The 122,946-nt window shown below is 36.1% G+C and overlaps 9 protein-coding genes and 2 long non-coding RNA genes across 13 annotated transcripts; 9 read left to right on the top strand and 2 right to left on the bottom strand.

Moving 5' to 3' along the window:
• Nucleotides 1-60,761: 60,761 nt before the first annotated feature.
• LOC139817924 (uncharacterized) lies at nucleotides 60,762-62,302 on the bottom strand. Its single transcript, XM_071786223.1, has 2 exons — nucleotides 62,063-62,302; nucleotides 60,762-61,573 (listed from the first exon to the last, which is right to left on the bottom strand). Exons 1-2 carry the CDS (start codon nucleotides 62,126-62,128, stop codon nucleotides 60,866-60,868), a joined length of 774 nt encoding a protein of 257 aa, XP_071642324.1. The 5' UTR covers nucleotides 62,129-62,302; the 3' UTR covers nucleotides 60,762-60,865.
• A 5,964-nt stretch (nucleotides 62,303-68,266) lies between these two features.
• LOC139817576 (uncharacterized) lies at nucleotides 68,267-70,421 on the top strand. The gene is made up of 2 exons (XM_071785778.1): nucleotides 68,267-68,597; nucleotides 69,500-70,421. The coding sequence occupies exons 1-2, from the start codon at nucleotides 68,541-68,543 to the stop codon at nucleotides 70,172-70,174; spliced, it is 732 nt and encodes a 243-aa protein (XP_071641879.1). The 5' UTR covers nucleotides 68,267-68,540; the 3' UTR covers nucleotides 70,175-70,421.
• Nucleotides 70,422-72,392: 1,971 nt separating this feature from the next.
• Nucleotides 72,393-81,195, top strand: LOC139817485 (uncharacterized). Of its 2 annotated transcripts, none has more exons than XM_071785618.1 (9): nucleotides 72,393-72,502; nucleotides 76,062-76,167; nucleotides 78,568-78,732; nucleotides 79,079-79,179; nucleotides 79,307-79,374; nucleotides 79,801-80,111; nucleotides 80,199-80,379; nucleotides 80,478-80,595; nucleotides 80,661-81,195. In XM_071785618.1, exons 2-9 carry the CDS (start codon nucleotides 76,065-76,067, stop codon nucleotides 80,994-80,996), a joined length of 1,383 nt encoding a protein of 460 aa, XP_071641719.1. In that variant the 5' UTR covers nucleotides 72,393-72,502; nucleotides 76,062-76,064; the 3' UTR covers nucleotides 80,997-81,195. The 2 variants fall into 2 exon arrangements, with proteins under 2 accessions (XP_071641719.1, XP_071641720.1); XM_071785619.1 differs by having other exon boundaries at nucleotides 72,402-72,502; nucleotides 75,984-76,167.
• Nucleotides 81,196-81,217: 22 nt separating this feature from the next.
• Nucleotides 81,218-84,306, bottom strand: LOC139817482 (uncharacterized). Its single transcript, XM_071785614.1, has 5 exons — nucleotides 84,167-84,306; nucleotides 83,759-83,895; nucleotides 83,472-83,651; nucleotides 83,238-83,373; nucleotides 81,218-83,157 (listed from the first exon to the last, which is right to left on the bottom strand). The coding sequence occupies exons 2-5, from the start codon at nucleotides 83,792-83,794 to the stop codon at nucleotides 81,380-81,382; spliced, it is 2,130 nt and encodes a 709-aa protein (XP_071641715.1). The 5' UTR covers nucleotides 83,795-83,895; nucleotides 84,167-84,306; the 3' UTR covers nucleotides 81,218-81,379.
• A 62-nt stretch (nucleotides 84,307-84,368) lies between these two features.
• On the top strand, nucleotides 84,369-87,670 carry LOC139817484 (protein phosphatase 1H). 2 transcript variants are annotated; one of them, XM_071785616.1, is made up of 7 exons: nucleotides 84,369-84,515; nucleotides 84,614-84,988; nucleotides 85,110-85,367; nucleotides 85,460-85,677; nucleotides 85,768-86,053; nucleotides 86,133-86,392; nucleotides 86,471-87,670. In XM_071785616.1, the coding sequence occupies exons 2-7, from the start codon at nucleotides 84,737-84,739 to the stop codon at nucleotides 86,754-86,756; spliced, it is 1,560 nt and encodes a 519-aa protein (XP_071641717.1). In that variant the 5' UTR covers nucleotides 84,369-84,515; nucleotides 84,614-84,736; the 3' UTR covers nucleotides 86,757-87,670. The 2 variants fall into 2 exon arrangements, with proteins under 2 accessions (XP_071641717.1, XP_071641718.1); XM_071785617.1 differs by having other exon boundaries at nucleotides 84,370-84,515; nucleotides 85,768-86,038.
• Nucleotides 87,671-104,402: 16,732 nt separating this feature from the next.
• On the top strand, nucleotides 104,403-105,193 carry LOC139817889 (uncharacterized). The gene is made up of 2 exons (XR_011733325.1): nucleotides 104,403-104,963; nucleotides 105,068-105,193. It is a non-coding gene; the product is annotated as an uncharacterized lncRNA (long non-coding RNA).
• Nucleotides 105,194-107,456: 2,263 nt separating this feature from the next.
• LOC139817764 (uncharacterized) lies at nucleotides 107,457-108,419 on the top strand. The gene is made up of 2 exons (XR_011733308.1): nucleotides 107,457-108,187; nucleotides 108,290-108,419. It is a non-coding gene; the product is annotated as an uncharacterized lncRNA (long non-coding RNA).
• A 3,907-nt stretch (nucleotides 108,420-112,326) lies between these two features.
• Nucleotides 112,327-112,734, top strand: LOC139818354 (probable salivary secreted peptide). Its single transcript, XM_071786963.1, has one exon. The coding sequence runs from the start codon at nucleotides 112,327-112,329 to the stop codon at nucleotides 112,732-112,734; it is 408 nt and encodes a 135-aa protein (XP_071643064.1).
• A 2,600-nt stretch (nucleotides 112,735-115,334) lies between these two features.
• LOC139817893 (probable salivary secreted peptide) lies at nucleotides 115,335-116,049 on the top strand. The gene has a single exon (XM_071786171.1). It carries the CDS (start codon nucleotides 115,405-115,407, stop codon nucleotides 115,807-115,809), a length of 405 nt encoding a protein of 134 aa, XP_071642272.1. The 5' UTR covers nucleotides 115,335-115,404; the 3' UTR covers nucleotides 115,810-116,049.
• A 1,581-nt stretch (nucleotides 116,050-117,630) lies between these two features.
• LOC139817904 (probable salivary secreted peptide) lies at nucleotides 117,631-118,339 on the top strand. The gene has a single exon (XM_071786183.1). It carries the CDS (start codon nucleotides 117,699-117,701, stop codon nucleotides 118,098-118,100), a length of 402 nt encoding a protein of 133 aa, XP_071642284.1. The 5' UTR covers nucleotides 117,631-117,698; the 3' UTR covers nucleotides 118,101-118,339.
• Nucleotides 118,340-120,884: 2,545 nt separating this feature from the next.
• On the top strand, nucleotides 120,885-121,289 carry LOC139818353 (probable salivary secreted peptide). The gene has a single exon (XM_071786962.1). It carries the CDS (start codon nucleotides 120,885-120,887, stop codon nucleotides 121,287-121,289), a length of 405 nt encoding a protein of 134 aa, XP_071643063.1.
• The last annotated feature ends 1,657 nt before the right edge of the window (nucleotides 121,290-122,946 follow it).

The raw sequence follows: 122,946 nt of genomic DNA, 5'->3' as shown, positions 1-122,946 counted from the left end.
ACCATAAGGAGACTGTATGATGGCCATAAGATAAGATTACGAGTGATAAAGTTCAAAATCCTGATTTCTACGTACGGCAAAAACGTCGACGGGGCAGAACGAGATTCGTAGATTGAGCTTGACGAAAAAGTAATATAGGATGACGAGAAGTAGCAAGAGGGACGCGAATAAGGATGACGGACCACCACGTCGCGTGCAAGAACGCAAAAAAATAAAAGAACTGACTTTTCTTTCTTCCTTTTCATCCGTTATCGGTCCTCGGAGTCTCAATAAACCTTTACGAGTGTGGATCAGAAATCCATCGAAATTTCCGTCGTCGATGTAACCTTTAACCAAGCTGGTGGAGGAATCAATACGCCGGATCAGCGCCATCAAAGCTTTCTCTGAGGAAGGGAATTACGTTGTCGTTGAAACGCCAGACGGAGGGCTGAGAATAAAATGCGTTTGGAAATCTTCATAATAAAGCATCCAATATTGTGCAAGAAAACTTCAAGATTGCCATTGTGTTATTTGTTCAGAACTAAATCTAACGTCAAACTAAAACCAACGGGAAATAGTTTGCTTCTGCGTGTACCGTTAACGTAGTAAACTGAATAAAATTTTTCCGATACTCGATGAAAAACTGTTAAATCTATAAAGAATTCGGAACAAGAAACGCGATGCGTTCGCGAGACGTGTCACACATCGTGATGTGTGATGTACTGATGTATTGGACATATCACGCGCAAAACTCTGGCATATCCGCTTTAAAATGTTGCGTCGAGGCAGACCGGTCGCGTGATAATCTGGCGCTAGCGGCTATCGAGCCAATTTGCCTGCCACCTCTCAATTACTGTAACCCAGAGAGCAAAAAAAAAACCGCTGTTTCCAAATTGTCGCAAACTTTCGCGATAACTTTATTTCCGTGCGCGCACACGTGCAGGCATTAACATATTGATCGACAGATCAATATGTTAATGATCCCGCAAACGTGTCCCCATACCTCGTTAATAGAACAGACGCCACATCCAAAATTCAGATTCGACGGCTTTTCTGTTGTGCGACACTTCACCGTCAACAAATTGCTCACCAAGATAAAACGTTAAAAAGAAAAAAAGATGATATGAACGATACAGTCGGGCAATGAGCCATTCAAGGAGGCCAATAATAATACAATAACTTGTCTAACGACACAATAAAATGGCAGATAGTCGCGGCACGAGGGAAGGAGTTATCGTTAACGACGTCATAAGAAGTTTGTCGCGAGACGTTCAATAAACATCGGCTGGACTGATTGTGAGAGATGCTATAGGGAACATCTCGCTGTGGCTGACCTCGAAGAATATGTTAGAATCGATAAGACGCTACGATTCCTTTCGCGCAACTCCGCGCTGAACAGCGATTCAGCATGAAAATACATCTCTGGAAATCTTCCTTTATATATCGTCGTAATGTACATCGTCACGCGCAATTCGCGATGTATCGCGCGCACTTGAATTCCATCTTCCGACTTATTGACGCGCGAGGCGAAGGTGGCGAAGTTGACAACTTGAAGTTGATACTTGAAGCGGCTAAATATCGCTTATGCTCGCGATCGCTAAAGTCAGCAAAGTCGGGCAAGCTCAAGAGTTTTCCATCCGGACGGCGCGGCGCGGCGGAGTGACTGCTGTCTGCATCAGATTCTCGACAAAGCGGAGTCTCTTTCTATTCGATCCGCGACTGCGAGCTGTCGTACAGTTCGCGGAACGGGGCATCCGTAGGAAATCCCGGAGAAACTTTTCGACAGCTTCAAAGTTCACGTTGCTTCAGCGCCCCTCGCGCTTTCTCGACCGGGGACATTGACTGGAACACCAAACAGAAATTACGACCATGCGTCAACTGAGCGTTCAACGAATTCACTTGTCAGCCGAATTCTTTTCTGACAATGAGAAGCGCTTTGCCGAGGAATTTTCAAAGGTCACGTCTTTTCCGATTCCATAAGCAAGCGTATCAACGTAGATAATGCAATTTCACAAGCAACAAGCGGCGCGAATATTTTCGCCTTTCATGTTACGTTCTATAGATTGAGGTCACAGTAAAGCAATAAAGGGGAGAGCAAATTCTAAAATACAACGTGTTAATTCGTTTTTCCCTATGACACGTCCCCTCCGTTATAAATTTACAATCATAAATATTCACAGTTACGTCGCTACTCCAAGGTAACTATTTAAAAATGTTAGTAGTTATCTGTTAATGCGATACGTCTCATAAAAATGTAGATTAAAGATTGCTCAAAACGGCACGAGCAATATTCGGAGAAACAATTTTCCGCAAATGGCGAGAAACTTTGTTACGGAACAGCCGGCGACGATGGGCGAAACGTGACGTATCAAAAAACGACAACGACGCGCTCGCTATCGGAAAATAACGGATTGTCTCTACGGGATCGAGCCGATCGTCGAGTCCGACCTCGTCCTCATCCTCGTCGTCGACGCCATCGTTGTCGGCAACGACACTCTTCCAGAGCAATAATTCTAGGTCACACCGGCGCACCTCGCGCGCCAGGACGATAAATCCTTCCGCGACTCCTTTTCGCTCTCCATCATGCGCTTCCGCCGCTTCTTCGCGCAGACGGACGTAAAGTGGGTTCGAAGTGGAGGGATCGTCGCCCCATCATTACTCCCTTCGTTTTCCCTCGCAGCGTTGCATCTCTCGCCCCTCATCGTATTCCCCCCTTCTCGTCTTCTCCCGCCGTTCCGCTGTCACGTAATTTTAATTGCCTATATCCATATTTCCGGGAGCAAAGATATCCTCGGGGGACGAAAAGTCATTTCTCGCGACCCTCGACTGTCTCATTCGCCGCCGCCGCCACCGCCATCCCCCAGTCACTCTGTCTCTCTCTTCTTCGTCCGACAATCTTACAACTTCGTGTCTCGTTGAGAGACACGGGAAAACGTAACCGACCGGGAAGTAACGTCTGACCATCTGGAGAGATGCTAAAACGAGCGTCACGGGTTAGACGTTTTCAAGAAAATTTCATCTTGAATTTCTTTTTCCACTGGGAAATCTGATGAGCGGACAACACCATCTATGAACAGCTTTACTACTGTCGGCGAAGTAACGCGAGATGTGACGCCTTTCAACGGTTCTATTCCTCTGAATAAACCAGAGAAATGGAGGATGCAAATTAAGGAGAAGTTCACGATTCACGACCGTAGTGCAATCCTCGGTTGCCCTTAAATACACATAGAAGATCTTTCATATCAGCGATTCGAAAATTAAAGTTTTAATCTGATGAAACGTCCGTTTAAATTTTAATAATTCGCTGAAATAGTTGCTAACGTATGACTGTAAGATTATTAGTAATTTATATTAATCCAGTAAAAATAGTTTTTAAAGAGAGAGAAACTTCTTCTTAAACCGTAAAATTCTTTTAAATTTAATTTAGCGGCATAAATGTGTAGCGCAAAATGTTTAGAATGACATCTTCTTGATAATCACTTCATTTTATTTCACTATAAACAACTGAAAACAGCCGTCAGATGTGTTAATATACACGTCACAGACGCAAAGTCGCTTTTGTGAACACTTTCCACAGGCGGGTCTATGTACATTATTATAATGCGCTGTAATATTAACATCCTGCACCGTTCATAATCACGAAAAGATCATGGCGGTATTACGGGTAATTAACATGTCACGGGCACAAGGGACCGTATAACGAGAGTCGTTTGATTATGCTATACGTTGTAACAGAAATTAACACCGACGTAAAACGAAATTACGATCTCGTTTATTTCGCCATACCGAGACTTTGCTGCAACAAAATAATTAATTTGACGTTACATGAAAAAAATTTAATTCTTTTTGTGTCAATTAAGTTTTAAGAAGTTGATGAACATACTGAAATCATAATATATGTATATATACATATTATATAAACATTATATATATTGAGAGCAACGAAGTATATTAAAAGCTCGAAAAGTGCCGCCGTTAGATTAGTTTCCTTTCAATCATGGTAAAATACGTCAAATGCAAATTGACAAAGCGCATGAATTTTAATCATTTGTCATAAATTTTATCTGGCATTTTGATGTAAATATTCGATGAGCATTACGCTCGATAAATATTCAAATGTCACGTCGAGGAACGATATCGCCACGTGTTGCGTACATTGCACTATATCGCTTTCAAATCGGTGGTTCTCGAAGGTGCAAGCACTGACATTTGTGGATGAAACGCGCACACGTGCACGCGCGCGCGTGTGAGAGAGAGAGAGAGAGAGAGAGAGAGAGAGAGAGAGAGAGAGAGAGAGAGAGAGAGAGAGAGAGAGAGAGAGAGAGAGAGAGAGAGAGAGAGAGCAATAAAATATTCGAAAAGTAGCGGTAACTTGCGTTACAAGTCGCAAGACTATGACTTCATGGTCAATGTCGTTTTGAAACGTGAACCGCGAGAATGCAGAATGAAAATCGCGCGAATGATCTTATGCGGTTTCGGCCTAACTCCTCAGACATAATTTCCGCGACGTTGACACTTGCATTATTGGCGTTAATTGACGCCCGGCCGCTTCTTCGCATTCGGCGCGAACGTGATTGCCCATTGCCAGGAGGGACGGGAGATGAGAACGTCGAACGAGTTTTGGAGTTTGTAATAAAATTGGCAGACGGCGTGATTGCTGCCAATCGAAATTAATTGTTGGAACGTCGTGCTACAATGTTGATGACTCTTGATAATGTTATACTAAATGATAAAACGAAACTGATAAACGCATGTATTGAATAAAGCGGTCATATCACTGCCAGTATGTTATGATTAGTGGATATTTTTGGAGAGAGAGAAAGAGGAGAGAATCCCATTCGTTACACTATTTAATTCTGAACAAATATACGTTGAATAATAATGGCAGATAATAATACATGCATGATTTTGGTATTAACTATAATACATGAAACGATATAAAGCGTATATAAAATATTTCTTTGAAGTTAAAAGACTTAATTCCATTATTGATTTTAAAATGCAGCGAACGAGAATTTTTTTTTAAGAATGCAATTAAGAAAGTACATGTATAATTTAATACAGACATATACTTTTCTTTAGTTGACTTTTAATTGGAAACCCGCAAGTAACAGGTGCGCCAAGTCTACGCTGTGCACGAACTGGTTATTATCTTTCAACTCTGCTTCGGATATACTCTACACATTCATTAAAGTGTGCTAGAATTTCGCATTCTAATTTTTATCTCACTCTATTTCGTTAAACTCGGATATTCAGCTTTTAAGCGTAATTGTCTCTACGGTTATCCTTTATCATTTTCCAATTTGTTAACTCGCTCCTCGCAGTTCATTTTTGCCATTTACAATATCCCGTGTAATCCTATCTTCATCTTTGTATTAAAACGGATAATATAAAAATAAATGTCAAGCGTCTGTCTTTTAGATAATACCTTTTGCAACAGATTATTGCGATGCATGTAGAGGTTTTAAATTCGCAATTTGTCTCTGTTGCAATTGTTAAGAATTCTGATCAAACATATAGAACGTCTAATATGCATATTAGGTATTACACAAAAGTAGTCTCTTAAAAATTTCGCCATTAGACGATCCGTAAAGCGGACGAAAGTCGCGCGCATTCGCTATCATTTATCCGAGTACGTTTGCAATAAACGCGAGCGATGCGACAGCAACCGCCCGTTATTGTTACATTAACATATCGACACGGTTTATTCGCGTGGCGTGCAGGCGTAAGCGCTGAAACGCCGATTTACATAATGCTATGCATTATGCGACAATAAACATGCGCGGCGCGGAGCCGGAACGACGACAGACGTATCGGGGCCCGCCGCTGCATCGGTGAACGCCGATCGAAATTTCGAAATTTCTTCCCTTCCATTCGACATAGGAATCTGTGTACGCATCTGCATTCCCGATTAGCCCGATCCCGGCCGGCCGAGATTTATGAGCCAGCACTGTCCGCATAAATAAAGTCACGTTGAGCATCACTGTCCGCGCATGATCGCGCGACAACCGATTCGTCCTGACGAATGCGCTAAATGCATTAGTATTCCGCGAACGCGATTATCCGATCGTGAAATTTCGAAACTTCCCTGAGCGACAGGCGGGCAGATAATTTTGTTAAACCTGAACGAACGAACGTAAAAGACATAAATCTCTGTTCTTTAGTTGCATAGCTCAACAGCCGACAAAAAAAATTATTGATAATTCATAAATTACGTCTAATGTAAATAGCGCGGTTGTTGAAGCAGTGCGAAGACGTTGTCTAGTATTTCTCAGATATATAATACGGTACATTCGCGTAAGCGTACTGCAAAGCAAATTATATTACATAGGTAAACACTGGCAACGGCGTATTATGTGTAGGTGCTAATTGGTATGTTAATAATCCCAATAATATATGCTTTATGTATCAAATAAAAAAACTGACGATGAAAAAATTATTGATAATTCACAAGTCTACCTAATGTCAATAGCGCGATTGTTGGAACAGTGCGAAGATGTTGTCTTTTGAAGTATATTTCTCGGATCTAATACAGTATATTCACTCACCGTAAAGCAAATTAATTTACATCATAGGTAAACATTGGCAACGGCGCATTATACACGTATATATGTGCTAATTGGTACATTAACAATCCCAATGATATGTTTTATATGTCAAATTAAATAGTCTTCTACGTGGGCACGAATTAGCTTTGTTCGCACTTTATTTTACAGTAAATAGTCAGCGAAAACTTGAATTCGTTCTCCTAAGCCGAACAAGGAGTAACGGACGCATGTAGCCAGACGCATGGATAGATACGTATTTTAATGAGCGCTCGTGTTTGTAAACTGATGAAATTACCGTCCACGCTCATTCAACCTTGTGTTTACGATATCCAGAAGGGAGAAGGGTGTAAATTAGGTTTCTTCGTGTTGATCTCCCTCCGTAAATGCAAGCAGGTGCAGAATTAATTACGACAGCGCTTAATCGCGTCTCTCGATTCTTCCGTCGTATCTGAATATTAATATAAGAGAGATAGATATTTAAAGAGATATTTTTTGTATATATATATATATACGCATTTATACTCCATTTCTATCTCGACAGTCTAAATTATGAATTATATCAATGAATAATCCTTTGCAGAATGTATAAAATGTATGGACGCGAAAGTGAAAAAACCAACTTTAAAGAGTGAACAGTAAATTATACAGGGAACCCATATTTTTTAATTACACATTAATTACACACGCTACCCATATTCGCATCGTCACACATAACAAAATCGAAATACCTGTAAATTCTCCGCCTGCAAATTTATAGCATATATCGTGAGGTTATTTTTTTCTGTTCCGCGTTCCTCGCGGAAACAGTCGCGCGTCCATACCGACAAATCCGACGCGCCCAACCCCGTAGCGGATCCATTTCCATCTAAACCGAGCCATCGAGCGCCGGTATAATGCCGTAGCTGAATGACCTAAATCGATTCGCCGGGTTGGTCCTTCTCGAGAACGAAAGCCGTGGCTATATACATGCACATCGGTCTGACGAATAAATGCATCGAGAGATAAACGGCGCGAACCACTTCTTTTTCGGTCGCGCACGCGTTTGCAGCCGGTGGCATCTCCTCCATCGCGGTCAGAAAAACGTGACCGTGTTCCGCACGTGTCCCGTGAAGAGAGGGTCTCGGTGATATTTCAAGGGTTATTCACCGCATACGACGCGCATCCCCCTTACAAGTGCATATCACGTGCATAGGCCGCGCTTACGTGCCTGCCACATTTCTAGGACTACTTTCGAAACGGACGAGAGCAAATGGAGAGGTTTTTGTACGACAGTTCGTCCTGCGGTGTCGGGGAAAAATTCGCAAAAATTCCATGGCAACCCCCTCTCGAAAAAGAACATCATTATCTCGGTATTTCCTCGCTTGTTAGTGCGTCAATCGCATCAATTATTATCACTTAGCTAAATATAGAATAGAATCTTCTTCAGAGGATTAAGTAATCAAATACATCTCGAATTTAAACCTTCCGTTATCGAATCTTTGCTTATCAAAAGAAATTAAAATTTGTGAGAAATAAAGTATGAAAACTTCAATGAAAGGTTTCGATTTTGTCCCCGATATAAAAATGTTCGATAACACGGTTAAGATTTATTTGAAAAATGGTCGCCTTGATGCGCGCTATGCGGATTAATACGGTTTATACGTGCCGCACCGTTCCACCGGAACCTTCCATCGTGTGCAGTCCCCGGCACTTACTCGCAGCAGCGACGACGCACCGCAAATTTTTCAGAAAACCGAGTCGCGCAATAACGGCTGACGCTAACGTCCGGCTAATGTGCGCTGTCGACTATGTGAAAAGGGGAAAAAAAGGAACCAGGTCTAAGCGCGTCAAATTTTTCGCCTTTTCGACCGTCCTTCGTTATGCAATTATGCGACATTCAGCCGCGCCGCGGAAACACAAGGGCGAAATGCGCGTTTCTGGATACCGTATAAAATACGCCGTTAAATTAGCTCGTAATGCCTGTCTATTAGAGGACTGTAGAACAGGATGATGTATTTTCACCTTTGCTTGTAATTACGGCGACGCGTTAGCCGAAGTACGGAGAACTTACGAGCGCCGATGGAACGTGGGCTTTACGAGCATCTTGTAAAAGCCCCGATCGGGCTTTTATCATCGATCTGCCGATTATTCGTATCGCATCGATGTAAAATGAACCAGAAACGACAAATTAATGACGGTAAATTTGTTCTAGAAATAATCCGTATAGTTACATTCAAAATCTGGCTGCACATTCCGTCAATCTATCGATTTAGAGAAATTTCAAATTTTTCTTTTTTTTTTACCTATATTTAATTTTGACTTAATTTCCCGTTTACATGCATAACATGATTCAAAAATTAGATGAATATATAATTTGTCTGCTATTCAAAAAAAGATTTGAAAAAACAGTTCAACAATTTTATAAATTAATCATAATTGTTTTGATTAAGGCAGTATCGTTGAAAGCAACATTTGCAATTTTTGACGCAAAAAATGTTTGTTATCATTGCACAAGCAATCAATATTATGCGAAATTTTGGATGATATTTTAAGCAATATGAATATAAAATATGAAAATGAATATAAAATGATATTTTATGGTTTAAAAAAAAATGTAAAACTGTTTTTCTACAATATTTTTCTGAATCTCGTGAATATTTACATTCTCCAATTAATTACGTATTCGTGTTTGTGCACTTTACCAATCGCATATAGTAGAGTAGATTGTTATAAATAGATTATAAATTTTTCTATATTAGTAATAGCAAAAAATATAGCCATGATAAAAAATATATGAAGAGGTTCTTTTAATAAAAGCCATAAATGCTTAGTCGTAAAAGCTGTATGCTTTTTGAGACGAGGTGCGTATTTATAAAAGGTCGCTGCACCGCAACCATCTTATCTTGATGTAATAAACCGAGTTTTGAATTAAAATACATTCGCCGACTATTGCTATGAAACGCATATAAGTCCACCATATGACTGTGCCACTAGAAATAAATCGCGAAATTTCTGCGTTATTTACAGCACAGCATGGATATCCGATTATGAAACTGTCGGCAATCACGTTTCTTCATTATTCTCGTTTTTCGGACGCGAACAGGGAAAGCATTCATCCCAAAATAAACGCTCACGTCGTACGGCTTGATAGAAACACGAGACGAGATCGATATACAACCATGTGCCGTGCCGTGCTGGTTGCCACATCATGGAAAGAACTGGAAACCGGCAGCGACATTGCCGCGTAAATAATTGAAACCACGAAATGGATACGTCAGTCGGCGTGATTTACATGAATATTTGATATGTTGTCGCTCGCTCAAAATCTGAGACGCGACCGCTAAACGTTTTCTCTCCTCGGTTACGGCATGTCTTTTGAGATTTTACACAGGATCTCTTGCATCGGTGTAGAGCACAAAGATTTATATTGCATGGAAAGTATTATGTAAAATAGAAGAAAAGATATTATTATTTTTTCTTTATATCATATGATATTTTATTAACGTATTCACATATACGTAGCCCTATTTAATATTATTGATAAATTTTTGGCAATGCATATAAAATATTGTTCAATCCTTGTTATTCAGTTAACATCACTTTTCTTGAATTTTATTTATCGCGTACATTAATGTTAAACGTTCGTTGCGCAATCAATGTTCCGCTAGAATAAAATAATTTTACGTACAAAGCTGTACAATTTTGAAAGTAATATCATATATATAGGTCTTGCTTCGTACTTGGCAATACTCCGTTGTGTCATGTGGCGAAGGCGACGCCGACGCATAAATAATTAAGACTGTGAGACGAATGCATCAAACATAATATAGTGAAATTAGTCGCCATTCTCCCGATTCGTCTCACTCAAGGTATTAAAATTTGCAATCGTGCTAAAGTATCTCTCCTTTAAAATCACTGCATTTTTCAGTGTCAATTAAAATAATCTAAAGAAACAAATACGAAAAAGCGAATGAGAAAGAACGGTATCCAGAGCGAAATGGGAACATATAGCACGATATTTGCATATCATTTTACAAGTTCTAAACAATATACTGTCTATCCGCCGTCATCTCCTGCTTTACTCTGCGAAATTTGTAAGGACAGCCGTGAGTCTCCAAACCTATAAATGCACTGAAAAGTATAAATTTCTAAACTGATTCTAGTTTCGTTTCTGCCATGTAATACAAATGCATAAACAAATGCAAAATTATTATTATTACTATTATTTCTTTCTCGCATATCGCTGTATTAAATTTAGGTTTTAGCTAACAAATATAGGACACAGATTATTATTTTTTCTATTTATATAGTTACATAATATAATGATTAATAAAGAGGTAAATATAATAATATTTCGTTGGTGACAAGATTTACAAATGTTACCTAAAATAACATACTAGTGTAATTCGACAATATGGGTATGCGATCGACCAAACGAACGTTATCTTCAATTTTTGTATTTCCACATTAGATTCCCAGTTGACATAATCGGAGAGAGAAAGTACCTAATAATAATTCAACGAGACCGTTCACCCAATCTTCTCAGTTAACCGAAAAAGGGAATACGCGGGGACGAAGAGATTTGACGCCTCCGGGGAGACGCAGATTTCCTTTTTGCCGCAGATTTTGCTATATGGAATCGCGCGAAAAGGGACTCGGGTCGGATCAGACCGATGAAATACAACCCAACGGAGAAAACGGCTTTACTTACACTCTGGCGCCGTAAAAGATTCCTATTAAAATACGACGTTTCGTACGTGGTCCATCAGCCACATCGTAAGAGCAAAGAGCAAAGAGTGGAGCCCGTACTACTCGCCGAAGAAGTCGTGTCGTTCTCTGAGATAGTGCCACGCGAAAAGCGGTGCTTCGAGTACTTAAGAAAATGAGAACTTTAATCATCGGCCAGTTTCCGTACCTAGTTTCCTTTCGGAAGACGTGCGAGGCTCCGCTCTTTCTCCGAGAACATTCGCAAATCCTCGCGAAGCGAGAATGTAACAAAAACTACATGCGATAACCATAAATTCTTCAACCTGCTCTCTGGACCAGTTTATCCTATAATATCTGATTGTCGAAATGTAGGACGAGAGCGATATGAAACGTATCCATCACGGAAAAATCAATATTCCATATCATTCGTGAACGATTGATTTATATATCTCAAAAGTTTCTTCTACTGTTAAAACATTTGTTGTTGATAAAATCGTGGCACGTGATCGAAAAAATTGAAAAGTAAAGCTGTGTCGGCCTTTTCCGTACAGCGAGAAATATAACTGTTTCCCTATTTCTTGATGTAGAACGTCATATTTCGATTCGTTGAGTCTCGAGAACAAATGCGTGAAATATATTATGTTCCACATGAGAGTTGATGACCTAACAAAAGGATTTTACGCGTGATCGATCATAAAACATCATTATCAGGATTCGACGCCATCGGGAAAGCGACAATATCTTAATGACGTCTTTCTTTTTACGATTGACAGTGCAAATAATTCGTTCTTCGCGATATATATATCTACGTTTTTCTATATTACTATTCCTCTCGCAAAATTATAATACGCTCGAATTCGATGTAATTTAACCCCGTTAACTCTTATAAAAATTATTGTCAAAGGGTATATTCTTTCCCAAATATTTGGCAATATTGTACAATACGTTCTTTTCATATGTGAAGAAATAACATTTATGCTTTCATTTCAATTAACCATTACATACGTATCGCATGGGCGAATATATAACTCTTCGATATCAAGTTCAAATATCCTAACAATCTGATTTTTGCAACTCACCTAAAGATTGCTAAAAGAAGAGCATCAAGCAATCCTTTCGCCGCACCTTCCACGAATCTCGCATTCTCTACTCTAGCGAACTCTAGCGAACCATTAGTATCTGTCAGGAAACATATAGAGAAACGAGCTAGGGATGCAGGAAACAAGACGAGGACGTACAAGGAAGACGGAGATAGAGAAGAACGAGGGAAGGGGGCAGAAACATCTCTCGCGCTCGTAATATCCAGCCGTCTCTAAGATACAATGAAAGTTTGGGACGAGACGCGCGCGGTCCGTCTGCCATCCCTGCTCTTATTCTTTTTTCAGCCACGCTATTTGTCTCCAGACTTCTTCGTTCTCTTCTCGTGTCAGAAGAACGGCAGGCACGACGGCCAAGGACACGGCCTGTTCGGGTAATGTACGAAAAGCGCTTGTTCACATCCTTTCGTGGCGACGTATAGCGCGCGTCTGGCAGAATTGCGACTAGGCGAAAGAGCGGAGCAAATCCAAACGCGGAAAAAGGTGCACAAAGGTTTGCTTAGTTCTGCAGATCGAAAAAAACGAGAAAGAATAGAAATTGTTTGACCACGGAACAATTTATCATCCACGATCAATTGTGTAAGCTGCAGATTTCGTTGCATTCCATTTTGAACTTCTATTATTATAATCTACCGTTTATAAAATTTCTTGCCCACAAAAGAAAAAGTTTTCTTGTAAATAACATTAAATTATTTAAGAGATTTGAATTCATAATCGTGATCAGATATAGCAAAACATTTCTTCATTCTTAATTTTTCTAGGACTTTCTACATTTCATAAATAACATAGTTTTATATGTTACAAATATAATAATTATTGTATCGTTATATGCTATAGGTATCAAACATAGTGTTAACTCAATAACTGATTGATAATGTGATATGAACACATGTATCACAAAAATTCTTCTTACTTAAAAAAAATGCATTTTTGCCCGTGCGTTCCTGTATGCTCTGATAATTCGCTATCTTTGGATATTGAACAAGGCGTTAAAAATCTCGCATGTCAATATCTCATTGAGATTCCGTCACTCCTTCTAACAATATCCTCGTTTCTGTCTGAAATGCCGAGATTCGCATATTTGCTTTTATCTTGATGCGCAGAGTGAGTGGCAGGCAGTGAATAAGCGAACGGATCAAAAAATAGGAAAAGAACTGTTCACAAAAAGAAAGATATAACGATGAAGTGGTGAGTAGAGTAAAGAATAGTAAGATTGGAATTGTAAGATAGGGTTATGCAGTTAGTATTATCAGCGGAAAAGTCAGAGATTTTGAAACAGATTTTCACAGAAAAGGATAAATGACAATTATTTGCGTTTAAAACAATAATTTTTGGCTAAACTCATCGTTATACAGAAAATTTGAAATTTCACCGTTTACACGAGATCCAAATGTTTTCGTTTAACTGTTAGCTTCAGTTAGTAAAGCTTATAGTTAAATGAAACAACTTTCAAATTAAATGCGAAAATAAATAATTGCAAAACAAATATACTCAACAAATTAAAAATATTTTGCTAACAGTTTGTTTAGTGCGACCACTGAGGAAAGATTACACTAATAAACAGATACATGAAAATAGGAGTTTAATTCTCTTCCTCTACCGTATTCATTTGAAGTTTTAATGGATTCATTCCAATATATTATTTCCCGTACGGTGAACCGACAGAATTGAATTCGATTTGCATCTCGTGATACGAATGCTTTTAATAAACTAAACCGCACACATTTAAAAATTACGCGTAAAACTTTTTATTCTTTCTACCTATATAATAAAATACAAAATAAATGGAGAAAAATTCCTGCTGATATTTTATACAAAACCTATTCGACCAAATGTCATTTCGTTCAATGCCTTATCATCGATCTGAAATTCTATTATCAGTCGCGTTCGACAAAAATATCACTCTTTCGTTCTGAATTCACGAAACGGCATCATCGATTCCCAACGTGACCCAACGGCAACGGCGCGAAAACGAGACCTTCTGACCTGGTTCCCTCGCAGGTGCCATATCCGTTTTCGCTCGTGGCACATCCTTCCAGTAAAAATGTTTTTTTTCTTGTTTTTTTAGTGACGCTGATGTCATCTTCGATTGACGGCAAAAGTGTCGACTCGTGTCTCTGCGTCAAAAATACTCTTCGACGGATTTATCCGTTAAAATTTTAAAAGCAACTATTTTAAAAGCGACTATTTTCGAAAGCGACTCACGAGAGATTTCGCTGGCTCTACTGGAAAATCCATAATATCGCGAGCGTATTTACCTTTGATGTTTCTCCGCACGTTCTGTATGCGAAAGGACAGATTCGGCAGCCGGCCGAGCTCAGGATAATTTACAGTACGTTATTTGCGGTTAGGCAGCGAATTTGCATCGCGTGCACCACGATGCCTGAGTCTAATGCTTTCAACGTAATCAATAACACGCTGATAACTATGATTATACACTTCACGTTATTAACAGCATAATGCGGGCCAGGTAACAATTCGTATACAAGCGTCGAACGTCAATTTCTATCCGCTGTTCGATTCGCAACGCACGCTGCTGTCGCTCGCGGTCAGATACGCGTGTCTAATCGAATATGTTGTTAATTGTGTCATCGAAAACGCGGTTCCACGCCAGCTCTGTTACAGTCCGATACAGTCCGGGGGCGTAAAATGAATCTAGTAGAGCAAACAAAGTTTAATTGACTCATCTGTTCGTATGTAAATTTCAGAAATGTTATTACAAAGAAAAATAAAAGTGCATATATAAAAAATATTACCGATTTTAGTTTTATTTGCAAATTGCCTGCGTGATCGGACCCGAAAGAATAAAATAAACTGTGAATGTTTTATAAATATTCCGAATGAGAGAAAAATTGATGTTGAAATAAAAAAAATTTGATGGAAGAGAATTTAGTATGCAAGAGCTTCGTTAGGATAGATCGTTTCTGAATCCTATAATCGCTTCTCTAATTATTGTAGAAGCAGTGCTCGCCCGCAACGGTTCAGTGTGCCAGCACGAAAATTTTGATGCACCATAACTATTCGAATTATCATGTAAATGGCATTCTCCGGACTCCGCGTTGTGTTTTCGGCGTGGTCGCGGCTCCTTGCGACAGTGATTTATGTACGAGGTACAGCCGGTAGGTAGGCGCGTGCGCCTACACGGATGTTGGCATTCAAGATTCGTGCCGAGACACACACGCGCGTACACATATGCGTCCTTTGCACGAATTTCGCGGTTTGCGAATATACGGCCGCGCGCGCTACCACTTGAATGCATGACGGCAATCGTTTCATTTATGAGTAGATTCAGTCGCTTTTAAACCGCGATCCATCGCGAATTACGACCTCTCACCGCAAAATAATCTCGGCCACGCTCGCGGACCACCGTCACCGGCGGTTGTTGCTTACAGTCCTGATACATACGCAGCTTGCCGCGGATGCAAGCACGTTAAGAGATTACGGATGAATTAAGCGGGCCAGACAAAGAAGCCAGGATAAGAATGAAATACGTGTTGCAATTAAACAAGGCGAGCTCGATTACGCGCGACCGCGGATTGCGGTGGAAAACGCGCGCGATTGCAGTCGATGCGCTTTTATATTTGAACGAGGGAATATGATTTTTTTCGCGGCCGTTATGTCTGCAACAATTGCTATATCTATATCGAAGCAAGCGTGTTCGAAAACGAGAATGGTTTAGTGGAAAAATGCACAGTGGCGCTCATCGCGTATATATATTTTATCGAACGATCTACGAAGCACAGAAAAATGGTGCAATATTATTTTATTAAAGTAAACACGCAAGTCGATTTTTTGGAAATATTTGCAAGAAAGAAAGATAAGCCAACTATAAATAGCTGCCAGTCAAAGTGAAACTACGAAATTCATTGCACTCTAATTGGTCGTTTGCTGCCTGACTTACAGTGCAATAAACTACAAACGTGACGCGGTTTGCTTGGGATCGGCGAACCAGAAGATAATCAATTAACACAATGAAGTAATTAAAAACGTTATTACGGTATCAGGGAGACATCTGTCGTTGATAAAGAATGAACTACACAGAATTGCAAATACTATCAATTACGAAACTTAACTGGTTGCTAATGTCTGTTTTCGCGAGAACACATTGCAGTAGCATTTAGTATCGTCAATTAGATAAGATAATTCGAAAATAGCAATACTTGTTTTCAAAATCTAAAAATCAAGAAACTTGTGAAAAAAATTGTAATTGTACGATAGAAATTTGAATATTGTTAAACAAATATTGTAAAACAAGAAGAGATACGTGAAAATTAATGAAATATTTTATAATTGGCTGAAGTGTATTTATCTCCTATAAATTTGATTAATTTAAATGTGCCAATAAAATACATTAAATAAGGAAAAGTTTGACGTTTTAAATGTAAAAAAAAGCAATTAAAATTTTTCGATAACTTAATTAATTGCGTCGTTGACGTATTAATGGGTACCACTGGCCTTATACATCATCCGTGGGACAACGTATCGCCGCGTTCGTTGGAGAACGACTATAACACGGCCGCAAATTTATAACGGAATTAATATTAATTAATACACCCAGCCATAGATAACCGGACAAATTCCAGCGAACACGGCGCCAATTTCGCACTGTCAGCTTTCGACCATCTCTCATACTCGCACAAACTCGCGAAGAATAAGTTTCCTCTGTTTGTTGATTTTCCGCATTATTACTACACAATTCTGTATGTCAATAGAACGATTTAGAATACATTGAATGATAGCCCCCCTTTATTTATCTTTTTACATAAAAACCTTTCACATAGATTTTAAATTATCTGCTTCAATTCACTGCTTATATGTATATGTTTTACGTATATATGTCTATTGCGTATCCATTTTATTAATATTAAAACGATAAAACGTTTTTCTCTAAATTAGTTGTATATATCTATTTAATTTTAAGCTCAAACAACCTAACATATTTATCGTAGTTTTATTATTTAATTACTGTGTTTCCAATTAATACGAACGAATCGAAATTGTGCGTCGCTTTGTCATTAAACAGCGTGTTCGACCATGCAAACTATTTAAAATATTTGCAATTTTTAAAAATGCCATCGCAATACTGTTATTAGTGAAAAATTCCATGAATATTGGCTCATCGAATTCCTGAACGTGCGTCGAAAGTTTCGTTTTATTTCTTATTTAATTCAAGGGAGATTTTATTCCTTTGAAATATCGTAAACGCTATTTGAAATTTTCAGAATAGTGCAAATAACACACTTCGGTAAGGCTTAGTATTTTATAATATCGCTTCATTGGAAATATAAACGAGAATGGACTTAATTATTAAAGATTTTCTTTGAGCTAGCTCTTTAGCGAAATTTATCAGAAAAGATTTCGAAAAATCCCGAATCGTATAGAAGAAATATTGCGGTCACCGTAACACTATCGATTCTACTCTTGAAACTCTTTCGGAATGGAATTTTATTTTAGGCAACGTTATAAATTAAATGCTATTTTCCGACCAAATTGCAATAAATGATCGTCCATAGAACGCTCATATTCTATTTGGACCAAAGATAAAAGCTTTATTAATTTTAACAAACTAAATTTTCTTCCCTGACATAAAAGCATTTAAATGTTTTATGAATAATATATCTGAGTTGTACCAATTAAATGACAGAATTTGCAATTTGTAGATTTTTTCGGAAACTTTCGCCCCACGGTTAAATTTTTATTTAAAAATAAGATCTCCGCGATTTACTATGATCGTTATTTTGATAGTCGATCGAAACCTTTTGAAATAACTTGTACGGTATTTCCGTTAATCCGCGGTAAAGTACGCATTAAGTCAGCAATTGCTCGATCCGGGAGAGTACTTCATAGCTAGCACGACTGATTATGGTTTACCAATAAGAGCTCGACGAGATGTTCACGTTTAAGTGCATATAACGTACATACATGTTGTACATACATGTTGTCCTACAAATGAACTATACCGAAAAATGTAAAATGCATGACACTTGTTACACTTTTAAACTTTACACATCTGAGCGTGTGTCGAATATCACTGTCGCATGTTCATTTGATCTTCATACGATTAAAATGTTTGTCGTACACTGTGTCAAAAAATTTGATGCGCGCAGCACATTCAAGTGTAAGATTTCAAAGTATTTACATGTGTGAATAAAAAATACAAAAAAAGCAAAAAAGGTAAAAACTCAGGAATTTGCAAATAAAAATAGTTTATACAAATCTTATCATTTCCGTTAAAACTACTGCACTATAAAAAATTAACATCTGTTTTTAACATTCAAAATATGTTCTCTCGCTCGTTATAATTGATTATATTTGATAAACAAATAAATTGTCCCATTTAACACATTGTAATAGCAATCTCATTTATAATATTAGAAATTATTTGTAAAGCGAATGTATATCATATAATTCTATATTATATTTGAGTTCACATAGGTACTCATTAACCGAGTCAATGTATCTCACACGTTGCGTTATAGCGTTGCATCTATAGCGCTGGCGCTGGATTTGCATATTAATAATTAACGCCATGATTAAATAGCAAACTATTGTGTACCAAAAACTGTCTAAATATTAAATTAGATATTAAGATTGCACCAACAGATCTTTTAATTGTAATACTTAATTTATTAGAGAAAAGTCGTCTTCAGATTTGTTATGCCGAATCAATGATAATTGGTTGCGTAAATAATATAAATGCGATCGTATATCCTCAAATATTTCGCAAAAACTTTTCCTTGAACATTGTATGTAGGATTGGACATCGTTTTCGCGAACAGAAATGGACTTGTTCTACGCTGGCGCAATGATATCGGTTAGGGACATTCCAGCCTTGATTACGCGACGTTTGATCAAAGGTAAAGTTGTGACGCGCTGTCGATTGTACGCGAATCGATGAATCGACATGTGCATTGCGCCGAAATAGATCGACGAATACGTGTGCACAGTGCACACGCGTGGCCACGGCTGCGGCAAAGTGGCTGCATTCTGGATTGACTACTGTATCCGCGCGGAATACCGTCGAGTGAAATTCCTTTCGCGTTCCCGTCGTCTTGCTATGCGCCGGACTTACACTCAGTTTGAATACATTTCCACGTACGCTCATGCTAAGTCAAACATGACGAATACATGATCGCGTAAATAAACAACAAATTATCTAATTTGCCGATAATGAAAAAAGTTCCGTTCCAGAGAACATTTTTAATTTATAACAGTACCAATCGCAATTATTGTACCAAGTTTTAATTCATTCATTATCGGCATAATTGCTTTAAAATAGCACGTTCGCGATATTTCTCTCTCTTTAAATGCATTAAGTGAATAGCTATTTAACGAAGGATAGGTACTCTTAGCACATAAATGTTAATTTTCTCGTGTACTTTATAACCGGTATTTACCGAGATGTGGAACATATTAGAGCGATTATCGTAACAGATAAACGGACGTAAAACCTATAATGAACCAATCTTGTTCCGAGATATAATACCGGTCAATTAATAATAACGTTTCCTCGAGAGATCGCACAGATGAACCGAAAAAGCGGAACCTCGCGCGCGGACCGGAGAGGTGAGGTGCCGAGAAGCTCGTGAAATCCAATATCCAATCTGCGTTTTTCCTAACGACACTGTCGGACGAGCTGTGCAAGGGAGGCGCGTAAAACAGCACACGACTGGACGAGCGCCAACTTGGAAATAAAAATCGCCAATTCCGTTCGTTAACGCTATCGACATTTTTATGTCCCGCTGCGCTCCGTGTTAGCCCGGGTCGGCAGAGACGAAAAATCGGGACGGGACTTTCCGACGAACGCACTCCGTCGGTCGCGATCGATGGAAAAAAAGTGCAGAACTCACCGGCGCAGTTGAGGCTTTGTTTGTTTCATATGAAGCCCACGACCGAGTCCGATGATTACGCGACGGAAGAATTTTGTTGTCCCGAAAAAGTTTCAGCGTCGCGTTCGTAAGTCTATAAAAATCTGTATAGCGAACGGGGAACAATTGCGCGACACGCAAATAGCACGCCGCGACACTTGGTAACGTGCCAAATTCAAAAACGTATAAAAATGCTTCTATAATCCGTTATTATCTTATTCATTAGCAGCGCAGTTACCGTGTAAAATGCAAAGCCACAACAGATTGCATTATACCCATATTACTATTCACGATATAATATCATTATGCAATATAATTATATTTTTCGTATATTAATTTCATACTGTGAAGATAACAGGTTAATTAAATGCGGCAATTCTACTGCAAAACGGTGAAAGCTAATATTCCCGATACTAAACTATTGCAACTTTGGCATCCGTTGCATAATGTGTAATATATGTTATTACAGATAATATATATTTTCCAACCATGTATGTGATATTATCATCGAGATTATCAAAATCATCGCGTATTTGAAATCATCGTCAACCGTAATTGCGCTACGACTATTCATGCACTTAGCACCTCGTTATTGACGAGTGTTTCATCAATAACGCATTAGCGATAGAAGCTCATCATACTTCTTTGTTAAGTGATCGACATATCATCGCAATATAAACGCCATAAACAACGTATTATTAGCGTTTCACACGCGTAGCATTTATTCGACTTCGAGTTACATTATGCGCGCGATGGCTTGCCTATCGAAAAAAGTTCACGATTGGGAATCCGCAATCGAGAAATGTAATCACCGCGGTTCCGGGCATAGGGGACAGTCAGAAAAAATATCGAGCGGAAACGAAGGAGCGCCGGATCCACGTATCTCCCGCAAATACCGGGAAAATAATATGCGAGCGCGGCGCGGGTCGGAAACGCGTCGAGACCGCCGGCGCCGCTCTTGGCTTATTAGACGTGAGTATACTCACGAAAGGTCGCCGATGCACGTAAATCCGCTCTCTATCGGTACTAATAAATCCGCTGAACTTTTGCCGTTATACTTTGAATAACTTGTTTTGCCGCGCAACCAAACTCTCTAGACCGAAAAGATCTATAAACCCCCCGTAGTACATTAAAACGTACGCTCAGAGATTCGCGTTGCTCATTGACGATTTAATCGTAACATCTAAATTTATACTATGATAAATCTGTCTAACTTATCCGATATCGATTTGTATCGACTGGCCTCGCGTCATTTCGGTATAACCGCATCTATACATCACATGCATCATCTTTGTAGTCATGTATGGTACTGTAATCGTCATAAGGTCGATTTGACTAAATTTGGACTGTACGCGTGATGGGTTCAAGGGTTCTTCGTCGATTGCTTGGAATAATGCATGCAGCAGCAACCTGCGAATTGCAGTGACCACCCGTTAGTCCAGTACACGACTTCCGTTGGTATTCATGCACGTCTGGATTGATTGCTGATTCCTAATTGCTCCTAAAGTTGCCCCACGCGTTTCAACAGCATGCCCAAGAAGTTATGGTCGCCCGGCTGTGTTTACGGAGGCTTGACGTGACGTGGGATACGCTATACCCACTGTCTGGCGTTAACTAACTAACCGTTGTATCATCAGCCGACTACAATTCTCCGAAGATATCTGTTCTTGCCAATTAGTCGAGTTAGAATTGTGGCCTCAATCAAAGTCGGATGGCCCGCGCAGTTCCACCTCGGTGAACGCCTGTATATCGTATCCTATACATATTCTCGAGTGGCAAGCATTCGGACGGGCAACTACGAAGAATAATATGCAGCCGCGATAGATACCTAACTAAAGGCGTCGTAAATATCAATATTAGTACTATGAAAAAAGAAATAATTTTGCACAAAAAGTAAAACAAAATGTATAACATTTTCATGTTTGAAAATCTCAACTTTTTAAAAATAATAAGGTATTACATGCGAAGTATTGTATCTTCCACAAGAAATTGATACGTTTTCATTACATTCCTAAATTTTAAATAAATTTTATTTATTACTCTTAATGTAACAATAAATGTTGTATTTTAGTTTTTTTACACGCGCGTTCCGAGAACGTGAAACAAGCGACAAGAATTATAAGTCAGACAAACCTATTGTGTCTGTTGAATACACCAAAGTTACAAGAGGAAGGGATAGAAGTTGTTTTGAGTTACACTTTAAGTTTCAGGATCGTCGAGTTAGCGCGTGTGTGGTAACACCGACGCGACGGTTGTTTGTAATTTACCGTGATTTTGTACTGTAAAATATTCAAACTTCGTTATCCTAGCATGACGTTCGCTTCCTTCACGTACTTCCTTTGTATGCCGAGCGAAACAGATTGTCTTATAACAATTTATTATGGAAATTCAAACATTTAAGGCGGCACAAACATTGCTCTTGATATTTGTCGACCCGGTTTTAAAAGTAATACCATTACGCTCGACCATGTCACTGCATTTTTCATACTAGCGTCAAAATTATGGTTTAACCATGATAACAATTCCATTAGCAGGATGACACTACTGCGATATAACTCATTGTTAAAATGGCAGTAAAGAATTGATATGTTGAAATAAATTTCCCAGACATATCTAGAATTTACACTAGTATTTACGTAAGATAAAAGAGGAATGCGTTTTTCTTTTAAATAAAATTTTTCTGAGTCGCATCAAAGTGATAAAGATCGCAATGAAAAAAATATATGTATTGCCACTCGGAGATTTTCAGAAATTACCTGATATACACTCAGAGAGATTTGAGATTTGAGATTTAAAAAAATTAACTGATATACAAAATCCTTTCAACGTTCTCCATGTTATGCACTTCATGTATTTAGATTTAAGACCTATCAAAAGTTGCTCGGAATAAAAGAATAAAAGATACTTAATTTCAACCGAATGCGTCTCTGGAGAACATCGCTCCGTCTTACTTAGAAGAGGAAAATATTCCAAGTAATTGTTCCGAGAAACAAAAAGAATTTCTTAACGCGAGTTCAAGAAGGGTCAGAATGCGGCCAAGTCACTTTCGTGTGCAGTGGATTAAATCTAATTCCGTCGATTCAAGGCTTCCAGCTGTTCACGCGTCGGAAGCGCGCTATGGCGATTGAATTTCCCTAAAAAAACTTGGCGCGAAAAACACGTCTTTCTGATGGAAGGATACTGGCAGCTGGCGAAACAGATTTGGAAGTGAGCAACGCGATGTAGAATGAGGCCGAAAAGTAAGTTCTACCGGTTGTAGCGAGCGGAAAAATAAGACGGAGAACATCGTATAGACGCAAATAGCGATGACAATTAGCACTTCTTACTTCTCGAGGCATCGTCACGGTGGAACAGCGGATTTTCACACGCGGACCGACCCGTGCTTCAAACTAACTTAGGGTTAAGAAAGTCGAGCAAAACCTCTACTTCTTTCTGAGAACGTCTCATGATTCCAACGAGGGTACACGACGAGGGTAAGAAGGCGCGCGCGCGTAGGTGGATGGTGGTAAGAATCGTGTAAGGGGTTGAGCGCGGGTGGAGCGAAAGCAGAGAAGAAGAATAAGAAGGAGAATAAGAAGAGCGCCGCTAGAACCGCCGTGGGATCTCCGTAGCGATTTGTTCGCGGGGTTTGATTTATAAGTCTGTGAGAGCCGCCGTGGGACGGAGCGGGGTATGCCTACACTCCCACCGGCGTTTCTTCGTTCGGGGAAGAAGAACCGAAGGGGCCGGAGAGAGCTCTGAGCGAGGAATGAAAAAGGAGGAACGGAAGGAGCGCGGGTAACAGAGGAGTTTCGGAACGATCGCCGGCCCGTGGCTTCACTTACGGATGATGCATTGCTCCGTAGTCGACTTCAGGCACAGAAGGATGGAACCGCGGTAATGGATTCGAAATGGCTGGAAATAGTCGGCCGCTGTCACCGAGCCACCTCTTTCCGTCTCTCTTTCTCTCTCGCTCTCCATCTCTATCTCCTTTGGCTATCTGTATCTTCTTTCATCCCCCGCTCGAAATTCACAGCACGCGATGTACTCCTTCAAGAACAGACCGGCGGCGGCGTGTATGGAACTTCACAAGATTCTCGTCTATATTTTTGCGCGTCTGAACTTTCGCTCGCACGAGCGAGACTGCGATATATTCGAAAAGCAAATCGCTCGCCACATAGAATATTTAATAGATACGTTTATCGCGCAATATAGGTACAATATAGGATTGATCTGAAGCTTTCATACTTTCAAAATGATTGATTTGTTAATTATACATAATTTTTGGATCGCTATTGAAAACTATGAAATTAACGACTGAATGCAGATTTAAAGCACTTTGCAGATGCACCAGATGAAAGAAGCTGACCGCCAATTCGCACCCGTTACTACACTCTACAACGTACTTTGCGACCACGAAGTACTGCGAATCTTAACACGTACCATGCAGTTCCGTAAGCTCTTTTATAGCCTGTGGTACCCATTGTCGAACGGCAGAAGAATTGTGATTCTAGCAGGCAATACCCTTCGTGCGCCGAATAACGGCCTAACTGACAACGACAATAGTAAGAGAGTTTGTTATCGAAAAAAAAACAACGTCGAGATAGCTTCTGAAAGGAAAATATTTCTTGAAAAAGACTTATGTTTCTCTAAAGATATAACGTACCGCACTAATCAAATTTACAATATAAATTTATTCTTTTGTGAAAGTTCAATATCTATATTTTCTTTTGCAATTATTTTAATAAAATAATCTTCTTTTAATCTCTTATATTGGACAGATCTCGATTAGTGTCTTTTACACTTTAAATGAAAGTTAGTATGTAAATATTTTAATACAAAATTGATTGAATAATTAATAATAAATTGATTGCATAAAATTTAATACCACAACGCTATAATCATTGTAACTAATTATATTTTAATAACAATATTTTAAATTTACTGTTTCTTAAAGTAGAGAATATTTAATACGTAATCTTTTAGCGTGAAATCCTTAAGTATCATTATCTATTTATCGAAGAAAACTCATGTCTTAAATTTTAAACAGCGCACACGGTATTGGATGCGTCACGTAATGTATTATATAAGTTTACGCGAAAATGTGCGACACAAAAGCTTGTGTTGATCTTTAAATTCATAGTGACGTAGATATTCGACGTGTCGCCTGATTCCATGGACACTGGAACGTCCGTATCGCGTGACTTGAATTCCGAATGACATATGGAAGCCGATACATCGACGTCTTTCACTCTTCTCTGCCCTTTCTTTGTCTTCGTCTACCCTCTATCGTAGACACGTGTGTGAAGCGAATCAATTTAGCTCGGTCAGCATAGATTCCACGTCAAGATGAGTTACACCCGTCCGGGAGCAAGTTATGGGTCGGACGGACGCAAAACTGTTTCAGAATTTCTGAAATGTACACGTATACAGTGGTATCGAATTTCTGAAATTCTCTTCACCCTCAGTGTAACATAATATTCCATAAATATAACCGTCCCTTGCAGCAAAACGATCAACTCCATTATTTCGACGTTACTTTATGCTGATAGAAAATAGCACTCACTCTGACACGTAACGCTTTTAGAATTCATTTGAACGCGCGAATTCATTAAAACCATATATGCTACAAATAATTTAACTTTTTTTTATAGTATGTATAAAGGAAAATGTTTGCACGGTGTGTAAACACATGGACATAAAAATGAAGCGAATATAATATATTATCTTATTATATTAGTCATTATTTTGTGCTTTAAAAATATACATCAAATATTTTGATGTAAAGACAGCTTTGATTTCGGAGTAGCCGAAATTTGCGCATATAAACTATCGAACATTTGAACTATCGGAATTTGTAGATGTATCGTTAGAAACGATTTAAGCTCTTCGACTAGTTAGTCACGAATTAGAGATTCCGAATTTAATCGTGGATTACCGCAGAGTCAGTTTCACGAAATGTACGATGTATCTGCCAAAAGCGGCAAGTTCCCCCAGCGAACTACATTTCCAGATCCTTTGCCTTTGATGAAAGGCAGCTAAATTGATATGTTAAATTTCGCATAATGAGAACCATATGTACAATATATCGATCCTTTAAAGTAGATTATTATAGGTATTTCATCGTGATACAACTTTATTTCTCATTGTACATATGTAAACATAATAGTCTATAAAATATGTTTTAATATATTATTAACTAAATTTATTTAATTGTAGACGCAAATAAACCTATCGGCACTAATTTAACGCGACGCTATTGATTGCATGGGTCATTGTTTTCGCGTTGCAAACATTTCGTTAATTCTTGGCAAGAAATTTCACAAAAATTCCGTTCCCAACAAATCCGTCGAAGAACCACAGGCGCCGTAACTTCTTGGCAACGTTTAACGATCACTACGCGTTCGACATGACCATTCGCTCCGCGTTTGTGAGAGCAAACAATCATTGACACGATCGGGCGTAAGTAATTGTTCCGCAAGTTCGTTTTATACCCCGAGCAAAACTCTCGCGCGACTGATCGCGAAAAATACGAAACGGAAGTGCATCCTGTTTGTGCCGATGTGGTCGATGGAGAAGCTTCTCACAAAACTGCGGTCGTACCAAATGACCGGTGTTGTGAGCTTTTAACGCGATAATTTGAAAAGGCGTTTTGCCAATGAGAAAAATCGGTTTTCAGCGAGCAACGAGGGTGGAACGAAAAGATCTCTATTACGCATTCCGCACCTGCCTCTGCGTAACACTCGTGTGCTGAGAAAGGCGAATGAATACCAGAGGGTAAGAAAGAAAGAAGGAAAAGGAAAAAAGAACGGGTGAAAGGGTGAATCATCCCAGGAACGTTCGCAAAGTGGCACCTCGTTTATACCTTTTTAATTGCTCGCCGCGGACGCGTTACCGAAAGATTCTTATAATTACGTGGCCGTTCTTCGACGCGATTACGCCGTTAAACGAACACGATTCTGGCCTCGTTTTTCCATTTCTACAAGATTACAAAATCTCATGCTTGCGCAAACACTCGCGTAAATAATACCAGTTATTTAGGTCAACAAGACCAATGCACCAACGCAACGTTGTAATTCGCCAGAGAAACTTATCATGTGTGTGTGTGTGTGTGTGTGTGTGTGTGTGTGTGTGATCGCGGTATTATCAATTTATTATTAATTTTTGATTATTCGAATTGTTTTTCAAGAGCAGCACCCTCGAGAGGTCATTAGTTTCCAAATGTTTCATACTTCCTATTTATTTATCTCCATTTCCGCGCCACGGTGATTGCACAATTATGTTCTAACAAGATTTTAATTTGCTCGCTGACCAGACTACCTGCAAAATAAATCTGCCATACAGCGAAATATCTCTAACACGTCGCAGTGTGCTGCAGTTTTTGTATTTTTTTATACTACCAGAGCATACGAAACACATGTGTACTTTTTCAATAAACGCATCAAAGTCGCTATCAATAAATGAAATTTTAAAAAATTATTTCTAAATTATATTTTTTCAAAATATCTCGACGTTATTGACAATTTTTCGTTTGTCTATATTGATCAATATAAGAATATTTCAGCTATTAAATTTATATTTATCGTCAAATACTCTCTACGAGGAAAACTATCAACTGACATTTTTAATAATTGAAAAATTACTATACATATAAAATCAGTTAAAAGAGAAGCCGGAAAGTGCAGATTGAAAGTGACGCACGAGAGAGAGAGATCAGAAAAAAACATGTCAGGTAGCGTACGTGTAGACTGTTCTATATGTCGTAGTAATTAATTCGTATCCCACTATCTTAGAAACTATCTTCATGGAAGTACCTCACTGCCGCTGCACGTTGCGCACAGTGCACTTCGAGCAATCTGTCTACCCTTCCTTCCGGTCTAAGTGTGGCCGGCAAAGTTTATTCGAGATTAGGCGCTCCGCGAGCAACGATCGCTGCACATCGCGTGTCGACGGTCGCGTTGTTCTTCTAGTTTGAACCTATGTTTGCACTTAAGACTGGGTGCTATATTATTAGGCAAGTCGCGTAACTCACGCACTTTGTGTGTAACACGCGTGTTACACACGTCAGTATACAGGACTGCTCAGAGAATGTAATTCTCAGGACTGATCAGAGAACGCATACACTTGTAATTACAGCAGTTACAGAAAATTACAGCGTGTTCAGTTCGGGACAGATACAGAGTGGCGTAGCCATTATATATAAAAGCTGTAATTAACACGCGAAGTATATTTTGTGTCAAACAACGTCTTTTTTAGATAAATAAGTTCTTATAAGTGTGTTATTTGGTATGAAGCAAGAAGATAAATATATAACTATTTTTACATCACAAACCATATCATCAATCATTCGTTTTATAAAGAAACGACTTCAAGAAAAGTTTATCTACGGTAATCGAAATGCAATTTTTGCACACTTATTCTCTTTCTGCATAGAAGTAACATCGTCACACCTCAAAAATGAGTAAGTTAATTCTCAACATAGAACCTATTCACAAAGAAACTTCATAAATCAAAAACTCACGCGATTCCGCAGTTTCACGGCGACGCGTAAAAGAGCCTTTCGAAAGAGCGGCACGGCGCGGCGGTTACTAGATATATATATGCGATTATTATCCTAATTCGAATCTAGCGTGCACCGGATACGAGTGTCGGAGAAATCAAAGGATTGCAAACGACGTGGCGTGTCACGAACAGAACTTCCGCTCGGAGTGTTTCGCTTTTCTTAACGGTTCCCATCGTTAATCTTCGAAGAAGCGCGAGCTTCGAAGCGCACGTTAATCAAGGAGTCCTGCGATTGGAAATCCTATGAAAATGATTTGCGATAAATCACGATAATCGCTGTCAAATGAATGTTAACGTGCATAAATTACAAGCTAAAGCTTGTTTTTTTATTTTTTGTTAAAACAAATCATGCACAACGCGCTAATTATAGCATTCATAGCAAAATAATATAATTTTTCTAAAACGTATAGTAATCTAATCGTAAGTTGTCTAAATCTAAACTGTACCACAGTTTAATTTACTTAATAATCATTATTGCCAATTTCTTAAACATGAATTTACATATTCGTTTAGTGATGTATTTTTTATACTGTTATTGTTTTGTAAATAAAAAACGAAGACCCTCACCCCCCCAAGAGAATCTTTGTCTTTTTTATTCGCATAAAAGCTGTTATATATCACGGGAAACTACAACGAGAGGAAGAAGAGACAACATGATAAAATTTTCAAATCTTTCCTGCAATAAAAAATAAGGATGCTAACAAGAGATTGAAAGCAATACATCCTCGGTATGATAGGAGTATATCCGATTTTCCGCAGCTAGAACGAATATTATGGTGGCCTGATAGATCGTAGCCCTCCGAATCTATGAAGCGGTTATGAAACCGTAAGCAGCTGTTCGCCGAACCGTTTCCTCCTTCCTATTTGGTGGGTTTGCACTTTAGGAGAGTAGCGAAGGAAACGTATGGCACGCCAGGGAAACATCTACTTTGATAGTGGATTTCGCCTCATCCCATCGTCTCTCGATCGACCATCTTCCTTTACTTCCCTCTTCCAGGTTACCTGATCTCCTTACAATACGTGCTAACCGTGTTTGAAGTCTATCGTTTTTCCGGCACAATTCGGATCTCGTTATATATTATATGTACAACGCGATTGCCTTTATGAATTTCTTATGCATTTATAACAGTTATACCAATTCGTGAACTTATCACGTACTAACGTACGTAATACTAAAAAGTATGTAATATTTTATTAGACATGTCAAATTTGCGACTAATTTACCTATAAAATTCATAATTACTTCCCACTAATAACGGGTACTGATGAAGAGCTTACTGTCCAAAAGTAGCTGTCTATATCGCGGAATATATTCAGGCTCACGTGCCGCTGAATATGGTCAAATAAAGATATCGCATGCGAGGTGTTCGTTAAAAGCTTTTAAGAAGCCATAACTTTATAATGCCTTCGGGATAATTTTCGCAGTAAAATAAGCTTGTCACAGCTTATTTCATACGCTGTATACTTGGATAAAGCTGATTCTAAAATCGTCAATGAATTTAAACGCGAGATTTAACGTGCTTGACAATCACATAATGTACAAAATATCACGTAGTATACAAATATGTATTGTAACATGAAACAGCCGGCCCATTTTTCTGAACATTTCTTTTATCAGTGTAAAAAAGTTTAATATCCAAATATAAAACAATCAGCCAGTAACTAGCCAAGTATGATCTCATATAAAATCTGATGAAACGAAAAAAAAAATATTATAAAATATTAACTTAAAAGTATACAATGCTTTCGTATAAAATATAAACGTAAAAATTAAATAAAAATTATAAAATAATATATATTGCCGTTTTTCCATTTGCTATGCTCATTGTCAAAAAAAGATATTCCTTTCTTAACACCCAATATCGGTTTCGTTTTATTGGCATGGTCATAGCGCACGATCGAGCTTTAGCCCAATCACGATAGGTTTAATTGAAATATCGTGTTTCGCGGAATATACGCTGCTAGCCTTTGTTGCACTGCCACGTTGATAGTTCGATCAGTGTGGAAAATAAAAAAAAAAGAAATATTGGAAATATAAAACACGGAAGAATGAAGAAGGCAAAGTTTGTCTCAATTAAGCCAGATTGTTTTCAGGAACGCGCTTGACGTATGTCCCAAATAATTCCAATATTTCGCATCCCTGGTATTTATTTGGAGATCACACATAGTCATTGACGTAATAAAATGAGAAAAAGAACACATTTATATATAGGCATTCATATTAAGAACTAACATCTCCCTTAATCTTTTAGCTCTCCTACAAATACCCAGTGGTCCCGAATTCTGAAGCCACGCAATTCTCAAGAGTATCATAAAGAAGAAAAAGATCCGCATGCGTCACAGTTTATGGCATATGACTTCGGTGAATGTTTAATGAATCGCGCATATCACCCTGGGACACGCAGAGCTGGGGAATACGCCTTCGTGTTTTTTGTTAAAAAGAGAAATTTCCGAACAAACGAAATCAAACCATTAAAAATATAATCGATATCGGAAGACATCGAGTAAAATTAATAACTTGTTCGTTTTATATAATAAATTCTACGTTTTATCCTATATTTTAATCGCTATCTTGTAATATTATACTGATAATTAATGCTCCAAACAAATGCCCTATAGCAGTTAAAAATATAAATTTAACGGGCAGAACGCACATCGCAATGTTTCAATTAAATACAAAATATTCGTAGCACAAATATATATAGGGAAAAATTGCCTAAAGCGGTCATTTAAATCGTACTTCACCAATTTATTTTATTACTAAATATAAACAATGTTTAATAATAAAATAATATGAAGAAAATGAGCAATCAGAAATATAGACAAAAAATACCTACATTATATTTTACTTTATGTGTGTTACAAATATTTTCAAAAATATCAGGTGAGGTTGATGCAATTTTTTATCAATTTATATAGCTGATAATCTAAGAATACGATTTTATTCTGTATGTTTATGTTTTTATAAGAGTCAATTTATTATATCCATTTTACATCCATTTTATGTTCATATTATAATTATTATAAAAGTTAAATCGATATTTTTTAAAAATATATTATGGTGCCTGAATCACAGAGATTTCTTAAATCGTACTAATACAATTTAATAACTCATGCTTATTTACTTATTATTTTATGATTATTTATTTATCATTTATCGTATATATTATTTATATAGTCATAAAATGATAAATCAAATATATGTTACCTATGTATATCAAGTTAACTGCATGCCGTAACAGTGATCATGAATTTTCAAATCATTTATTATTAATCGAATTATTATTTTATGTTGGATCTTTTTTATCTGTTATTAATGTACAATAAACTTTCTGAAACATATTTTTATTCGTTAATTTAATATTTAAAAAAAAAATACGTTTTTGGAAACTGCTTTTGCTTAAATCATATCTTTTATACACAACGTCACAAAAAGGCTTATAATATATTGGGTCATCCCACAAGTAATATGATTTTTTAGAGATATTTTTGAAATAAAACAAAAACTTGACATTTTCATTTTAATCCAAAATACATTTTTCTTTATTATTTACTACTTCTTTCCATCTTAATCTTAAATTTTCAATTCCTTGACGATAAAAGCCTTTCAGTTTTGAATTAAAGAATAAGCCAAGTTCCCTTTTATACCGCATTATTTATGGAATAACCCAATATATTAAACATTAGACGTTTATTTCATCGACTACAATTGGCAAATAATCATCGTGACGATTCGACCATTGGTTTTGGTCCGATTGATCGTCAAGACGCCAATGGTCGAATCGTCACGATGATTTGCCAATTGTAGTCAATGAAATAAACGTCTAATGTTTATTATATCGTTGGCGAATTACAAATGCACTTTCGGTCCAATATATTAAGTTGTTCTTTAAACCAAAGATTAAAAATATAATAATAGGTGTCTAAACATCAAGCTACAATTTTCAATAAAACTTTCATATAAATTAGTACCAAATGAGAAATATAACAAAATATTTTAAGTAGTATGATTTCTTAGTAACTGTTCTCTGTATAATATAAAATATATATTAAATATATATTTAATTATAGCAGTTAAATATTAAAATATACTCGTGGTACATGCCACACAATACGTTGAAATATTCTCTGATGCAAGTGCAGCAAGTCACAGTGAAGTGTAACGAAGAGATTTGCATGTGACGTTCATAATTAATATACGGCTAACGAGCATTTTTTCGATGGCAAGAAAACGCTGAATATTGTCATCAGATATGCGAAGCGTTCGCCCTTCGAATGCAGATATTATCGCCATAATGCAGATATCATCGCAGATAACTCTTGATAATCTCGTATAGCGCTAAGCGCAAGCGCTTCCTTCCTCTTCGGGAAATGTTTAGTACCGTCGTATTTAACGGGATGTGCATTGCGGGGTGCCGGGGCAAGATTTTTACCGTACCGGCGCGGGCGATACGCCCGGCCGCGAATAAATTCGAACCTTTCCGCGGCTGCTCGAGCCGACGACGATGCGACGGTCGGCTTCGAATTTGGTTTGCTAATTTCCTCGGCCACGGGCTGCAGAAAAGATGCACAGTGATGCACTGTGAGAAATATCTTTCCGTATGTGTATGTGTGTATATATATTTGCACACACACACACACACACACACACATATATACGGAATACATATACATACATAATACACACGCATATACTATATATATATATATATATACATATATATATATATATATATATATGACATGTATTCCCCGTATATGTGTGTATGCAAATATATACACACATATATATTTACTATACATATATATATATATCGCGCATGTATCGTCCGATGCGGTTTTGCTGCCCGAGAAGCGATGCACTCTTGTGTCTGCCGCCGCTTGGCAGATCCGCCAACTACCACCCGCGACTCGCCGTTTCCGCCATTGTCAAGAGAATCCATAAATCTGTCGTCGCGCTTGCCTAGCTCACGAATCAGAGACGGATGGGGAAAAGGAAGGTGACGAAATATCGCGAAAACCCGTACCCAGTAGGACCGAGCAATCGGAAGCGATCCGATAACTTCGAACAAAAATGTAAAAGTCAAGAATAAATCAGTGTAACTTGCGTGGGGCTGCCATATACATACATATAGAAGAAATAGATTCATCAAATTTCTTTTTAGCATCTTGATTAATCAAATTATTTCATTCTATGGACAGATATTTCTTTCGCGTTGTAATTTATAAACGAAATTCTGACACTTTAAATGACAAGAAAATAGAACATGAAATCTTTGAAAAGAGATAGAACCAGAGCTATATGTTATTTCTAGATGCATTTTTCTTTTAAATTAACAAGTAAACATTTTTGCATAAACATATATAAGTAAGCCAACGGGCTTATATCAATAGAGTAATACTCGCTTTTCAACAGCTAAATTACTGAAAATGTAGAAAATAGCAACATGTCACAATATTATAACATGCAATACCAATTTCACCGAAACTATTCAAATATCTTCATCCATATTGCATTAGATTGATGAGCATTGGACGTGCGTCAAATGCATCACGCATATGCATTCATATTTCTTCGCTCGATGCTGTATGATTGGATATATATATTACAATGACAAATCACAACGTTCATCATCGTACTTTTGACAAACAATATATAATAATGTCGTAACTCTTTAATTATATTACTAATTCGTGTTGGTTTTAAAAGTTTACAATAACTATTACACCAGCGCGTCAATTTGATTATTTCTATAAATTTAGTAATATTGATTTACTGAACTTTTTAAATTTCTTATTCAAAATAAAATTACCTGCATTTTTATTCTTATATATTACTAACGCATAAAATCGAGCAGATGATATCAGTAGAAATTCATCATGATTCGTGCCATGTATGATATTAAACGACAGTAAATTAAATTTACGTTTGCCTGCTATGAGAACGCCTCGCCGAATTTGAAACGGTTGATAACCCTATATTTCTATATATGAGTAATCCTGTTACGTAGTAGATACCAGTGGCAATTTTTAATGTGCTGCAAATGGAAGTAGAATCCTAAACAATACGCCATTTAATTTGTGACGCCGGAATAATGACGAAGAAATAATCTCTTTTCTAATGCATGCAATATAGATGCATATAACAGACAATCTTGATTTTTTCAAACATATATCAGATTTTAAATAAAATTAGAGCAATTTAAAAGCGGTTTAATTTGTATTTTTAATAATATTGAGATTTCGCAATAAAGACTTATTTTCTCGCATCCGTTAATTGTCTTTAACGAATAATACTCGCCAAGCAGTGTCTTTATGATCTCAAGCGGAATTAAAAATCTTATTACACCACGCCGAGAGCTAAATTGCTATTAGTTTTCTCTATCTATAGAAGAGATATTCATTATTCTAGATATCTGCGAAAACGAATAGTACGACGCGAAATGGAATCGGGAGAAGGGCAACGTTGTGGTGCGAGAGGAAGAGGACGATGATATAGCATGGCGAGCGAGTAGAAAAACAGGAAGCTGGGCGCAGAGGGCATAGAATTGTCCATGCAGCGGTGTTTATGCGCCCCGTACGTATTTCTGCCGCGGCTTTCGCGCTCGTGTATCCGCGTGTACTCGAAATATCAATATTCCATTTTCGTGTCGCTCGATATTCGCGCCGGACGAGCACAACGACGGAAAGAGTCGGAATTTGCAATACGCGTTTCCGGGTGAGATGTGTTCTGTACGGATTTCGCTTTCCTCCCTCACTTATATTACACTGGTTTATCCTCGTTTCCCAACATCACTATCATCGGCTTGTATCCCCACGAAGTTATTGAGCGTTACAATGAATGCTATCATTGACTCTATATAGTTATTCGAAACGTGAGCCGTAACAAAATACATAGCTTCAAACTACAATTCTATTCATATAATCTGTTAGTAAGTGTGCCAAGAGATTTGTGCCTAAATTTTATCGTTCAACAAAGTTTAAAAATAAAATCAATTCTTATAAATTTCTTTTTCGAATAACAAGATACAATTTTAAACAAGATACAGTAATCGCTATTATGATTTACTTTAAATTAAATTAAGGAGAAGTGCAGATAGACTAAGTTATCGTGAAAAAGATCGTTCGAGTTAACTAGCTCGTCAAAATTTTCATTCTACGCGGCATATCTTTTGAACGGATAATTAATGACCACCTGGCAAAAAAAGCAATTGTCGTATGTTGGCTGTTCATAAGATAATGGTCTAATTTAAACGGCTGTCTACTTTCCGGGGGAGAAACCGGGCGAGTCTCTCTCGCAAAAGGGAAACAGAACGGGAGACGCGCGTCCTGGCCCCCACGAAAGGAATCGCGCTCGAGATATGGTCTTATCGCAAGAACGATTCATTCCCTCGCTTTCAGAAGTAGCTGACTCCGTTGCGTATGCATTACGCGCCGTCCGTTTATCTGCCTCTGCCTCGCAGCAAATTCGCGTGTTCTCGCGCGAAGTCATGGACGACGAGGAAGAGTCGCGACTTGATTCTCTCCTCCTACGCGGATTCATTCTTGAATAAACACCGTATCTCAAAGAGACCCGAATTCGTTGGGCTGCTCAGAAAATGGATGAGATCGACGTCATCGCGCAGCACATCGGATCCCGCTAATCTATTTCAGAATCCCGCAGCAATCTCCCCGCAATTATGTTAGTCTAAATTCAGTTTCTCCACAATTGGTTCGCAGGTGGTGCTTGGACCATGACGGTGTAATTACATCACCCAGGTTTCACTGAGATCCAATCGTACGACTACAACTGCAAGCAGTAGGTACAACTGGATAATACTGATCAAATACTGATACCAGCTACTCCCGTGCAAGTATCACAGCCATCATACCGGTAAATCCCTTTGTTTGTTATAAACAATAGTAATAATCCTATTCTGCAGAGGCATTTAATCGTACCACAAATATTGTTATAATTTAACAGCAATTTGTAAATTGTAATACTGCTGTAAACCTGTGTACGTTAATATTGTATTTTATATAATGCAAAATGATTCCCAAAGGCACTATTGATTAGTTATTAGAATTATTATTAATTAATCGTTCGTGAAATGACATTCATTTTACGAGATCAAACTCGCAATATCGCCATGACAGGAAATCAGTTCGCCGATAGGTGTGAAGCAATTATAATGGGTACAGGGAAATTGTGCGTTGCGCGTACTGACATGGGTATGACGCAACGTGACGTTGAATCGAGTCGATCTCTACCCATCAAAATCTCACCGAGAATTTCAGCATATAGATTCAATCATAATAACGGAATTAACGTGAGATAGCTTGCTTTAAATAATAAAATCCACAAAGTTAACTCGTGGCTCAACTGCACATCCTGAAGAATATCAGATAAAATATTGAAATTACGTGATATAGAAAAACACAATCTCACAATAAGCGGTACACGATTCACGTCAACTACAACTGACTACGACTAGTATACCAGCTCGGAAAAATCCCCGCAGAAATGAAGGAGTGTCGCTTTCGCGACGATTCGGGTAAGTGATATCTAAGCGAGCGTTAAGCGCGCTCGGCAGTGGAAGAAATATGCGTTAAGGAACGGGGACGTCATTCTCGGATACGCGCCGGGCTGGCGGAAGACGCGGAGAAGAGAGCGTGAAAAGGGGGATGGCGGGCGCGCCGCCGGCCAGAGGGAAATATAAATCAGGAATTATAAAGCAATTTTGCGGAAACCGCAACAAAACTCGCAGGAGTAAGTTCCAGTCGTTCTCTCCAGACATTGTGTGGGTGTGAGAGAGAGAGAGAGAGAGAGAGAGAGGGACTGCGGGGGTTGACGACGGCGTGCGCTTGCTTTCAGCTAAACCGTTACAAACGATGGTGCGCCTGCTTAATCGCGCATTACTCTTTTCTTGTCGGCGTGCATGCGTTTCTTGCACGTTGCACTCTCTCACCGCTCTCCGGCGGTTTCGATTGTTCTTTGATGAACGCGATTTCTTTTCAACCGGGAAGCTGTTTGCTACTTCATCACGTTACCGTGATTTCATTGTCGGTCCCCCGCCGTATAAATTAAGTAGAATTAAGGATCAATTAAGAATAAGTTAGGCAGTCATTAAGAACTCATTTGGAGACGGTTGGCTATTTCACGAAAATCGCAACAAAACTCCGCGGTTAATAAGCTTCGCAGTCGAATATGCCCGGAATGAAATGTACGAAATTATATCTACGTTAGCGCAATATATTTCAACGAATTAATGATGGCAGCGATTATAGTACCGACAGTTAAATAACTTTATCACGCAGGATTAACTGGCTATAAGTAATTGCAGACATTGATGAATCGATGCAACTAAAACCGTGTTGTGCATAATTCATGCGCGCGTTATTGCGCGTGGAAAACACGCAACAAAAATAACGCAGGTTTAGTATACGAAATTTAGCCAAAGTTGCAAAAGTTACTAAAATATAATAGCAAAAAAAAAGAAATAACAACTGAGAGAGATCTATAGTTTCAAAAAATATTAATTATTAAACTAGCAAGAATTTTATCAGTCACCTGATAAATTACTCAATATTAGAGTGTTGCTTTCTTTCAATTCTTTCGTTTCCTGCCACATAGATCGACTTTTATTTCAATGACGTCATAATAGATTATTGTTCTTGGTGTTTTGCCCGTCATAACAGCGCATTAATGCAGTCTAAGTGGCACGGCAAGGATTTGCAATATCTACGAAGGCTGGAATCGATTTTGGCGATGATGAACCGCGTATCGCGAAGCGAAGCACTTGCGAAGCGCCGTTACTTTACATATTAATATCTTTTGGCCGTGGCCTGCGTTTCTTCAGCGTCAATTTTCATCGGCTGAGGTCCAACAAGTTCCGCGGCTATCGCAGATGACGGAGAACCTTCGAGACACACGAAACTGTTCGCTTGAATTATTACTTCCGGGAAGATTTATGTTCGCGCAATCCGGTATTGTAATGGAATTGCGGTATCCGCATTTCAATTCACCATGCATTGATTTATAATCCTTTTAACGTGCATACATTAAAAACTTTTCTTCATTTCGGTTTTGCATTACGTCGAATTCGAGCAAGTTGTAATCGAGAAAAGAGTTATACCCCGAGGGTGTGAGAGTTGTAAGTTGCAAAAATTAACTGTCTTGCATAGAATTTATGGAATGTTTGAAATTCACTAAACAATAAGTCACCAAGTCACAAAACGACAGAATTCTTTTTCCAAAAACTGATTAATCCTATATATTATAAAAATTCCTTCGTATTATTCATCAGTTTAATTATACTATTAATTGATGCATCCCTAAAGTGATCTATTGCATCAGAAATGTATTGCTATTATGTTAGTTTACGGGAAATGAAAAAATATGATAGATTAATGCAAAAGACAATGTCCATTATATATTGCTCTATATGTGACCTGCCTTAAAAAGATATAGAGAACGAGAGAGAGAGAAAGAAAAAAAGGAATGTGCAAGCAAATAAGCGTAAAACAAGTATATTTGTACTATTTGTAGTTGGTGTTCTACTCCATCATAAAGTTATAACTTGCTTTCGAGAAATGACTGATTTCTGCGTTGCTGAAAAGTAAAATGTTGAAATCTGTATTTCAGTACAAGGTATTTAAAATGTGCAAATCATAATTTAGAATTGCACCTCACTGAAATATAGATCTAGTTTTTTGTAATACTCTTTTAATTTCTAATTTATGGGATTGCATTTTTGAAGAAAATGGAAAAAAATAGACTGAATTATTTATATGTTATTAGATACAAAATGAACAATATTCACAATTCGATACGCAATAATGTGAAATGACTCGTGCATTCCATTTTACGATCTCGGGGGAACATTGTGTTTCTAAAATGCTTGTAACATTAATTAACAGCACGCTGTTAATTAGCAAAGTTCCACGGCACGATTCCTCGTACTCATCACGGAACGCATGAACTTGCAGACAGTGGCTATAATTTTACCCCCACTCTATGGCCGCGTTTAATTTGAATTGTGCACTCCACTCATTTCGAGGATATACACAAAGGATTCATACTAACAATTTCGAGATTGATTCTCTCCTTCAAATTCCAGGGACTTATTTAATTAGAATGGTGAAGTCTCGTCATTTTTAAAGGTAACACGTAAGTGAAAGTAAGACAAAAGTAGGAAAGCGAACACACGGAAGCATAATGTTTGATATAAAAACTTGTTGGGCACAAAAATGTGGTGTATGACAAAACGAAGGTGAAAGTGCTAACACGAGCGATGTTTATCGCGCGAAACGATATCTAGCGGGTAATAACCCGCGTGTTCTGTTTCTGTTAATTCAACGGAGTAGAAACTGGAAGGAACATATTACGCTGACATGCTATTGCGTATGTTGCACATAAGCCGACGACATAAAGTTGGGTAAATTTAAGTACAATCGCTGTCCATTTTTCTCAGATATGCTCGCGATCCTCGCGAAAATAATTGCTCAAAATTTATTACGGTATAATAAAATATTCGAACAGAAACCTGAATTTATAACCTCGAATTTAATTTCAATATAAAGAAATAATTGACAATTACTATAAATTCATTTTTTTTACTATTAATATTTTTTTATAATAAAAAATCTGTTTTATTTTTGTTCTTTATTATTTTATTTTTTTCAGTGTCTTATTAAACATTAAAAGATTAAAAATGCAGACGATAGTCCATAAGAGTGGTTCATGTAGAACGTCAGGCAAATGCGAGTATTTGTGAGCATTGGGCAGCGCCGAGCCGAAATGTCTAAATGTCGGTTCGCAAAAGATGGATGAACCATCAGGTGGAGTATCGAGTGGTGCGCCGTAAATGCGCGAAGCGGAAAGGGCGGGCATCGCACGCGGATGTGGTCTGGGAATGGCAGCCGCTGGAAAATGGTCGGATATTTTCGGATCCGCCGGTAGTTCGCACGATCCTCAAGAGAGGAAGAACCACCGCCTGGCCTCGCGGTATCGTTTAAGCCACATATCTTCGATCGCGACGGCGTCAAATGCGAGAGAAGCGCAATTCATATTGTATGAATCCAACGAGCTTGTTTTATCGTGAACTCCGAATTAGACGTGATCGTAATTTCTGATATGTTAGCTAGATAAAAGGTGCACTTCTTACAATTAGATATTCTTTTATCTTGATATAAATATCTGATAAATTTCGCAAAAAGCTGCGTCTGTAAATATTATTTAAAGACAAATAGTATGATTCTTATCGTCATTAACAGCATAATGAATGCAACGATAAATTTAACATCTTGCAACTTTATCGAGATAATAAAATCATGTATTGGAAGAATAGGATTTAATGTCGAATTATTGAGCTTCAATAAGATTTTTGTTCTTAAAGATTTTTGCACACTGAGAATACATATTGCCGTATTTGCTCACACAAGTGTGAGAACAAGTGCAGTCTCTACAATGGTTATCCTTTTGCGCGTTACCTTGAAAAGTTTCCAGATTATCGGAGAAAATTTATAGTGATAGAGGGACAACGTATATAGAACCGCGCCAAATCTATTTGGCGAGGAAACGACTATTATTCCGGTTGGCCTGCTTCCTATATACCAAGGTCGATTTCGCGAAATTTTAAAAAGCAGTAGCAAGCTGATCCTTACAAAGTCAAAAACTATCATTTCACGCAATAACTTATTTTGACGTATCTCGCGACATTCGATCGATCTGTCATGTTCCATTCGTAAATAGATATCGGTCGTGACAAACTTATAACGTTCACATCGTATTCAAATCGTATCAGGGCTCAGGATTTATTCGCGCCTTACAGACCCGTAATGAAATGCAACGTAAATGCACCATCCGTGCAGCCGACAGCTCGCGGGCTGAGTACATTCGATACGTCACGCGGAATGCGCTCTCGCAGTTCGCGGCTTTGAAAACAAATCGCAATGAACGAGAGAAGCAGAATTTACCGATGGGGCACGGCAAAAGGGGTGCAATCCCTGCGCGAGCGCCGTTGTGGAAGCGAAAGTAGCTTGGAAAGCGCGGCGGGCGAACGTGTGTGTATATAAGATATCCTGCGGTAATACGTTTCCCTGCAACAGCCTTGTGCACTCTGTTTACCTCCGACAAATCCCACTAGACACGATATTATCCCTCTTATATACCCTCACCCGCCGTCATCCTCCGGGAATCCGCGACGCCGCGTCGCGTCGCGTCGCGTCGCGCCACGCTGCGCGGCTACGACTCGATGCAGCTTTTCCAGCACGCCCGGAAAACGGTTCCTGAAACGATAACATACCGTATCGCAGTTTGCGCCCTTGTCACGGGCCACCTGGCATTTAAATCGTTCAAGCATGCCGGGAAAACGGAGAAAACCCGTGGCTTTGGTACAGATTGGAATAGTTACGACGCTTTATTTCTTCCGAATCTATTGTCGCTATCAGCGGATACGAGCGGATTTACCACGTATCACATATACTTAATGTAAAAAACAAGTTTAAATTATTAGCACCTGAATTATAACCGTAAAGAAATGTGTTATGTGAGATTGAAATACTGTAAAATACATATATTGTGCACAAAATATAAATAAATATAATACATTAAATAAAATAAATAACGATAGTTATGTACAATATATGAAAATATCAGAACGATGAGAGAAAACTATACATCAATTATTAATAATTTCAATTATCAATAATAATTTACGCAATATTTTACTACTATAAAACAGAGTAGCGAGTAGTCGAGCATAGTCGCGATTGTTAATTGCTGTCGGCTGAGCGCGCGAACATAAAGTAACGCTACTCTTAAAAAATAAAAAAGACAAAAAAATGGGCAAAAATAAAACGTTCCCCCGAGTGTCGTCGAAATCATTGAAGCTCTTGCAGTCACTGGAGCGTTTCGAATCAAATGGTCGGCGCGATAAATTGTCGAAAAAAAAAAGGGAACTAGAGGAACGGGACGACAATAACGCACGTGTGCGTGGAGTGAATCAACCGCGATATTCTCGCGACGAGGAAAATGCGTGTGTGCGTGTGCATACACGCGTACGCGTAGTCGCGCGATTCCGGCAAATGAAAAATCAACGAGCGGCGAGTCTCATTTGCGTGGCATGCAACTACCCCTTTTCACAAACGCGTAGCGCGAGTTGGAGTTAATGAGATACCACGCCGAGGTCGAGCCTCGCTTTACAGGTGGTTTACATCGCGTTTAAAATGCCAGTGTGTTAACTCCGGATTTATTGACGCCGAAAGAACAGCCCTTGGCACGGTGCCTCCCGCGGCTCGGTTTTCCCGGCGTATTTATATATAGATATATCTCTCATAAGAATGTCGGCGCGATGTAATAATATGCATTTCGGCATTAAACGCGACGTCGCGTAGGCGACTCTAACGTTGCGGTGAATAATATCGATGAATAATGTCTAAAAAGGACTCAGAATCTCGAGAAAATCAATATGAAGATATTCATGCAGAATTAACGATATTTAATAATTATTTTGCTAATTATTACCGCTTCACGTGACACGGTAAACCTCACTACTTTGTTATTTACGTATCACATATGACACATAACATATGTGAATCCACGGTTCTCGAAATCTACGCATCGTAGCACTTACCGGTTCTAGTACTCATAGTAGTACCGCTGCACTTTAGACTGTCAAAGACCAAACGCGGAGAGAGCGCAAACCATAACGAGCCCTAATAGCGAAATGACCCTAATTAACTGATTGATTAATGACAAGGCGCGGACTCCACATATTCCTCTCTGATTCGTAAATGCAAAGCGATCGCCTATGCTCTCTTGCACGGTTCGTGCAAGGACTCTCAAATTGTTTCATCTAACGGTTAGACTAATTATCTTCAGTCTTTACTAATTATAACATCTGGTAATAACAACTATATACTCAGTATTCGCGCTTTTTTCTCAAGGTAGTATGATAGCAATTTTTTCGGTATTTTTCCGCGTAATTTAACGCCCATATTATTAGTAAAATTCCCGATAATATCATGTTTAATAACATATTTGCGGGATATCTTCTATATATACAGATACCTTATATCATAAAAAATAATCTATTAAATATAATTTAACACACACATCCACACACACAAAATACTATATTCTTTTTATTATATTAAGTTAGCATAACTTTATATTTATTTTTTCCAATGGAGGAAAGCTTTATTTAATTCATTAAAGAACCCCGCAACAGTCTTTATGAAAATGGGGTCCCGGTCAAATTGGCTGAAATTTTGATATGATGTAGGTTTCGACTCACTGATCAAAAGTCTCAATGGTTTATTAGACCAGAAAATCAAAAGTTTTTGTGTTACGGCGGCTCAAATGTCCAAAATTGACCTCCACATTAAATCTCAAGTGCCTACCACCACGTCCACGTCGTAAGAGTCGAGTAACGGTTGTCTAACCGACTGATGAGGTCAATTTACTAAAAAACTTTTAATTTTCTGGCCCAGTGACCATTAAACTTTTAATTAATAAGTCAAAACTACATCATATCAAAATTTCGGCCAATTTGACCGGGAACCTATTTCTATAAGGACTGTTGCGGGGTCCTTTAATTAGATAAGGAAATTCTTACTGTAGCTTCAGCATAATATAAACAGAGAAATGTAAATATAATGCATCTCTGTATTATAATCACTAGAATCCAATTTTACATAAAATACTACTGCATCTTCCTCAATTTTCATACGTCTAACATATTTTCCTCAGAATTACAGCGAGTTGAAAAGAAGCATGCGAATAAGTCGTGAAGAGCCGCTCCATATTTTTCAAAAGTACATTGCCAATCCTTTGGGTAGAAGTTTTCGCGTTCGTGGCAGACAGACGTGCTTGAGTTATCACTAATGAACCTCTGGCAGGAAGTTTAAAAAGTTGATTCGCGAACTAGCCCCCAAGGAAATCTGTCCGCGGATCAGACACCGGTATAGTTGGGACTAATTGTTAGGATGACACGTTATTCTATAATCTAGAAACTTTCCAAAATTATATAGAAACTGTTTCAATGAAGAAGAGATTAAGTCCCAGACTGAATTAAAATTTTCGTTATAAATGATAAAAGAACGCAACATTTTTTTAGCAATTTGATATCCCTATTATTTCTTTTTATATAAATAAAAGTTTAATAAATATTATAAATAATGATCTCTCTTTTTCTTAAAGAAAGATTGTTACTATATAGTCTATATTTCACGTAAAAATTGATTTGAAATTCAAGATATCATGTTACAGATATATTTGTTGCAAATATATATATATATATATATATATATTTAATTTATTCAACGTTTATTAATGTATAAGAAAAAATACTTTATTTGTTCTATTATTGAAAATAGGTTTAACAGAATAAAAGTTCCATTAAACCTGCGGTTATAAAAAATATCCACTTCTTCCATTTTAAGTTGGTTACACTGAGTGAGAAAAAAAATTTGTCAATCCCAAGAAATATTTAGTCCGATACCTTCAACTAAACATTTTAACAATAAAGAAAAATAACGTAAATAACGTTAATATATATATATTTATTTTTATAAATTGTTTGCGCTTTGATTACCGCGCTTGGCTCTAATTGCCTCTCCTATTCACATTGTGCTAAACATTTTAGTTAGTTATATAACTAAACATTAGTTGAATTAATTAATTCTTGATTAAAGAAACGAAATAAATTGTTGAAACAACCTAATATTTAGTTAACTAACTAAAATGTTTAGTTGAACGTATCGGACTAAATATTTCTTGGGATTAACAATTTTTTTTCTCAGTGTATCAATATGTAATCCATACTAACAAGACGCTTCATTACTCAAAAGATTCGATCTGGCGACTTGTGTATTCCACGTTGTTAATCTCAAAACGGTAATCAAATTACATTTAAGTTAAAACTGTTCCTTTAAGGCCCAGTTTCACCAACGTCGATTAACTGTAACCTTCGATTAAACTCACTCTTCGTCTCTTTCTAAGTACAATTAATCGTTGGTGAAACTGGGCTTATAAGTGTTTTTTAATTTAATTCCAATTTTCTACCGTTTCTATTCCAAACAAATAATTCGCACGAAATGATAAACCTACTATGATAAAGAATCGTCGTTTTGATAGTTTAATTCGTTAACTTATGATCGTTTAATAGTCGTGTGTGTGAGGTATAATAGTGTATCTTCTACTACTTATCGCGATCACATTTCGAAGGATAATACGACACACGGCCTAGTTCGCGCAGCGACCTGCCGTGCACAAATCTTGTGGCACAAATGGATTATGACAACATAGCGCAAAATGATCTTGTATACGTAGTAGAACACGCGGTATTCAACCAAACAAACATCAAGACCAGCCAATCTCGCTGCTAGGAAATATTTAACGTGCTGTAAAACAAATATAAATACCGGGCATTCTATTCCTTGAATTTCAAATTAATTTCGATAAACGAGCTACTGTTGCGTATTTTGCGCTTTGTTTTATGAACTTATTAGCGTTGCTTAAGCTAACAATTAATTTCGCTCGATTGAAAGAGCGCTTCGAAATGGAAATATTATTACGTGAATTCTCATTGTCAGAGAATTTACTTCAATCTGATTAATACACCCTTTACCTTTATACCTGGTATAATTATATAAGTATACCTTTATGAATATGTATTATTAATAACAAATTTTAATTGTTACATATTTAATAGTTACAAATATTTAGTTATTTTCTTTATTGACAATTTGGTTAACTACTTAATTTATTTTTAAAAAATTATTAAACTTATTTAAAAAATAAAATTTATTTTTGTTTTGATCAAAAACCCATTAGATAAAGTTATCTATTAGCATATATTAGCAATGCTAGATACAATAATTAAATACAAAAAATTGTCGCCGAGCATTATTTTTCATAAATAAGTGCCAGACATTATATTCCTTGATTTTTAAATTATTTTCGATAAATAAGTCACTGTTGCGAATTTTGCGTTTTTTATTATATTACGAATTAGCGTTACCTAAACTAACAATTAATTTCATCGATTGAAAGAGCGTAAAATCTCTAAACTGAAAATATCATAACAAGGAATAATAATTCTTAATTTTAATGCTTTAAAGATCTATTCTTGGATTTCAAGTCAAGCTTTTCATGTAAATAATCATTCTCTTCTTAAATCATCTTCGGAACAAGATTCAAAAACTAACTTAACATATACTTATATCCTCTCAAGAATCGATTAATTAAATAGTAAATAAAACTCAGACTGTATCTTAAGATAAATTTTATCTGAATTCCTCAATTGAATCGCGATCACAAATATATATAGATCCACGATGCATGAATATTAAATTGACTCTCAAAATCTATTTATTCAACTGTATCATGAATTAAGAAAAGTTTTAACTGAGTTTTTCAGCAAAAACACGATTAAACAAGGCTCTTTTTAATTATAAAAGTAATTATATTAACTTAAAACAGTAATTTTATTTACTTTAGTTTTAACAAATTTTAATTAGACAAAGTGTAACATAATATGTATAAACAGAAAAATGTTAGAGTGAGTGCATAAAAGAGTAGCAAAAAAGAAAGTATATATTATGTAAGGATGAAAAAGAATGAAAAAAAGATGGATTTTTCTAAATATAATTAAAACAAACGGAAGAGTATATAAATAAATATGTAGGAAGTAGAATAAGAATGTGAGCACATGAGAGCATAGAAAGTGCATATTTTATAAAAAAATGGAAATTTAGGGTAAGATAAATTAAGTCTGTAAATTAGAATAACCGTAAGAGTGAAGCAAGCGAGAAAAGTATATAGTGAATATAAGGAAAATAGAAGAAAGATTGTAGTATGCGAGAGCAGTGTGTATTGTGTGCAGAACGAAAATATTTAAAATAAGATAGATTAACTTAGCAAGTTTAGGTAAATATAATAAAAATAAAAGTTAATAATACTGAAGATTAATAATAATGTATGATATACTTTGTAATTTTTTAAAATGTAATAAAAACTATATTAATAATACAAAGCCCTTATTTTCTAAATTAGAATGTCCATTCATACATATAATTTTTTAAAATGTAATAAAAACTATAAATAATACAATTCGCTAAATTAATTTGTACTAATTAAATCAAATAATTGCGATTTTAAATAATCCGAATTTCAAATTTGTGGAAGGCTTATGTCGCAAAAAGCGAAAAAATTATTAGAGACTGGCAGAGAGGCATGAAAAATCAAACTCTCGATAAGTTATTATTTTTGTGAAATCGGCAAAGACAAAAAAAAATAAAGTTTCTAAAAATTACACCTCAATAAAAAATATACTTTCCAAATTATATAATATAATTATATAAATGCTTTTATGTAATAAATTCAAGCGTTTTAAAATATGGCTTTATTATAGCCATCTTATTCGTAAACTATATAACTTTACTTTCGTAAATTTGCGCCGTAAATGATAATAACTGAATGGTGTCGTGCTCGTGCAGCGATAACTTAATTCTCAACAAGAGTATCCATTTTGATATCGTCGACGCAGCTTGCTCAATTTCTTCATTCATTTAATAAGGTTCGCCTCAAGGTTTTCCTAAGTCATCGACATCGACACAGTTCGCCTTATTTCCATCACGGTTAATTCCTTTATAAACAAGTAATATCTATTTTACGCTTATCGTTACAGGATAATCATTAAATGTAACCGGCAACATCCAGACTGTCAAAGAATATTGTCATTTCCTCGATAGTAACTTTTAGAAACTATTTTGGCACTAACAAATACAACAAAATTAACAAATATTAAACAATTTCAATGAAGCTTTTTTACTTTTTCAATATAAATTGATTGATGTTAGTTTTCAACGCGATTGATTTAATCACCGAATGCCTCATGTTCGTTAACAATACACCTGTCTTTCTTTTTAATCTTTATAATAATAACAAAAAAACTGATAATACACCTTCCTTTAAAACAGCTGTCTTATATTAATAATTTTCACCGCACTTTATGAAATATTTCAGTGAATTTCTCGCTTTAATCCTATTAATTGACTTTCCTGTTTCTGCCACTTTTGTCTTATTTGACAAAAGGTAAAGCTAATTACCATAAGATAGTAGACAGTAGTTCTCTCTTTCTTGAAAGACGATTCGGCAATGAAAGAAGTAACGCTAATTAAATAAATTTACAGATAGTCTAGATTGTCTAGATTCTTAATGTCAGACAAGTGGGCGTAATAGTTTCGAAATATTTCACGAGCATGCTATACGACTGACTCTAACTAATGGCAAACAATGATAATATACTACTATGTAAAAAATCAATTGATTAAATGTTTGTTTGTTTCTCTAAAGACATACATATGTATGAAAAAAGTACATTTCGTCGCACATTTTGTCACATTTTCTTCGTTACAAAAACTACAAAAGTTCGTCTATTGAGTAAAGTGTAATGCAACAAAAGGCACAAGTAGGTATTTCAAATTGAAATATTCGCACATCGCCTATTCACGAGACGCTTTGACAAAAATTCCGCGCGCGTAGCGGTATGCGTAAAATTTAGTCACAACGGAATGCAAGGAGCTTTCGATGAAATTCGCAAAGGAAAAAGACAGTAATATTGAAAGATCGTAAAGAAAAATGACGTTAGAATCTAGACGATTTAATTGTGAAACGTAAAACGCGATAGAAATTAGAAATTAATAACACATTTAATAAGTGCTGAATCATAAAAATGTTTATAATTACATAAATATCCCGAAAGGAATATCACAATCCTTAAACACCTTATTTCAATCGCAAGTTGTAAGTAAAGATACAGTCCTCGAGACCTCGAAATATTAGTTCTATTTTAAGTTCAGTGTATTATTTCCGAAAGGATTATGCGATTCTAACCACTCCCATAGTTCTGTTTGTGGTAAAGTCTCATCGTTTCTTCGCCGTTGAGCATCGTCGCTATGTTGCCTTTTATCTATCAGGATTAAGAGCTTCACCTCCCCATTTTAAATTAACCTAAGGATTAAGCCTAAATTAGTCTTCTTAATTCAATTCAAATCCCCCGAGGTTCCGTTCAGTCGCAGTATCTACGTTTTACCCTTTCAGAGCCTCTACTTTGCACAATTCTTGGGAAAATTGTGGAAAGTGATTCAAAAAACTTCGACACTCTTCAAGATGCACCTTCATTGATTTTTATTTTTAAATATGTTATTTTACAATAATATTATTTAGACACATAATACGCTTATTTCATAGTACAATATATTGCACGTCTCTACTCTCACACCCTTACACATGTATATAATTTAGGATATTATTAATAAAATATTTAAAACTCGATGTTGATTAAGATATTTTAATAATTATCTATTGAATGAAAGTAATTACTAGTTATTATTACATTAACAATGCTATACACTGCAGTTTTGGGCATTAAAATCTTGATTACGTGTTAATGCTAAAGGTCTGACGAACATATTATTCCAGTTTATCTAATCCACCATAATTTCGGTAACATAGAAGCGTTTTCAAGGCAAAGCACTTTGTGGTTTTATTTAATGACAAATGCATATGTCTCTATATACATCCAAATGCCGCGATCTTCGGCTTATTAAGCGGTTCACCATGGAAGCCAATTATTTGTGTATTTGATATAAGCCATAGTGACATTATTCCCATCTCATTCTCGATACTTTCTTTGTCGGCACTACAATCCCCAATTATCCCTTAAGCATAGAAATTCCCAATAGCTGCAAGCTTCGATAATCTAACAAAGCTATGTCGTTAAGCCCTAGAAAGTGTTCCTATTATCTGCAGAAATCCTACGAGAGCGACGCTATTATCGTCTATCTTCGCTTAAGCGTTGTATAATAACAAACTTTTTGTATTATCTGCTGCATATTTTTCATAAATTTATTATTACGTCGTTGATATATTTCCTCACAAATAGATGGAAGCAAAGAACGAGATAAAATATATGGCTTATTATAAATATTTTATTTAGTACGCGCAAATATATACTTAGCTTTATTACGACTTTTTTTATTTAGATCAATTTCTCTCGGGTACTCATAATTCAGTAAATCTGGCGGAGCAATTCAAGAATTGTCCTCAATCGCGATCACGGATCGAGGAATTCTAAAATCCAATGAGCGTCCTTGGAATAGTTCCGCAACGACGGTCGAGGATATTCTTGCAATACTTCTATATCAACCTTCGCAGGGTCAGCCAAATAACTCAGACGATCGACTACGATTACGAGAACACACTACCACGTGGACGAACGTGTACGTACGACTTATACAAGCAATAGTCCCTTCCGAGCAAGCGAACAAGAGTCCGACTTCTTCCGAGGACAGTTGTGAAGAATGCTAAGCCGAGGAATCCTTTATCCCGACAGAGAGTCTCGCGGTCTGTGCTACGATCCAATAACATTGCGATGCCAATAGAATCTCGTCGTCACGAGGATGTGCATTTATAGGATTTCGTAGAATGGAATTTTAGCGGCTCTAAAATATGTTATGGGATCACCAAATTAAGTAAAGCTTATCCTGTATCGATCATCGACGCGCACTGATTTCGACGGAATAAAAGGGACATGCGGGATTGCATGAAAACCCATGAGCTCTATAGTTAATACGATATTAATTATTTTTCAAACATTTTTCAAAATATATGTACATTAAATATATTTCTTCTTCAATAAATGAATTTAATTTTGTATCTTGCTAATTATACACAGTAAAAAATTTAATGTCAATAAAAGTCCACTCTAAATTTTGTGTTAAAATAACACGATAAATGAGTTATTTTAACACAAAATTTAAAGTGGACTTTCATTGACATTAAATTTTTTACAGTGTATGCGCAGAAAGAATTAAATTGATGTAAGTAAATATAATTAATATTACAATGCAGCAGAAATAGAGAGACGGAGAGGGTAAACGTTTAGATCAAAATAATAATTGTTTAAAAACGGATAAGTATTACAAAACAAAATTTTTTAACATCAATAGCATTAATCAGCATGCACTCGTAATGCTTTTGCGTAATTATTCGAAAAACCTCTGAATTCGAACATATAATCGTTATAATCGTACATAAACCACAAAAATAAATCGGCCGAATCCGTTTGGCTGCGTGTGTGTGGTCACGTGAGATACCTAATTAACCTTCGGAGCGTATATCGACGTTCGGTCGGCAGCAACGGCGCTGCTTCGTTATCCCGAAAATCCAATTGATCTAATTATCTTTTCAGATAGTTTTCGTGCGCGCGGGCCATCTTTTCGCGGTTCAGTAAACGGCGTGCCTATAGAATTTCCCGCGATGAGCCATCGCGTTTTCGAGCCTAACAGATGACGAAAATTTAGTTTCGTTAATTGAAACGACCCAATTGCTTCTAGGGTTCGGCTGGTCGATATAGTTGCGGTTTACTCGCCAACGGCAGAATTCGAAACAATTTCGGCCGCCGAGCCGCCGGGTTGGACGCGGGGCACACGGGAGGGTGGTCAAAGTTGCAGGGCATACAACTCTGGATGGTACGTTACCTACCTGAACGTCATATTAATCCACGAATATGCTGATCGAGACTATTTGCGGTATTGACCCAGCGCATATTGCTTTTCCCGATGCTTCGGGAGCCTACCCGGTCCTGTTGCAGCTTCCTCGCTTCGATAGGACAGTCTGTGATCGATATAGCGAACTGCGTATCACCCGAGTGCGATTGAACATTTCGCTTTACTTTACTTCATTAACGTATACGTACGGGCACGGCCTTCTATCATCTGTATTTGTCATTTGGATCTTGTTTTAAAAACATATCGGATGAGAGATACTTCTAATCGAGATTCATTATTTGAAACACAAATTGTTCACTTTTTAGAGAACAACTAAGACTACTCACAATCAGTTGAGAAACGGAATGATTAGTCACATGAAATTTGATTTGAGATTCGAGATACCAAATTTTAAAAATCACAATAATTTAAAATAAATTTATATAAATTTTATTATTTTAGCTTCAATAATGCCTATCTATTAATTATGTAGAGTGTACCTAATATAATACATCAAATATAATTACAATGAGGTAATTACAAGTCAACATTGTGTGTGACTTGTTCATATAATGTTTCAACTCGTAGCATTCACTACTCTGGCAATCGAGCAGTTGATATAGATGCTGCCTCAGCTCTTTATACATGTATTATTCCAAACCACCAGAAAGCTTTTCGTTGTACAGAAGTGTACAAAAATTTCCCAAGCTTTCCTGATAATCATGAGTCATTGTTCGATTTGTAACTTATTGATTGGCTTGCTAAGCTTTAGAAGCTTTAATGGTTCGTTGAAATGGTAGAGACTAAAACCAAAACTTGAATAATGTCTCAGAGTACTTATTCATTATTATAATATTAAAAATAATATTAATTATAAAATTTTTTAATTACTATGTATATTTCACAAATAATGTATTTAATTTTATATTTATTCCAACCTGTTATGTATCAAAATTTATAAATAAAAAAATTTAATTTGTTTATTTGTTATATTGTATGTTATACTTTTGCATATCAAAATGTAATTTCCTATAAAGAGATGCTCGCTTTAAAAGAAGGCAATTTTAAAGAAATTTTTGATAATTTTTATTCTACATAGGAATTTATTAAATCACGTAATAAAGAGAGTCTACGGAAGTAATCGATCAAGTGGATAAACTCGAGAATTCTCTATATAATCATGTGATATAGACGTAAGCTCAACTCGCGGAAGCAATTAATAGAAAGTCTTTCCAACCCACCGCATACTTGTAAAAAAAAATGAGATGTGTATGCACGGCCAGTGACATTTTCCGTTGCCATTGATCATCCCTATGACATAGAACAACGAAAAGGAATTTCTGCAACGAGTAGCATTTCCGTGTGCGCTCTAACGGAAGCCTTCCTACCTTTAGTCGACGCGTATTCGTTTCATAACGACCCCAAAACAAACGAATGCATCTCCAACTGTTATCTCTTTCAAATATTTGAAACAATGAAAAATCATTAATCGTCGATGTAAAGTCAACACGTGGGAATAAAGTCTATAAAGGTGCCAATTCATGGGACGCTGAAAAACAGCGTTGAGCGACGTCACGTGACATCACTATGATGCCAGCGTCAAGAAAGAGAAGTTGGATTTTTCCAACTTCAAGCGCCAAAGCCAAAGCAGCGCGAAGACGCCGAAATTTTGACGCTGTTTTCCTTTTCATGAATTTCAATTGACGCCGGCGTCAATTGTGGTCATGCGACCTTCTTGCCGCTGAAAATGAGCGTCAAGCGTCAGCATGAAAAGGCACCTTAACGTACTATATGAAAGTCCTCCTTTATAGTGGGGAAAGTGTGCTTTTGCATTACAATTGATAATTAATAATAGTGAGAGATCGCTATTGACGCTGAGTCATTATCAGCATTCAATTATCAAAACGTACGTGTTCAAATAGACTATTAGGCATTACAGGCGCACGCTACGCGCGCGCTATTTAACTTTAATATTTCACTGTTACTATTACACTATTAACCACACAACTGTCAAAATATGCCATGACAGCCGTTCATAAAGTATAAGCGCGACAAGAGAACCAATCCGCATCGCGGAAAAGCGACAACAATATTTCGATAGAATCGAGTATCGATGACATGCCCTTTTTAGAAGAGGAGGATAGAGCATACCCGCAACGCTGCTATTGATTTTCATTCTATAACGCCTCTTACATTATGTGCTTGCAATGTATACTCTATGTGCATTAAATGCGCGTAATACGTGAATTATATTTGGCAAACTATTTGCCAGCCCATCGGCTCTTAACACTTGCATTATCCGCTAAATCTTTTAATTATCGTGTATGAAGAGCATATCTAAATGCATTATTAACATGCCGGGGATCGTTAATTTCATTTGTATAGACATTATCGCACGTTACACATCGCGCTGCAAATAGCGCATACAAGAACAATTTTCGTGGACTATGGAATATAAAATACAAATATTTAGTCTCTTTAAACAATAATCGCGCTAATGCTGGTTTCGATATTACTTATCTTTCTAATGCTATTTTCAGAACGGCCTCTCGTTCTCTTTCTCTCTCTTTCTTGCATTGCGTTGTTCTATCTAGTGTTCTTTTAAGCGCGTCTGGAATTCAGATACTGTTGTCCGTGTTGACGAGTCTATTTGTAGATAGAAGACCAACACTTAATTATTTTCTTATTTTAACAAATAAAAGATCCTTTCTACCTCATTTTATATTATATCTCGATGTTATAGCAATACTTTGCAAACTTACGCGGATTGTTTAAAGATTGAATTAAATAATTTTAGTAAATATTACGTACGGTTCATTAAAATATTAATACCATAGGTTCCTAATTTAGACAAAAAAAACCGAAAAATCTAGGATATTCTAGATATAAGATTTATATACTATAAAATTCACATAAATTACATATATATTTATAGTACAGAATAGACGGATAGCTGTGTCCTCGAATCAATCTACCAGGTGCTCCAAATTCCCGCTTGGCTATCGATTCGATAGAACATTGTCTCGAGATATCAGCCGTTACTGCAGCAGCTGTGGCGAGCTCCGTGAAATCGAACGATCGCATATTACGCGTCCATTAACACGAAGCTGCTAGTATGAACCAGGCTTAATGTATGATTTATGTGTCTGTAAAGCCTGGAAGCCGCAGATCGTACCTACAAGGACACAAGCCGTTCTCGTGTACGCTGTCCATAGACACCAATAACGTTCGTTACTTAACACGCTCGTGAAAATTATTTCCGGAGAAACTGCGTCGCTCCTATTGCATGGGACAGACTTTTATCGCGTTTCGCAAGAGGGCAAATACACTTGAGAAAGAGGACTTGATCTCATAACAAATCAAATATGGAGAAGAAAGATATCGATATTTTTCTGCACAATTTGTTACTCCTATATCCTAATTTAAATGAGAAATTTTATATATATATAAAAGCAGCTATCGCGCTAGATTTCATGTGAGTAATCGTTCTGTTTCTCTAAACACAATCACAATTGATCTCTATCAAGACGTGACTATTGAACTATCCGCGTCTCAAGATTCGAAATCCCACTCTGAGCATCTCACCTGATACGCTCTTGAGATAAGATTTAAGTAATATAATTTACAAATACGAATCTAGATTTGCCAAGCTATATAGAACCGTCTAAAGTCTAAATTATGAAAGCAAATGGGATGGGAATAGAAAGAAAGAGATGCGGCGAAAAAGAACGAAAAATAAACGCAATAAAAAACACGAGAAAAGCGAGAACAGAGGAGTTCAGACAGCTAAATCTGAATTAATAATGATACTATTATAGTTATGTAAATAGGCCCCTTTATGGTATAGCGGAACGGCTTTAAAATAAGTTTCCCAATCGATGTTTTATTTAGTCGCGACAAGAGGAAGGAGGAAGAGCGAAAGGAGTGCGCGACTTCAATGTACAAGTGCCGATTTCAAATCGATCTTTAACATTCGCTGTATCATACTATTTCTTTTCTCTGCCGCACCTTTCTCTCCGCTACCGACAATAGCAAACGAAGTCTGTTTAAGGCGCGGGAGTTACAAGTTACAACACGGAAAAAAAGAACACGATCTTATGTTGGGTATAGGTGGTGCTGCAGCTGTACGAACATCATAAAAGAATACGATGAGATTAAAGAAAACTTTGCTAATTTAAGAATCCGTTAAGACGTGTCTCATTACAAGTGAGGGTGTTTCTTCAATACTTAATGCTACAAACAAAACTAAACTATAGCCTGAAGTTTATATTTATATCACCAATTAACTAACAATTAGTGAGATAAATTTTGAGGAATAATTGACACTAGATTGTCATAAATAATCTCAAACAACTAAATTTTCTTAGCAATTTAACAATTAATGAATAGTTAATTGAAATCGTGTATAAAATAAGAGGTCGTCGCGCTTAAAAACAAAATTTTATTTCAAATTTGTTTAGTTTGCAATCAGTTAACTGATGTATATTGTCTCTTTCTCTGTCATTATATAGTATAAGTAGTATTATACAATGCCCATAACAAAAAGTTCCAAAGTTTATTTTATATGAATGTGGATCTCCAACAAAATATTCATGATAAATTAAATTATGTTTATGTATAAATAACTATAATTATTAAAACAGACATCATGTATATGTCTTCTTTAATAAAAAGTAATAAATAAATAAATTCATATTTTATATAAATTGTTTTTTATATATTATATAAATAGGTTTTTATATATTTAAAAATTTATTTGATTATCATTGTCGCTGTATATAAGCGTATCCTACGGAAAAAAACGGAAGAAAATGGACAGTCTCAGGATAATGGAGCATCTGTTCTGAAACGCGGAATATCATGAAAAATGAAGGTAAAACTATACGAGAAAGACTTTAGATCATGTTCCCTGATTTACGACGCTACATGAACACGAGCTTAAAATAAAACATAGACGTTATTTTAAGACTGTGTCGTCAAAATAAAGATAACGTTAAAGCGTTGCAAGCATTCGCTAACGTAACGATACAGGGAAAATGTAACGTGTTTTGCCTAATAATATTAATGTGTGTATCTCTTCCTGCTGGTCATTATAACGTAAGTAGATACTACAAGTGAAAATTATATCTATATTTTCTGTTTTAAAAGAGCTCTCTTTGGAAAGGATTTTTCTTTGATAATTTCTTTATTATATTATGTTCTTTTTAGAATTTAATTATTACAATACTTGTATCCCTCTCGAATGTAATACCTTTATCTCGTAAGTAATTTATCATTTTACTCGGTATTATCTAGGTCGTTCTGTTAGACTACATTTAAAGCGCACTTACCTCAATGCATGTCTAACGAAATGTACATTAACGATCGCTGGTTCTTTACGCGGTTTCACTGAAGCGAGATTGCGGCACATACGGTACCGTATAGTTCTACCTTTGCAAAGCGGAAGATTGCTAACTAATTGCCCAAGATTGCAGCATAGTAAAATTTAAGACAGAAACATATAAAAAGATAGGAAGATATCTTACTCACATTGTGCAAAAAATTACTATCAGCCGAATTAATTTCATATTTGTTATCTAATTCACGTTAAAATAAACTTTCTATATCTATAATAATAATTCTATTTTATCTTATTCTACCTTATTTTAAAGAAAATATCGTGGCAGATTAATGAATCACAATTACATATTTTCTTAATATATTTCATGTTACTGTAAAATAAATAACTTCCCATTATAGATAGTTGCATACGCGGCGAGCAGGAAATGTAACAATAACATTTCTCTCGCCAGCATAAAGAAATATAGCGGAGAGGGAGTGTAATAATATGATCTTGGTATATTCCTGTGCTATATACATATATGTATAATATCATTATTTCATGTTAATATGAGTACGGAAATTTCGGAACGGATTTACCTTACTTTAACGCATTCACACGTGGACTTTGTCAGTTCGTTTCACGAGCACAACAGAATTACAGTTTCTGTGCCCGATCACGATATCTTACGCTAAACAAACAAAAGTATTAAAGTGGAGCTCTACGTTTTACGAACGACCCATCTCAATGCGGGAGACACGTGGCTAACGAACCGTGAGAGTAAATGGCGATGTTTAAAGCGCCGGATGTTCGTGGCGACAACGACGTCGCTAGACTGACGAGACGTCGCGACGCCTCCTGTCGCGCTTGCGTTCTTTTCGCGTAGAAAAGACATTTTTCTGTCTTTTCTTTTGGCAGACCATACGTACCCCTCGCTAAACATTCCACGACATCTGTTCCATTAAATCGATTAAACGACACGTATCTCTAATATAACGTTCTAATATAAAGATCATCTTTTCTTTCTCTCTTTAGAAAAATACCTCCAACACACAGTGTATAAAATAAAATTATGTGGCACACGTTCTCTCTACCGTTCTTATTTTTTACTACTCATAAAATTCCACGATGCGTTAAGCTCGGGTTCGCTAAGCCCAAAAGACTGTGTATAGTCATCTCTGTGGAAGGTTACAGTTTCATTATCAATCTGTTTCAGGTTAACAGTTCTCGTAATTTCTTCGTTATTTTTTTATTTTATATAGAAAAAATGTGAGGGTATTATATTTAAAAAATGAAGATTTCGAAGATATTCAAAAAAGTTCTCGCTTGCTATGGTTTTACTTATGATATTCTCTATCGTTTCTTTCATTATGATAATTTAATAGAATTAATTCAACCATCTGGTTTATTACGATTGGCTTATTACGATTGCGGCATTCTCAAATCTCTCAGAAATTGATTACACCAGTCATCTCTCGTTACGAGCCTATGATATTTGATTGAAAAAACAAGGCGAGAGATGACGACTGAAAATTAAATGTATAACGCATACCGTGATACGCAGCGCGTTGTTTATCATATGAAGAATTACATAAAATCTTCTTCCTCCTACATTAACGACGGCATGTATAATAATAATATTAATAATTGTGCATAAAGGGAGCTGGTTCAAGAATAGAAGCTTCTAACAAGGACAAATTATGATTTCGATTCATCTCCATACACCGTTATAACGATTGCCTCGGGTTAAGATAAGTTATTCATCAGTTTGTCGATACTCGGATTCCTAACAAGATATCGCAATTACTCGTTTACAACGTGCTGAAAAATAATCAGAGCGTTAATTCTCGTAAATGGCATGATGTAACGTGGATTACGAGATTATCATTGAAATTAGAAAAAGAAAACAGAGCATCGCGCGCATGTAAAGCGTATTCACCGATGGCGCAGATTATAAATGAAAGTGATACTTAACTAACTCGCTGAGCGAAACGCCGCGGCGCCGTTACAGATTGCCAATATAGAATTCAATATCGTCATTACGGATTTCGCTAATGGTAAAGGTGCTTACTTTCTTTTCATAATAGTTACGTAAGATCGATCGATCTATTTACGTAACGCTGATGGCCTCCGTAGCTGGCCGTTGAGAAATGTTACCATCAAGGAAGTAAGATTACGGAAATTGCGCTCTCTTTCCGTTCGCATAGCTGGCTTCCCCTTACTCGAGAGAAACCGTGCAATCTCTATACGCGCGTTCCTATATACTCTCGAATATGATTTGCCCGAGGCAAATATTCGATATTATTTCTTCTAGCAACCTTGACTGTGGCATGATCTACCTTGTACGTCGGGTAAAGAAACCTGACCGGTATGCTAAACAAACATCTGACTTTACCTTTAGAATATAATGTCTGCATATGATTTATGCAACTGTGCGCTTAATATTGACCTCTTGAACGTGACTTTATATTATAATTGCTCAATTCGCAAATAAATTATGTTTTAATATAAGTAAAATAAAAATTTGTGTTTTAATATAATTGAATAATTTTAATATAATTAAAATAGCGATTAAACGTAACAACAATGTGATAAAATTAAAAAGCAAGCACTCGAAGATTTTTAAATCTATCAATCGTTTTTAAGTGCGTATCTATCGTGTAGTAGTCTCCTATAATTAAACGAGTATGTAAAAAAACAACAAGTATGATTTTATGCACTTAAGTATTCCCCGATATTCGACTGTGTAATCCTTAAGTAGATAATAAGCTTCCTCGTACACCTGACTTGTGTGTGGACCCGTAACAGTCATAATAACTGGTTGAGATACTTTCACATGTCGCCTAGTAACATTGTAACATGTTCCGCCTAGTTTCACAGGAAGTGGCTAAGAATCGGTTTATACCGTAGCAGTTATGATAACTCGCAATATCTTCGCAAGTGCATTACGTAAGAAAATTCAACAAGCCGGTTTCATAGACGTTTAAATTGATAATTTATTTCTTGTCGCCATGATTGCGCAATGCGCTTAAAACCGTAGAGACAAACAAGTAGTTAAGAATAAACATGATACACTCAGAAAAATCATTTTCACTTGCCGTAGAATAAAGCTCAACTTCAAACAAATACTCTCATGCAAACGCAAAGGATAAAAGGTAACGCTTGGTTTTTATAAAACGTCGAGTTAATAATTTAATGTTTATTCTGCTAAGACAGCACAGTGTAAAAAAAAAAACATAATCATTATATACAAGAGTATCGTTAATATCGATTGACGTCAGACTATCGTCAATGATGCAGGTCGAAGCTGATTTCATGACCGCCACCGAATCCGCCGCCGTAGCCGCCGCCGAAGCCGCCTCCGCCGAGACCGCCTCCATGACCGTGCTCGTGCACAAGGACTGGATATGATTCCTTAACGACGACCGGAACTTTGACTGGGTAGGGCACTTCCTTGTGCACGGGATACGGTACTTTATAAGGTACGCTATAGGGAACAGGCACCTTCACGGGCACCTTAACGGGCACCTTGAAGGGTACTGGGACCGGTTTCTCCACGGGAACGTGTACAGTCTTCTCTACCGGGACTGGATAAGGCTTTGGTACGTGGTACGGTACCGGATTGTCCACTGGAACCTTCACCGGGACGTGTACAGGTACTGGTACATTTCTCTCGACGGTGTAGGGCACCGGAACTGGCACTGAGACCTCGCGATGGATCGTGATGCCGGAGATTCGTCCACCGTCGCCGCCGCCGCCGCCGCCGCCTCCTCCAAGACCGCCACCAAATCCTCCGCCGAAATCACCACCGCCGAGGCCACCGAAATCGTGCCCACCAAAACCACCGCCGCCACCAAAGCCACCGCCATGACCCAGACTCAGTTCCAGTCCGCGCTTGCTCTTGGCATCCTTTGAGTCGGCGGCCCCTTTGCTGTCGGACTTCTTGGTCTCAGTGGCCAGAGCCACCGTCGCCACAAGGGCGAGGAGCACGAGGATCTGTGAATAAACGTGTGTTAATTGCGGTCCTTCATGGTCAAGGCTTAGATTAGCTTGGTTAACTTGGGAAGCTTTGAAGGTCTCGCTAAAGTTAATAAAAATTTTACGCATGTTATTTAACAGACGATTTGACAACACAAGAAATGCAAATAAAGAAAATGAGACGCAATATATAGCAAAGTTCAATGATAGTCTGTTATGAACATCAAACATTGACAAACTTTGCGAGATACAAGCGTAATTGGTATAAAATATCTAATTGTATTCTAAATTGTAAATTTATTGAGATTTCACTCGTGTAAAAAACAAGAAATCACACTATAATCTCTACGATTCTAACACCATGATCTCACACTGCCAATACTAAATCCCGACGCGTTCATACATCGCGCATAATTCCGTGCATAATCCTCTCCGCCGCGCGAGACCCTAAAGATACCCTTGCCAGAGCCCTATGTACGCGCCGCTGTGCCAGCAGCGCAAGCTCACCTGCGAAGTGCTCATAGTAGCCTTCGGGAGTGCACACTGAAGTTGCATCGTACCAATCAGCGGCATATATACCGGCACTTTCGCCGTGCTCGCTGGCCCACTCCCCGGAAAATCGCTCGTCCAACGCCGGAACGCCGGCTTTAAGGTGGACCGATTGTGCCGCCATCCCGCACAAAACCGTTCGGCATTAAGCCGTTTTCCCACGGGCTACCCGTCCGGGTGAGGTTGATTACTGATGCCCGGATACGAGCCGCGTAACGTCGCCGCCCCGTCAATTCCAACCAGCTTCAATCGCTATCCCCTCACCAAGGAAGAGCCGCGATTCAAGACTCCGGAATTGATCCGGACTCTTTCCCGTGCTTGGTCCTAATCCGCACACTTTCTTTCTTTCTTTCACCTCAACATTAGAAACGTTATGGGCATGCTAGACTTGTTCATTTTTTTGTTTGCGTCTCGCGTAAATTTTATCGGACATAATAACAATCGTAGCTCTCAACGCATTACGCAATGTACCGCTATTCGCCATAGACAGAGACAATTAGGAAATTCTTGGATGACAAGAACCGATAAGTAATATGTAAGTTGGTGTACAATTACCAAGTGTGACTCGTACGAGCCAAAATATAATTTTAAAAAATTGTTCAAAATATTAATATAGGTATTATTTGTTTTAAATATATTATTTGTTTAAAATATTTGGTACAATATTATTATTATTGCGAAAGTCTCAAGAAAACTGTAATAGACATAACAGGTTCCAATAGACATGCTTTCGCCCGAGAAATAAGTGGATGTAATATGATGGAGGACGTTCGAATTAATCTGACAGCGCGCAATTGACTACAATCTTAAATTTAGTTCTACGATCTCGGCGGTCGTTCGCGCGTATGCATGCAGACTTTCGAGAAACATTTTATTGGCACTCATAGAGTGCCGTTCGAGACATAACTCCTTTTGATACACTCAGGCAATGTTCATCAGGCAATTAACTGCTGTGACTTGAAAGAAACTTTTTGATATTGCATAGTTTTCGTGAAAATTAAGCTGCGTTATGCCACTTGGAAGAACGAAACTTACGTTCGCGTGCAGAAATCGAAATCTTCCTCAATTAATCTACGACCGACTTTACGAGCAAGCTCGATTTCGACGACTTGCGCCGTAAATCTAAGAAGATTCATAAGCGTGACAAAATCCATAGTGTGAAACGACGTACGTACAAAACGGTGCAACGATTCGACTTTCTCCGTGTGACAAGCGCGTTATATATCCCGGCACCATGCTCAATGGTTATTTAATTAAAAAATAAATTCGCAATACACGAAGGAAGTTGCAAAAAAAATTACAACGCCTAACAATAATGCGTGGTCGATGATACACACATTTATAACTATGGAAGAGACGACGCGAAAATTTGTATTTCAACACACTATGGCACAATCAACGCGCTATTGTTGTTTTTTCTCTCAATCACTTTCGCCAAGTTTTACATTCTAGTAATATTTTTTAAGTAATCGAAGGTCTAAACCGGCAATCAACCGCGTCGTTCGTAACGTAACGCCTGAATCACCTGATGTCGAAATGAAGGCAATGTTTTTTTTCATTTTCCTGACACTATATGCTTTGATTTTAATATACAATTATCAGATCTTATAAAGACATACACCACCGCTTTAAGTCATTGACGCAGTAACTTTTTATTAAAACTACTTTCATAATCGATTCATGGATACTTTGGCATTAAACGTAACTTTTACTTGTATCATTCTCAAGTGACATTTTATTGGCAACTAGGTGAACCAATGTAATTCTAGGTAAACATGTTCTGATGACATCTTTGCAAAAGGTCTCACTTACAGATGATATTTTATTCGAAGATGATTAGTACGCAAGGAATACGCAATTATGGCGTTTCGTTTAATATACTGATCGTATAATTATTATGCTAGATATGATATGCATATCAAATAAATATTTACATTTCGCATAGACCATCGCAAAGTTTCAATACACTGCGAGCATTTGCATTATTCAGTAAATAGTCGTATTAATCATTTAATGCATTGGTCACAGATTTCGTTTAATGAAGATACGCTTATTACAAATTCATTTAACCGATCGAGTTAAACTTTTATTTAATATGCTGAACTCTCTCGGCTGAAACACACGTGATAATTGAACCTATATTGCATATGATATATTGTGTGTGATGTGAAAATGTTCACTTCTTTCTAATTAATTATTAAAATTATAGTCTATTTTATATGCCATTACGCTTCGCTTGCTTGCATCATTAATTGAATTTCCTCTTTTCTAAGCTGCTATAACTTATTTACGAAATAATGATTTTAAAAAAGAATATATCTACGATAATATCTTCAATGCGCAATTCGCGTATTTTTGAACATTCTAGTTTAAGAAATAAAAATAAAATACGAGTGAAAGAGAGAGTCGAATATCAGTTTCTTATTCAACCGTTTCTTTGGCAGCCCAATAAAGCATTTTATATTCAGTACAATCCTTTTAGATTAGCCTACTTATAATTTCACTTATAAGCGTCCATGACTTACGCAACAAGCAGTTTTTGCCACCGATACCTACGTTCTTTTTAAATGGCCAGCTTGTATTTTAATGATTAAACTGCGTCTTATCTTATTTCTAGGAGTAATACGTAAACACTTCTATCTGTGCGTAATTTAATAATAAAAAAAATTGCAAAATTTTGCAATATTCCAAAGATTGGTAAATATTCATGAAATTAACCATGCGTAAAGTATATTTGCTTACTAATCGCGTTACCGAAACACGCACAGTGAAAAAAAATAAATCAAATACAAGCAAATGTCAAAATTCGTGAACCTACAATCACCGTTAGACACGCCAGACGTGTATCAAAATATCCATACCTTCGAAGAGACTAAAACCTCGAACCAGAAAACTGAAATTCTCTTTTATCTCTTATCCTAGAGAGATGAAAGAGAATTGCACAAATTATGTTTGTGTTCGATGGGCGATGGAAGTTGGAAGGGCGTAACTAGAAAACGGCTTGATAAACACCTTGAGCGAGAACATCTATCCATATATTCATGAGAGCCGCGGTCTGGTCGACTCCAAAGCCTTTCCCATTATTGCATAAGGTTACGCTTGCGGTCGGTGAAGCAGAAATGCAGACTACGCGAAAATCCCACTGCCGACGACGTCCGCCCGCACTGCCGTCTCGTAACGCGCGAGAATCCACTGGTGCACTTAGGGCGCATTTATACGCCACCGTTGCCACCCTCTCTGCGGTCTAAAGTTCAAGCAACTCAAACTTCAAGAAAAAAAAATTTTGCGGAGATAAGGGTCGCCAATTGAAAGTTCGCGTCACGGTTTCTCAAGGATGGCTTCGGAGATGGCTTCCCGCAAAATCAATTTGCGTTTACGTGGACGAGACCACCACTTGAAAAAATACCACGTTGATTAAATTAATGACGTTGTCTCTACGATTCTAATGAACTTTGGCAGGGGAAAGGTACATCAGATGCAGACATTTAAATTGACATTAGACACAGGTGCAAAGAATTAATCTGCATATGGCGCACATAAGCTCGGTTTTGCGTCACGTATGAGATCAAAAGCGGTTTTAGCGGTTTTGTGAAAAAGCTTTCTAAGCGAGATTTGTAGGGAGGAAGTACGCGATGTGTCAAAATTTATATAATTGCGGCCTCATATCGGGAGATTGGTAGAAAGTGTACGATCACCGGGATCGCCACCTTCAATACGCGAGCACGTATCGTTTGCATTATATCCGGCAAACATAATCAGCCAGCTTACTTCACGAAGTTCCGTATACGTAATGTTACTACAATCGTTCGAACAGAAAAGAAAAAAAAACAGGCTGAAGTTTTCACCGCGATAGATTTAATCTGGTATTCACATATAGCGAGTAGCTAGGCTATCAACAGTTTCCTGACGTTATTCTTGCTGCAGGAAGACTTTCGAGCAAATAACTTCGCAATTAAAATCGCGGGCTCGCTACATGTAATTCAGAACATATAATAACATTTTGCGCAAAGCCACTTATGACACAATAAGTGCACAGAGAAGTTTAACCTGGGAAAGAACTAACTTTAGCGTTACGTACGTTACGCACACCATGCATCGCGACGAACAAGAACGTCTGCAATAACCACATAAAAGTTATACCTGTCGTGATAGGATTGTTTCAATCGCACATTGTTCAATATTAACATATCAAATCTACATATTATTTTCAAATGTAACATTTTATATTACGTTACTACTATAAATGTTGTATATGTATTTAGTAATGTAATTAGTGCGTATATAACACTGATTTATTAATATAAATGTTATGAATAAATAGCATTAATTTATTAAATAATATATGTTATGCAGACATGCAATATACATTGAAATAAGTTCACAGCAATCGGTAATTTTCGATCGATTTATACGGGTCAGTCGCTGCTGCTCGATAAAAACATATATAGCCGGTTTAGAGTAGAAATAACCGTGGAAAATTAGCCATCTCGGCACCAGCGCGTGTCATTAGTTTTGAATTCAATGAATTAGACTTGCGGCTTCAGAAATTAATGGCTAGTCGTCACGCGCGCTCGCGCAATTGTCGATTAGCCAGGAGCGATGTTTCAGCTAATTAACGCTCACCACTACGTGGCATTCTATGGCAAAAATTTTTTCATTATCACTAAATGCTCAACGTACAATAAATACCTTCCAAAAGAACTTTTCGAGTATAATTTTCGCAGCAAATATACATTAAAGAAAATAATTTTCAATAAGTCGCTACCGAGACAACTCTTTAAGAAACCTCGAAAGAAAGCTGATGTTTCCGATGCGCCCGAAATCATCAATTGTCAGATTTCAAGATCGTGTCGAAAAACAGCACCGCGAGCAGATTGCGGTCTCTAGTGAATCACTATAAATTCATCGAAAACGATTTAATCCCCGGGTATAGGTCAAGTGGAAACTATCGTATACATCGCCCCCTCGATTTTCGCTGCGGTTCGATCGACGGTCAATCAAGAGGGAGGGAACACTCGGCCTCTCTCGAAACATGCTCCTATCCGGCTAGAAGTCAAATCAATATTTTCGGATTCAAATATGGAAATCCAAATTCAGATGTATGGAAATTTATTCGTAGCGATAACCCTGATAAACCATGGATACGCGAGTATTCTAATACCCTTCGAACCGAGATCGAGGTACAAAGTCATTCCGAGATTAACTGTGCCCGTGGGAACTACGTGTGATAAACCAAAAATCGCCATTATACATTGAGCGAAACCAGGTTTCTACGTTTCACAGCGAAAAACCATTTCCGGTATGCAAGAATTTTATCCGATCGCGTTAACGAGTTCCAACAACTTCTTATTAAAGCGACGACAGTAGCGGCCAACGTCTTCAAATCATTCTCTTTAATTTCACGGTTGGTGCCGACGGCTATCTTCTTCTTGGCGACAAATGTCGCGGCATACGAAACTGTAGAAAAGAGATAATACGTTGAACATGCTATGACTATGGAAATGAGGCGAGTATATTAAATTCGAACAAGTTGAGACTGAATGCAAATGTTTCAACGCATTCATATATCCGTACGGTATGAAGAGGAAAAAGAAACAAGTAAGAAAGAACACTTCCATGTTGTCGAAAAATTTCAATTCTCTTTTCTCGCATTAATTAAGCTTTTAATATTTATGAAGCTCTCCGGAGCACAGAATACAGAAGAGTATCAATCAAAGTACATTAATGAAAGATCAATGTGTAATATTGTTTATCACTGTAGTTTATTTTAATGTGTCTGTTTTGTAATTAATATCTTTATAATGCGTAATTACAAAATGAATTGACAGTGAAGTTAAATACTAATTAAAATATAAAGAATTACGTAAACTGTTTTTTTCTCATAAAGGAAATATGTAAAAAATAGCTAAATATTTTATCAAGCATATTTTTATAAAGTATTAAAACGTTCTATGAAAAAGTAATATATTACGTACCTACATTAATAAAATACAATAAACTTGATTTCATAAATAATGTTTCAAATTTGATAAAAGTAGAGAAAATATGACTGTTAAAATAAAAATTAATTTGATAATAATTAAAAGATTTTATCTGTGGATAATTTAGGTATATTTATCTTCGTTTACTCATATGCATTGCCATCGACGAGCAAAGTTTACACAAGAAATTTACGCAAGCGTAAAATCTTTTTCGATTTTTGTTACAGAAACGCGTTTCTGTTTCGAATTAAACGAACTCGAAAACGCGGCGAGACGGTTAAGAAAAAAAAATAAAGAGAAAACAGACGCGAAGACAAAGGGAGACGAAGAAAAGCGTCGTCCACCGGCGTTGTCTTCCTTTCCTCCTAACTTCCTACCCGCCGACAATTTCATCGGCACGCTCGAGTTGCCCAGCGGACACACCGTTGCGTCCCCTATAAAAGCGAGGGTAGACCATGACGGTACCAGTGTGCTCACTGCCGACCAACATGAACAGCACCGACAAGCTAAAAGTGAGTAGCTCCAATAAGATAGCCGCTCGAATCGCTTGTAGAAGTACGATCCGCACTTAGTACGAGTCTGCAATAGTCTGTTGTAGGCGCAGTCTCTCATTTCCAAGCGATAACCGGTTTTCCTAACAAATATGAATAGCCTTGAAGGCAAATTTTGACTTGCGAACTTCCATGTACCAATCTCGAAATCATTAAAGGTTCCGAAATTGAATATGTCGTTCCTTTTGAAACCATTATCAAAACATACACTGAGAAAAAATTTTTCTGCATTTTAGTAAATATTAGTTTGCATATATAACTGTAACTCCATTTATTAGAATAAAGAAAATTTTCCTTTTTATCAGTATATTTTTTCTCAGTGAATGCACATATGTTAATAAAGAAAACATTTTCTTTATTTTAGTAAATGGAGTCACAGTTGTATGCAACCTAATATTTACTAAAAAAATTTTTCTCAGTGTAGATCACATTTCCAAAAATTTCAGCAGTATTATACATTATAATTACAACTCTAAATTTATCTAACAATTCCGTTTTGTTTTAAAATTTTTCGATATCTAATTTTAAACATTTCTTTCAAATATTTTTCAAAATTTAAAAGTTTTTAAAAATACGATAAATACTCCTAATATTCAAACATTGCTTTTAAAGAAATTGCGATTAAAAAATATTAACGTCCATCGATATGTATTATCTCGTTAAATACTAATACCAATCTCGAACAAATTACCGTAATAATGCAATATGACATATGGTAAACATTCATTAGTTCCGCAAAACATTATCAAAGTAAATTGCAGTGAAGCTTATACAATCTCATACATGCTCCGTAAATCACACGACCACATTTATCGAACGATTTATAAAATCAAAGAGATTCATCGTTTCTTCGCTTCCGGCAGGTAATACTCCTATGCGGCCTAGTATTATCGGTCGTAGCCGAGGAGGCGAAAAAGACCGAGTCTAGCGCTAAGCCCAAGGATGAAAAATCGAAGCGCGGATTGGAGCTGAGCCTAGGTGATCACGGTGGTTTCGGAGGCGGCCTGGGCGGTTTCGATGGCCATGATTTAGGCGGTGGATTCGGAGGCGGCCTGGGCGGTGGCGAAATAATCTCCACTGATCACATCAAGGCGGTGACAGTCACGAAGCACGTGCCAGTACCGCATCCCTATCCGGTGGAGGTCACGAAGCACGTGCCCTACACGGTGAAGGTGCCGGTCAAAGTGCCCGTCGACCGTCCCTATCCGGTCCACGTACCACAACCCTATCCCGTGGAGGTCACGAAGCACGTTCCATACACAGTGGAGAAGCCAGTGCCCTATCCGGTCAAAGTACCCGTGAAGGTGCCCGTGAAGGTCCCCTATCCAGTCAAGGTACCAGTCAAGGTCCCCGTCGAAGTGGCGAAACCAGTGCCCTATCCGGTCAAGGTACCTGTAGTCGTCAAAGAGGCTTATCCCGTGCTCGTTAAGGGTCACGACGACGGCGGTTTCGGCGGCGGTTTCGGCGGCGGTGACTTTGGCGGTGGATTTGGCGGCCACGATTTTGGCGGTCATGATTTCGGCGGATATGGACATTGAGAAAATGAGCGCGAAAAGAAGCGAAGACTTTCATCGTCTTCCCTTTTGTTTGACGGCTCGCCCAGGAGACCAGGAGATCTATTCGAGGGATTGATCGTCGAAGGATCGAGGAGTTGACCGGCAAAAGCTGCCACATCGTTCTAATAGAAGTCAATGCGCAAATATTGTATTCTTCGCGATCCTATCCTCGAATTGTACTATACACCCCGTAAATGTAAAAATGAATAAAGTATTTTTTTTTACGTAACAATTGCATGCTTACGAAACACTCGAATGATGTTGGGAGGGCTGAAGAGGAAGAAGCAGCAGAGAGAGAGAGACGTATTAGCCGGACACGTTATGCGATTATGAGGAATTGCGAGGAAACTTTCACTCCTTGATATTACGCGAGTTGCACCAAGAAAGGTACACCTGTTTCACCATAAGAGGCATATATGTACCGCATAGAAAAAGCGTCTCTTGTAGGGATCGTTAAAGTAGACGGGCGGCCGGCGGAAGGGGAAAGCGTAAGACGTAAATGTCAGAGTGTGCGAAAAACCCGGAATAAATATCTGCGAATATCCTCTCGCCTCTCTCCCTAGGAGATTAATCTTGCGGACACACTTTCGACACACACATCACGCGCTATCGTGCGCGACGTATGCACGCCTTGCGCCACAAAGAATCGCCTGGCGCGACCAAGTCGTTAAGCCGTCAATTGCGTCGTTTGATTTTTCAGGGCTACACCGATCGTTCGGCGATCCATTCCTGGGACGCAGTGGGAAGTGTGTAAAAATCGGAAAGGGCTGTTGCCAAACAGTCGCGCGATTTCGAAACGCCATTTACGCGCAAACGCGTTTACGACATCTGTCCGATATTATCAAAATTTATGGTCAGATATATCGGTGTCTTAGATAGTTGCTTTTACATGCAAGTTTAGCCTAATTATGCGTAACGTGTTCCGAAATACGTGATTTTTTAACATCTATCACACACACCTACGCAAATATTTCTTATGTAAATTGATATGGAGGTAGTTAAATAAATGCTTTCAATATACGCATCAGAAGCAGCCTATCAATTGCAAAATATTAAGCCTATCATTTTATTTAATATCATATTTTGTCGATTAATCATGAACATGCTTGTGCTCCCGAGATATCTAAGAAATTCGCATAAATTATATACAAACGACGGTAAATCAACTGTGTTATAGGCAATCTTGCGGTTTCTGCATTTCTCAATTTAATAGCTTGATCGGTAATCTAATTAGACAGTTCTATACGAGATATAACCAGATTATTCTGAACGTAATTGGCATCGTTGGAATTAATAGACTTCCTCGCATTCTTTTCCATAAAAGTTACCGTAGGCAAATAATGTTGCCGCTAGTTTCGCTTTTATATTTCCAGGTTTGTATCGTCTCCAAACTTTCCCGTACGATAGGTTGTGTCCATCTTACGCATATAGCTAAGATAACTTTGCGATAATAGAAGGTAGACCTAATTATCTCCTAATTACGGTTACAGACTGGTACGTCGACTATGCAAGTTCCTCCACCTACGTGCATCTTATGTACCATTATGTACATCTTGCGGCGGCATGATTCGTCCGGACGATAGTATGTCTCTCGTTAATACGCGGTTACATACCGCGTAAACCGAAACCGAGCCGGCTCGAGAGACACAAGCCACACGAGAGGTATTCAACGTCGCCGACATCGTCATCGCGGCTCGTTCTCGTTCTCGCGGCTCTCCTCCTTTTCCCCGGCGCTTTACTTTCATCGTCTCGATATCGTATGATCGGATAGAACGTCGTTTCACCACACCCTGGACTCATTTCCGCATGCTGAGTCCGCTTCCGCTGCACATACTAGGCTAGAAACTGAAAGCGACTGCAGACTGGCGCGACGGGCACACGAGCGATCTTAAAATCCAAGGAAGTTGGCTCCTGGGACGAGGGAGATCGTCACGCTTGCGTTACATATGCATCGAAAAATGCATCGCTCGCACGCCCAATGCAATTTGCCGAAATTATGAGTAGCAACGGCGGTACGCCTTTGTTTAGGTGCCGCAGAGAGCGATACTTTCGTTATAGGTGAATTATACCATTATTACGGTCGCGAAAATCAATTTGGTCATGGGACAGCAACACGTTCAATATCGCCTATATAATCGATTAAATAAACGTCAAACTGATAAACATCATTCTATCTGAGATGGTATAGACGTCAAGAAGCCTCGACTAAATTTATCTTCTTACGAGTGTGCAAAAGTGTTACACGCTGATCGAGACACGCACAGTCGGTCGATGAGCAAATCCCGAGTTATCTAACACGCTGCGTGCCAGGTAATCATAGTTAATAGCCTAGGAAGTTCGCGTAAAAGGGAAGAGAGATTTCTTCGATTAGTCGCGAATGTGCATACAGGAATAAACTGAGATGCACATGTTACGTTTATAAACATTCGGTATAGCCCCGAACGCAGGATTATATAATAAGTATATGTAAATGCATGGTGACTACGCTGTTTCGTTTAACTGTGATGCAATCCTCTTCAACAAGCGGCAGACCATTCAAGAAAAGCGCGCGATTGCTTTTTCTCGGAGATTGTAAAGGCTGTAATAGTAATCATAAAGACGTGGAGTTTCCTACCAACTATACAGAGATAAATGTACCGTTATTGAACTGTTGCATTATTTTTTTATCTCTCAAAATATAAAAAACACTTGAAAAATTGTCTTATATCGACTTGCCCAACATTATTAACTTTTAATTACATTTCTTTCAAATGTGTCACTCAAGTAAAGCTATATGCGTGCGTCTTGACATCTTGTCTCAATTATGCAACATGCACTTTTTGCATTGTATTTTGAGGAACCGTGACTTATGTAAGCATCAATCTTGGTTACGAACGTCTACTTAAGAATTTGAAAAAAAAACACACATAATGAGGATGTTAAGATCGATGATATTAATTCTGAATTGTCAAATATAGTATTACGTCAAGACATTTCCCATAGACGTAACCCGAAGCACAATGCACATTTACGATGTAAATGCGGCGCGAAACTGCAATTTTACGTCGTGATTTTATGCGAGCGCGACCCCCGACCGTTTCTTTTTACGGATGTTCGTTACGTCGCAACCATGCCGTTAATAAGATTCCAGACGGCGATCTTATCGCGCTCAATTAGAGAAATCTCGTGGGCGGAGAAGCGACGCGGCTGAGTAAGGCAGAAAACGATGGTCGTTGCGCTCTATGCACTTTCGCGACTGTCATATTTCCTTATTCTTCCGCGAAAAGTGTATCGTAAAAACGCGCCGATACTGCCATATATGATTGCAATTTGATAACACAAATATTAACACGCCTGTAAGTCTTATCTTAAAAAAAATCTCCTGATATATCAATTTTAAGATAAATTTATCGCTAATTTACAGCTAATGAGACAATAATGGTTTGACATATATCTCTAGAATCTAAAAAAGTATATAGCATTTCTATAATATCTAATTTTTAATAGAATTGCAAAAACATGTTCTGTCGAGGTGCAAAAGAAGTGCCAGTATCCTTTCTATCCGCGTATCTCGATAATCTCACTTGTTTGCACAAAGAATAAATGATCATCGACATAACGTTAATATTGATGTTATCAATAATGTAGAAAGTTTGCGTTTTACTGGTAAATCTATACTTTCGTAATAAGGTAACCAAAGTAAAAGTTTGTTACCTCAAAAAAAGAAATTCCAAGATATCGATCAAAGAAAACGTAATATCAAATATATCTTTTCTTTCTATGATAATAAAACGAAAAAAACTGTTTCAATAGGGAGTTTTTGCAATACTGTCTTTCAGATACGGTTACGGTATCTGAAAAACGATATTGCAAAAACTTCCTAATAACAATTTAATTAGTACATGACGTTAACGGTATTAATAGATATCATTTGTTTCATTTACTACAGGATTGTTTTTCGATTACAATGTTAAATATATTTTCTTTGATCTTCTGGCTGTGTACGCACGTTCCATACAATACAAACGGAATAAAATTTGCAAAAAACGCAATTAATTAACATCGTTTTGTAATAATATTAATCGTCGATTATTTTTTCTTCCCATAAATTCACTTAATTAAATAATTATGCAATCATTAACATCATGCGTCTATGTGTGTATATTTATGCGTGTGTACATATGTATATATAGAAATTCAATCACCCACACACACTTCATTTTTTTATTTTTTCTCTTAATTATTACCACAGGTGGCCTCTCATTTGAATATTTATCTCAAAGCAAACATCATATCCTGATACATTTAAAGTGGAATACAGATATTCCTCCATTGTAAATCGTATAAAATGAATATAAAATCTCTACTCTGAAAAATCAGTAATAAAAAAAAAACAGTTCAGTTTTTAACTCATAAATTATAATATTCCTTTCATAATTCTCTCTTTGCAATAAATGCAATAATTGTCTGTAAAAATAACCGATCTCAGTCTATTATTATAATTAGAAGTAATTGATCATGGCGAAATTGCACATTAATTCTTGTACGTGCGAAATGGTAATAAATCCGAGGTTAGCCGAGCGGCCAAGTAAATTGCCACACTATCGATCCGAAATACGGAGGTAATAACCCTAAAGAGTGAAAAGAGCGTGTGGACCATAATAAATCGGTATAATTGGACGGTTCTAATTGGCTCGCAATTTAAGATAATCTACGATATTTTTGCATAGCCCTACCGAAGTTCTTAGTTGTAGTAAAATCTGCCAAATTGGCAGAGATGGGGAGACCTTCAATAAAATTTATAATCACCCAATTTATTACATACAAAAATAGAGATTTATTTGTATATTACCCACCATGCCTCTTAAAAAAACATTTATAAAAAAATGTACTCACCTATGACTTTTTGTTTCACGTATTGCCATTTGTCTAAAAAATATCAATGATAAGTTTTATCTCTGTATTCATTATACATAAATGTATAAATTTTTATCAATTTAAGTCAATATTATTAGAACAGAAATACCTATAACGTCATTAAAATAAATATGACAGAAAACCAATGCATTTATTCGATCAGGAGGTCTTGTGTGATACGAATTATCCTATAAACCATTGTAGTAAAAAAATACTGTTATTTTTTTTTAACTGTGTATCTCTATGTTTACGTGTGTACATATCCGTCTGTTTCTTTTAGCTGCACTGGCTGAACTAGACTGAACTGGTGCAATAAGTTGGAGTGAGACAAGTATATTATTTAATTTCACTTTAACTTACGGCATCAGTGTGCACCAGTGTAGCTAAAAAAACAGACCCTATGTGTATATTACTGTTCAAATTATATATATATGCGTATACAATAAATAAACTTCATTACTTTAAATTTTAAAAATAATGAAAAGTATGCTATATTCAAAATTGATATACGGTGACTCACGAAGCTGATCAAATTGTATCATGTTACGACCGTTATTTGAAAATTCATGAATAAAGATATCTGTAGCAAGAGAGAGATATCTGTTTGCTTACTGATATGTCATGTTGATATTAAAAGACTGTTTTTGTAGATTGCCTTCTTCGAATCAGTTAGACTGTTAGATAATTATTGTATAGTCAATTTGATCAATATCGTGAGTCACTTAATAATCTCTTTCTTCTTTCTCTTTTGAAAATCGGATCAAAATTGTTATTATATTCTTTGATTTAAAGCGGATCTATTATTTGGCGTAATTATAGAGATGTTTCAATATACTTCTTTCAGTTTATTAATAAAAACTAACACGCGCATTGCTTCTTTCTTGCTTACTTTAAGACCGATCAAACTTCTACTGTTAACCACAAGCCACAGCTTTATGTTCTCCCAACTTGACCATTTAATCTTAAACTGCAGAAAATGGTCGTATTGTCTGGAAGTTCTAGTCGGTCCGCGTGGTTTTTCCTAATTGCGCTGGTAACAATAATATATCGATCCGCGGGAGAGCCGTCGCAGCTGATAGGTAAGTAATATCGCACGGTACAAGTAGACTGGAATAATTCAACGAAGTTTTTACCTTAATTTCTTTTACGTAATATCTGAATGTCCCCAGAATTCTTATAAACCGCGTCGCAAAAAGTGCGGTTAAATTTATCAAGTTTAACTTCCATCAAAGAGGAACGTCTATAGTAAACTGCATATTACGCGATTAAACAACCATGCAACAAAGAATTAAACTTACTTTATCGTCATTCAAAAATCCGTTGATAACGAAATAACATAGATAATTATTCATTTAGATAATCTTTATTTTGACTTTCCTCAAATTTTTGGTACTTGAATTATTCGAGTAATAATCTTATTACTTACTATATGATGCAAATGTAAATGTGATAACTCGCGTTTAATAATTATAAAGCAAAAAAGAAACTAAACAGCAGTAAAATAATGAAATTTATTGAATAAAAATATTGGAAAAGATCTATTTGTATCATCCATCACACAATCAATAATTAAATCGAGAATAAAAGAAAAAAAATTAAAGAAAAAAAATCAATCGCGATATAAATGTCGCACGAGCTTATTATCGACGATAAAATGCGTTGACAATATTTCTCATTTCGTTATGTCGATTTCTGTTTCATTTATGTCATTGCGGAAAAGCTTTGAAATTCTAGGGAAGATCCGGAGGGCTGTGTACACGATGGTGTCGTAATATTATACGCCGTACAGCACGCTATTCGCAGTGCAGTAACCACGATTACGCATTACAACCGACTCTGTGCACTTCCTCGATCGTGTACAGGATCGCTTATGCATCACTACCGGCGCGGTGTAAAAGTGCATCGACTTTCGCGCGGACTACTTCTGCCGGCCGCCTCACGTGAGCGCGATTTTCCCGCGAGGCTTTTTGTTCCTCGTCTAGGATATAAACGCGAAGGAAATTGCGCCGTCACGACTCGGTTTCCCGCAACGTTAGCCACTTTGCCGTGTAATGTTGCACTTGGGGAGAATAGCGCGGTTTAAAATTACATCGCGATGCGCGCGATGATATGCAGATTAATACGTACGTTTCCGCAACCCCCGCGTCGCGAAACAACGAGGGAGATCGCTTAAACTTGTTCAAAAGGTTTAATTAGAAGGTGTCACTCCTTAAGCGCACTTGACAGAAATTACAGCGCGCGCAAATTAAAAAAATATATTCTTACGACAAATTCGTGCTTGTGCAACAAATCCCTTTCAAAATGCAATTACTTTCAAAGATCGATAAAGATTAGGAAGAAAAAGCATATTATTATGCTAAAATCGAATTTTAATACATAAAACGGTACGCTATCTTGATAATCAAATAACATATAAGGTTCGGCAATGTGGCAAATCATATATTATCTATAATACAATTTCTCTCTCTTGATCTTGCCTTTCACGCAATCATATAAAATCTCCCGTAGTGCCTACAGCGGCATTATGCAACATATTCTTTCGTAAATGCTTCTTTGCTATAGAAAAATGTAGCAACATGAAGTTAAAAATCATTCGTAACAAAATAAGGAGCAGATTGCTTATTATAAGTAATGAAAAAAAAAACAGCTTAATTCATTGAATTTGATTTGATAGTTGTAGGGTAGACCGAGGCAAATCGGATTAATTTTTCTTTCTCGATAAAAAAATAATAAAAGGAATAATTTTATTTAAACTACTTACTAGACTGATTTAGCAAACTATACACTATACACTATAAAAATCATTTAATTTGCATAAGTTTTAATTTATCTTTTCGTTACAAAATCACAAAATTGAGATCGTGATTTTACATTAGCGCCAAAATGTCTTCGTGCACTCGCGATCTCTACACTTCTATGATTCTATCGTCGACTGACACTAAATTATACGCAATACAGAGCTGTTGTCTATTATTTCCAGTGCGGGGGGGGGGGGGGAGGAATGTATGGAAGTAGCTGGCACGATAAAACAACTTGTTTGAAACAAAATATTAACGAAAACTGTCTCAAAGCTTATACTGATCCGATTCGCCTCAGTTTGCCCTACATACATAAATCCTGTTGCAAATTGGAAAAGATGATTTACATCCGTTCGGAAATAAAACTTCACGGTATGTAAGACGTAATTCCCGAGTTCAGTTTGCGACATCATGATAATTTCGTTTTAAATGCAATAACGTAAAAATAATGTTTCCGCTCAACCTTTCGCAACGTGACAAATAGCTGGAAGGTGAGGGCCGTCATAATTATCTTACCTTACCACAGTCGCGACAAGTGGATCAAAATTATATACGAAACGACCTTAGACGTATCTAATATGTACTATCGCACAAAATTCCTTTTTATATGACGTCAATATGAGCGGTTCCACACGAATAACTGTAAAAATTGTTATTACGACCCGAATGTTTGTGTCTCAGTATGCAGTCAGCCGGATAGTTTCACGGTCCAAATAACTGAAAACGAACATGTTGTTTACGGCACCGAATTATTAATCAGGCACAACCTACACGTCGGAATTTTCTCTTATCCCGAAATAAAGCCAGTGAATGTTGTCTTCAACGAAACCGTCATAGAATTCAAAGGTAATTATTAATCCACTAAAAATCAATTTTTTTATAAAAAAAATTTGAAATATGATCTTTTTTTCGATTATTATATTGTCAGATAAACTGTGTTATTACCTTAATATATTACTGAATATTAATAAGTATAGCTATTTACTTAATTATGGTAAAGATTGAAGCTTCCAATAGAAAACTGATGACAAAGTAGAAATTAATTCAGTTAACACATATGTAAATTTCTAATTAAATTGATCAGTTATATAATTAATTTAATGCGCAATTTTCACGCCTGCCAATATTATTCTGTTTTTATTTATCCTGCGATATCCAGGCTACATTAATTACAAAGGATTACATTTTTCAGGATATGTGTCACCTAAATATCCGGTGACTCAACAGTATATCTCATCCGAAAAACTTTCTTGGAATGCTAGTGGTATCATTTTAGGAATCGGTACGCTTCAAGTAAGTTTAACGCTCCATAATCGTTTAAATAACGACCGGAAGAAAATTGAGCGCGACTATTCGCTTTGTAAGATAATTATAGTTCGCCCGTCCGATAATTATTATCCTCGGCTTTCCATCGTTACAGAAACTAAGCAAAGAAGATTATGCAGTCCAAGACTGTCGCTTATTTTTACCGACGAATATCAAAGGCAGGTAAGACACGAAACTCTTTAAAAATTTTATTACGGAAATAAAATAAGATATTTCTCCGGGGAAAAATTTGCAAATTAGACTGATAAAGAAAAATTTATTTTAAAACGATTTAAAAAATATAATTTCATAAGATCTAATTATTGATAAACTTGTGCATAGAGCTGAATTTAGCATGAATCCAATAGACAATAAATTAAATTCTACATATAATATATAAAATCTATCAATAATTAGATTTTAGTTATAAAATCATATTTTTTTAGATATTTTAAATGTAGATAATTTTTACAATAATTTTTTCCTTAACATTTAATTGAAGTTAAGAGGCTGTCAAAGAATTAAAATTCATAAGATAAGTTAAGTTAATGGGCCATAGAGCCTAATGTATTAATGAAATTTCTTTATCAAATGGATATTCTCTTTTAGTACTAATCTACCAAAGGCTGTGGAAAAAACGATTATTTATTACGTTCAATCTTGTGCCCAAGAGCTTCGTTGTCAAAAAATAAGAGCATTAAAGGCAGAACAACTTCAGAATATCAGTAGATATGAAGCATATGGATACAATATACTTCATATTATTCGTCCTAACAACCTAACGGTTGCAGTAGTCCTATTAACTTTATTTTTATATTATATTTTATTCAAAAAAGAATATCTCGTCGTTTTTCTTTTTATTTTATCCGTAGTAATACGGCGTCGACCATATATTTTGAAAAAAGATGAAAATTCCAAAAGTGAGAAAATTCACTAAAGTATCTATGATTTCATTGGTCGAAATCTAGTAAATCTATTCATTTTTGTAATTTTCACCTTTTTTCAAGATACATGGTTGACCCCCTCAATTTTGATGAACGTTCCTATGGACATTCTTCTCAAAAAAGTGATAAATTATATTAAGCAGAATAAAAAATCCATAATTAAAATTCCTGGTGTAATGAAAACATATAACATAATACTTGGAATGATAAAATGTCATTTCGAAACAGATAACGGAATTTTCGAGTGAGTACTATTATCTCATAATACAATCGAGAAAATTAATATTTTTTGTATAATATTTTTATTGAACACTACTTTCTGCAAGATAATTAATTTTTCAGAGATCTCTCGACATTAAAGAGAACGAAAGATGCAGTTATGTCTAACATAGGGCAAACACACATTATACAAACTAGCTTTGGACTTTCCATGGCTAAGTTTAAGTATGATTATTACAAGGTAAAAATATTAGACATAAAAGATTCATTTTTTTCCTAAATTATAATATTTGCCTTGATATACAGCTTGAAATTGGACCAACCACGATCAGTGGCAATATACTCGGAACTGTCGATGGATTAGCAATGACAGCAAGACTAGTCATTAATTATGACAAAACGTGCGGCGTAAATTTGGAGTACGTCAAAGTGGAATTTGGCAAAATCAACCTAGAAATGACTGGTTTAGGTCCACTCAATAGTTTAGCATCCACAATATTTACTTGGTTGACAGAAAAGTGGCAAGACGAAATTGTTAAAAATATTGAAATTAATGTTAAAAATATTGCTGAAGAACAATTAACTGAATTTATTTATAAAACTTGTAATAATGAAAATATAAAATATTTCTTTGAATTATAATCATGCAAACCTTAAATTAAAACAAACATTAGATGAGTATGCGATAAGCATGCATGGATTTGAAAAAAGGCCTGTGGTACACAAGTTTAAATGACAATATTAGCTGTACTTTTATTTTTTCTTTAAATAGAAATCATTAATATGTCAAGAATTTTTACAAAATGTCAACACTTCTTAATAAACGATGATTTCTACTGTATTATATAGCAAAGTAAATGTGTAATAAATCCAAAATTTCCCATAGTTCAAATTTTTTTCTATTATATATATTCTCACCATTTTATATTATATTATATATATTTGTATAATTTTTGAAAAATATTTTTCTAAAAATTGTTATTTAATATTGAGTGACGTTAATATTGAGTAAAATTTCATTGGATTCAATTAGGTTGTGTACTAGTTTCCGTATCAGTGACTACTTCCGTTGATTCGGCAGTAACAGGTTCGGAGATTGCAGTTTCTCGTGCAGTTTCTTGTGCAGTTTCTTGTACAGTTTCTTGCACAGTTTCTTGTACAGTTTCTTTGTCATTATCTGTGCATTCTTGATGGGAAGAAATACTTTCATCTTGCACTAGAATTTCTTTTTCTTTAATATCACTATCAGAATTAGTAACTGCAGGAGTATCTTGCATAGTATCATTATTAATGTCACTAGTACATTGTACTTGCGTGGTAATATTATTACTGTTACTAATATTTGTATTTAATGCACGCTTCAAAGCCAAATATTCTTCTACCGATCCTGTTGGAGCTTTCTCAAATGTAGCATTTGCATCAGTTGTCGATGGCTGTGCAGATACATTCAAGTTTGGTGATTTATTCAGCTTGGATAATCTTTGACGTTCCCTTAAACGTTTCCGAATCTCAGACTGTATCTTCGATTCTTTTATTACATTTTGGACGTCGTCAGTCTGATAATAACGCGACGCCCAAGTTTCTGCTGAATCCGATTTTGGCACAGTGGTTTGGGATACAGACTGCTTATTTTCTTGTTCAGAAAGGATGACAACTGTGTCTTGACTTTTATCCTCATCGCTATTTTCTATATCCATAACTTCACAGTAATCATCTAAATCAATATCATCTAAATCTGTCGATCTCTCTTCTTCAACTTTACTTTCTTCTGCTACTTTCTGTTCTGTCTTATTTTCTTCTTCAACAATAATTTCGTTTTCGTCAGAAGGATTTGTTCTCGATTTAACATTAATACTTTCATTACTTGATTTTTCTGTAATATCAGTAATATCAATATCTTTTAATTCTGAAGAGGTCGTAATTGTAGAAACAAGTTGGGATTTTCCGCGTGACTTTTTCTTCGATTTTTTCCGTCTCTCGGCAACGTTATCCGCAGAAATCGATATTGATAACACATTGTTTTTTATATCTACGTTTCTCTCAGGCATTATTGCTTTGCTTGTGTTAGTTAGATGCGTTTTATTCACAATACTTGTATTACTATGTTTCTCTATTATTTCTTGAGTTTCTTTTCTTTCCTTCGAATCTTGGGTGCTGGTTTTAATAGAATTTTCATCTGAATTGCTCGTGGATTTTCCAGCTTTCGACGCACGTTCGTTTTTCAGCTCTTGATTTATTCGTGTTTCTTCCCTATCACTATCGCTAGATAATAACTCGACAACTGGAGCAGGGTTAGGAATTACTAAAACAACATCTTCTTCCTCGCCTTTGTTACTTTGCTGAGAACCAATAATTCTTTCTAATTGCTTGCGACAATTCTCTTTCGCTTTGTCATCAACATCTTGAGATGCTCCAGTATTATTTTCTATTGCTTTACTGCCATTTGCTTGTGATGGATTAATAGGTGGAATTATATCTTCCTCTTTTCGTATCAAAGCTCTTATGGCGCGAGCTCGCATTTCTAATTCTAATAAATCTAATAAGCTGTCTCCTTCTTTTCCTTTATCTTTGTCGTCTTCCTTTTTAATTTTAACATCCTCAGTTTTATCATTACTTTCGCTTTTAATGTTACACTTTGGTTTAATATTATACTTATTTAAATTATTTTTCTTATTAACTTGTGTTTTCCCTTTAGTTTTTGTTTTATCTCTTTTTAACTTTCCTTTCCCACCATTCTCCTTTTTGGATGAATCATCTTCGGTTAACCATTCCTCTGTATCAGAAATGATTTCTAAGGAAGGTCCTGTTATAGGAGAAGATATAAATGAGCAGATTATTCTACAAAATTTAAATTCTATGCCATAATACCTAATATTTATGTACCTGAATTATCAGAAACTTCACTTGTGTCTGAGGATTCCAACATAGATTTGCCATTTAATATAGATAATATTCGAGCTTTAGACATACCCTTTAACTCACTCTCACACCATTCTTCGAGTTCACTTAAATCCATTTGCTATATAAATAACACTTGATATATATTACTTGTGCTTGAGCGAATATTTTCATATAAAAACTATTAAACTAGCTGAAATAATTCATGCCATAACTCACTTTAAGAACCTGCGGCAACATAAGACGAATCTTTTCTGATTTAACAGATTTAAAAAGCTGTCGGGATAATTCTTTACGATCAGACAAATAATCTCTAATTGGTTTTAAATCTCTTGCATCAATCTCTTCTTCGTCCGATGATAGTGACGAAGATGTACAAGAAGATGCACTGCTGTATTCCTAATAACGAAGTAATCTTTAAAATAACGTGCACTAAAAATGTTTTTGTATAATTTTCATAATTTAAAGCAAGATGATGTTCTATAAATATAATTGTCGATAACTACCTTGTTGTTGCTTACGCTGTGTTTAGCTTTAGACATATTTATGTTGTTTAAGAAATGTTTCCTTCAATCTAAATAAATACCAATCAGCAGAATAAACTAAACTAACTTGTGAAACAATCCCCTTCTTATATTTTTATCTGAAAAATGTATAGGTATAGGTTAACGGATCTCTCATAACCATATTGTGTTAATTTACATTCTGTGTCAAGAAGAAAATTTATATTCACGTTAAAAAGGAAACGGAAAAAGAAAGTTATGCAGAATGTATTACATAATGCAATTAAAAGAAGCGAATTTAATAAAGAAAATTAGTCAATAATAACCTTTTAGGTTACTTTTGCCATCCTACTGGCACAAAACTGATCGAATTTTCAGTTGACACTATTTATGATTGTGGAAGATACTTACTTCATTTATCAGATACAACATAAATAGTACAGCTTAATTCTTGTAAAGATTATAAAGTATAATTCTCGCGTCACCGACAATTCCTGCCTGCTTTGTTTACATTTGTTTACGACTGACAGCGCATGCGGCATGCGGCATGCCATCATCCAGCGCATTCGACAACGATATCGTCGCAATCCATTAAAGATCTACTGAGGGTATCGTGTAGATGTCACTAGATGAGCGTACCGACGACGTTCTGTCAATGCGATAATATAATGCAGTATAACCTGTGCTGTTGACAATTGTTGACAATTGTGTTTGTCAACAAGATGACATTAATCAAATATAATTGCTGAATGCGATCGCAGTAAGTACTATCGTATTAGAGAAATGAAAGTGTTCACGATAAGGACCGATATTATCTTAAACGGATTCTCTCTTAATGTAAGCATTTGTCTTTGACAGGCATTTTGACATATAAGTACCAGGTTTCCAGAGATTAATCAGCTTTGACACTTATCACATATCGTTACTTCAAGAAACAAATATCTACGAACACTTTGGTAGTATGCTGATTGAGCAAAGTATATGATACTATTTATCAAGTTTAGTATCAATCAAATCTTTGCCAAGCGCTGCATAAGTCAAGAAAGAAAAATGTTCAACCGCTTTAAGTCAGTATTAATGAGTGCTGTGGGCGCAAGCGAGCTTGGCCTGCAGTACCCTAATGATTCGGATAATGATATGGCAGACTATATTAACTCTAATTACGTGGTAGAAGTGGAAAATAAACCTTACAGCCGTCCAAGTTTTCTAGGATTGACAGCTGAAGAGACACAGGTATTTCTTATATGAATTATATAGCAAATTGATTTATATATTTTTCAAACACCGATAATTTGATTGTAATGGTATTTGATATTTGCCTAAATTATACATATTGAATGACTGTATTAAATAGGTGAGTGCAGATCACAGAGTAAGGCCTATAATAGTTCCGAGAGATCTTAGCCGTTTGCCGTGGTGTGCTGGCTACGCAGAATGTATAAATGCTGGCAAAAGTACATGGAATGAGGATCAAGCCTCAGCAACACGTGGCGACTTGAAATTGTCGGACATTAATGTCACACTGCCTTATGTCATGTTTTCAATGTTCGACGGACACGCAGGGTACCAAGTGGCTCTTACGGCACGATTACATCTACACAGGATAATTCTTGTATGCGCTATTTTTGACAAAATTGTCAGATAATTCAATATATATACATATATTATGTGAAATACTTATATTAATGATCTATTTGAAAACAGGAAAGGTTACTGGCTATACCAGGCAATATGCTATTGAATGAAGATGAAAATGAACTGATTAAGGGAAGAGATCTAGTTACAGGTGCTATAGAATTAGCATATAGACAAATGGATCAAATGGTGGAGATGCAAGCTCAAAATGGTGGTGGTGGTTGTACGGCTATTACAATTTTATTTCTTAATGGAAGGCTTTATGCAGCAGGAGCTGGTGACTCCAGGTTATATTATAATTTATATACATATTTATATATTTGCTATATATGGAATATTATTGAATTAAATATAATTGTTCTCTCTTATACGACCAGGGCTGTATTGGTTTTGGGAGAGGAACAACGTGCTCTTACTAGAGATCATACTCCAGATTCTGAATCAAATCGTGTTAGAGCTTTAGGTTTTTTAAGAAGCAACGAGTTGCTCAAAGGTCATTTCACTCCGTTGGAATTTAGAAAAAGACCGTTGCAGAAGGAACTGGGATCTATGGTTTTGTACAGAGAACCTTTTATGACAGGTTGGGCGTATAAAACTTTAACGCATCCTGATTTAAAGCTACCGCTTATTTCGGGACATGGAAAAAGGGTACATTTTCGTGCAGTTGAGCAATAATTTATAATTTCAAATTAAAGTAATCTTGCTATAATAGTATTAAGTAAGTTTGTTTCATGACGTTTAGAGCAGAGTAATGGGAACGATAGGCGTGACTAGAGGGTTTGGAGATCACGGTTTGAAAGCAGCAAATACCGGTGTTAATATCAAACCGTTCCTATCATCGCAACCTGAAGTACAATCTTTGGAATTGGACAGTTGCAATCTTACCGAACGAGATTGCATTATTATCGCCACGGACGGACTTTGGGATGTAGTAACGGACAAAACAGCGGCAGCTATACTTAGAAAAACTCTTGCACCTGATACTCCATCATTAGAATATAGGTATTATTGCGAAGTATATACACAAAAATGAACAACAATGTAACTGAAATAAGGTACTATATACATTCTTTGGTTTAGACTGACAATGGGTGCTCAAGAATTGGTGCAAGCGGCAAGAGGTCGATTAATCGGTAGAGTATGGATGGGAAAACCGGAGAATTCCAACGAGACAGATGAAAAGTCCTCGCCTATAGCATCGGTGGATGACATTAGCGTATTAGTGGTACCTTTATATCCTTATTTATGTGAGCATAAGCAGTGGCTGAAAACGACACAACAAGAACGAAAGTACGCTGCAGATTCCCTAGCAACAATGTGCTTCGATTATCCTATTTCTAATAGATCCACTGATAATCCTGCATAATAAATCGTTACGATTCTTCGATAAAGTGCTCTACGTGAAATAGTAACAATGTTACTCAATACCGCAGCTAACGAATTACATTTATCTGCATTACTACAATGACTCATCGTATATCCGCGATGATTTTTATTTTGTTATAGAATAATTAGCGATATCTAAGTGCACGGTTGCCGTATATTCTCTATGATTCTCTTCGCAAAATATTAAATTATTATATACTGCCACATGTACATTTTAACTACAAAAGGCTATGTTCTTATTATTTAAGTAAACATTCCACTGTGACATTATTTTATGTGCAACATGAAATATCTACAATATTCCGAATATTTAATACGTGTGATCGTATATAAATATCTCGTGTATAAGCACTAATTTTTTGATTGTTACAACTATGTAACTAGTATATATAGACTGTACACAATATAATATCAAAAGATATCAATATTTTTATATTGCTTTTGAGGCAAGCATATGTTACCATTCAATGTTTGAGCGTATTATGATGTTTCATCATTATACAATAGCTTTATGTTGAAAAGATTAACTCTATGACTACGAACATACATATGTGTGTATATGTATATGTATAATTAAGATTGAGAATGCTATATTAAGAAATGAGTAAGATTTTAAGTAAATAATTAAAACTCTTCAATTAACTTTTTCGATTTACTCGATCTATCTATATCGATATTCCTTTCATTCGGAAATGTTAGAGATGTTTTGCATGTTGTAGTCAAAGAGTTAAATTGGATGAAATTGTAAGTATGATATGAATGATCTATGTGTGTGTAAAAAATTGTATATAAATAGAAAAACATTGCTATCTCTTTTACTGTAACCACGATAATAATTAGATCATGTCTTATAACTGTAGCTATATTATATTAAATAAATATTATACGAAAATATCTCTTTTGTGTACACATTTACTTTTATTTCAGTAATCTTTCAGTAAAATTTCAGTGAAGAAATTGTTTGATTAATTGCGAATTTAATTACTTGGCGTTCTAACGATTGATGTTTCCATTGATGCATTTTCAATCAAATGTATAGACGCGTTTCTAACGTCTTGGTATTGTAAGAGACTTAAAATAAAAAATTGTATCTACATAAAAGTTTTAAAATCCATTACCGATTGTGCACAATATAACAATTGTCACAATATTCGTTATTTTGTTTGAACTCCCAATAGTATTATGCTTATTTTTATATCATCTCAATATATAATTTGCAATTGTAATTTAATATACAAAATTATCTTTACAACCGCAGCGACCACAGCATAATTTACACAATGCAGATTTCAATTAATTTATGCACTTATTGTTGTAAATGTAACAATCGCAACATTAACTACAACAAATTAAAATTTAATAAAATTTAACTAATTTAATAACATTTCCAATATACATATTTGAATTGATTCATGCTCATTCAATATAAAATACATTGTGATACTATAAAAAACATTGTGAAAATAATACTACGATCGCACGGAATTCACTTGACAAAAACATTCGAGATATGGTATATCCTACAATAATATTATTAGGACTTTTTTGACGAAACTGTCGCGCGTTTACACTCTATATATATGACATATTCTGTTATATTACTCCTAGAAATTTACTTGAAGAAACTGTCGTATTTACGTGCTCTAACGACGTAATATCCAATGGCAAATTTTTTATTAAATGTATAGGGGGCACACACTATATATAACCACAATGATTTCAATTTCAGATCTTACGTTTGATGTACATATACGCCACTTTCAATTTCTTTTGCATGAACATAAAGGTCATTTTCGCATGCTTGTGACATCGAAATTTGTACTCACCGGAGCTGGATCGGCTTCGGCCACGAAACTGCGTCGACTGCAATCGTTGAAACGGCGGCGCCTATGAAGATCTCCGACGACTGATACGTTCCAGTGATCACCCGTCACTACAACCATCACTCCCGACGAAAACTCGCGCTCGTTATTCACTCTGAACGGATAAAATTCGCGATCAACTACGGAGCGACCGCACTCCGCGTTCCGAAAGGTTCGCGCTACCGAAACTGTCATGGCGGCCGAAATGACGCGCAACGCCGCGCCGGCGTGCGGCGACGCGTCCATGAGCGCTTGCGCTCGCCGGCGCTCGGTGTCGCGACGGTTGCCAGCCATGTCGACGACTGACGAGACGAACAATACGACGAGATACTCTGAAACATGAAATGATTAGAATAATTAGCGACGAGGATTAAATGCCTTCTATCTTCGTTTTTTAGCAAACTATATGAGAATAATATTATCCATTTCTAGCTAAAAAGAAATGTTCCATTAGGCGCAGTATAGGTGCGCGTAATACAATCACAATTTAAACTTAATTACAAAATATTATATCTAATAAAGAGTATGCGCTTTGAATCTCCCGAAAGAAGACAAGGCTTACGTCTGCACATCGATCGGAATCTATATATATATTCACCGTAACTGAATCAGCTTCGAGAACCTGCATTGCGTCGATCGCGATCGATGAAACGGCATTGCTCGCAAACGCCCGCGACTGATACGTTCCGACGATCGCCCGTTACTTTACTTACTTTAACTTGCACTCCCGATGAAAACCTGCGCTCGTTATACACTCTGAACGGGTGAAATTCGCGATTAACTACGGAGCGATCGTACGTTCCGAATCTGTCGTTCGCGCTACCGCATCTGTCATGGCGGCGCCGGCGGGCGGCGGCGCGGCGGCGGCCGAGAAAATGCGCGCAGCGCGCGACGTCGGGTGTTTCAATATCGAGATAATTTGAAATGTAAAAGATTAGAATTCGGGAATACAGTATCACAATTTCGAATCAACCTGCATCTATGAGCCTCGATTGTACTAAAATTCACCGGAATATAGAATTCAAATTAATCTACTATACTTTGATACTTGTTAAAAGATTTGGCGAAAAGTTGTTTCATCACGAATTAAATTAATTAGAGACGTACGTTTGTACCTTGGCTATGAGATGGCGTTATGGATATAAAACTGATGCCGTTTTGCGACAATATGCCGATTAGTTTTCCTAAGTTCGCCAAGAGATTACGCCACCAACATGAAATTGATGTTTGCTCAGTTTGCTGCGACAAAATTAGATGCTAAACTTAACAAAAGATGACGCTGCAGGTATTAAATGAGAATTTTGCAGTATGCCGATTATATATATATTCTGAGCTTATCAAAAGATGACGCTACAGATATTAAGAATATTTGCAAATGCAACAGCAATGTCCATTACATGCCACCACAATAGTGATCGTTAAGATACATCAATTAGATAACGCATAATATGATATTCTTCTTCGTAATTTAAGAAAATTAAAAAGAATTAGCGCTACATGAAACATGCTAGATGCATTTATTCTATTAGCATGCCTGCTTATCTTGAACATAATATTTCAGACTTCTATTTAATTTACACAAATTATTGAAGTAAAAATGACATAATCTTGAGTTACGAAATAATCAACCGCGTCAGAAATTGTTAAAAATAAACCACGAAAGCAAATAAATTTTTATACGACACATCATCAAATATGACAAAATCGATACGAGCTACGGTAAACCGTACAAAATGTACGAATTACGAACGTATTTCTACCATGTCCTATTATAATTGTCGGAAGTCTCGTAATAGACAAATATTGCAATTCTTATAACGTTCAACTTTCGCGAAAATTTTGCTAAGTTTCGAAAGAGTTAGTCGCGCATTGCGACTCGAAAAGAATGTTGTAAAAAATGATGTACAATATAACGTACAATCATATATAACCGGGCTATTTATAATCTCTTGCTCTTACACGCGCATATATATTCTCGGTATCTTTCGAACAGCATTTCTAAAGCAAGCATTTCGTCAAATCCAGCACCGTGCTGTTACGTTCGCAAAGTTGCGTGTAGATAAACGATCTTAACATACCGCACTAGCGGTAGGAAATCCTACATTTGTTTACTTTGTATATATAATTGCAGCGTAGTCGACGTAACGTAGCTGAACGTTTGGTTAACTCTTTCATATTAATGAGGTCATGTTGCACCATCCCAGATAGGTCGATTTATCAAAAATAGATTTTGAAACGTCTGCTGTAAATTTTGTCGATAGAATGTCATCAGAAATATAGGTAACAGAACTTGCTAACAGAATATAATGAAAGATTAACTGCAGAAACTGAACAGACTCTGCCAGTTTCCGATGATGTATTTTATTTAAACGTTTACGAAATGACATCAGATTCCATTCGGTTTATGGTTTATGCTGACAATCTGCTGTCAGATTATATCGGCAGGCTCTGCCGGCAAAACATGAGACATGCAACATAAATATGATACTGGATCCGTTGCAATATCTGAGTAAATCTACCGCCAATCTGTTGTCATCCTGCCGATTTGCTTACTGAGATTTTACATCTTTGATTCCGGTTGACTAAATCCTGCTAATTTTCAGTTTTGTTAAACAAAAGAAAACAAATAATTCAATGTTTCTCACGGTCGTGTGAAAGTTACGGAACGATCATGGAAATTGGGCGATTTAAGAATCGAGATGGCGATCAGCCAGCGCGAATTAATTCGTTGTTACGAGGCAATTCGCTCGATTTACAAGCCTTTCGCGAGAAATAATGCACCCGCGGATAAGCTCGGAAGAGTATTCGGAGAGGTGTAAGCCTCGGGAGAGGGAAGAATATAAAACGCATCGATCATGCCGAAAGCGGACTCGCGCACTGAGGCCTAGAGCGTTGTCGTGCTTCGCTATAAGCGGGTTTGCCCGTTTTTGCCCGGTGTTAAATAGCGAACTTTTCGGACGAGCGTGCGGGCACGCACGTGGACACGTTTTATACGTTTATGTGTACGGGAACAAGAGTGCATTTCCTCGTCGCATGGCTGGGGCACAGTCCGAAACAGTTAACTCTCATAAATTTAATTACGAAACGGCAACGCGACCGAAATGGAAGACTCTCTTTCCGCCGGGTAAAATCGTGGATTAATCTCGGCGCGGTAATTTTTTCGAAACTACATCATTTATCGATGAAGTCTATGATAACTATAAATTATTAACGCGATGTTATCGCTGAAGATCTCTATCTAAAAAGCTTTTCTATATCGGCCATATCGGGTCTACATATAAGTAGATGACATCAAGATGAGATCGTAGATCAATAAATAATCGATCGACGATATCGATGACACGTATTTATTCTAAAACATTTGAGAGTATGAAAATAAATACTTCTTTAATCTTTCCGCAACAAAACAGAAAGATTATTTATTAGCGTTAAAGAAATTTTTCTAAAAGTTTAGAAAAATTAAAATTTACGAAATAAACAGTTAATTTTTAATACCTTAACTGCTCAATGTCAATTAAGTTTATCGCTTCACTGTAAGAAAAATAATTAAGAAAATGCTGGTACATCACGCTTCATTAACGTGGAAGGACGAGTGAAATATGAGCAGAATACCTGGTGGCGTGATGTTTTGTTCCATTACGGATTAAACGGTCGGGGCAGCTGAAAGACGTTACGCAGCAAATTCCTGTCGACCGACGGCAATGAAGTCGGAGATGAATTGTAATGTACCATACATTTCCGCCAACTAAGAGCGACAGCGTAAAAGGACGCCGAGATAGAGTGTCGCAAATCACCGTACGAAAGTGCTCTTCCACAAAAGTATAGACGAACGTTGTGAAAACTAAATCTAGCCTGACAGCTCCCCGTTGACCCTCCATCGCACAATTTTGTAAAAAAATTGCCGCGCACTGGGAACGCGGATCTCAACTTTCCCATGTAATGCATCACCTTTTTCAAACCACTCCAGTTCAAATCGACGTACGCGATTATGTTAATTTGTAGCTATTATAATGAGATTTAATTTAATTACACAAATTCATGAAATACGCCCAAGAGAGCATTAGAAAATTTCTCAAATCGATATCTTATCCTACAGTAAGATACATATTTTCTTATATATTATGATACCTTATCGCACAAAAACAACTTTTACTTATCTGTTTTAATATTAAAAAGATGTTAATTTTTTTCCATTTATATCTTAACAAAGGGAACCTGATCAATCACACACGCACACACACACACACACATACGCACATGATAGCTTTATCATGAAGATCATGTTATCTCAGGAACGTAATATGAGCCAGACATTTGGTCGAAAAATGGGACGCACTACTTTTGAACGGCCATTCGATCGGCTATATGTTTTTCATAGTGCTGGATTATGACGGGCGATCTGTCACGGTCACCGTAACAGTAACTCCAAGGGGTTGGAAAGGGCTTAATGCCTCTCCTGGATAGCGCAAGAAAGAGTTGCGCGTGTAGAGGATGGGAAAGGAGTAGCGTTACACCATATCAAAATGGCCACAACTTAGGGGTCCTGTGCTACCCCGATATATCATCGTTAGAGAACTTTGGACGGCTTCCTGGTTCCAGCATTGATGGCTTCCTCCGATACGACATGATGTATCTGTTCCTCATTGCTACGGCGTGAAAATGAGAATCGGATGCAATTTGAAAGTAAAAATATCACCTCATAAAGCGATAACAAAACATTCCCCCCCATTATTTACATATTCGTCTTCTGATTCGCACTTCGATAGGAATTGTATATTAATTAAAAAGGGGTGAATTATAATCTTTCTGTTTATACAGTAGTCAATCAAGTCGATCTTTTTAGAAAGAGCCCTATGGTCTATCCAGAATAATTTTTATCGATATGCTGATATCACTTTGTAAATGCAATTAGTCGTAAATTGAAAAAAATCGCTACTCATAATGACGAGTTTTAAAGTTTTTTAACTTTTGATCTAAATATACATCGCTGTTATTGACATTTAATAACTTAGTCTTTTACTTATCACATGTTAAAATTTCAAGTTTATTGTATGTTACAAATTTGTGCAAAAATTGCAACATTAAGATCAGCCAATGCTTTGCACGTCTCTCTTGAAATTCACATCGTAAACTGTACGACTCCACACTGTAAATATGTCGCTGTTGATTTAGATTGTTGCGTGCTTCTTGTAGACTCTCCTAGCTTGCATGAACCTAATGTCCGCCGGCTGGAAGCTAACGCCCGGCTGCCGAACGTAATGCAACGGATAATGCGGCAAGTTTGCTAGTGAGGAATTACGTGACCAGCCCTTAGTTTCAGCTACCAGCCGTATTGTAGCTAAGTGACGCGCCATACTTCTCAAGTATTCAGGCAACGGGACTGAGCAGCTAATGTAAGCTTACGCGGTGCTAAGAAATTTCAATTTGGCATTTAAAGCAATTTGCTGGTTACAAGGGAGCTCTCATCTTTGACAAAACAACGTTATATTGCAAACAAATATGAAAGATCAAATATGCTTCGACATTACTTTCCGTCGTACAATTTAAGTAAGTTTTTTACTATTATTAACTAGTAATTTCAGATAAGAATTAAACATTAAAGTTTTGTAAGGTTCTTATCAGCTAGATCATAAGATTTGATATCAATCCAGTTGAAGAGCAATTTTCCAGGAAAAAATCTGTTATTATTGAAAAGAACGAATCGAGCGATCAATCTCGAATTTCGTATTCGCTATCGGAGACACAGCTCGGACGAGAATATCCAATTTCATTTAATCATATTCGGGGAAACAAAAACGGCAGATTGAACTCGATCGATTAAAAGTTAGGGACTACAGAAAATAATAAGACGCGAAGGAAATAAAGCAAAAACATTTCTCCTGTCTCGTCTAATTCGTAAGAGTTTCTTGCTATCATTAGGTATTTTTTTTACCTCGGGATAATAGTGACAGACCATAAGGTTTGCAAATTATGAAACGAATCGGTTGACTGACGGGGATTTCCTCAGAAATGTGTATTAACCGCGAACGGACAGATAGAATGATTACCTGCACATCGGTGCGCACACGTTCGTTCGCATATTCACGTGCTGACAAAGACTATACTGACAATGAGCTAAATTAAGTTTTTCTCTACGAGTCCTTTATGCAATGTCACGCAGATAATCGCAATCTCTTTGAAAACTACATTCCCGCGTGACACTGACGTTGAACTTAAAATGAACCTTCCGGAAAAGGGAAATAAACCAATTACGGATAATAATTGTGTAAAATACTTATGAAATTAAGTATCGACGAGTTTTTTTTTCCTATTCCTAACAGATATCTCGAGTATAATCGGGACCGCCGAAGCTGCCAACTGGAAATAATAACGGAGATGGTGCCGTCACTCAGTCCGTAATTATCGTCGTATATTTCAGTCGCTCCCGGCGCGATATCAACTTTTCCTAAATACATTATCTAGATTTCGCATCGGCGTTAATCTGCCCCGCAGTAAGTAATTAAATTTCCGCGAATGCCATTCTGCGGGGAGTTTATCTAGAGCGGTTATAAAAAATTCTGACTTTTAGTCGCCAGCTTTTATCGGTGAGAGGGACGACGACGAGTCGGCAGATAAATCCGGCCGAGCATTTCCCATCCGCGCGCGCGCGTCCTTTTCGCGGGTTAATGCGCTTTCCGCTGGACGTGCAACCATACTCGACGTGCGTGTGCCTTCAGAGGCCCACGTCGGTCGTGCCGACGACAGGAACGGTTATCCAATATCAAATTATCGTACGTCGAGCAAAGTTCCTCCGCGATTCAGGGGCTCCGAGTCCGTACGCCAATAACTTAATTCCGGCACTGACACAGCTCGTGATGGTATAATCTACTCTGGTCACCGCTGTGATTGGTCGTCTCGATGTCTTTGATTCTTATATATCGCGAAAAACCACGCGGGTTGATTGTTAAGATAATTCAGTACGCAACAATACAATACTAATTGAAATAATTAAAATATTACATACAATACAGTTAAAAATTTAATTTATAATAAAATATTCATGGCAATACTTAAAACACAAAAAAATTATTGTATATATCGGTAGAACTTTTCGGAACATTGTCTCATTTCTAAGATTTCGAGATTATGACATTTCGGCACATTGTCACGTTTCTAAGATTTCGAGATTATGCCCTTTCGGCACATTGTCATATAGTTTTCAATTTTTGTGATTTCGATTTTTTAGGACATTGCATGTCCACCCAATAATCTAGATTATCTAGAATATTAAATTATATAGATCAGTTCTCTATATGTGCGATTACGGTCCATAAAAGTTATCGATATAATAAAAATCGATTTTCACGATAATGTTCGCGAGATACGATTTAAATCATCCATTCACAGTAATGGTAAATTGTGTAATGTCATCATAACAATGAACAATGGGATGTCTTGCCAGTGAATCGAATCGCATTATCGATTATTCTCTTCTTATTAAGCAGCGTTTCTGCATCCCTTATCGTGCGTCATAAACCATCTGTAAATTCACCGCATGACCGAACAGTCGTCACTCGACCGTCTAGTGACAGATAGTTAGGCGTTACCCAAGCTGGTTACTGATCCTTCAACAAACACAGGCGGACAAACGCTTCCTAATTGTACTGGGAATTGTTTACGCTTACCTCGAGTATCTTCTCACCTTCCTCCGTTCACGGCTATTCCGTGTTTACTATCGTCGTTTCTTGCGCATATCTGCTGTCTGTTCCGGAAGAATAAAACGACAAAGATTAGGTATAGGAGCATTGATGTCCGTGGCGCTTAATTAAGCAACTGACGAAGAGGTTTCGTTAGGAGATCCCGTGTTTTTTTTTTTTTTTTTTCCATAGCTTGAGCCCATTTCTTGATGTTACGCTTGTCTCATCGAGGATTACTCTCTCGCCAACACAGGAAACAATGAATCCGCGTAGCGCAATGAGTCATGTACATATATCTCGCGACATATCGGATTAATTTCTAACCGTGCTACAGTATTTTTCGACATTTTTTGCGATAAAAAAAAGTACAGTTATTCATGCATTTCCATGTTCCATTAGGCGCATCACGTGCTACAACATCCGATTCCGGCAACGAAGTTGTTACTTTCCCGTCGTTATATTTAACAAAAAATTATGAATATAAAAATGTTTCGCTATAAATGTCGAAAAAATGATTTTAATTCAGTTCGTTGTATATAATTCTGTTTTTACTTACAATATTATCTCTAATTCAGTAATTTTAGTTTATTGTGACTACATTATTTTTACTTTTTGTAAAATTTTAGCCTAAATTAAAAAAATATATTAACTTAATTAACTCAAGATGGGATATTCTATAAAAGAAAAAAAGTTGAAAAATTTAAATCTTTGTTCTCGCATTTACGTCTCATTCTCTCCTATGAAATGCTGGATACGTGCCTGGATTTCAATGACGTTATCTTTGGGCAATTGGCGGATTGTACAAATAAAAAGAATTCCCCGGGCGGAATCGTTTTGTCAAAGAGCCAAACGCAGCCGCAGAGTGTTATACCAACGATGCAACGTGTCTGAGTAAATACACGAGCGTTGTTAAATATTTGAACATCCACCATGCGACTGTAAACGGGCTCCTCTGTTATGATATGTATCATTAACTCTCGCCGTATATGTATGTACGTACGGAAATCTGTCGCCGTAAACTAGACGTTTGTATAAAGAGCCGCGCGTTCACGTCGCAGATATTTTGCAATCAAGATCCCGAGTGTGATGTCAGGTGCACACGGTAATGTTCTCAAGTCTTCCGCTGAACAACACTTGTGCACCGGAAAAGACACATTGGAGATAAGCGTCGCGTGGAACACGATATTCGGACGTCGCGACGCGTCCATGCTCTAGCTCATCCTCTTGTACGCCTTGGGTGTCGTTCTCGCAACGATACATCGATTTACTGCGGTTTTACTAGTGCCGCGCAGCGGCTATTCGTTTTAACGGTGTATAAAAGCAGCGGCGTATAAAGCATATAAAGAAAATATCAGCATTGACCTGCAATACGTGCGCGGGATGGCGATATAGTTCTTGCTTATACTGAAATCACGTTGCATCGACACGAATCACTCTGGAAACGTTACCGCCTCTGGATTATGATAAATCGTACGAGAGAGAGAAGAAGCGATGAAGTTTGAAGAAAAATGCCAAATTATATTAAAGAGCAATTAAATGAAGTCCATAATATATTATCAAGAATGTCAATATTAATTTATGATCTTTCATATCTCGCATATGCGACAGCGACATGACCGTTTCGTATTAATGTGACGTTAATAATTTGCGACGATCTTTATATCGTTTCGAGCACACGATTACTGCATTTGCAGGATTAAGCCGGGAATGGAAAGGAAGCCACACTAAACTGGCACAAAACTCCTCTCGCTAGATAGATCGCAGGACAGGTGCAGCGGCGACCGATGCTGGTATTTCCGGAGAAAAAATATCGCTCGTTTAACACCCCCGGGTACAGCCCCACGAGGCCGATACGAGACGAATTATTGTGCCGCGCCAATCTACGAGGATTACTCGCGCCCACGAAGGGCCATCGGGACATCGTTCGACGACTTTACGGCGGCGCACGTGCAGTGCACCGCTCTGAAAGGGCATCGACGTCATTGCACCTTGAGCTTTCCTGGTGGATTAGTCGGACAGTTGCCAAGGTGCTATCAAGAATTTCAACTTTAAAAGCTCTTCTCGCCGTAATTCACGCTTTTGATGCTGAAAATCGAATTTTCGAGTTTTAATTCTTTACTGTCCATTAAAAACGTTAAATCGAATTTAACAGTTTCTGTCGGATAATTTTAGCGTCAGAGTGAGAGGATATCGATGCAGGGTTAGGTATTATAGATTTCAATTTTCAAGACAGGAAATATCATGCCGGCAGCTTATTAATCGCCAATCTAATCAGAAAATTGACGTTAATGCGTGACGTTTTAAGAATTTAAAGTAACAGGCTTGGAATCTTTATTTTTATTTAATGTATTTTCTTGATTTTTTTGATGTATCGGATATTAAATGCTCTTCCATACACTCTTACGAATTTATTGTATCTAAAATAAATATAATAGATATAAAGTCGTTACGTCATATTGAAATAAAATGTTTTTTTTTCTAATGCATTATATTCAGACTTTGTCTGATCTTAATATTATTATAATCTATCTAGACCTTCAGAAATTTAAATTTTCGATTAAATTGGGAGCTTCTTAAAACTTCACAACGCCTTAATAAAAGCGGAGAGAAAAATTGCGTCTTTCTTACTCGATTGGCACGAAATTTGGGCAGTTACCGAAGGTTTGACAAAACGTTTCACGTGCCACTCGAATGCCTCTCAAATTTTCCCCTCTGCCTCGTTTAATTCTCGTTAAAAAAGCAGAGGTTGAAGGAAAATTTTATTCCTTGGACCACGAACAAAGATAAAGAAAGAAAACATAATGGCACATGCTCGTGAACGACGATGGACTATATCAGACAGAAGCGACTGAAGCGAGTTTAGTAACTGCGAATCGACGATAGGCTCGATGTGCAGAAGTTCTGGTTTGTAATCGGCTCAACCGATTATTTAACTTTATTGCGCGCGGCGACGAACACAAATCCCGTATAGGTAGGTATAGGTATACATTGTAACTGCTACTCGCAGGAGCGCGATCAGAATTCCATATAAACCAAAACTATCGCGAGCCGATGTCCGATTTCTCTTCGTAACGTATCCTCGACGAATAATGGATTTATGACGCGCTCGTGTTAGGCTTCAAATACACGCATAACGGATTAAGGTCGTTGCCATGAAACTACGCGTCTAATGCACTCGGGCTCTTTATAATCTGTCGATTCATTGATATATGTAATGGATTGTCATAAATCCATTGTGATTTTAATCGGATTTATCGCTTCAAACATGTCCCGTTACGTTTATATGTAAAATAATTAGAATCGCAACATACGAAGACAGAAAATAAAAGTTTATTAGTTAAATAAACTCATCGATCGATATGAAGGATTATATAACAGATGAGACTCGAGCTAAACATTGTGATATAATGCGACGTATTTTCTTCTCTTTTGTGCGTCGATGATATCAAATATCAATGACAGATCAACGTTATCCAGTAATTAACGTCCAACAGAAAAAGATAATAATTTGTTGTCTCTCATTTTACTAAGAACTCTCATTTAATTTCTTATCACTGAGTAGATTAGATTTTTGAAAAATGGGAATTCGCACTTCTTTATCTAAACTGATTCGAAGTACTTTATTATCAAGTAGTTGCGTACTGGCCTGATAGCGTGATGATATCAGCTTTTATAGCGCGGATTTTTCAGAAATAAATATAAAATTCAGACCCCGAGCGAGATGCGTATATGCTAATTCGCAGGAATTAGCGAACGGCATTGAGTAATGGAGAAAACTAGTAACTGTCACTCCGTTTCATGTAACAATGGCCAATAAAGTACACGGTGGCAATGGAACTTTTCTGTTCGTCTAAATTGTCCTAACGACTGACCTTCCTCCCGTTCACACTCTCTTATCTCCCTTCTGTCATACCACCGAAGGTTTGCCCTTGTTTGCTTTTAGATAACATTTGATATTAATGTAGCTTTTAGATATAATTAAGACTTAATTATTGTTTTAAATAAATACATGTATAAACTTTAACATATATATATATAAGTTACAATAAATACAATATTTATAAATATCGTTTAGCGACGAAAATATAAGATCATATTTTCGCCATTAAATCTATATCTATATATTTATTAAAACTATATCTATTTTTATATATATATAAACAAATGTCCTGACTGACTCATCAACGTCCAGCCCAAGCCCAAACCCTTAAACCTAGAAACATGAAATTCGGAAAGAATATTCCTTCCATGATGTAAGCACTCACTAAAAAGAGATTTTTAGAACTTTAATCCCTAACGGGGTGAAAAGGGGTAAAATGTGTTTTCACAGATTCCTCGACGGACAACATCGGGCAGCTTAAGCTAGTACCAAATAAAGCTAATTCATTTTTAATTTATAATTTTCAATATTTATGATATAAAATTACGTAATTTGGAACATTTTAAATATATTTAATATTTTGAAAATATCTATCTTTAAGAATATTCTTCAAGATTTAATTCGGCAAATATTAAAATTTATTTAATTTCAAATTCAATGTATAAGCGAATTATATATAATTAAACATGGTTTATAATAAAAATTTTTAAGAGAAATATTTCCTTAAATTAATCGTTCAAACGATACAAAATCTGTTCCAATCCGTATGTTTAATGCTAGTTAGAGAGTTCAATACTGCACCATTAGCATCGATTCCCGATCGGCGGAGCCGTTCTGCGGCTCGTTAAGACGACCGAAGTCGGCTTTTGCCTCGGATCTCCGAAGCATATACCCAGATAATTAATGGCAAGCGCATCGTGTGCAGCGGTGATAGGCGGACTACGCGAGCGGACTGCGTCTCGCGCCTGCCACGGTCAAGACAGGTGCTACGGGGATCGGGCCGGTCCCGCGATCGCAGAGTTTGTACGTCGAATGAATAATGCGAGTGCACTTGCATCCCGGCGTTCGATCGTACCTTATATACGTAGAAAGGAAGGTGAAGTCGCCAGGGCGCACCCCGCGCACTGCCTCGGTATTAACCGCTTATATCGTCCGCCTGTGCTAGTGCACAAGTATGCATGATGCGATAGGTACGCACATGCACACGCTCTCGCGTGTCGAGGATTACGGAAGAATGAGAGCTGCGTGCAGAAACAAAAGAAAAGGAAAAGAAAGAAGAGAAAGAGAGAGAGAGAGAGAGAGAGAGAGAGAGTCTCGTAGGTATAAACTTCCATATGCCGAAACGCGGAGAGCGAGGAAAAGCTCGCATTCATTGCCCATCGGACTGCTTCCTAGCATCCCCGGTCTCATTCACGGGCAGCAGAACGTGGTTTGCAGAAAATTAACATTAGGCGGAGACGGGAGGTACCTGTATATATTCGCGGAACATATGTGAAACATGTATTTGCGAGCAGACATTCATTCGAAAGTCAGTTAGCAAAATCTGGATAAGAATGATCAGATAAAACACGTTATTTTCGAAATGATGGTTATTGATAACCATACAAAGTCAATAACTATACAAACCATCTGCAGTCGTTAATCAAGACGTCTTTTGAACCACTTCAATTCAGGCTGCCACCTGTAAATCATACAAGTTTTAAAAGTTTATCGAAGTATCGCAAATTTCTTTTAACTGTGTGTTTACTCCGAATAAGCAGCTCTCTTGAGATATCCGCAAAAAATTCGAAATGAGTTCCTTTATCGAATATAATAGCTATGTAAAAAATAAAACAAGTAACAATATCCTTTTCATAGATAAATGATTTTATGCATATTATTTGCATATATGTATGATATACTTTTAATGAATGTCAAATAAGAGCGAATTTGAAATGCATTGCAGCTGTTATGACTAATATTCTGTCACCGTATATCCACCAGTTGACTTAATGATCCGAGTGAATCTATTCTCGATGCAGGACCTAAGTGCACACACGAGGTAACATATTGGATGTTCACACGGTTAACAAGCATCTGAGCAAACAGTCTCCAACAGCCTTGACAAAGCAACTGTGACCCTTGCAATTTGGCAACTTCACTATTTGGAAAATTTATCGTGAAAGATCAAAATACTATTAAATTCTCTGTATCGCTTTTTTCTCGCATAAAATAATAAAATAATAAAACATAAAATATACATTCGGTAAAATAAGATTATCAACATCAGCGCGAAGCGTCACAACACAACTCATAATGCGTGTAAATAATTCATATAAATATCTATTTTTTAACTGTTGTAAAAAACAAAGGTCGAATAGTTATTCTGTTATTGCGATCTTTATTTACAAATCTATTTGTATTTGTATTTTTAACTTTAAAACATATTTGACAAATATATTTTAATAAACTAAGTATAGGCTCTCCTGAATAAATCAAATAAGGAAGAGTAAGAGAGGCAATTAAAGCCACGCGCGATAATTATTGCGCAATCAATATATAATCAATAAAATAAAATATATTAGTCAATACGTATTCGTACGAATTTTATCTTATTGACTATATATAGATTGCGCAAGAATTACCGCGCGCGGCTCCGATTGCCTTTCTCACTATTCCCTATTAAATATATTTTATATGTATAAAATATATTTTGTAACAACAATATATGTATATACGTGGCAATGTTTAAAAATGGCTATTAAATGTATAAGTATTATTGATGTTTACTATCGAAGATACATTAAATCTCAAATGCATATATGCGTACAATGTTTACATAGTTTACAGGTAGATCATTAAAATATACAATTGCCCTTCATTATAGTTTCTTTTATCCCTATTATGAAATCAGTATCAAGTATCTTATATGAAGATTTATTATTAATAACAATTAGAAAGATATCGATCTTATTAAGAAATTTTTGTTCTGTGAATTATATCAATTCCAAAGATAGTTTGAAACAATTGAGATATGACTCTTTTGGAGGTTTCATTAATAATAATACTATCATTAATAATAATAACGTTTTAGAATTTGACTGGTTTCACAAACCTACTTTCTCAGGCCGGTATCTTAATTTTATGTCGCAGCACCCTGTTTCCCAAAAAAGAGGCACAATAATGAGCATGGTAGATAGAGCGTTTCTCTTATCACATCCAAAATTTCATTTTAAAAATATGAAATTTATTATTGACACACTTTTAGAGAATGACTATCCGCTGTCTTTTATTTTCAATACAATTAATATTAGAATTAAGTCTCTCCTTAATAGAAGCACACGCAGGCAAAATGAATCTTCACCGATTGATAGTGAAGAACAACGCATTTGGTTTACCATTCCTTATGTCTCTAACATCGCGGGTAAATTTAAAAACGTCACTAAAGACTTGAATGTCAATCTTTCGTTTTTCAGCTTAAATAAAATGCGTAAATTTATTCGAGTACAGAAGGACACTCTCCCAATCCAATCCAATAAAAATGTAGTATATAAGATCTTATGTAAGAATTGCGATGCCTCATACGTGGGTCAAACAATGAGACAATTAAAAACCAGGATCTCTGAACATAGAAACCACATTCAAAGAAATACTACAACTCAATCCGTTATTACGGAACAGAGGATTAATTTTGACCATGATTTCGATTGGGAGAACATTGAGATACTAGACAAAGAGAGATTTCTATCTAAAAGACGAGTTTCGGAAATGGCGCATATTAAGTTACAGAAGAACAGACTGAATTTACAAACTGATACAGAATTTCTTCACCACGCTTATGTATCTATACTAAACAAATTGTAAACCATGCTTATTGTTGTTGTATGTAATTATTAACTTTTTTATATATTTTACTGAAGATGGCTCAATGCGAGCAGAAACGTTTGAATATATATTCAATTGATGAAATCGCTTAAGTTTTTTTACGCACTGACAACTGCGTCTGACTCCCATAGCCATTCCTAATCTTTAATTAAGAAAAAAATATGAGCGATAATTTCATTAGTGCGCTTTGTATGAATTTCATCAGAAATTGTGTTGCTCGTTTTTTATTCTAATAATTAGAGATAATAAGAAAGGCTGGTCTGAACGTGTTGTGACGAAGTCGTATTGATCGGAATGACTCTTAGCGAAACTTTCCGAAACAAGGTGACACAGTGATAAGCCGAACGATAAGCGACTATTGCGTGTTAAATATAGTTTATTTAAGCGCCGATCACTCGTTATACCGGCACATCTCGAGTTACCTTTTTACTAGCAACACAGCGTGGTTTTCGAGTGCAAAATAAGCCAAAATGTCGGCGTACAAGTACATAGCCGGTTCGGCTTTTCTGGTCACCGTTCTGTTGACCGTCAACACCGTACTCGCTAATGGATCTAACAATTCCTATGCTCCCGCCAACGAGTCATACAGATCAAGTCTGATTGTCGGCTCCAGAGTGCCCGGCGACAGACTCGCCCTTCTGCAGAGAATCGAAAAAAATCCTAGCTCGGGAAACATCCAGGTTATTGAGAAGACCTTTGATGTCTCAAGGTGGGGACGTATCACTCTGCTTGAAGCATTGGACCAGACGCCGTATGGCGCGTACGTTAGTATTCTGAGAGGTGGACTTGGACACAACTACGTCACCCTGAAGTTCCAGAGTCAGAGGGGTCAAAGCATTAAGTACCTCCTTCAGATTTTTGCACGGTCTTATTAACCACAGTGGAAGCAGTTCTTATGACTGATGGTATGATGATTCTTGGATGCAATTAGGATGAAGAAGTAAAATAATTTTAAAAGCTACATCAACTTATAGTATGTTCTGACCTATTTATTATTTTATTGCCACAGAAATATTATTGCAACAACTGTCATCATTGCTGCTAAAAGAAGACATGTCACTAAATATTCCTGTTATTCACTTTAATTGTTTGATATCTTGTATATATCACTAATAAATCAACGTAATTGATGTAATTGTGTGTTTTCCTTAAAAATTCTCAAGTACATATACTTATAAATTCGCAATACAAAACGTAAACTTTTTTAATAAATTTTAATAACGCATGCAGTATATATCAAACTATATAATAACATTCTATAAAATGTACCACTTATCGTTCATGTTCCTCTATTTATGAGTCAAATAAATACGCCCCTTTCACGCACTTAATTATATCTTCTAATTGTATTCTCTAAATTCTAACTATTATTGTAACAACTAATTACTAATTAAATAATTAATTGCTAATTATTTCGCTAATTATAAGAAATTTGTGCACACGTCTCAAAGAACACCAGAGCGATATCAAAAAACAGACGAATCACCATTCTGTAGTGAGTAAGCATGGAACATTCTTTGGGGATGATTTTGATTGAGAAAAGCGAAAAATAATTATACATAAAGAGAGACAGATTAGAAAGAGGATATTAGCGGAGACGTTTTTTATTAAGAAATTTGATGAGAGACACCATTAACTTACAAAAAGACACAGAGAATCTTAACGCTCTCTATGAACATATATTAAAAAAAAAAAACATAATTTCCTTTCCTTCTTCTCTGTTTCCCTCGGCTCTGACATGTCCTTCGACATAAACGACTAATGAAGATGCCGTTTAACATGTATTTTACCTCTGTAATTTTAACAAATAATATGTAAGCTTTTGATTTATATACTTATTTATGGATTTATACTTATTGTTGCGTGCTTCAATTGTTGATGTTTAGTTTTTAGATTCGGCGTAGTTTGGGCATTATGTCTGACTGATTAATATTTGTGAGTTGTTTCTATACGCTTGAAAAGGACCGAAATCTGCGGTCGAAACGTAGCGTTTTGTAATTAGTAAAATTTGCCAGTTGGGTCGATCATAATATCTTTGCTAATTGTTAATTATTCACTGGCGATTCAAGTTCTCTGTTTTTTTATTTAAAATACTATTAACTCTGTATCGTTCTTTTCTCGCATAAAATAATAAAACAGAAAATATACATTCGTTAAAAAAAGATTATCATCAGCGCGAAGCGTCACAACTCATAATGCGTGTAAATAATTCATATAAATATCTATTTTTTAACTGATGTAAAAAACAAAGGTCGAATAGTTATTCTGTTATTGCTATCTTTATATAGAAATCTATTTGTATTTGTATTTTTAACTTTAAAACATATTTGATAAATATATTTTAATAAACTAAGTATAGGCTCTCCTGAATAAAACAAATAGAAAATAGTGAGAGAGGCAATTGAAGCCATGCGTGATAACTATTGCGCAATCAATATACAGTCAATAAGATAAAATATATTAGTCAATACATATTTGTACGAATTTTATCTTATTGACTATATATTGATTGCGCGATAATTACCGCGTGTAGTTCCACCCCCCCCCCCCCCGATTGCCACTCTCACGAATCCCTATTAAATATATTTTATATGTATAAAATATATATTGTAACAACAATATATCTATATACGTGGCAATGCTTAACAATGGCTATTAAATGTATAAGTATTATTGATGTTTACTGTCGAAGATACTTTGAATCTCGAATGCATATATGCGTACAATGTTTATATAGTTTACAGGTATATCATTAGAATATACAATTGCCCTTCATTATAGTTTCTCTTATCCTTATTATGAAATCAGTATCAAGCATCTTATATGACGATTTATTATTAATACAATTAGAAAAATATCGATCTTATTAAGAAATCTTTGTTCTGTGAATTATATCAATTCCAAAAATAGTTTGGGACAATTGAGATATGACTCTTTTGGAGGTTTCATAATATTTGGACGATAAAAATATTGATTTAGTATATCGATAACACTTGTGTCTCTAATCGATAGATCATACCTCACAATAAAAACGTATATATACGTGAATATGTAAATAATAATGATTGAAATACCACCAACGCGTCTAATTAAAGATTTAATTAAAATAATTATCGATTACACACTGTACAGGGAATACTGGTCAATTTGCGCATGTGCTATCATACATTTCTAGTCGCTTTAAATTTAATTTATGATAATAAATTAATTTACTTTTTATTATTAAATATTAATATTTTCTTTATCAGTATTACAAAGTGCACTAATGAAATTATCGCGAAATTATCATATTTTTTTCTTAATTACTTTGCAATTTCATTACGAGTAATTTTATATTATTTTAAAAAATTATATACAATTACTCGTAATGAAATTGTAAAGCAATTAAGAAAAAAATATGAGCGATAATTTCATTAGTGCGCTTTGTATGAATTTCATCAGAAATTGTGTTGCTCGGTTTTTATTCTAATAATTAGATATAATAAGAAAGGTTGGTCTGAACGTGTTGTGACGAAGTCGTATTGATAGGAATGACTCTTTCGCGAAACTTTCCAGAACAAGGTGACACAGAGATGATAAGGCGAGCGATAAGCGACAATTGCGTGTTAAATATAGTGTATTTAAGTGCCGATCACTCGTTATACCGGCACATCTCGAGTTACCTTTTTACTAGCGATACAGCGCGGTTTTCGAGTGCGAAATGTCGGCGTACAATTACATAGCAGGTTTGGCCTTTCTGGTCACCGTTCTGTTGACCATCAACATCGTATCCGCTAATGGATCTATCGATTCCTATGCTCCAGCCTACCAGGCATCAAATAATCTGATTGTCGGCTCCAGGGTGCCCGGCGACAGACTCGTCCACCTGGAGAGAATCGTCAAAAATTCTAGCTGGGGAAAAGTTCAGGTTATTGAAAGGACCTTCGATGTCTCGAGATGGGGACGTATCACTCTGATTGAAGCATTGGACCAGACGCCGTATGGCGCGTACGTTAGTATTCTGGAAGGTGGACTCGGACACAACTACGTCACCATGAAGTTCCAGAGTCAGAAGGATCACAGCGTTAAGTTCCTTTTTCAGCTTTTTGCACGGCCTAATTACCCATAGTGGAAGCAGTTCTTATGACTGGTATGATGATTCCTGGATGCAATCAGAATAAAGAAGTATAACAATTTTAAAAGCTATATCAACCTAGTATGTTCTGACCTATTTATTATTTTATTGCCACAGAAATATTATTGCAACAACTGTCATCATTGCTTCTAAAACAAGACACGTCACTGAATATTCCTGTTATTCACTTTAATTGTTTGATATCTTGTATATATATCACCAATAAATCAACGTAATTGATATGTAATTGTGTGTTTTTCTTAAAAATTTTCAAGTACATATACTTATAAACTCGCAATATAAAACATAAATTATTTATAATCAATTTTAATAACGCGTGCAGTGTATCAAACTATAATAACATTCTATAAAATACAACTTATCGTTCATGTTCCTCTATTTATAAGTTATGATTTAAATAAATACGCCCCTTTCACGCATTTAATTATATCTTTTAATTGTATTCTCTAATTTCTAACTATTATTATAACAACTAATTACTAATTAAATAATTAATTATTAATTATTTCACTAATTATATTCCTGTCGTCTTCAACTCGAATATTGCAATACGAGGTAAGAGGAATAAGTGTGACGGTACACAAGATCAATTGTAAAAATTGCAATAATACGTATATTGAGCAGACAAAAAGACAATTGTGCACACGTTTCAAAGAACACCAGAGCGATATCAGAAAACAGGCGAATAAGCATTTTATATTAAGTGAGCAATGTGAACATCGAACATCCTTTGGGGATGATTTTGATTGGAAAAAGCCAGAAATAATACATAAAGAGAGACAGATTAGAAAGAGGGATTAGCGGAGAAGTTTTTTATTAAGAAATTTGATGACACCATTAACTTACAAAAGGACACGGAGAATCTTAATGCTCTCTACAAACATATTATAAAAAAAACATAATTTCCTTTCCTTCTTTTTTGTTTCTCTCTCTACTTCTTAGCTTTTATTATTGACGACACTGGTTTGTTTTTATTGCTTTTATCCGGTTTATCAGTTTAAATTTTACCACCGCACGGCTCTGACATGTCCTTCGACAAAAGCGACTAACGAAAATGCCGTTTAACCGGTATTTTACCTCTGTGATTTTAACAAATATATAAGCTTCTGATTTATATACTTATTTATGGATTTATACTTATTGTTGCGTGCTTCAATTGTTGATGTTTAGTTTTTAGATTCGGAGTAGTTTGGGCATTATGTCTGACTGATTGATATTTGTAAGTTGTTTCTGTACGCTTTAAAAAGGACCGAAATCTGCGGTCGAAACGTAGCGTTTTGTGATCAATAAAATTTGCCAGTTGGGTTCATCATAATACCTTTGCTAATTGTTAATTATTCACTGATGATTCAAGTTCTCTGTTTTTGTTTTTAAAATACTATTAACTCTGTATCGTTCTTTTCTCGCATAAAATAATAAAACATAAAATATACATTCGTTAAAAAGAGATTATCAGCAGCGCGAAGCGTCATAACTCATAATACGTATATACATAACTCATATTATATAAATATCTATTGCTTCCTCATAAAGGAAGCTTTGTTTTCGTAAACATATTTTTTTTGTTGCTGCCAATGTGTTCAGAATGTTCTAAAACGTCGAAAAATCGCAATTTTTAAAAATGTCCGTATGTCTGTATGTGTATATGCGAAATTTATCTAAATTTCTATAACTCCAGAACTAATCAACCAAATCTTAACGAATTATATATGAAATAGTAATAGAAACGACTGAAGAATACAACGACTAAAGAATAAAATTAGAAAAATTACCAATATTTAAAAATTTTAACCTTTAAGGCCTACATCTCAAGTCTCAATAATTGAAACTTGTCACAAATTGATGTTTTTTTGACAATTTAGTATTAATTATTGTCAACTTTTCGAATTCTATTATAATCTTCAGTCTTTTCTACCCCTATTTCATGTACAATTCTTTAAGATTTGGTTGATTAGACCAAGCTTTATAAAGTTTCTATGTATGTACGAATTCTTCGAAATTTCAAATGTGTGTAACACGAAAACTGATCAATCAAATTTTAAAAAATTATATATGAAATAGAGGTAGAAAAGACCTAAAAATACAATAGAATTAGAAAAAAATTTTAATATAATAAAAGATGTGTGTAAATTAGAAACATGCGCATTGTTTCTTTTGTACGGATTCTCCAAAATTTCAAACGTCTGTATCTCAAGAACTAATTAACTAAATTTTAAAGATTTATATATGAAATAAAAGTAGAAATGATCTAAGAATACAATAGAATTTGAATAAATTGCTAATATAATAAAAAAAATGTATGTAAATTAGAAACTTTCGCATTGCTTCTTATGTACGGATTCCCCATAATTTTAAACGTTTGTTTCTCAAGAACTAATCAATAAAATTTTAAAGAATTATATATAAAATAAGGGTAGAAATGAATACAATAGAATTATAAAAATTTGCTAATATAATAAAAAAATGTGTAAATTGGAAACTTACATATTGCTTCTTTATCATTTTTTCGCTTATATATTATAACTCAAGAAATTTGCACATTACTTAATCAACATTTTATTTTGTTTATAAAGCTTCCTCTATGAGAAAGCAAAATAAATAAATATTCACTAATAATTATACATCAAAGAAAAAACAAGCTTCCTCATAGAGGAAGCTTTATAAACAAAATAAAATATTGATTAAGTAATGTGCCAGTTTTTAATTTGTATACTTAAAAACTATGAAAAAGCAATGTGCAAGTTTCTACTTGCTCACTTAAAAATTATGAGGAAGCAATGTGCAAGTTTCTACTTGCACACTTTTTTTAACTGTTGTAAAAAACAAAGCTCGAATAGTTATTCTGTTATTGCGATCTTTATATAGAAATCTATTTGTATTTATATTTTTAGAGATAAGATAAAATATATTAGTCATACATATTCGTACGAATTTTATCTTATTGACTATGTGTTGATTGCGCAATAATTACCGCACGTGGCTCCGATTGTCTTTCTCACTATTCCCTATTAAATATATTTTATATGTATAAAATATATTTTGTAACAATATATGTACATACGTGGCAATGCTTAACAATGGCTATTAAATGTATAAGTATTATTGATGTTTACTGTCGAAGATACATTGAATCTCGAATGTATATATGCATTCGCATGCTGCATGTACAATGTTTATATAGTTTAGAGATAAATCATTAGAATATATAAATATGCTCTTCATTATAGTTTCTTTTATTATCCCTATTATAAAATCAATATCAAGTATCTTATGACAATTTATTATTAATAACAATTGTCAATAACATTTAGAAAGATATCGATCTTATTAAAAAATCTTTGTTTTGTGAAATATATCAATTCCAAAGATAGTTTGAGACAATTAAAATATGACTCTCTTGGAGGTTTCATAATATTTAGACGATAAAAATATTGATTTAGTATATCGATAACACTTGTGTCTATACTCGATAAATCATACCTCAGAATAGAAACGTATATATACGTGAACGTGTGAATAATAATGATTGCAATCTCTCCAACGCGTCTAATTAAAGATTTAATTAATATCGATCACACACTGTACAGGGAATACCGGTCAACTTGCGCATGTGCTATTATATATTTCTAATCGTTTAAAATTTAATTTATGATAATAAATTAATTTACTTTTTATTATTAAATATTAATATTTTCTTCATCAGTATTACAAAGTGCACTAATAAAATTATCGCGAAATTATCATATTTTTTCTTAATTATTTTACAATTTCATATACAAGTAATTTTATATTATTTTAAAAAAATATGATAATTTCGCGATAATTTCATTAGTGCGCTTTGTATGAATTTCATCAGAAAATGTGTTGCTTGTTTTTTATTCTAATAATTAGAGATAATAAAAGAGATTTGTCTGAACGTGTTGTGACGAAGTCGTATTGATCGGAATGATCCATTCGCGAAACTTACCAAAACAAGGTGACACAGAGATGTAATCATGATAAGCCGAGCGATAAACGATTATTGCGTGTTAAATATAGTTTATTTAAGCGCCGATCACTCGTTATACCGGCACACCTTGAGTTACCTTTCTACTAGCGATACAGCGCGATTTTCGAGTGCGAAATAAGCCAAAATGTCGGAGTACAAGTACATAGTCGGTTTGGCCTTTCTGGTCACCATTCTGTTGACCATCAACACCGTACTCGCTAATGGATCTATCGATTCCTATGCTCCCGCCAACAAGTCATACAGTTCAAATCATCTGATTGTCGGCTCCAGGGTGCATGGCGACAGACTCGCCCTCCTGCAGAGAATCGAAAAAAGTTCTAGCTGGGGAAAGGTTCAGGTTATTAAGAAGACCTTCGATGTCTCGAGGTGGGGACGTATCACTATGATTGAAGCATTGGACCAGACGACGTATGGCGCGTACGCTAGTATTCTGAGAGGTGGACTCGGACACAACTACGTCACCATACAGTTCAAGAGTCGGAGAGGTCACAACATTAAGTTCCTCGTTCAGCTTTTTGCACGGTCTTATTAACCACAGTGGAAGCAGTTTTTATGACTGGTATGATGATTCCTGGATATAATTAGGATAAAAAAGTAAAATAATTTTAAAAGCTACATCAACCTAGTATGTTCTGACCTATTTATTATTGCAACAACTGTTGCTGCTAAAAGAAGACATGTCACTGAATATTCCTGTTATTCACCTTAATTGTTTGATATATTGTATACATCACCAATAAATCAATGTAATTGATGTAATTGTGTGTTTTTCTTAAAAATTCTCAAGTACATATACTTATAACCTCGCAATATAGAACATAACCTTTTTTAATAAATTTTAATAACGCGTGCAGTGTATCAAACTAATAACATTCTATAAAATGTACAATTTATCGTTCATGTTCCTCTATTTATGAGTCAAATAAATACGCTCCTTTCACGCATTTAATTATATCTTCTAATTGTTTTCTCTAATTTCTAATTGTTATTATAACAACTAATGACTAATTAAATAATTAATTGCTAATTATTTCGCTAATTATATTCCTGTCGTCTTCAACTCGAATATTGCGATACGAGGTAAGAGGAATAAGTGTGACGGTACACAAGATCAATTGTAAAAATTGCAATGGTACCTATATTGAGCAGACAAAAAGACATTTGTGCACACGTCTCAAAAAACACCAGAGCGATATCAGAAAACAGGCAAATGAGCATTTTGTAGTAAGTGAGCAATGTGAGCATCGAACATTCTTTGGGGATGATTTTGATTGGGAAAAGCCAGAAATACTACATAAAAAGAGACAGATTAGAAAGAGGGAATTAGCGGAGACGTTTTTTATTAAAAAAATTTGATGACACCATTAACTTACAAAAAGACACGGAGAATCTTAACGCTCTCTACGAACATATTATAAAAGAAACATAATTTCCTCTCTTTCTTCTCTGTTTCCCTCTCTACGCCCTAGCTTTTATTATTGACGACACTAATTTGTTTTTATTGCTTGTCCGGTTTATCAGTTTAAATTTTACCACCGCACGGCTCTGACACGTCCTTCGACATAAACGACTAACGAAAATGCTGTTTAACATGTATTTTACCTCTGTGATTTTAACGCACAAGTATGTAAGTTTTTAATTTATATACTTATTTATGGATTTATACTTATTGTTGCGTGCTTCAATTTTTAATGTTCAGTTTTTAGATTCGGCGTAATTTGAGCATTATGTCTGACTGATTAATATTTGTGAGTTGTTTCTATACGCTTGAAAAGAACCGAAATCTGCGGTTGAAACGTAACGTTTTGTGATCAATAGAATTTGCCAGTTGGGTCGATCATAATACTTTTGCTAATTGTTAATTATTCACTGGCGATTGAAGTTCTCTGTCTTTGTTTTTAAAGTACTATTAACTTCTCTGTATCTTTTTTTCTCGCATAAAATAGTAAAATATAAAATATACATTCGTTAAAAAAAGATTATTATCAGCGCAAAGCGTCACAACTCATAATGCGTGTAAATAATTCATATAAATATCTATTTTATAATTGTTGTAAAAAACAAAGGTTGAATAGTTATTCTGTTATTGCGATCTTTATATACAGAAATCTATTTGTATTTATATTTTTAACTTTAAAACATATTTGATAAATATATTTTATATGTATAAAATATATTTTGTAACAACAATATATGTATATGCGTGGAAATGCTTAACAATGGCTATTAAATGTATAAATATTATTGATGTTTACTGTCGAAGATACATTGAATCTCGAATGCATACAGTGCGTAGGTACAATGTTTATATAGTTTACAGGTAGATCATTAGAATATATAAATGCCCTTCATTGTAATTTCTCTTATCCCTATTATGAAATCAGTATCAAGTATCTTATATGACAATTTATTATTAATAACAATTATCAATAATATTTAAAAAGATATCGATCTTATTAAGAAATCTTGTTCTGTGAATTATATTTTCAAAGATAGCTTGAGACAATTGAGATATGACTCTCTTGGAGGTTTTATAATATTTGAACGATAAAAATATTGATTTAGTATAGTGATAACACTTGTGCTTACTCGATGAATCATACCTCAGAATAAAAACGTATATATACGTGAATTTGTGAATAATAATGATTGCAATATCTCCAACGCGTCTAATTAAAGATTTAATTAAAATAATTATCGATTACACATACTGTACAGGGAATACCGGTCAAATTGCGCATGTGGCATCAGATATTTCTAGTCGCTTTGAATTTAATTTATGATAATACATTAATTTACTTTTTATTAAAAAATATTAATATTTTCTCCATCAGTAAAATGATATAAAATTACTCGTAATAAAATTGTGAAGTAATTAAGAAAAAATGAGTGATAATTTCATTAGTCCGCATTGTATTAATTTCATCAGAAATTGTGTTGCTCGTTTTTTATGTTAATAATTACAGATAATAAGACAGATTTGTCTGAACGTGTTGTGACAAAGTCGTATTGATCGGAATGACTCTTTCGCGGAACGTATCTTTCCAGAACAAGGTAGCACACCAGAGATGTAATCATGATAAGCCGAGCGATAAGGGATTATTGCGTGTATTTAAGCGCCGATCACTCGTTATGCCGGCACATCTCGAGTTATCTTTCTACTAGCGATACAGCGCGGTTTTCGAGTGCGAAATAAGCCAAAATGTCGGCGTACAAGTACATAGCCGGTTTGGCCTTTCTGGTCACCGTTCTGTTGACCATCAACACCGTACCCGCTAATGGATCTATCGATTCCTATGCTCCCGCCAACAAGTCACATCATCTGATTGTCGGCTACAGGATGCCTGGCGACAGACTCGTCCTCAAGGACAGAATCATCAAAAATTCTAGCTGGATGAAGGTTGTAACTGTTGAGAAGACTTTCAATGTCGAGTCGAGGTGGGAACGTATCACTATGGTTGAAGCATTGGACCAGAAGACAAATGGAAACGGCGCGCACGCTACTGTTCTGGGAGGTGGACCCGGACACAACAACGTCACCTTGAAGTTCAAGAGTCAGAGGGGTCACAGCATTAACTTCGTCGTTCAGCTTTATGCACGACCTTAATTAACCACAGTGGAAGCAGTTCTTACGACTGGTATGATGATTCCTGGGTGCAATTAGGATAAAGAAGTAAAATAATTTTAAAAGCTACATCAACCTAGTACGTTCTGACCTATTTATTATTGCAACAACTGTCACCATTGCTGCTAAAAGAAGACATGTCACTGAATATTCCTGTTGTTTACTTTAATTGTTTGATATCTTGTATATATCACCAATAAATCAACGTAATTGATGTAAAAATGTGTGTTTTTCTTATACATATACTTATAAATTCGCAATATAGAACATAAACTATTTATAATAATTAAATTTTAATAACGCATGCAGTACATATCAAACTAATAACATTGTATAAAATGTACAACTTATAGTTCATGTTCCTCTATTTATGAGTCAAATAAAAACGCCCCTTTCACGCATTTAATTATATCTTCTAAATGTTTTTCTCTAATTTTTAAATATTATTATAACAACTAATTACTAATTAAATAATTAGTTCCTAATCATATTCCTGTCATCTTCAACTCGAATATTGCGATACGAGGTAAGAGGAATAAGTGTGACGGTACACAAGATCAATTGTAAAGATTGCACTGCTACATATATTGGCCAGACAAAACGACATTTGTGCACACGTCTCAAAGAACATCAGAGCGATATCAAAAAAGATTATCATCAGCGCAAAGCGTCACAACTCATAATGCGTCTGAATAATTTATATAAATATCTATTTTTTAACTACTGTAAAAAACAAAGGTCGAATAATTATTCTGTTATTGCGATTTTTATATAGAAATCTATTTGTATTTGTATTTTTAATTTTAAAACACATTTGATAAATATATTTTATATGTATAAAACATATTTTGTAACGACAATATTTGTATATACGTGGAAATGCTTAACAATGGCTATTAAATGTATAAATATTATTGATGTTTACTGTCGAAAATACACTGAATCTCAAATGCATGTATGCGTATAATGCTTATATAGTTTACAGGTAGATCATTAGAATATATAAATGCCCTTCATTATAGTTCCTCTCATCCCTATTATGAAATCAGTATCAAGTATCTTATATGACGATTCATTATTAATAACAATTATCAATTACATTTAGAAAGATATCAATCTTATTAAGAAATCTTGTTCTGTGAATTATATCAATTCCAAAGATAGCCTGAGACAATTGAGATATAACTCTCTTGGAGGTTTTATAATATTTGGACGATAAAAATATTGATTTAGTATACCGATAACACTTGTGTCTACTCGATGAATCATACCTCAAAATAAAAACGTATATATACGTGAATTTGTGAATAATAATGATTGCAATATTTCCAACGCGTCTAATTAAAGATTTAATTAAAATAATTATCGATTACACACTGTACAGGGAATACCGGGCAATTTGCGCATGTGCTATCATATATTTCTAGTTGCTTCAAATTTAATTTATGATAATAAATTAATTTATTTTTTATTATTAAATATTAATATTTTCTCCATCAGTAAAATGATATAAAATTACTCATAATGAAATTGTAAAGTAATTAAGAAAAAAATATGAACGATAATTTCATTAGTGCGCTTTGTATGAATTTCATCAGAGTTTGTGTTGCTCGTTTTTTATTCTAATAATTAGAGATAATAAGAAAGGTTTGTTTGAACGTGTTGTGACGAAGTCGTATTGATCGGAATGACTCTTTCGCGGAACGTATCTTTTCAGAACAAGGTGGCCCACCAGATATGTAATCATGATAAGCCGAGTGATAAGAGATTATTGCCTGTATTTAAGCGCCGATCACTCGTTATACCGGCACACCTCAAGTTACCTTTCTACTAGCGATACAGCGCGGTTTTCGAGTGCGAAATAAGCTAAAATGTCGGCGTACAAGTACATAGCCGGTTTGGCCTTTCTGGTCACCGTTCTGTTGACCATCATCACCGTACCCGCTAATGGATCTATCGATTCCTATGCTCCCGCCAACAAGTCACATCATCTGAGAGTCGGCTACAGGATGCCCGGCGACAGACTCGTCCTCAGACAGAGCATCGTCAAGAATTCTGGCTGGCAGAAAGTCCAGGTTGTTGAGAAGACCTTCAATGTTTCGAGGTTCGATCGTATCACTATGGTTGAAGCATTGGATCAGAAGACGAATGGAAACGGCGCATACGCTAGTATTCTAAGAGGTGGACCTGGACACAACAACGTCACAATGAAGTTCAAGAGTCAGAGGGGTCACGGCATCAACTTTGTCGTTCAGCTTTATGCACGACCTTAATTAATCACAGTGGAAGCAGTTCTTACGACTGGTATGATGATTCCTGGATGCAATTAGGATGAAGAAGTAAAATAATTTTAAAGCTACATCAACCTAATATGTTTTGACCTATTTATTATTGCAACAACTGTCACCATTGCTGCTAAAAGAAGACATGTCACTGAATATTCCTGTTGTTCACTTTAATTGTTTGATATCTTGTATATATCACCAATAAATCAACGTAATTGATGTAAAAATGTGTTTTTCTTATACATATACTTCTAAATTCGCAATATAGAACATAAACTATTTATAATAATTAAATTTTAATAACGCATGCAGTATATATCAATTAAACTAATAACATTTTATAAAATGTACAACTTATAGTTCATGTTCCTCTGTTTATGAGTCAAATAAATACGCCTTTCACGCATTTAATTATATCTTCTAATTGTATTCTCTAATTTCTATTGTTATAACTAATTCCTAATTAAATAATTAATTGCTAATTATATTTCTGTCATCTTCAACTCGAATATTGCGATACGAAGTAAGAGGAATAAGTAAGACGGTACACAAGTTCAATTGTAAAGATTGCAATGCTACGTATATTGGGCAGACAAAAAGACATTTGTGCACACGTCTCAAAGAACACTGCAGAGCGATATCAGAAGAGATTATCATCAGCGCAAAGCGTCACAACTCATAATGCGTGTAAATAATTTATATAAAGATCTATTTTTTAATTGTTGTAAAAAACAAAGGTCGAATAGTTATTCTGTTATTGCGATTTTTATATAGAAAATCTATTTGTATTTGTATTTTTAATTTTAAAACATATTTGATAAATATATTTTATATATAAAATATATTTTGTAACAACATTATTTGTATATATACGTGGAAATGCTTAACAATGGCTATTAAATGTATAAATATTATTAATGTTTACTGTCAAAAATACACTAAATCTCGAATGCATGTATACGTACAATGTTTATATATAGTTTACAGATAGATCATTAGAATATATAAATGCCCTTCATTATAGTTTCTCTTATTCCTATTATGAAATCAGTATCAAGTATCTTATATGACGATTCATTATTAATAACAATTATCAATAACATTTAGAAAGATATCAATCTTATTTTAAGAAATCTTGTTCTGTGAATTATATTAATTCCAAAGATAGCCCGAGACAATTGAGATATGACTCTCTTGGAGGTTTTATAAAATTTGGACGATAAAAATATTGATTTAGTATATCGATAAAACTTATGTCTATACTCGATAGATCATACCTCAGAATAGAAACGTATATATACGTGAATATGTGAATAATAATGATTGCAATATTTCCAACGCGTTTAATTAAAGATTGAACTAAAATAATTATCGATTTTACACTGTACAAGGAATACTGGTCAATAATAATAAGAAAAATAAGGACGTTACGATATACAATCAAATTAGAATCAAAAGCCATACGATTCAAACTTAGGTCTTTGACAGCCTTATATTAGAATACTAATCAATTTGCGCATGTACTATCATATATTTCTAGTCGCTTTGAATTTAATTTATAATAATAAATTAATTTACTTTTTATTATTACTAGACATCACTGACGCGCGCTACGCGCGCGCTATTTATTTTTGATATTTTACTGTTACTATTATACTATTAACCACACAACTGTCAAAATATGCCATGACAGCCGCTCATGAAGTAAGCGCAATAAGAGAACCAATCGGCATCGCGGAAAAGCGACAATATTTCGATAGATTCGAGTATCGATGATATCCTCTTCTTAAAAGAGAAAAATATTAATATTTTCTCCATCAAGAGAAAGGATATAAAATCACTCGTAATAAAATTGTAAATTAAGAAAAAATATGAGCGATAATTTCATTAGTGCGCTTTATGTATGAATTTCATCGAAACTTGTGTTGCTTGTTTTTTATTCTAATAATTAGAGATAATAAGGAAGGTCCCAGGTAGCACATATTAGTTTCATATACGTTTTTTTAATACATAGTTTCATAAACCGTAAAGAACCATTAAGAAACGTTTGAACAAAAATGTTTTTGAAACCATGATTTAAGAAACGTATTTTTTACGTTTCTACAGTTAACAAAAATACCTATTTGTTAAATTTTTCCTTTCAAAATTATAATTTGCTTTATATATATATATATATATATATATATATATATATATAATAGCTTTAATAGCCTTTTTTTGAAACATTTAAATTTATATTGCACTAATTATTAATGCACAAAATAAATCATTTTATCCACGCACATATATTCACTTATTTAGTTAAATTAATTTTGTCTTACCGGTTTTAATCTATTTGTCATCGGACAAATCTGAGCTTAGAAAACTTCCAACAGTTCCAAAATAAACGTTCTGCTGAACTTGGTCATTGAAAGAACATTTATACGTGTATTCCGTTTTGAAGAACTTTCTGAACTGGTGCACATCAGTAATGCAATTAAGTTAGAGTGAGACAAGTATATTTTGTTTCACTTTAACTTATTGCACGAATGTGCACCAGTTCAGGAATTTCTTCGAAAAAGAATAGACGTCATAGATGGTATCGGAATGACTCTTTCGCGGAACGTATTTTTCCAGAACAAGGTGGCACACCAGAGATGTAAAATCATGATAAGCCGAGCGATAAGCGATTATTGCGTGTATTTAAGCGCCGATCAGTCGTTATACCGGCACACTTCGAGTTACCTTTCTACTAGCGATACAGCGCGGTTTTCGAGTGCAAAATAAGCCAAAATGTCGGCGTACAAGTACATAGCCGGTTTGGCCTTTCTGATCACCGTTCTGTTGACCATCAACACCGTACCCGCTAATGGATCTGTCGAGTCCTATGTTTCCGCCAACCAGGCATCACATCATCTGATTGTCGGCTTCAGGATGCCCGGCGACAAACTCGTCCTCAAAGAAAACATCGTCAAGAATTCTGGCTGGATGCAAGTCAAGGTTATTGAGAAGACCTTCAGTGTTCCGAGAGGGGAACGTATTACTATGGTTGAAGCATTGGACCAGAAGACGAATGGAAACGGTGCTTACGCTAGTATTAAGGGAGGTGGACCCGGACACAACAACGTCACCATGAAGTTCAAAAGTCAGAGGAGTCACGGCATTAACTTCGTCCTTCAGCTTTATTCACGACTTTAACTAACCACAGTGGAAGCAGTTCTTACGACTGGTATGATGATTTCTGGATGCAATTGAGATGAAGAAGTAAAATAATTTGAAAGCTACATCAACCTAGTATGTTCTGACCTATTTATTATTGCAACAACTGTCACCATTGCTGCTAAAAGAAGACATGTCACTGGTGAATATTCCTGTTATTCACCTTAATTGATTGATATCTTGTATATATCACCAATAAATCAACGTAATTGATGTAATTGTGTGTTTTTCTTAAAAATTCTCCAGTACATATACTTATAAACTCGCAATATAGAACATAAACTATTTATAATAAATTTTAATAACGCATGCAGTATATATCAAACTAATAACATTCTATAAAATGTACAACTTATCGTTCATGTTCCTCTATTTATGAGTCAAATAAATACGCCTATCACGCATTTAATTATATCTTCTAATTGTATTCTTTAATTTCTAACTATTATTACAACAACTAATTACTAATTAAATAATTAATTGCTAATTATTTCGCTAATTATATTCCTGTCGTCTTCAGCTCGAATATTGCGATACGAGATAAGAGGAATAAGTGTGACGAGCGTTAAAGAAGGAATCTGGAAGAAGTGTCGATAGTAATGCAATTAGCGCCGAAGCGAAACGCGACAGCGATTCGGAGTAAAAACGGACCGCGAAGAATCCACTCGTGGAATGCCTTTCTTGTATGCGCTAATCAAGCGCCGCGCGCTTCCCTTTAAGATTCTCGATAATTCGTCCTTTTTTTTATTTCCTCGAAGCGGTATATGCTCGTTGGGCTGGAGTTCGGGGTGGTCGTCTCCAAAGAGCCGCGCTGGGGGCAACTGGCACGGGGTACAAGGAAACGGAGAGGAACATCTTCTATTTCCGAGGCTTACGTACAAAGTACGTTTTGCGCATGCATGCACGGTGGCACGGAGGAGGAACAACCGACTGGAAAATTGTTGTCGCTTCGTGGCGCATTCTCTAGCACGGGGTATCCCGCCGGCTAGGAGAAACTTCGAATCGAGTTGAGGACCACTGGAAATTGGTGGCGGTATCTCAAGCTTGCGAACGACCATTTCGTTAACCTACTTATTCTACCTCCCCATTCCGGTCGCGTTACCCGTGAAGCCACGTCGGAGTACCTAGTTCGTCCGCAGTTTCCGCTTCTGAAAACTACGCGCGGAAGGGAGAAGCGTAATTCGCGGTTCTACATGGTGGCTCTTCATTGATTACGTTTTAATGGATCTCATTGGGGTGGGGTCCGATCGGCGCGGTGCGATTCTCGCGCTCTCGACAATCCTCTGTTTCCGATGTGTAAGCGAAGTAATCGGCTACTTTGAATACTCGAGCGTGTGGAGCACCCCGCGCCGTGCCGAGTACCGTCACACTGTCCCAGTTCTGTCACGAACGAAGACAGGATGCAAAGAGATTATATTTGTGGACTAGACAACTAGAAACATATGCAATTTTTATATGTAAAAATTCAGGTCGAAAAAACGAGATTATAAACGTAACATTAGAGTATATTTAGTTACGGAAAAATATGTTTTTACAGAGAAAAATCTGTTTAAAATATTATTAATTCATATTCATTATAATTACTTTGACATTTATTAATCGAATCCTGCAAAAATCATATTTTTAGTCGAGTTAA

Source organism: Temnothorax longispinosus, chromosome 8 (assembly GCF_030848805.1).
Source record: "Temnothorax longispinosus isolate EJ_2023e chromosome 8, Tlon_JGU_v1, whole genome shotgun sequence".
In the NCBI taxonomy this organism is placed as follows: Eukaryota; Metazoa; Arthropoda; class Insecta; order Hymenoptera; family Formicidae; genus Temnothorax; species Temnothorax longispinosus.
The sequence above is the reverse complement of the archived record's forward strand: the minus strand, read 5'-3'. Positions and strand labels throughout refer to the sequence as shown.

What these genes read in the sequence shown, in the direction of transcription:
- LOC139817924 (XM_071786223.1), bottom strand. Translation starts at nt 62,128, where the DNA reads ATGCCGCTGATTGGTACGATGCAACTTCAGTGTGCACTCCCGAAGGCT. An exon ending in CTACTATGAGCACTTCGCAG is followed by an intron (nt 61,574 to 62,062) that starts GTGAGCTTGCGC and finishes GTTTATTCACAG; the next exon opens with ATCCTCGTGCTCCTCGCCCT.
- LOC139817576 (XM_071785778.1), top strand. Translation starts at nt 68,541, where the DNA reads ATGACGGTACCAGTGTGCTCACTGCCGACCAACATGAACAGCACCGAC. An exon ending in ACAGCACCGACAAGCTAAAA is followed by an intron (nt 68,598 to 69,499) that starts GTGAGTAGCTCC and finishes CGCTTCCGGCAG; the next exon opens with GTAATACTCCTATGCGGCCT.
- LOC139817485 (XM_071785618.1), top strand. Translation starts at nt 76,065, where the DNA reads ATGGTCGTATTGTCTGGAAGTTCTAGTCGGTCCGCGTGGTTTTTCCTA. An exon ending in AACCGTCATAGAATTCAAAG is followed by an intron (nt 78,733 to 79,078) that starts GTAATTATTAAT and finishes TACATTTTTCAG; the next exon opens with GATATGTGTCACCTAAATAT. An exon ending in ACAGATAACGGAATTTTCGA is followed by an intron (nt 80,380 to 80,477) that starts GTGAGTACTATT and finishes TTAATTTTTCAG; the next exon opens with AGATCTCTCGACATTAAAGA.
- LOC139817482 (XM_071785614.1), bottom strand. Translation starts at nt 83,794, where the DNA reads ATGTCTAAAGCTAAACACAGCGTAAGCAACAACAAG. An exon ending in TGTTGCCGCAGGTTCTTAAA is followed by an intron (nt 83,374 to 83,471) that starts GTGAGTTATGGC and finishes TTATTTATATAG; the next exon opens with CAAATGGATTTAAGTGAACT. An exon ending in TGAAGTTTCTGATAATTCAG is followed by an intron (nt 83,158 to 83,237) that starts GTACATAAATAT and finishes CTCCTATAACAG; the next exon opens with GACCTTCCTTAGAAATCATT.
- LOC139817484 (XM_071785616.1), top strand. Translation starts at nt 84,737, where the DNA reads ATGATACTATTTATCAAGTTTAGTATCAATCAAATCTTTGCCAAGCGC. An exon ending in TGACAGCTGAAGAGACACAG is followed by an intron (nt 84,989 to 85,109) that starts GTATTTCTTATA and finishes TGTATTAAATAG; the next exon opens with GTGAGTGCAGATCACAGAGT. An exon ending in GCAGGAGCTGGTGACTCCAG is followed by an intron (nt 85,678 to 85,767) that starts GTTATATTATAA and finishes TTATACGACCAG; the next exon opens with GGCTGTATTGGTTTTGGGAG.
- LOC139818354 (XM_071786963.1), top strand. Translation starts at nt 112,327, where the DNA reads ATGTCGGAGTACAAGTACATAGTCGGTTTGGCCTTTCTGGTCACCATT.
- LOC139817893 (XM_071786171.1), top strand. Translation starts at nt 115,405, where the DNA reads ATGTCGGCGTACAAGTACATAGCCGGTTTGGCCTTTCTGGTCACCGTT.
- LOC139817904 (XM_071786183.1), top strand. Translation starts at nt 117,699, where the DNA reads ATGTCGGCGTACAAGTACATAGCCGGTTTGGCCTTTCTGGTCACCGTT.
- LOC139818353 (XM_071786962.1), top strand. Translation starts at nt 120,885, where the DNA reads ATGTCGGCGTACAAGTACATAGCCGGTTTGGCCTTTCTGATCACCGTT.